The sequence below is a fragment of the Thermobia domestica genome, chromosome 7 (assembly GCF_964235325.1).
Source record: "Thermobia domestica chromosome 7, izTheDome1.hap1.1, whole genome shotgun sequence".
In the NCBI taxonomy this organism is placed as follows: Eukaryota; Metazoa; Arthropoda; class Insecta; order Zygentoma; family Lepismatidae; genus Thermobia; species Thermobia domestica.
The window spans coordinates 242,890,924-243,035,102 of NC_137460.1; the positions used below are offsets into that span (position 1 = coordinate 242,890,924).

A 144,179-nucleotide genomic window follows, 5' to 3' on the forward strand; every position below is an offset into this window, starting at 1 on the left:
TTGTAATTCAACAGCCAGAGAAATATAATAATAATTGTGTTTGAACATAATTCGCGGTCGTTTTCTACAATCCTAAAACACGATTGTGTAGTTTGTTCAGTATTGTTTATTAAAAGAATACTTAAGAGCCTGAACCAAAATCATGTCTGTCCGACCAAATCTTTAAACCTGATTACGGCCATGGGTGTCAATATGTTTCCCATCCTAAAAGAATAAGTCTTCAATTTAATTAATTTGTAGTGAATGAACACCTCCATGATAACAGAGAGAAATCGATGTTAAGTCAATAACAAAAAGAAAACTAAATAAATTCATATTAAAAGTTATATCAGTGTGTAAATACAAATACGCACCAAAGCTCGAAAACTTTATACACTATTACTCCTATGTATCAAGCAATCGTTTAGCTTTCATTTGAGAGGATGGAAATCCCAGGCTCCTGAACAAATGTTACTAGAGTAAAGTGAGTTGAGTATTTATCTTACAGTGAACTGCTTTGATGCCAAATGTCTCAACTCCAAAATTGAAATTTTTCAGGAGTGAAAGTTGAAGTTCAGTATCTCATAAACAATTCATATTTCTTTTATGTTGGGAACCAAAACCATCACTACTGTATGTAGTTTATTGTTTTATAATTTAGTGTTTACAAAAATCCTTTTAAAAAATATCTATCTATAGAAGTGAAAGGTATCTATCTGCACTAGTTTTTGCATCCAAGCAGTCCATTTATTGTAATATACTATGTAAAATAGTCTCGTATCATATGTGATGTACAACAAATGCTACATTATATATTATCCGTAACTCGTGATATACTGCAACACATTAAAGTCTCAAAATAGTTGGGAAAGCGAATAAACCAGAAGTTAGGTAGCTCTATTGCGTTCATGGGAACGAAAACACAATAATTATAACTATCCTAAATTACTATAGACTGCCAATTGCACATTCAGAGAATTTATGAGGTTCACTTTATCGCAATGCTTTTATACAAACTAGATATTGGCTAGAAATAATATTTATATACAAAGTAAATAATCAAATATTATTATTATTATTATTATTATTATTATTATTATTATTATTATATTTGAAGTACAATCAAATATCACAACGTGAGCTGAAAATTAAATCTTGATCTCAAAAGATTTACTATTAAGTTATGCGTTCTGTACCTTTTGCTGGAATTGGTTTCAAGGCTGTTTCTGAGTGAATACTCTCTTCAAAATAATATTAAAAATTATAGAAAGATTTTCGAGACATTCGAGTCGAGTCGAGATTTTTACCAGCAATCTCGACTCGAAAATTCGAATCGAGAAATATGTTTGTCTCGACTTGTTTCGAATTTTACAAAGTGTGTCTCGACTCGAATTCGAGACATGTCTCGACTCGTATGCATCCCTACACGTCCTGACACGCACAACTGAATGCGCCGAAGATGACGTAACTTCTTTGTGCAGTAGCCAATACATTTACCTCAAGACATCTAGCGGCGAAATGACGTACTGCTACTAGTTTGCCCGGTAAAAAAATTCTCGGACATTTTGGCAGCATCTGGTACAGAAAAAAATAAAAATAAAAATGTGCTATTGATTTTGTGTACGGACGCATATCGCTGTCATAAGAATAGATCAATTGCAACAACTGAGATGCTATGTGCGTATTCATTATCTCTAGATGGGAACATCAACTCAACCATGAAACGACAGAAGCAATGGTTGATCTGAGAACAGAAAACGGGTTTGTCTGCGGAGATACATCGGAGCCTATTTGCATTGTAGAACAATGAAAATAAATAAAAGGCAGTAAGAAACTAATATGAAATCCTTTTCAATGAACTATGCTTTAATCCTTACAGGGCTTAATTAGTACAGTAAATTAAGACAAACTTTTATGTCTCTTTATACTGCATAAGACAAGACCCACTAATTCCATTAACAAACATCACATAATAATGATTATTATCAATTCATTGACAATAATTAATACTGATAATAATTATTTACTATTTCTATGGGATTTATTACACTTTTATCTACTTAGGTACATATGAGGATCACATCAGCATCAGTCAAGAGATACGAATCACTACACAAAGTATGACAATAAATTTGAAGAATACACTTCCCCTGTAGAGACCGTTTGGGTACCTTGATCAATCTTTTGACCGTTAGATTTATTACTGTTGAACCTAATTGCCGATACTTCATTAAAAAGACCACTAGATACGTTATCATCAGATAACTCTGCAGTTCGCTCAACTTCTACAGAAGACTCACAGCGTATGTCATTATTATGATTCATATTACTGCCTGAACTTTGCACTAGCTTTGACACTTCTTGAACAGAATCGCTAGTGAATTCTTTTCTGACAGCATATTCCGAACGAATTTTGTTTACAAGATTATTTTTCCACTCCAATGTGATTTTATTGATAACTTGTTCAATTGTCAGTCCAGAAGAAACAACCGGAGACGCAGAAGAAATAACAGATTTCAAGGCAGAACTCATAATTCTGTTAATAATATCACTTTCAAGATAGCTACCAATCAACTGTACAACCTCATTACACAAATATTCAGGTGCATCATGCGATTCTATCCCAACTGACACTCCATGGAAGCTTTTTTGTATTAGATTTCTAAAGGACGGATCTAAAATGCTAACAGGGAGATCAATCTTACAATTAGACAAGTTCTTATGCTGATTTTCTACTTCCTTAGGTAAGAGATCAGATTCATTTTGTTCGAAAGCAGATGTTACATCTAAGCGAACAGGCTTATTATTTTCATGTTCTGTATCACTGCATGGAATTATATCACTGGCTTCTCTACTAATACTAGAAGAAGTTAAAACGTAACTGGGTAGATCCTCTTTCTTCAGTTCAGTCTTTGAACATGACGTTTGGAACTTTCGTAAAGCTTGACTGTTCGTGGCAGATGTACTTCCATCATGAGACTCCGTTTTGACATCCATCTGACTTTCACTTGTTCCTCCTTTTACAGGTCTCGTTCCTTCTTTCTTCATGGTTACCCTGAAATTAAAGAGGATTAGAATCACTAGAAGAAAACGAAACAGTAAAAAACATTCACAGCCTTACGTTATAAGCTACTCAACAGCTAGTAAATTTTATTTTTCGAACACCAGCTAACTTTCTTCTCTAAAAAATCTACTCGAAAGCAATGGTCAGGATAAGGAGTTCATAGTGTATTATTTTGGCGTGGATGATTAATTTTTTACTATTTTCTGGCAACTAATCTCTCTTTTTCTTTATATATATATATATACACAAAGATTGTTATCAAGATAATAGAAACATGTAGAGTTCGAGACACGTATATAAGATGTCTTGATTGGCAACGGTCAGGCGTCGACTGCAGCGCCAGGTTCTTGGTGTGTTAGGAAAATCTCCATACTATGTGAGGAATAGCAGATTCCAGAGAACTAATTATTGGCGTTTGCTTATGGTGCGAGGGTGACAGAAATTGCAAGTGAGTTGGGTGTATCGCGCGGAACAGTGTCCAAGGTAGTGATGACTAACAAAGCTCACGGCCAAAACACATCGGCGAAGATGAACAATGAGCAGAAGAAAATTCTCAGTGACGGGTCCCATCGAGCACTAAAACAAATTGTCATTCGGAACCGTATGGAGTATTAGTTTAACGTGGAATTCGAAGAAGATGTGCTTCCGCCGGGAACAGAACCCGGTCTTAAAACTCGTACGCTAACAATATAGCCACGAAGAAGCTCTCAGAACCGTGGCGCGACTGCGGTGCAAGGACGGAGAAACTCAAGCAGTAACTTCCACAGTTTATGTTGACAGTCACAGTCCGCCGCTAGTTACAGGACATGGATTGGACACACCCGTCTGGTGGCAGGGGCGAAACCGTTGATATGGAATCATCACGTTTTAGGACGACACCAAATAATGCTGCGAGCATGCAATATGGGCGCTGATGATTGACAAGCTGTAATATGGCCGGACAACTCATCACTCACCTTATTTCAAACTATGAGACGTGTTTTATGTATCGTGGACACCTAAAGAACAGTAGGCTCCGCCCAACCACAAAACACTCTGTGATGCTACGCGCTGCAATATCCTTGTTTTCAGTGGGTCTTGTCACGGCCTTCGGGCTACATTTAGGTTCAGCCGTGACGTCACAACGAGTAGGTACAAAAAAAAAGACGACAGATTCCTGCGAGGGTGAACGACACTTGTGTGGTTAGTTAAACAGTGAGCGCGTCTTTTGAAAGTGTATGTGGTGGTGTTATGTGAATTCTTATTTTAAGTGTTTACTTATGTTTATTCTAAGTGTTTTAAGTGTTTATAATTCGAAGACAAAAGTGCATTTTACTTATTGTGTCGGAATTGTAAAGGAATGACGGCCTAAAAGTTTGTTTCCAGTTGAAAACAATCTACGCCAAAAATGGCTCCATAATATATATATATATATATATATATATATATATATATATATAAATCAGTCACCCAATCTAGTAGGGTAAGGCTGTATTTTTTTTTTCTCACGATAGTTCATAACAATGATTCTTAAGACATAATCTAAAGGAATTGTTCATTTTTATTTATTTGTTTAGTTAGTTTTCAGTACGATATTAACTTACTTCTTTGCAGCATTATTTACATAAAAATAAGAACTTTCAGATTCTTTGTGTGCTTAAAATAGGTAGGATTTGAACAAATTGTCGTTTCCAATTCAATAATTCAGGGACTAGCCTATGTATAGTACTATCGTATAGTCTTCTCTGGAATTAGGCAACAGTACGATGTATTGACATATTCCTCAAATTCAATTATGGTAACTATATTTAAGTAGCAGATCAATAATTCACTACTCTGAATCAGTATCATATGTATTTATAGTTTAATTATCGAATTTGCCTACTCTGTCAACAGTGCTTACGGTTGTGGAAAAAAGTATTTTGAGAAAGGATGGTAATTCATTTTATATTCATGTTTGGGGATTCACAGTTGACAGACAGCAGCAATATTTGTTTATCATATATTAATTATAAAAAGAAGCAACAGCATCATATATGAGCTTGTATTTTCTTATGAACAAGCTTCAGCAATTTATATGGTTAAGAGAGTCAGTTAGTTTAAATGTGATTATTTAGATGCTTCATTTGTAGAACGAATTCAAGATGCAAAATTCTGAGAGGATGGAAGAAATTTACCTGCACTTAATAGTTTTGGTTTAAATTCCACAGCCATTAGCAAGTTATTGGAGGGGGGGGGGGGATAAATAAAATAACACAATTCTCAGTAGTATGCAAATTAATTACAGTAATTCATATGTAATTAACGGGTGAACTAGTAATATGGGAAGTCAGTGACGTTCGCAAAATTTCAAGAAGGAAATGATTCAAACATTTAATCTCATAACATTTCATGACAAGTGTGTTTTTTGTATATATATCTTAATATAGTAAATATTTACTTTTTTCAGTATCTTACTCACAGGGGGAGTTAAACTTCAAAAAACCCCTTGCATACTATAATGTGGAAAGACAAACAACTAGTGTTTTTACCATGATCTGACAACTTTGTATACATAATTCTACATTATTTAATGATTACAAATGTTCATATATGTTAGCTTTGTCAAAGCATTCCAATGGGAAGAAGATTTTTTTTTGTTTTTCAATCCTACATACCAAATTCGATTGTGATTTGACACTGTCCGTGCTAATTGTTAAGTGTTTGGTTACAGAATGTAGTTTTATTGACTTCTGCGATTTCAGTTATCTTTGCCCTAGCTGTTGGTTCAGTGCATGTGATATCGGGTTCAAATTCCACCTTCGACCGTAGATCTACTGTCTTCGTCTCATATAGACACGGTGCTGAAAAAGTATGGTCTTTTTTGATTTGGTTTCGTGTCTCTCCCAGTTATATAACCAATTACAGAGGGCTGGTCTCAAAACAGATTTTGAAGATCTCTCACCAATTACCATTAAGCAACAAATTTAGACAAAACAAGAGTTCTACAAAAATTGAGGAAGGTTTTCTATTTTCGTGGTCCACGAAAGTGTAATATAACAACATTTAAATCATATTGATTATTGAAATATATTATGTAATCATTTGCATATCTTCTAATGTTGATGAATGCTCTTCATTGTGTTCGTACAATCACTTGAATAATTTATGAATTTTGACTATGAATCGTGTAATACTAAAACACTGAGATCTAAGACTTGAGTGAACCAGTGTTACCCACGAGACTTGACCAAATATTTTGTCTCGAAGGTGAGACGAGAATTGTTATTTTTGTAGGCTCGTCTCTAATTTGAACATACACTTCTCGTCTCGTTTTCAAGAAACTTCTGTATCGTGGATAACATTACTTTTGAGTTTCTAAAAGTACTGAATTTCTTAGTCACCTTTCGTGTCACTTGTTAAATTTATCTTATTTTTTAAATATAATTTCTTCCTAATCAACTTTTTTTTTTTTTTTTTTTTTTTTTTTTTTTTAACTTTCGTCTCGCAAACGCAAGACTGTATCTTGCAATACGCCAAAAACATTTTCTTAAATGCAAATAGCTAATAATAATAACCAGAAGTGGTAAACGCGTTTGATCACCGTAAGTCCTGGGTGACTTGGAAAGCGGGGAATAATAATAATAATAATAATAATAATAATAATAATAATAATAATAATAATAATAATAATAATAATAATACAGGAATAAGAATTAGTTGGAGTGCTAATGATTAACTATATGTTAATGGACTTTTATTTCCTTGGTATAACAACATTAATTTGCAAAAGGTTCGTGGTGCCTCAGTGGTAGAGCACTCAAGTCTGGTTCGATCGAAGTGAGCTTTGTAGTGTATAAATATCGCATGGATGAGTTTTTTGGAGTTATCCCATTTTCTTTACTCCACCATTTCGTTCATTATCATCATCACCGCCTCCATTAGCCTAGAATCACTATTGTTAGTTAAAAAAAAAAAAAAAAAAAAAACGCTAGTAATACGTTTAAATGTACAGTATTTCTAATTGCCAAATATGCTCTCGAAAGATTTTCATGCTTCGAGTTTGTTTCTCCTGTAGTTTTAAATGTTTCTAACCTATTATTCTGTTGAAATTTCTGTCAGAAATATAATATTTAAGAATAATATGTTTCTTATTACCATTATCCTAAAGATAATAGCAATCTTAATTTGATTGATCAAATTTGTACGCCTCTCTCCTTATATATAAATAAAAAAAAAATCATTTTTGTAAAACAACTTGCTTTTGGCTCTCGTGTAGAGCTGCTCAACTCTGCCCAACACTGCGCTTGCCTGTCCCTACTTTGTGTGACGTCACTCGCTACGACGAAGGCCTTCTGTTGTTTCGAAGGTCGTAGTTTTGTGCTATTGTTTACCAGCCACATCACTGCCCATGATTAGGTCGCCATTCCCGGCAATGAGCCGTGTTCCAGGATGATAATGCTTCCATTCACAAAGCTGAGGCTGTACGGCATGATTTCAGGAATATCGGGATGAAGCAGGAAATCTCCTCTGATCCGCTCAATCCCCGACCTTAACATTATTGAGATCCGTTTCGAAGATGAATCCGGCGCAATTTTCGCATCTATCCTCTTTCACGGAACTGAGTAATACAGTGCAATAGAATAATGTAGTATTCCACTTCTATCTACCTCTATGACTCTCTTCCAGATTGCATAGCTCTTCTGACAGTGAGAACGAAAGCTGTCGAACGATGTATTCGTCTGGTAAGGTGCACTTTTTTTTTAAGATGTCTCTACTATTCCGTATATATATATATATATATATATATATATATATATATATATATATATATATATATATATATATATATGTATACTATAAACTCTGGTTAATACGTATTCCAAGGGAGCGGAAAATCAAGAGTTCGTGTTAAAAAAATTCGTATTACCCGAGTAGCCCAAATTTTATTTCGAAATATACTGTAATGCGTATGTATGTAAGAAACTATTAGTATACAGACCATACATACGCACTATAGTATATTATGGATGTCATAGAAAACACTACAGTACCTGGATACTCTTATCTTGGAAGATTAAAAAGAAGGTTTATGTTACCGCATACTACAATCATCTTTATAGCATCAGTTTGCAAAATCATAGAAAATCCACTTAACAAAAATACATTACAATGATACTGTAGCTTGAAAAATGTACTCAAAGATCATTTTCTGGTGAAATATTCCAGTATATTGTGCTGTCTCACACAGGAATGAAAATGACTGGTAACTTCACGGCCAACTATACTCATGGCTTCCGCAGAACTCGCCAAAAACTAGGATTTATTATTATTATTATTATTATTATTATTATTATTATTATTATTATTATTATTATTAGTTTTGTTTGTAAATCTATACTTGTCTGCTTCCTCTTGGCCATGACTCCTCTCGTACTAGCTCACTTTTAAACAGAAAAGAACACAGAGCTGCACTTGTTTCCGTATTCGCTCGAAAAATGTTCCAATTTTCTCACTCTAACTTCAGAGGTGAAATTTAAGAGAAAAAATAACGTCAATAGTGTTCATACCCGAAAAGTAACGTGGTGGACACAGTGAGCATAAACCACGTCCGCGAATTCCAATTCTTGAAATTTTCACGTAGAAAATTCAGGCCAAGTTATAAAATTCGCAACTCCGCTCATAATGGAAAGTTACACATTTATGACTGCTGTCACCAGTTTGCACCCACAGGGATGGGTAGAGCAATTGTTTTGTATTGTGCTGTTGCCCAGCTCGTCTGCCAAGTAGCTGTAGTGTTCAGCGCTTGAGAGAAGAAAGAATTGAGAGCTCATAACAAAAGAAAAAATACGCGTTTCTTGTTTGTTATTTACTAGGCTATTTTTTTTCTGTATAAATACTGTATTGCAAAAACTGATCTGGATCTGGAGTAAAATATGAAAAAACTACGAAATGCAACCTTAAAGAAAGAGCTTGAATCATTTTTCGTCGTTCACCACATATCTGACGCTTTTAGGCATAACAATTTAAAATGTTGCATAAATGTTTTTCTATGACACTACGTTAGAGATAAGTTAATCGTAAAGAAAACAAAGGGGAGGGGAAGCTTGATTTTTTTGTGTTTACCAGATGTCAAAACCGGCTTTCATGATTAGAGAATTACACAAAAGTCACCGTATCTCCGAAACTATTAGACGTTGAATCTTGAAAATTTGTATCAACATTGGACCTAGCACCCTATACTGAAGATAAGATAAGATTTGGTGAAATACAGCCTCCTAAGAGAAAGGAGAGCTTGATTTTTTTGTGGGGGAAGGGGAGGTTACCAGGGAAGGGCCCCAATGAGGTACTTGAGTTGCCGAACGACATGTATCAGATATGAAAGAGGGTGTGCAAATTTATAGCTGCTGAGGGCAGTATGGAGAAGCATGAGAGCTGGAAGAAATATGGCCGACCATAGGTCTCAACAACACAGAAGGATAAAGGATTACTTGTTGCGCGCGTGAATGGCCACAGAAATAAAGGTCAAATGTTTAGTAGTAGATGCATGATAAGATCTGCTATATGTTGGGGAACATGAACATCATGACCGCCATATTGAAAGTTGCTACCTTAAAACTGGATTCACGATGTAAAAATAAATAAATAAAAGAAGGTCATGTGGCATATCAAATAGCACTGAAATTTTACCAGGAGTTCATTAGTGTTAGCCATTCTGTAGTATAACCATTAAGAGTTGAGAAGTAACATGAAAGGAAGTCGTGAGGGAATATTTGCACAAACGTCGAAATAACCTATTTGCCGTTTGGTGCATTGGCAAGATACAAGACAAATGACCAGCAATATCTACGTGCAGAAAGCGACAAGTACCAGTATGTTCTAATGAGCGTGTGGAAAATCGTATATGCTCTAAACCATCTGCAACATGTTGGCATGGGATGTGCATCTAGAAAAAGAGTACAAATAGTATTTGCAAATGCGAAGAGTTGGTAATATTGTAGTGTTAAAGATGGATAGTCGTCGTCATGTGAAAACACCTGAAACAAGTGAGGGCTGGGTATTACAAGTACAATTACGATGTGGTTCTTTATATATCACATACGCCACTATCCTGATAAAGGTGCATACCAAGTTATGAAGGACAGTTGATGTGAAGAGTACCTATAAGATTGTGATGAAAGCACAAGAGCTGTTCACAGTGTCCACGCTTGAAGAAACATGAACTATTGCCTGATGCTGCTGACAACCCGATGATGCATAACCAAAACAAAAGGACATTGAAATCTGGAATTTCCTGGATGCTCTTCAAGATATCCAGCCATGTACAAGGCATGTTTGAAACTAGTAACCAGGGAGCACTAAACTGGAAGTTCGTAAACGCTTGGAGACAGATGAAGTTGTCACGATGCCATATATGAAACCCATCAATATGTAACGCAGCATCCGTGATAAACCTCACGTACTGTTTGTATGTGCTAAAGAATCCAACGTCGAGAGGTTGAATACATCCAATGCATTTAGAGGTTAGGCACGTAGCCAGTTGAAAAGTGTACGGGAGTGGCGATCCAACCATATTATAGTTCATTTGCAAGCCTACCATGAAAAGCTTAGAGGGTCAGTAAAAATTTAGGTGCGGCCCGAGCCCCCGTGAAATTTAATATTATCCGGAATAGTGGATTGTATCAGTTTATCATTTTCGTTACAAGACAACAAATCAACCAGCAGCAAGATGCTATTCTCTAGTGTGGTCAAATACTTCCTGAAGAAAAAACTTCAAATCATCCTTTCACATATTTGCTGATTTTCCAGTGATATTCGAAGGGGTGTCAGGCATCTTTGCAGGGAATTGACGATCTTTCCCTTACTCTCAAATATTCTGCATGCAAACACACTTTTCATTTGGCCTGTATGCGAACCAGAGTTCTCCAAGCTCTAGTTTTTGCGTCACACTAGTGAGACTCGCAGTTTCTATAAACGCTTTTTGCATGTCATTCTCAACTCACAATATATTTACTACAGAATGGTTAACACCAATGAACTGGTAAAATTTCAGTGCTATTTGATATGCCACATAATCCATTCTCTTTTACATTGTGAATCCGAATTCAAGATGACAGATTTCAATAATGGCGCCCACGATGTTCATATTTCCCAACATATAGCAGATCTTATCATGCATCTACTACTAAACATTTGACCTTTAATTCTGTGGCCATTCAGTAATTCCTTAGCTTTCTGTATTGTTGAGACCTATGGTCGGCCATATTTCTTCCAGCTCTCATGTTTCTCCATACTGCCCTCAGCAGCTATAAATTTGCATATGTACATAGTTTCACACCCCTTTCATATCTGATACATGTCGTTCGGTAACTCAAGTACCCCATTCGGATCCTTCCCTAGTTAGACTATTAGTAAATTATAGGCTGTGTATGAAAGACTTTCGCAGAATGTGAGTGCTGAAGGTCGAAACGGGGATTAATCTCTTTGTTCCCCATACTGCAGATAACAGGGAATTTTGTGAGATTTGAGCTCTGAAGAGGTAAAGGGGTTAAAAGTATTATTATCATTTGACCAGTCTCCAGATTTCAGAAACTAAGAGACAAAAAAACCTTGACACTTTGTGTAAATACTTCTCATGTACTTTAGGCTGACTATAAGATTGAGTTTTATGAAATATATAACGGAAAGGCGAGGCTGAGTATTTACATAACTTAATTGAAATCGAATTTGCATTAACAAGTGAAACAATGTATTTTTCGAATATTTTCCATAAACGGTATTCTTCGCGTGTAAAGAACGGAAATTCTGCTTACACTGTATACAGATGAGGAAACTCTTTCGCTGGCACGATTCATCAGATAATGAGGAGGGGGAGGGGGAGAATAGAGGAAAAAAAAGAAAAACATGAGCTCCTACCGGGAGTCGAATCCAGGTCTCCTACGCTATACCGAGGAAGTTCTGCAGGAGAACGAAAATAATAATAATAATAAACAGAAAAATTGAGTGTTATGTAGGGAAATAGGATTGAAAGTGCAAAATAATAAGTTTTTACCATTTTAGGTTTTGATACAGAGTGACTCAAAGGCTAAAAAAGCAAAAATTTGCAGATAGAAACTTGTTTATTCGAAAATATAAAATGGTATTCATAACAGTTTGTAATTACTTTATTGTCAATTGGTGTGTTATTTGAACACAAAAGAGAACAGAGTAATTCAGATGAGAACCGTTATTGTCAATAATACCCAACAAACCTCGCCTCCCACTTCTTTATCTGCTGTAAAGCTGTCAGTAGAAGGGCGAGAGAAGTGATCCTTTCGGCTCACCACTCTCCTGCTGTTTTCAGTTTTCATTATGATTTGGTCTGGAGCTCATCGCGCGTATACAGTCGAAATGTTTTCCAAATGCAGTAGTTCTGTGATTACTGTGCAGAGAGCTTCTCGCTTAAGGATTGCTATTCCACGTAAGGCTAACTTGCAGTGGATCGAGAATTTCCGAACAACGGGCTCAGTCTTGATCAAAGTAACCCACCGAACCTAAAAGTGCTCATATGTCTGAGAGTATCGAGTAAATATAAACTGTAGCCTTCAGAAATAGTCTTCAAGTAGTATTGTCAATTGTTTCATTTGCAACCAGAACAAAGCGATTACGAACTCTTTTCAATATACTTTTATATTTTTGAATGAACACATTTCTACCTACAATACTTGGCTTTATTAGCCTTTTAAATGCATGAGGTCATATTGGGTCACCCTCTACAAGGATAAGAATCAGAATTAAGTTATTCTTCGGACATACAATAGATTAAAAAAAAAAAAAAAAAAAAAAACTCGCTATCTATTGCCGTTTATGTTCTACGACGAACAACTTTGAAACCACAAAGCTCTGATTTCTACCACTTACGATCTAAGTAGAGGGATAATGGAAAAGATAGAATCTCTTACTGGGACTCTTGAGTCAACTGCAAATGATCCCTTCTCGGTATCTCTTAGCGTTTTTGCTCTATGGCGATGAATATTGAAACCGGAAATTGTTGATTTCTACGACTTCCGGTATGGGTAGTATTAAAGGAGTATATGGAACCTATTGTTGAGATGCTGAAGCGATCAAAAAAGCTTATCGTTATCTTTTACCGTTTTTGCTGTAAGAAAATTCATAGTAATTCCGGTTGTTGTAGTAAAATTCTACTACTTCCGGTTTTAGTACAGAGATGTGTAAAGATATCTTTTGTGGACACGCTGAACCGATTCGAAAAAAAAAAAAAAAAAAAAAAACGCTTATCGCTCTATTTTCGTTTACGTTCTGTGGTGACCAAGGTAGAAAGTGGAAATGGTTCATTTCTATCACTTTCGCTTTGGGTAGATGCTTAGCGAACGAGAATAGTGTTCTAGCGAATAGTGTTCTAGCGAACGAGACGAATGAAAAATGTTAATAGGTGCTTATTTTATGTTTCATATTAAACTCCAATGAATGTGAACCATTAGAAAACTTTATGGTCATTGTTCGCAGTTCTAGTGGCTAGTACATGCACCTTTAGTGCATGTGACATCAGCGTTGAATTCCGGGAAAGCATACGAAGATAATTCATTTATTTATTTATACATATTTCTGGCCACTACTGACATCTATGGCCTTCAACCCATCACGTACGAGGAATGACGCCCGTTGGCGAGCAAGGGGAAGAAAGCGACCTAGGATCTGTATATTAGCTACCATTCAGATATTTGTCTGATGTGAATAAGGAAAGTTCAGAAGAGCCTCACTCAGGATAGCTGACCTGTTACATTTCTTTGACAGAGTGTCTCCACCGGGAATGGAACTCGGGACCGCACGCACCAAAGGCGAGAGTGTTAATGACTATCATACGTGTATTATAAACTTATTTGTGCATTATTTTTGGTGTATCCAGTTCAAACAATTTACTTTCCTTTTATTTTAAAAAGACTGCTACATTCACAACAGCGCTATGCATCCTCGCTCGGATAGCAACGTCCTGCAGACGATGTGACTATGGCCTTGGCAACCAATGGCAGCCAATCACAGCTTTACCTGTGATTACGTCATCTGGTAGGCGGAGCTCGCGCAAACTGCGAGAGCATGAGAGAATCCGCAGGAAGCAATCTCAATTGGCGCCGTCGGATTTACAAAGCTAACAGGACTTCAACAATGCTGCACCACTAAATTGATTTGAAAATCTATAAAATTGATATCAACGTTCATCTGAGATTATTTAGCATAACAATACATTTTTCTTAGTTTATAAATCTATATGCCCATCTGAAGAGATATGTAAGTATGTTAGTTTACTAAATATTAGACTCAACTCTTGCGTATTATTCCCTATAGTTGCGTCTTTAAGATTCTGCCTCATGTTCTGTGCCTTGTGTGCATGGTGCAATATATAGATACGAATGCAAATTTTAGAGTGTTTAATTAAATGTTCGATGATGCTGTTTCTTGTCTTAATTTAATGTCATTACTCGAATTTTCTTCTATGTGTAGTTAGCGGTGGAAGAAGGTATCATTTATGATAACTTGTTTCTTCGTTAACGCTCGGAAGAAAAATTCAATTAATGGCTATTTCACGCGCTGTTTGCTCTATTTGGATTGCCATCCTATGGAGTAAATGCTGACACGTGGGGCCACGTAAAAGACAACACAACACACAGTATTTCGCTTAATAGTTCGTTGTTACGGAACAAGGTCACTCAGTCTAGGAACGTAACTATTCTATAACTTAGCATATTGTTTTTTTTTTTCCTAGTTGTAACTGCTTAATGTAAAACTGACAACATATGGCGATATATTTAACGGTCATTAAAAATAAAACTTAATGAAAAGGTTATTATTTTATAATTATAATAGGTTAACATCACACTCATATATAAAAAAAGCACATGTCATGTATTGATTACATTTTCAGGATTCCCACTCTCTTCCCCTCCCCCCAAAAAATCCTAGGACATTTCCAGGACACACCACCAAGTTGTCAGGACTTCGATGCAGGAAGGTAAAACAGTATTGCGCCTGTAGATTCAAAACTCACAACAGTGAAATGAAAAGCACAGTAACATATGCAGTGAATATTAATGCAAATATAGTATTAATATACTATAGTTAAATACACAAAACGGAGCATAATGTGTCGCTTTTTATTTGGTGGCCCAAAACTCCCCTTGTGGCCTCCGATCCACCCACATCCAGCACATGTATTTTCATTCTTTCTACATGACATTTCAATTGTGCACCTAACAAATTTACAAACAACAAAAAAATATTTTTCGTACATGACATCTTCACTGCGTGACAGTGTGATAGATATTAGAGGGAAAAAAGGAATTATATTACAAGTTTTTCAACTGAGTATGGAGCTGTGTGATTTGTGACCAAGCCTAACATAAAGTAAATTATAATTAGCACATATATTGTGAATACAATTCTTGTGTAAGTATACAGTTAAGATGCTCAGAAATATGGAATATAGTGAGAAATGGTGTTGTACAGTTAAGATTATTCTATACAATCTGCGGTAAACATTAAAAAATTTTCAGGATACGCCACTGACAGAGACGTGTATTGAAGCCATATGAAACATAAAGCTAAAGCTACGAAAGCTTTGACTGGAAACAGTGAAATATGAAGCATTAAAAGAAATTCTTGAATAAAATTTATCACTGCAATGCATTGTACCGATTAATAAATTTAAATATATATATATATAAGATAAAAACATTTGAAATAGTAAACATTCAGTATTTCTAGGAGCTCTGGCTGCTAGGGTTTATTAATCGCTTATAGCGCCAATGGTGACAAAATTTGGAACTAAGGTTTTGGTAATCTGAGCGATTTCAGCTTTAGTTGCTAACTAATACTGAATGTTAACTCGTCATTTCAGTGCAAGGGGTTAATTGGTTACATGGAGAACATATTCAATGCAAAATCGAAATTTAATGTGAAGTTTATATACTCTTATGATATTATTACAAGAACCAATTTCATTATGGTTGTTTCATGTTTGCTTGATCCTATATTCAATCATTTTTTTTTTTTAAAAAGTTATAAGTATTCAAGTTAATGCAATGGTTGTTAGCCTGTTACTCGACTGAAAGGGACAGTTTTCTTTGAAGTAATTGTTTCATTTATCCTAATTTTGCATTAGATGGTAATTTTCAAAAATTAATTTTGTTGGTAGAATCTCAATTTTTCAACAGTATTAAATTTCCGAAAACAACTGATTAGTTACATGAAAAGTCGGGTGTGTTATGAAGCATTCCTGATCAGAGACGGTGGGTTACTCATTTAATGGGTGAGATTCATGTTACAGTATGTTAACTAAATCGTGCAGAAAACGAAAATTTTTATTTAAATTTTTAATGCTTTTTTGATTGTTCATAGTTACATTGTTAAAATCAGATAAAGTTTGACGGTTAACTACGAAAACATATATGATCTCATACCTGGTTATTAAATTTAATGATAAGTTAACACACCCTCCTGGAAAAGATTTTGTAGTTCTGAAATCAAACTTTATTGATAATTTTTAGTTGACAATTTAAACTGAAACGTGAAGGTCATATGAGGTACAAAACTAGGATCCGAGTCATATGAGCTCACACCAGGGCCAAGAGAAATATTATTTAGCATCAATATAGAGGTCATATACGTACATTTAAACTGACAAATTGTTTACGATCACCTTGAACTTTAACCCCCCCCCCCCAAAAAAAAAAAGTATCCTGATAGACCACGCACATATCCCTTGTCAAAATTTAAGAGGATTCATCAACGTATAACAACAACTCAAAAAAGTCCTTAAGGTCTTATACAAATATAAATAATGTAGAATATAGGATTTCTTTTCCTGAACAAATCACACCAATGTCAATCCAACCAGAGATGGTACAGTATAATTAAAGTATATACCTGGTACAGTATATGATGGTACAGTATTACAGTATATATATATATATATATACTTATATAATTAAGCAATAGCGAACTCTAATCTGGGAAAACTCAACACAAGGTATATGTGGAACCTGGACCTAAAACTACCGCAAGAATTTAAACTTAAGACCCAAACCATTTAAACTCCCATGGAAATCGCAATCAGGGCATTCGTACGCTAATCAACCAAAACATATAATAACAATGGCCTTTGACTTCGAAAATGCTAAATTCACACATCCTTCTAGGTATCTAATATAAATAATAATAATAATAATAATAATAATAATAATAATAATAATAATAATAATAACAACAATAATAAGTTTGTTTCTGTGTCCGTGTGCGGCCTGGGCACCAGACGATTGGACAGAGAGTTACCAAATTTTGGTTACGAGTACCTTGGTCCAGGCCCCAGACCAAGACGAAGTTTTTCTTTTCTTTTCTTTACTTTTTTTTTCAAAATTCGAACCAAGGGGTCTCAAGGGGGGCGGGGATTTACCGGAACATGTAAAAGTAGTAAAAACTGACCGATATTATTGTCAAATTCATAGTTTTTGCGGTCGCTGAGGTCAATGGTGAAACTCCGATCACATTCACTTCCAATTTCACTCCATTCGGCTGCGGGCCTGGGACACGTGGGAGGGGTGGTGGTACCGAGACATGTAAAAATAATCCAAAACGACAGATATTAGTGTCAAATCCATAGTTTTCGCGGTCGCTGAGATGAATGGTGATACTCCCACACAGGCGTTGACTTCCAAATACAGCCCCCATCGGCTGGGAGCCAGAGGCGTTTATTTATTTATTTTTTCAAAATTCGAACAAGGGGGTCTCAGGGGGCGTTTACCAGGATATGCAAAAGTAGTAGAAAATGACCGATATTTTGTTCCTTTTGTTGTTCACTTTGTTTACATAGATATTTTATCTGACCCATGTGAAGAATGGGTATTTCAACTAGTCTTTTATAGGACTTTAACATATCAAAAAACATATTATGACACTGATTCATTAATATTTCAGCCACCAGGATATTTTTATCAAAATTCACAGATGACCGCTGGAGGGTGTGAGGGAACCAAAACTCTGTCACCAAATTTCAAAAGGTGTATCAATGTTCCCTGTTCTCTGAAAAAGAGTGAAACCAAACTTATACACAACTATATGTTGTAATAAAACCTCATCATAGAAGATAAATTAGATTTTTCCCTATCAAATTTGATTTTTTTCGCAAAGTAAAGAAGTTCAGAGGAACTATGGCCCTGGTGAACTATGGCCGGACCGCTAATTCAAAAATCACACGTTGATGAGGTCATAGTATGTGACTTCAGAGGCGTGGCATGATCCCATGTGAACCCTAATACCCAATAGGAATCGTCAGGTAATCAATATACACCAATCAACGACGAGTGTCCTATAATAATAACACTTGATAATTAGGATAATAACGATCGTTATAAATTATGGGACACGTTTGTCGAGAAAGCAGATGAACCAAACTTGACCAAATAATGCAGTATATGCTAGGTACATCAGGCAATAATATGCATAACGAGTAAGAGTTTGATGTAATGAAAGCTTTATGATCAGATATTAACAAAACTTGTGATGGCAAATTTGTGTTCAAATGAACTTGAAAATGAACTGTCGAGTTTTCCACAAATGGTTCTAGAAAATAGGACTCTTATTTCGAAAAAATGAATAAGGAGGTAAGCATCTGTAATACCTAATGGAGTTATTTTAATTTCGTTTGGTACAGTATTGGTTAGTAGCAATGTTGTGTTAGTAATAGTAGCTTAATAGTTAAAAGTAAATTGTGGTAATAACATGAAAAAACAGTTTCAAATTACACAAAACGCGCTTCCCTTCAGTTCGGTGCTTCCCTTCAGTTCAACCTAGCAATCTTAGATTGAAAGTGGACAGAATTTAGTGGAAGATGGAACAACTAATAGTATCAGTTGGACGTAAGAACCCTTGAGGGAGAAGGAATAATATACGAGGGCGAGTCCGAAAATAAGTTTGTTGAGGCGACTGTGGACAGAGGTGAGGATGCAAGACCAAAAATAGATGTGACATTAAAGATCAGACGTTCATTTATTTTTCCACGTAAGTACATTGAGACATTTGTCATTAAGCTTCAAAAATCCTTCCAGGAAAAATTCAGGAGTCTGCACGCGGAAAAAGCGTCGAATAGCTTGTGTGACTTCAGCATTACTTCCAAAGCGCGCCTGCAGTCGAGAGTCTTTTTTAAAGCCGGAAACAGATGGAAGTCACTGGGTGCGAAATCAGGACTGTATTGAGAATGGAAGGCGCTCCCAGCCAAGAGTTGCAATATGGTTTTGCGTTGCCGCCGCTGAGTGTGGTGTTGCATTTTCATTCAACAGAACACCAGATGTGAGAACGCCAGGCCGCTTTTTTCGAAACGCCACCTTCAAGTTCGACAGAGGGTGACAGTGCCGCAAAGCAGTGATGGTTCCAATCTGTAAGAAGTCCAGCAACAACATCCCTTGGGTGTCCAAAAACACTGTGAGTAGCACCTTCCCTGCAGAGGGCGCTGTTTTGAACTTCTTGCAGACAGGTGATCACGGATGTTTCCATTCCATCGATGCGTCTGGAACTTGTGTCTGGGTGCGGTGAGCGTGCAACCCCTGTCTTGTTTCCCCCATTACTGTTCACTTTCCTGGGGAAAACGAGAGGGGAAACTTATTTTCGGACACCCCCTCGTATGAGGTTCTACAAGACCTATTAATGACAGTATTCTATGTTAGAATATTTTGTTGATTTTAATTTTTTATATTATACTTTCAGGGGTGTGTTTTAAGTTAATATGGAATCTGCACAAAATTGTATGACCAACGTAAGTGAAATAAAGAAATGGCAAAGAGACATCTCGTATCTTTTGCTGTATTACTCACCTCTCCATCCTTTTTACATCAGAAGGAAATCTCGATGGCATTTTGGCTTCTAGATTATCCTCACACGAATCTGACGATGATGATGATGATGATGAGGACGAAGATTCTTTTCTATATGATGCTCTTTTAAACGTCTGTTCCTTGGGAGATTCACTACAGTCTGAAGACAGTTCGCTATCCGTGTTCTGACAGTCATCTTCGGTGCTACGAACTGTGTACACCTGAAATACAAATTATGAATACATGGCATAAAGGAACATACATTTTTTTTCTTAGAACCATGAAAAGTATCTCTTTCCATTAAATTCATGCTTCATTTCAACGGACTAAAAGGGAGCAGTGACAGCTCGATGTTGCCGATTGTCTGAAGCTCCCATACTAAGTCTGTAAATGGCTAATATCCAAAATTATATTTCGAAACAAAGAGGGATAATGCATTACTATATTCTCAATTTAAAAAAAAAAAAAAAAAAAAATGATCCAGTCAGTTTCATTTTAGTCAACTTTTGTTATGATTGGCTGACTCCGTTCTGATCACCCAATCAGCGTTCAGAATCAGTTTCTAGGATCATGTTATACAGAGTCCGCCAGAAAAATCAATATACTCTTTGTCATCCTGTATTAGGATACTGGCATTCACAATTGTTCTGAAATTTAAGTATGTTATAGTATGGTTTTTTGCCCAACAGATGTCGGCATTGTTTTCAGTTAAAAATATGTTGTAGTACGGTTTTTCGCTCAACAGATGTCGGTACTATCAGCATGGTTAGTGAGATAAAAAAATGGCAAGAGCACGCTTGACGTTCGAGCAGCGTAAGTACGTTTTGAAATGTTTTATGAGGTTTGGGAAAGCCATGGAAGTGCAGCGTGAGTGGAGAGGGAAGTTTGGTACTGAACCACCAACCCACCTAACAATCAAGCCATTGTTGACAAGTTTGAGGCACATGGAACGACGAGCGGTCACTGCAGCTACAGCAATCAATGTATCAATGGAGACCGTCGCACAGGCCTCTGTAATCTGCAATATGCATTTAACACAACCATACAAAAAAAAAAAAAAAAAAAAAATTCTCTGCGCCGGTCCCTATGGTATGGATTCGATGTATTTTGTTACGCCGAATCCACATTTCGAAATCCCACGACGATTGACCGTGTCGATTTTGTTTTATGGGCGAAAAACTTGTGTCCTCCCTATCGAGAATCGATCAAGTTTTTCGCCCATAAAAACGGTCAATCGTCGTGGGATTTCGAAATGTGGATTCGGCGTAACAAAATACATCGAATCCATACCATGGGGACCGGCGCAGAGAACTTTTATTTATTTGTGTGGCTGTTTTATGTTTTGAAACAATCTACGTAACGTTCCTTTCTATATTACTAATATATAGATACATGAGGCTTTCCGGGTAGTAAGGACGAACTCAATGGAAGTTACGTGCAACCTGAACACCTGGTTGAAGTGATTGAGTAATAATAGCAATCTGTTCTATGCAACTAGTTCTCATGCCTTAGGAAATACAGTTTTGAAACAAATAGACGATTATTTTATTCGTTTATTTGTTCATTAAGTTTCATACAGCACAAGGCCATTCGGCTGAAACTGAACATCAACAACATTGAAAACACAAATATAAAAAGAAAAAGAAATAAATACAAATAAAAGAAAGTTCACCTCTAAATTTACAATATTCTCTTCAGATGATTTCTAAAGATTCGTTGAGTAGTAAAAATGGTGAAATCTGTTAAAACTGTCTTATAATCTTGCGCTAGCCTGTAAAACAAGGAGCGCTTAACACTTGATAATTTAGGAGTCTCGTAAGTTAGTAAATTTAGAGAGTTCACCGTGGAGGAAGATGAACGTTAATCTGCGATAATAAAAATTCAGAATTAACTTTACCATTGATGATCTTATAGAGGTAAAGTAAATCAGCTGCGCGACGACCGAGTCATGCGAGATAGATTAGTAGTTACAGCCATATTCCATACAGGTGAACATTATTCAATGACCGGGGAAATAATGGCCTTGTAAAACATCGTAAGAGCAGGGAGACTTTGTATTTCAGGAAATCTAAAAAGCAGACCAAATAGTTTCATGGCTCTGGATGGGGTCGATATGATGTGATCTGCAAAGGAGAGTTTCTTGTCGAAGAAAGCATCTAGATCTTTTTGAGATGAAATTCGTTTATGTGTACTTATTGTCCTTACATATCTGATAAAGTATATTCTTCTTTAAGGAAATAGAAAGGGTAGAACATTTGTTGGGGTTTATGGTCAGATTATAGTCGGAGCACCAGTTACTTAACATATCTATGTTAGCTTTCTTCTTCTGACAGCGGTTTACTTCTTCAGAAGATATCGAAACATGGGTCTCTGACTGGATCGCTTCCAAGGATGAGGACTTCTTTCGCCACGGAATCCGTACATTGCCTGACAGATGGGCGAAAGTGGTGGCTAGCGATGGACAATATTTTTCTTAAGGTATTTATGTATTTTGTGTTTGTACTACAGCTTCAATGTGTGCGTACCAACCGCACGAATTAATTATTAGACCAAAATATATATATAGATCTAAATCACAGTATAACCAGTTTTTACTTAATACTGAAGGGTCAACTGACAGTTGGCTAAGGTGTTTTGAGAAAAGACATCAATCGTTCGTAAGAGAACAACATACCTGATGTTTTTAGAATTCCGTACGATCAGAGGAAAATGATGTTTTTGAAAACAAATGTCAATTAAAGAGAAAACATTTTTTTTTTTTTAAATATCTTTGTTAACCTATCATAACACTTACTAATCTTAATGGAGTCGTCAGATCGGTTTCCTGAATTGAGCAGTACTTATATATGTCATAGGAGCTATATCTTCTTCCCAGCCACATGTGAACAACTTGTTTCCTGCCAGCGTTCTGCAATCCGTAGTTTACCTTCTGACCTGTAAATATGTAAAACTAACTAAGCAATCAAGTCCTCCCAATCTATATGAGAAGTTCGCTAATCTCGCTGTAGAACAAAGTACACAATAAGAAAATTAGAAAAAACAAACACGGATAAAAGATTGCGATCCTCACCAATAATTACTTTTTGGATCAGGGACCAAAAATTTTTTGAATGACCCCTAAATCGAGTTTTCGTATTTATTTTACGGAATAAGCACATCATACTGAATTAACTGATAATTTGTGCTTGGCTACACTATATGTAGTTCTCCAGATATAAACTTAAAATATTTTTTTTGTTGAAATACATTGGATCTTGGATCAGGGGCTGCAAAATTTTTGAACGGTCTCTAAACCGACTTTTCGGATTTTTTATTTTTATTTATTTATTTATTTTTACGGAGTAAGCAAATCACACTGAGTTAAGTGATAGTTTGGGTTTGACTACACTGTATGTAGTTTTCCAGATATAAGGCCTACAAGAAAATTTTTGATTGAAATATATTGGATCTTTTGATCCAAAAACTGTAAAGAAACTGCGAAAACAAATTCCTGGAGATGAAACTGTATACAGAAAAAATGTAAAAGTCCCAATAAGCATGGTTTTGGTTGCAAAATCAACACAATTGAATTAAATGATAAGAAAAACAAATATGAAAAACATGAGATGAAAATAATTATTATACAGACAAAGGTAATAATAACTGAAATGAGTGGTAGAGTGAAACGATAAGAACTGAAGAAGAAATAAGTACTATAGGTTAAAGAAAAATCTTTTCTTCATCTCTCTGCTGCATTCTCGAAATAACATCATATTCGTTGCGTTCTTCCAACTTCACTGGCTGGTCAATAAGAAAGGATACAATTAAAAGATCTATTTTCAGTGAGGACGTTATCATGAAGATACGAACGAATAATCAATTTTAAGTACTTGTTATCTGTATGTTTGCCGTTGTATCCTAATACCTTTGTCACTGTTCCCTGACCATGTTTCTTTCTGAGTTTAATGTCCTACGGTTATGCACCGAGGCTAAGGGAGAGGTGATTGTAACAGAGAAACAAATGGTGGAATGAAGGAAGCGAGACCAGATGGAAGAATCCAGAGAAAACCTATGCACGGGGTGTTTGTCCTCCATAAAGCCAGTTTGGAACGAGCTAGTTCAAAACAGACTCCACGTTGACCAGATTTTGGGACCAATTTTCTATTAAAATCTAAATTTTACGTCCCACCGTTATGCCTGCTAACCTAAAGGAGATGGTGATGATGAGAAATGAATGAAGGAGTGGAATGAAGAAAATGGGAGGAAAGGGTAGCACCCCGAGAAGACCCACACACACGGTGTTCGTCCACCCCAAGCTCAATTGGCGCGAGCTAGGATCGAACCAAGGACCCCATACACCAGAGATGAACGCTCTACCACTGAGCCACCGCGGCCCACAATTTTCTATAAGTAACTATCATTATATTTATGAATTAACACTTAGAGAAGAAAATACTGCAAAATAAAATGTTTTCGTTTAACGTCATATGCTATGCCCTTTACGCTAAGAGAGACGATGATTAAGGCAAATGAATGGTAATGGAAAAACTGATGAAATAAGAATTTGGAAGGAAACGGGAATACCCCAAACTTCCTCGACCTGTGATCGAACCAGGGACCAACGGGTCAGAAGTAAGCGCTTTACCACTGAGCAACCGTGCTCTCCTACTTAAGAAAGAAGTAATATAGTAGAAATTTATTTTCAAACATTTTAAGAAGTTACTGTACTGTATTATATTTGAAAAAGAAATTAGTATGGTACCACATACTACGCCAATTTATTTCCAGGTAGCCTCGATACAAATAATCTTTTTTCTAACATGTACAAATAGAACAAATCTTTTAGCTTATGTTTTTGCAATGTGCAGAAATTATACACTGATAATTTTATGCTGCCCTTCAAATAAATATTTTTACAACCTTGAAATAGAAGTTCAGATTTCTTGAGGTTGATTGGTTCCTTAAGCAGTTCTGGGGCTGGAGGAGTCCTGATTTGTATGTGAACTCCGGAGTGCATTTCTCTGTCCTACAATAATTTGTGAAGATTTTTTTCTTCAAGGTTTTAAGACAAGTACATTTCAAAGTATTCGATATGGAAATAAAGATTGGATTCTTTATTCCAACTAACTTTTTCCTGACGTCTTTTCTTTCTCTTTCAGACACTGAATTCCTATAATGCAAAACCACGTTCAGGAATTCTAACTATTGTTCTACTTACAGATTTCTGTAATTCCTGTATTTCCTTTAAGGTTCCAAGCTTTCGACTCTCCCCTGGAGTCTTGGTCACGAACGTTAGGCAAAAATAGGAGGAGAAAGAACAGAAACATCAAGAAATAAAAAGGGAACGGACATAACATGGGAAAAGCTCTGTTGTACGGAAACACGTTGTCAAGTACGTCAGCGATCAACGGATGAAGGTTGTACAAACTTGTGCGCCTTCCTTGTTCCTTGTTGGAAGGTTGCGACAATAAAAATAATGAATTGGCAACCTTCCAACAAGGAACAAGATATGCGCACAAATTGACGTGCCATATTTTAGTTTGCATAACCTTCATCTGTTGAGTGCTGACGTACTTGACAACGTGTTTCCGTACAACAGAGCTTTTCCCTTGTTAAGTCCGTTCCATTTTTATTCCTTGATGTTTCTATTATTTTTCTTCCGGTTTTTAACTTCCGCTACCAGGACGCCAGGGGAGACTGAAAAGCTTGAAAACTGAAAGGAAATTCAGGAGTTAAAGAAATCTGTAAGTAGAATTAATTTCTAAAGTTTATTAACATGTTACAGTAGAATTTCTCTGAGTGACTACTTCTCTACTAATGACCAATTTTTTCAGGAAACTATTTGAAATATCATAAAGTTTGTAGTTTGAATCGCTATTCAACGACCCTGATTGGTGGAGGAAAGCGTGTACACCCTCTCTTGAATGATCTTTCTTGCTTTCATCTAAGCATTAAGCAACAAGCATTCTACAATGCAAACCGCACATGATCGGATTTTCTCCTTCCTACTTGTTACCTTGAAGTGCTGTTTTTCAGGAGTAGTTAATTCTTGTGGGGGTAGAAACACGGATAAAGCGATGAAATACAACTGGGAGCTTTCAAAATGTGGCCTTGGAGAAGAATGGCGAGAATTAGCTGGGTCGAAGGAAAACCAATTAAGAATTGTTAAGAACAGTACGGGAGAAAAGAACAAGTTTAGACGAAATGGGAAAGAGAAACTGACTGTGATACTGGCTGAGAAAGAACCGTACCATAAAGAACGTACTAGAAGATATGGCAGCAGGAAAAGACACAGGGGGCGAAGTGTTGACGGAGGGTATTGCAACCGAAAAATCGTATGCGAAGACGGAGGTTAGCTGATAACTGTAGGGCATGGAAGCTTCTCAGTTGTGGCACTTGAACTCCAAATAATGGCAGAATACCTATGAAGATGAGCTACAACTAAATGACATGAATATGGTGAACGTGGCTCATCTATTTTGTTTACCTGAACTGTCTTGTGGGAAAACGAAATAACAAAAGTGTTACTTATTGAGGAAGCATGGAATTCTTCAAATGAATTAGAATATTAGTGTTTTCGTAAATCTAACTGAAATAAATCACACTTAGATGTTTATATTCTACATGGCAGATATAGTTTCTAAAAATTCACTGTATAATGAAAATGCATTACAACATTTTTAAATAAAAATAAAATTTGACCAAAGCAAGCACAACATTTCTAATCTGTGTCACAATTTCAGCAACATCTGTTGTTCCTCTTTAATGCATATTATCATCTTAATTTAATATTTAAGCTTACGTTTCTACGTTTAACAGAGAACAATATAGTAATGATCACCTCTTTGATGTACTGGGAAATCATGAAAGCTTAGGATATACGAAAAATCATGCTTGAGTTCGGCCTTTTATCTTTTTATATACGTATAATGAACTTTAGCTAAGCAATTAAATAGACCAGATGGTTATAAATACTCTTAATTTGTTATACAGTAAAGTTCTGTTTATGCAGGTGTAGGTAGAGCTAAATTATACACGGGAACGTTTCTCTCACTACAGAATTTTATAATCAAAAAACCTCCTTCTCATAAATGATGTAATATAAAATCACTATAATATAAATGGTTCGCTAATATTGGGTAAAGAGAGGTTGAGTTGATTTTGAGTTTAACGTCCCGTTCAGCAGCATGGCTATATATGACGTGGCCCTACTGATTAACGTGGAATCCGAACATTCGCTCCTTCCGGGAATCGAACTCGGGTCTCCCACGCCAAAGATGCATACGCTAACCGCTTAGCCACAAAGGAGCTCTGGATAAAGAGAGCTTTCTGAACATTATTATTTATCAAATGAACTGTGCACTTTACAAAATGATAAAATCTAAAAACAAAGATATTAAATACCAGGAATAGCTAAGCTATTATGAAAGTTACTAACAGTAATGACTATGTTTACTTATTATTTTAAAATTATTATAATAATAATTTTCTTACAAATTTGTTGAATGTAAAAGAAAACTATTATCCAACAAAACAATAAAATGTAAAAGAAACGTTAAATCACATTACTAAGTAAAATAATTGCTTAGATTAACTGCTTTAGATTTGCTTCACTTGATTCATTAGGCTCCCGTGTTTCAATTACCCGCGTATATCAAGAAATAAGTAAATGATGACGATAATAATTTCCTGCGAAAAATCCCCGAATTTTACTGAATTCCAGGTTAAATACCATTTTTTAATGATTTTTTCATATGATTTCGTTTTCCCTGAGTTTTGCAGGATTTTCAGATTTGTAAGAACCCTGTTAATCTCAATAAACATAATTAATTGATCATAGTTCAACATTATCACCAATTTCAAGCAACTGCATTTTGAAATTTGACTAGATGCTTGTATGAAAACTAACTACATATTTACAGAATTTGGTTACGTGGTACATAAAGCCTTTTACTCAGAAAATGCAATACCTAAAGATATTTACTATTAATCTGATATACTTTTTAAAATACAAAACTGCATACCTTTCTTGAAAAACTTGAGTAAATCAAAGCACTTCAAGGGCACTTCAAACAATTTGGTTCTATTCCTGTGGAATTCCCTAACTTCACCATCAGCACATTGAAGAGTCCCATGATCCTTACTCACAGATATAATTTCTCCCACAAAAACGTTATCTTCTTGTTTCTTAATTAAGAACTCTTCTAACAATCTAAATTGCCGTGAACTATTCTCAGAATTCTTCGTTTCTGCAATTCTTTCTGTCTGTGAGACTGGAGGTTTCTGAGGGTTAACAGAACGACGTTGCAACTGCGCTAGCCCTTCTAGTTTTTGTCGTCTCCGAAGCAAAATGTTAGATTCAGCTTCTTTGTCAACAGGGATAAGCCACACATGATGGACTATCATTCGTTTACTCCTATTTGAGCGCCGAAATCTGAATTGTACATAATCACCTGGGCAGACGTAATGTTGGGCAATTGAACCACGCGGTACCATTTTGTCACTGATAAGAAAGCTGAACTTGTCTATGTTAACTGGTACTTCTAGGTTTGGTTTATTTTTTAGTTTTACTTCGATAATGAAGTCGTTTTGGTTGACCACCGTAACAACACCTTCATATACGGATTCCATATCAATTGTTTTGTAAGTTAGATTCTTATAATAGACACAAGTGGATACCATGTTATCTTTAATATCATATTTTGGTACTGTCACAGTTTGCAGGCTTTTGTAACTAAACCACGCTGCAATACACTCGTACTCAGCGCCGCTAACATGTCTTTCTCTTAAAGGTCTACAATAAAACATAACTTTCTTACCAAGTTGAAACAGAGCATAAATATGGATGTTTTTGCTTACATTTCTGGGGCAAATTATTACATTTTTTGCACACAACACTCTTCTATTATCGTTTGTGGTTGTAAAAATAGCTTCATTTGCATTTAAAATCTGGTCCACCTGGCCACATATTACACCCGTCAGGTAAGAATAAGTATTATTTTCTGCCTTGGGTACAATGTGAGGAACACTTTCAGTATTTATCCTTGTCAGTATTGACCTCGGACACTTACCCCTCGTAACGAATTTTGCTACAAATTCAGCACCTGACGTGCGACATTCACTCAGTCGCTCTGCACTGAAACGCACTTGTGTTCCTATTTTCAAAGCAGCAGCTAATGATTTATCTGCGCAATGAATACCCTTAACATATAGATTCTTATTATTGAATAATATATCTATTGGCTTACAGAACATTTTACATCTGATAATTCCTTCAGAATCGGACAGAATTTTGTGCATTTGCCCTTTGTAATCTTTTAGTGCGGCAGCGATTATGGTATCTTGCAATAATTTTACAGGAATATTTGCTTCGTAATTGCCCATGTTTTCCTCTGGAGAAGCGCTAAATAATTCATTTGTATTGCGTTGAGAGCATGACTCTGAACACTTCCACACTTTACTTGCTTCCCAACCTTGAGAAGATGAACTGCCTTTGATCAATAGCTTTACCTTATCTTGTACATGAATATACTGACTTGTTGATAAGGGTTCATTGTTTTCCGACATAATACAACTGGACAATAGAGCAACCACAGACACACTCTTGTTGTTTACTTTCACTGTAGAGTAAAACCTGGCACCACATACTTTCGTCACAACACCTTCGTATGTTTCTCCTGCTACCAGATCGATATCGTCGCTCAGTGTCTCTGTCGACGAGGCAGACACATTGAGTACTGACACTTGTTCTTTGAGCTCGGATGACGCCAGTTTACACGAACTCTCCATTCCTGCCGATACATGCTCAGAAAAGGCTGATATTTTACTTAGTTCTTCGCGCATTAGTAGCCGAAGATGTATCACATCCTGATTACTAGGCTCTATTCTGTTAATGTTGGGTTTCTTTCCTCTCCACACGAGGGGAGCATAATAGAAAATTCTATTCTTTATCTTAAGCAGAGTAAGATTAAAATGGCAAAGAGATCCTATTAGTGAACGCTCTCTATCAGCATTCGTTGTGAATAATCTTTTATTAATATATAAGTTATTTTTAAGAAAATAGATCTTAGGTATTTGACGACAGGTAACTACACCGCCAATTGAAGTAAAATAAACGAAGTGTCCACTTCTAGTAATTTTGCACCTGTCGTCCAAGAGCTGTGAATCTTCATATGATAAGGCAAGTATTTCTACATCTATAGATTTCCTTTCACTGTTCTCATCCAATAATTTTTTAATACCTGTCATTCGTTGGTATGATAACGGAGGAGTCTCAGGTGCTACTGGTCTTTCGCCAATCCAAACAAGTGATGCGCAATGGTAGCACGTATCACGTTCTTGTAATATATACGCACTAAAATAAAAGCATTTTCCAATGGAAACATAATCTCGCCAATTTCCTGAGATAACTTGTTCTCCATAGACAAATGTGCGTTCATAAAGAAAATAGATTTTAGTGTTTGTGGGAACATGTTCCAAAATTGCACCGGCTGCGTTACAGAATGTTACTACACCAACTTGCTCATGTAGATTCAAACTTGGTTCAGTATTCTGATACCGCCGAGGATCAGCAGTACGAAGAAGCTTACCAGTCGGAGCAGTCTTTGACATAAAATTGCTATTGCTATTGTCGTCTGATTCACTTGATTCATCTGACGTTGAAGTCTCTAACTGTACTCGTGGCTGTTTGTGGATGACATCTAATTCATTCGTATTATCAGGGGATATAGTTTCCAGGTTTGGCTTATCGCTTTTACATACCAAAATTATTTTGAAGTTTGATCCTTCAGTCCCATTGTCTGATTCACGAATTATCTTACAGTTAACATTATCTCCTGGGTGCAAATATTCACGTAGCGAAGTTGTCTCAGGAACCTTTTGGCCATTTTCAAATAAAACTTGTTTCGAGAACACAATATTTTCTTGCTTTCCATCTATAACGCATGAAATCACACCCAATGCTGAGTTGACTATCACAAATACTTTTCCAGTTACATTTAGAGTACAGGAAACCTCTTTCGATGAGTTGTTCTTAGCCAATTGTATGCATTCTTCAAATGACTCTAATCTGGGTTGATCTTGTGACTCCTTCCACACAAGCGACGCCTCCCACTCAAATATTCCACTATTGCTCGTTACCAACATCACACGTAAAACTTCACCTTTTTTGTACACTTCTTGAGCAGCCTTTGCACATACCCAAGTTCGAAACATGGCATCATTGATTGTGTGAATCATAATGGGAACTGGCACTTCAGAATCAATTACAGTTGCTACAACACTGAAATTATCTAGATATTCGTTGACTATCGCACGATATGGCTCCCGAGACTTTAAATGTGAGAATCTTCTGTGTACTGTTTCCGGTTTCACTCCCACCCATAACAGCGATGCTTCATACAGAGCATTCTCTGAATCAATACAATAGGCGTCGTAAACTACAGAACCTGAATAACCGAATAAATCTTCACTAAACAGCGTACCATCAATATACAGACAATTTGAGTCAAATTGTATCTTTATCGTTTGGTTATTACATTTTGAAAGTAAAACATTTTTTCCAGTTTTCACGTCTCCCACTGTAGTACCTAATCCTTTTACAGTTCTTGGTAAATCCATCATTTATTAGAATTGTTCGTTGCTTTCTTGTTCATGAAGGAGTGAATTGAATTGAACGAATTAGTTATTAAGGACTTTCTTCTTTTAAAATATAACAGAGAAGGTTTCCAAAATGTCTGAATTATGCAACCTGGAAGAAAGATAACATTATTAGTTAATTATGTAATGTTTATGATTAAGTTCTGCAAAAATAAATAAAAACATAAGTAAAAAGTTAACATAAGAATATCAAAAACAAAAATCGAATTTTAGATGTGAAGAATATCCAGACATATGATAACCAGTGATGCCAATTTAGCCTATTTATGATAAATCTAGCCTTTTGGAGAGACATTTATTCACACAAATCTACGAAATGCTTATAGCTTTACGTATAACTTAGTTTATGAAACTCTTTTGCAGTTTTCAGCCTTTTTTTTTTTTTATTAGCCGTTAAAATAGTTCCAAAAATACATTTTCTTTAAAAATAACGTATAATTTTTTAAAAATTAGTCTATTTCTTAATATATATTGTTGTATTAATTGATTTCTCTAGACAGAGGGTTTCATTATTCTTCTCTCTCTCCCTACGCACAGATTTACAACTACTTACCAATATTTATCGACTCAAAAAAAATTTTAATATCGCTCCCGTAATGGCCCCGTTTGCTACTGTTTAATTATTTTAATTTTCGCATTTCATTGCAAGAATGGAAGTTTAGTAAACTGTTGGGTTCTTCAAACCACAGAGATTGTGTTTGTTTATTAAAGGAAACAAATAGGATATATAATTAGCTTGAAAACTCTCAATGCAATTATGATGATTCATGTGGGTGTACGCAGAAATAAGAAGTGTTTGTAAGGACTATAAACTGCTGAAAGAAGTACTACTGAAAATTGGGACAATGGCAGTCTACACAAACACAACCAACCCACAATCCAAGGATGGTGCATCCAGTTCCAGAGCCTCAACTTGCTGCGATGTCATCGATTATGACTTATTTCAATTCAACTGATGGCATGGCTGTTGACTTTCACAAATCAGATGAGTTGTTGATAGGTTTTATTGTAATTTAAAGTTATGTATGATACTTGTTAGTCTTCATCGAATAAAATTCGACATTTCAAATTTTACTGTAACTCACTTATAATCCTACACACAAAAAAAGGGGTTTAAAATCTACAATGTGGGTTATAGGTTAGCAGTTCAAAATCTAGCCATTTATTCCGTAAAAAAGCTTATTTCTGACGGCCATCTAGCCTATTTTCTTCAGAGGTTGTTCGCAGCACTGATGATAAGCTGGCCATTTTAAAATCTCGCTATTGTAATGAATTCCGGCAACCCGTGATCGAACCTGCAATATAAACCTTATCAATACAACCTTCTGAAAGTAAATGTTGTCTGAACATAGATATATATATCTAACGGCCAATGCAGAGACAATATAATACAATATATTATATCGAATACATTAGAGAAAAACCATTCTCAAATTACTTCATTTATTCTAAAGTTATTGAGATCTATGGAATGCTTACACACTGCTATATGTAAGGGTACAAATTTAACAAACTGCATGTAGTGGCATGAGTGGGAGTTCTCAAATAAAATACATGCCATATTGCTTTAAACTCGAATAATTTTGGAGAAAGTTAACCAGGGAAAATTTTCTTATTATTTAAATACGGAAACTTTGAAGTTCGGCGAAACTTACCCCTATTACCCATTTATATTGGCCGATTTCAACCACAACCAATGAAGATGACTGGAATGTGTTGATGAAATTATAGGCTGTTACATCAAAATCGAATAATGTTTACGTAGTTTATATTGAAAAATTGTTCTCTACTAATGCAACATGGGTAGATTTTACCCTTTTTTTATCCTCTTATTCTTCACTGATTGAAACTCAAAATAAGTCATTTAGGAAGGCTGAAAAACGTACACTATCATTAAGGTCGTATACATTTTACAAACTTATCGTGGAACAGACGAAAAGACAGACGCAGATGCAAGTTGAGGAAAATGAAAGAAGCGTGACCTTCAAACGTTTATTGCTACAGACACAGCACAGGTGACACTGCTTTTCAACGTATTTTCCACAAGAATTCAGATACTTGTCATGCCGTGGGATCACTTTTGTATTCCGATATAGTAAAAGTCAGCCGTCTGGGAGTCGAACAATACTGAAAAAAGTTTGTCATCCGCCACATATCCCGGATCTTGCTCCAAGCGATTTTCACGTTTTCTCACACCTCAAGAAACTTCTGTTCAGTAAACATTTTCACAGTGAAGAACAACTGCAGACGACTGCCATACACTGGTTCCACTCTCAGGTGGCTGACTGTTATATCAGGGTTCCCACAGATTCCTGCAAACTGTTTTCCTTGACAAAAGTTTGTTTGATTTTCCCATTTTTTCCCGTAGCCTCATTAGTTTAGTTAGATACATAAAGTAAAGGGGGCATTACCTCCTATAAAATGGGAAATGAAATGAAATCTTTAAATTTTACGTTCAACGGTTATACCAGCTAAGCTAGAGACGGTGATGATGAGAATAAAGGAAATGATGGAGTGAAGAAGGTGGGAGGAAACGGGAGAATCCCCCCCAAAAAATGCAAACGATGTTTTTCCATCACAAAGTTCACTTAGCACCAGCTGGCATCGAACTAAGGACCTCAAGCACCAGAGGCGAATTTTATCACTGAGGTTATCCTATAAAATGGGTCAGCCTAAAACACATGCGTGACCAAATATATACTTATATATATATATATATATATATATATATATATATATATATATATATATATACTTGTATATATATATATATATATATATATATATACACGAAATTATATGTGAACATACACACGGTATTAAGACTATTAGTGTTGAGGAGTTTCTCGATCCAACTCAAAATACTGTCATTAGATTCTGATAAAATTTATATGGAATTTACGAGAAAGTATACTCTTTGAAATTAAAAAAAAAAAAAAAAAAAAAAAAATCAACATTAGTACCTAGGTACATCTGTGGTGAAGTTATGCGTGAATATGCACATAATGAAATCTGTTAATTATGATATTAACACTATCAACTGTTAAGGAGTTTAATGATTTAGCTCCGATGACTATCATCAAATGCAAATGAAATTTATATGAAACTACCGGAAGAACAGATTTTTTTTTTTTCAAACAAAAAGTAAATTAACAAAATTTGTGTACCTATGTAGATATTATGCGTGATCATACACACAACTATGGCATCAACACTGCCAACCATTGACAAGTTTCATGCTCTAGCTTGGAAGACTATAATCTCCATAAAATTTATGTGGAACAACCGGAAAAGAAAACTTTAAAAATAAATAAATAAATAAAAAATTACATCGGCGCACCTATGTCGAAGACTTCTGTTTGAACATACGCACAACGTGTATATATATATATATATACAGTAAAACCTGCCTTCAACGGAACCTTTATTAAACGGAAAACTGTCTTAAACGGAAATATTTCGCGGTCCCATGAATTTTGAAATAAAAAACGTGTAAAAGTCCCTTTATTAAGCGGAAACTGTGTTATGCGGACAACGGAAAGCAAAATAAACTTTTAACGGAAAATTCTGAGTTCCAGACTACAGCATTTAGAAAATTTTTAGACATCCAGTGAAAGGGCAAACACATATATTACAATGTCTGAGATAAATTCTTCGTTCTTTTGTTAAATCTTTCTGGACAGTGTTGACCTTCCCTAACCACTAATCATATTCACCCGCCACAACTTTCGGCTAGTCCTACGGAACATGTCAGCTGTCAGTCTTTGTAGGCGTACTTGTGTTCCGCTTGTGTAAGGACTACCGACAACCGACAAAAATTAGAAAACTGACAAAATAAGGTTCTGGAAAAAAAGGAATTGAGCAGATATCATAATCACTATCATGTGTCGTGAAGACAAGCAGTGAAGGGTTCAGAGGACTTTCAGAATACAAGAGAAAATTTTTCTATGTCCTGGAGTATACCGCGCGACGTTTTGAATGAAATGCATCCGCAAAATACATGAGATATTTTTAAAGAATTTTGTGGTGAATCGTGTGATGTAGTGAAATATTTTTGATGAATGAGTTGCTAAACTACCTTCCATAACCAAAGGACATGAAATTGAATTGTATTTTTTCCTTTAAGAAAATATCTATCTCCATTAAGCGGAAACCTGACTTTAACGGAAAATTTTGGCAGTCCCGCTCGATTCCGCTAAAGACAGGTTCCACTGTATATATATAAACGGGTCGAATTTCAACCTCGTCCTTTTCTTTTTTAAAGTCGGTTAAAAAGACGTATGTATCTCAGTTCAGGAAGTCAGAGACGTCACACTGTCTACATTAAGGGATTCAAGATTCTGTACCTCAACTCATTTATTTATTTATTTATCAACACAACAGACACATGCCCAACAATAGGGTTGAAATATTATAATACATTTTTACAACAGTTTTCTAATGCCTTACATGTTTTTTTGACATAATTTGTTACACAGAGAACATATTTTCCAGATTTGCGACCTAAGACATACGTTGGCCCTAGCTCTTTTCCAGTAGAAGAGACCTACATTATTAGTACGAGTTGTAACTGAAGGAGCGTGGACGTTTAATTATGATATAAAATTCCAGTAATCGAATTGATTTTCAACTATCTTCTGAAGAAACACAAGATCGGCAATTTTACGCCTTGTGCTAATGAATAAATCTTAAGTTGTCTACCAGTGTGCTATAGTCTTCAAGTAAGGGATAAATTCCAGTTACTTTGTATATCAAATACCTAAGACATTTTCAATGAACTTTTTCAATTTGTTGGCAACACTTTTGTTGTAAGAGGTTCTAAATTACATCAGCTTATTCCAACTTGAAGCGTATATATGAGTAATATATTTTCAAGAACGCTGCAATATTACTGATGTCCTTGCCACTTCTAATTATGGATCCTAATAATTTAAAACCATCATGAGCCGTGTTGTAAATCAAGAGAATCATGCACAGATTTTATCTTGCCGTATATTTTGAGATCATCAGCAAACAATAATTTTTCACTATTGGGTATGTAATCGGGAAAACTGTTAATAAATAATAGAAAGTGAAGGGCCTAGGTTGGAGCCCTATGGAACTTCTCATAACGCAAAATACTTGTCCGATTTAATTCTTTATAGACAACTGTATGCTTACATTCACTTAGATATGGTTTAGGTATCAGGCAAACTAAAGAGGATTTCCATTTATCAGCGAAGATGTGAGTTTTAGTGAAGAGGTTGAAAGCAATTCATAGAGGATATTTAAATGTGTCAATACAGCCTTTGATTACGAGGGTATTCCAGTAGGTTCTACAGCTGTTCTGGACTAAGCTTTTTATTGCCATTTCAACTTCGTGTAAATAAATTTCATTAACAAACAGCATTTCTAGGATTCATTCCCGTTATCTGGTAAGATGTTTGCCATAGTCGCCCTCTGGTCTAATGAATAGGGCACAAATACGGAGTTGAAGTATTGAGCAAAGGTATTAGGTATTTCGTTATTATAACGGAGGTCTCAAACTTCAAACTTAAAAACCTAATCACAAATCATGGCACAACACAGCTTGTTATAATTTAATGCAACTGCAACCTATTATTCTATATTGTTGTATTGCATGATTTCTAAATCTCAAATAGCCCTTTCAGTTCAAAGTTGCCTTCAGTATCGAGAACGACTACTTGGTTTCCCTGAAATTAAAGAACTTTTCAATAATTACCGTGATTTCCCCTGACAAAAATTAAATTCCCGGACATTCCCTGACTTTCCAGGTCTGTGGGAACCCTGGACATCGAAATGCAGTTGGTCCAACGGTATGACAAATGTTTCCGAACATTCACTGATCTTCTAGGTCTGTGGGAATCCTGGATATCGGAATACAGAAGTTGATCTCACGGTATGACAAGTATCTGAATTGCGATGGTGAATATGTTGAAAAGTGGTGTCACCTGTGGTGTATCTGTGGCAATACATGCTTCAAGGATACTGTTTCTTGCTCGTCTTTACTGCTCTTACTGTCTGGACGCGCGTTGTAGTAGTACAATTAATGGTTTCAAAGTACAGCAGACTCTAGACTGTCCAGCCTAATGAGGCGTGAGGACTGACCAGATTAACATAAAAGCCATAGAGGTCAGAGCTCTATGATTCTCACTTCCTGTCCTACGCATACCATTAAAGCAACTATTTGTATCATATTCAACAAACCACTGTTTGTATATACCCGCTTGCTTTTATTCATAATTTCTGACCTCTCAGTGCAGCACTTTGTAAATGATCGTTATGTACGTTGTAAAGATTTATTACAGGAAAGGGAAATTCAACAGTAAAAATTGCACATTTTAAGATTAGTATTATTAATTGATATTTGTTTTGTATCGCCGGATCACACCAAAATCGAAGAAGTACCAAAATGTCCTACATTAGGTAAGATTACGTTGAGTTAGAAGTTACTTACCTTCAAAACACAGGGGTGTATGTACTACGTTAGGTTGGATTAGATTAGGTTAGGTCTGAACTTCTTCACTTACTCTTCCTCAAAAACAAAAATAAATTCCCCAATTCACTTGGTAAATTTCTTAAAATTGGTCCGGCGATACAGCAGTTAACCCTTTTCTTAAGTTTAACTTTGTATCAGGAAACATAAATTGACTCTACACAACATACAATTAAAAAAAAAAAAAAAAAAAAAAAAAAAAAATAAGGTAAAACATAGGTCTAATTCTTAAGAAAATGATTTAAACTTACGTTACTAGTCGCTGAGAAATGTCAAAATGTAGGCCTAAGAGAGAAAAAAGACAGAGAGAACGACAGGGAGAAAGAGGAGAGGAAGAAAGACAAAGAAAGAAAAAGAGAGGGAGAAAAAGAAAAGAGAAAGTGGAAGAGTTTATGAAGGCGTTAGAAGTCGAGTCGATCGTTCGAAAAAAATATTCCTCACTTTATTACAGATAGAGGTACAAACGTAGAGGTGCCAGCTGAATTTCTCGTGCTACAATAGTTACACGAAGACGTGATACTTGGTGCGAATTTCCTTGAGAAATTAAATAGTGTTATAGATTTTAAGCGAAGTAACTTGGGTGTTGAATTTCAAGGAGTTAGTGGTGAATTGCCTTTAATACAAAGAAATAGTGGAAGTGTTACTGTAGCTAATGTTAGTGAAATTAACTGTGAGGTAGCCCCTATTGTTGTAATGTCTGAAATAAAGGACCTTAATGAATTCTACGCCAAAATAGTGAATGTATTTCGCAGTGGGTGCGCCGAAAGAAAAATGAAGCTAGTGACCAAATGGAAGACTTCCCACCAGATTTATACTTTAGCGTAGAAGAAATAAGGGATGCAGTTACTCGCGCTACGCTCTTTAACGAGAACGAGAAAGAATTATTATTTCAGTTGCTATTGAAACACAGAAGGGTGTTCGGTCGTTTTCCTGGCTTGTGTAATAAATTTCAGTACTGTTTAGAAGTAGATACAAGTGAACCTATTGTTGCTCGTCCTTACGATATTTCGCACAAATACAAGGAAGGAGTGCGTGAAGAAATCCGAAAATTGTTGATGTGGGGTGTGATTCGACCTAGTTCATCGTGCCATCTGTTACCGTTGCATGTAGTGCTGGAAAAAGGAAGAAAGTTAATCACTACTGAATCCCGAGGAATGAAGAACAATTCAGCGATATTCTAGAAAGAGCTGGAAAGGAAGATTGCATGGTTCAAGAAGAAGAAGAAGAAGAAGACGAAAGTAAAGATCAGTTGTGCAGTGTAAACATCGGAAAACAAGAAGTGAAAGTGTATTCCAGCTTTATTGACGAAAATATTTTGTGGTATGTGCGACATGGTTACCTAGACGAGCAAAAATGGTTTAATCTATTAGAGAAATACTACCAGTAGTGCTTTGAAGAAGTAAGACTGAATTTATAGAGATATTAGAAGTTATCAGAGCATGTACACATTTTACTAGAGTATTCCTTTTGTTGTTCGAGGAACAACATTGAAGTTTTACCTTGAAAATCTACGACCACGTTTCGCCATAAATTTCATGTGCAATTATTCTTTTGGTCTTCTATAAAACTCTATGGTGTTTCCTTAGTATAACTTCTTTTTGTTAGCCACATCTCTTATGTCTTCGTGGTCCTATTTATAGTGGGTAGGTTTATTTGTTTTCTGTGGGTTGGCTCTTCTTCGTATAGTCGTCAGACCCTCCCTAAGATGGACACAGGTTGGCATCTGTAGACATCTGACATTGCCTCAATAGGCCTATAAGACTCCATCATTCGAGTTTATATTGGTTTATTTCCATCTTCATATTAATATTCACATAATAGTCATCATTAAGATTACATGTGTAGGCTTATATGTTATCTACATACGTATATTTAAGTATCAAGTATCAATATATTGTGTACCATGTGTTTATTTGGTGGAGTTGCATGTAGGTGGCGAGAATTGGATCATGTTTGTCGCGTGTGATACGCATGAAAGGAGTGCAGTAAATGAAGAAATACTTACATTTCTTGTGTTAACCCATCCCAAGCCAACTTCCTTTTAACCATGGTTACGCTAATTTACCCTTATTGTAATAATCATATGTAACACGTAAAGGATATACATTTGCTATACATATACGAAGAATACAACAGAAGAAAGAACACACGTAGGTCCAAAAGAATAAGAAGAGCATATATTTCATTTACATTTCAATTAACACGAATGCAGAAACAGGAGCAACAGATTTTTTTTAAAAAAGCCTAATCAGTCTTAAAGCAATAAAGTATAGTACATCATCATAAGTATTCTGCCTTTATTGGCAGGTCACTTGCCGCAGCTGAGAAGCTTCCATGCTCCACGATCCTCCGCTAACCTTTTCGTCTTCGCGTATGATCTTTCTGTTTTAATATCATCCATTAATTGTAGTCTCCTTCGCCCCCTCCCTCTCTTTCCCGCCACCATACCCTCTAGGACGTCCCTCATGATACAATCTCTTCTTAGGCAATGTCCCAACCAGTTTCTCTTCCTCTTCCTAATAATATCTAAAAGTGTTCTTTTCTCACCCACCATTTCTAACACTCTCTCATTCGTTTTCCGCTCGACCCAACTAACTCTTTCCATTCTTCTCCACACCCACATTTCGAAGGCTTCCAGTCGATTTTCGTCACCCTTACGCAATGTCCACGTTTCCGCCCCATACAGCACAACACTCCACACGAAGCATTTTATGAGTCTTTTTCTCAACTCTTTGTTCAAGGTCCCACAGAACAGACTTTTCTTTCTTTTAAAGGTTTCTTTCGCCATTCCTATCCTTGCTTTTATTTCACGTTCGCATTTCATGTCATTACTAAGAACACTACCCAGGTATCGAAAACTATTCACTTGTTCTATTTTCTCCCCTCCTACTTTTATATTTGACACAGACCCCTTCGTTCCAATCACCATGGCTTTTGTCTTTCTAACATTTATTTTCATCCCATATTCTTCAAAGCCCCTTCTCATTTTTTCTAACATTTTATTGATTTTCTTAGTAAAGATAAATTTTAAACATTGGCGCCCTACATTCGTATAATAATAATAATACTAATAAAGAAAGGAAGAAGGTGAGTCCTAATCTAAAATAGGACAGAAAGGAATGCGGAGAACGTCTAGAACTTCCACCGTTGGACCTGGCCCTACCCAATGGGAAAAGAATGAACGAAGAGGATATTTCCTTGGACTGGAGAACAATGTGGACAGTAAAGTGTGTGCAGACAGTAAACAGTATAAATATTGTGTTTTGTGTGGATAGTGAAGTGTTATTCTTCAAACTGATATTTATCTTTTATTTTTCAATTAATTGCAACAAAAGTGATAAGTGTTTTATAAGTTGAAGTTTATTCATTATTTAAAGTGTTTTCTCATTTTATTCATATTATGTTGCAATATTTTAGTATATGCATTAAATATCCATTTATACAATTATTAGTCCAGTGAATTTGCATTTGAATTATTATTATTATGTTTATAAGAAGCAAGTATATATAATTCTGGACTGAATAAACATTTTATATCAGTGAGTGCAGTATCAACCCAAGTGCTTGTGTGAACTATGCCCTAGGCAGTGATTACTTCAATAACTTACAGTGTGTCCCCATCATATGCAAGTAAAAGCAATAAGTGTTGCCAGGGTTCTTAAGGTAAACGCATCTCATCAGAACTTTACCTATTAACTGTTCAGGAGCAATTTGTAATAAACTTATTTGTGCATTATTTTTGGTGTGCCCAGCTCAGACAATTTAATCTTTTTATTTTAAAAGGCTGCTACCTTTAAACAAATAGTGTAACTAATCGTTGTACGTTCTCGCAACGGATGTATATCAGGAACGAGCAGACGAAGCAGCCAGTGGCCTTGGCAATTAACTGCAGCCAATCACAGTCGTACTTGTGCTTACGTCACTTTGATAGGTGGGACTCTTGTGAGCAGCGGAGACAAAGAGGAAGCTGCGTGACGTAGCTGGAATTCGGCGCCAACACATTCTACGAGAAGAAGCATTTCACACTCACTGCGGCAAACAGTTCATATAACAAATGTAAAATTTTGCATATCCATTTATATTTTTGTAATCAGAATACATCCACATTTTCTATTGTTATAATTTGTCCATGTCATTTAAGGAGATGTAAGTATCGTACTCAGTATCAAATACAACCACTGTTTTATGCGTAACATTGCCGTTATTCTGACCCGAACGTTGTCGCCTCGTGCTTTTCTATTGTGCTATGCATGGTGCAGGATATATATTAATACTAGCAAATTATTGTCGTATGTTCCTTTTCAGTTCAAACGATGCTGAAGCTTTATTGTATTCATAAGATTAAAGTTGTTGTTTGAATTTTTGCCTATGTGTGGTTAGCAGTGAAAGAAACTATTACTTTAGTGATAACTTATTTCGTTGTTAACGCTCGGGCGAAATATTCGATCAATGACTACCTACGTAATGCTTACTCTTCTTGGATCACCATCCTATGGGGTAAACATCACAATATCAAGACATGTCAATAGGAATTCAGTTGTTATAACCAGTTGCTGGAGAGGTTACTCTACGTTGAATGAAAGCACGTGGATTCATTTAACTCTTAATCAAAAATGAAATTAAATTTTTGAGTTTTACTTCCCACGATTATGCCGGCTAGGCTAAAGGAGACGGTGATGATGAACAATGGATGAAATGGTGGAATGAAGAAAGTGGGAGGAAACGGGAGAATGCCGAGGAAACCCAAGCACACGGTGTTTATTCACCATAAAGTTTACTTGGCGGGAGCAGGGTTTGAACCCAGTACGCCATGCACCAGAGGTGATCGACCTACCACTAAGCCACCGCGGCCCTAACTGTTAATTATTCGTGTAATTTCGTTGATCGTGATAGTGGAGCATATACGCACAGCATTGAAAATTTGTGGTGTCACTTGAAACGCAATTTAAGTTTGATACACGGTTTTGAAAAGCATGATTTTGCAGGTTTGCTTATTATACTTATGGAAAAAAAATTGTAGTGATGCCATTGTTACTGAGAAATATTTAGGAGGCATACAGCTGAATTGTATTCACCTATATATTTTTTTAGGTATGTAATTTTTTTGTTTAATATATTTTTAAATTTTTAAATAGAATATTAGTTAATGTTTGGTATTAAGGTTAGGGAGGTTTTCCCCCTCAAGTGAATAAAAATTAATGTGTCTCCCTTGCTTCTGCTATAAGAATTCCGATACAATGGCTAGTTTTAGGCTTTTATGAATTTTGTTTTATAACTTGCTGGAGTCGGGGAATATGGTAGTTTCTGGTGTAGTATTTTCGCTTATTATCTTAAACATTGAATATTTCAAATATTGATTAGTTTAAGACTATTCTAAGAGTAAAAATTACGATAGTAATACATTTTTCGTTACCGGTCAAAAACAACATTTTAAATAATTACTGAAAGAAAGAGAGCACGAAACACTAAGATTTCTAACCTGATTTCGTTTTTGGAGGAACTGGATCCTCGGCACATTACAGGATATGTTGCGAGGAACCAGTTCCTTTGGAATCGAAACCATTGAACAAATCAAAATGAGTGAACTGCCTACAAGAAAAATTTGCCTTGCTTTTTTTTTTTTTTTATTTTTTTTTTTAATTTTCCTCTCTGGCTCCCTGGTATATATTTTTTCTATTATTATCTTATACAATCCATACTAGAAATTTTGATCAAGTTAAAACTGCTAAAACATTGTACTAAATTTATCAGAACTTCAAACAAACAATGCTTAAGATAATTATAGAAAGAATTAAAACAGGAAACACCATGATTTCTAACCGAGTAGATTCCTGACGATCTGGTTCTTCGTAACATTTAAGGTATCAATTAATTGAATGAATTGCCTGAAGATTCGCTGCCGCTTTTTCTCGTTGGGTATTACTAACAATAAACTCTTTTAGTTTTTAATATGTCTATAGCAAGAACGTCCTGAAGTCAAGTCAATGGTGCTGGTGTAGTTTTGGCGCACCACATTTTGGAAGATTTATAGATGAAATTGAAATTGCACTGTAGCTCTTATGCCGTACATTCAGAATAGTGTTGTAAAAAAACGTTTTTTTTTCTGTGAAGTTTTTTTCAATAAAAACCGTTCTTTTTCATGATATTTTTTTTCAAATGTTTGTTCTTTTTCTGGGAACTATTATTTATTGATTTATGTTGCAGATAAGTGAAATAATCAGCAGAACTTGAGTCGAAGCCCTCGTAATTTACATATCGTTTATTTCTTTGTACCTATACGAGCAAAATTGTGTGATTATCCATTTTGGACCCAGGTCATTTTAGGCGTTTTCCTACATTTTCAGGTAGTGACTTATTGCTCAAAAACCATTTACCCGATTGATATGGTTAAGGCCTAGTTTCTTAGAAAATGGATGTGGCTATTTTTTGATGTAAGTTACATTGCACTGTTGCCAAAGGGAGGGAAATTATTGAGGGAAATGTAGGGTGAAAATTTACAAAAATTCCCTAATCGAATTTCACGATTCTTTGTATCCAGCACCACTGTTGCCACATGGGTCCAAGTCGCCTAAAACATTCTTTGGTGTGTTCACAAGGTACAGGAAAACTTGAAGTCGCTGGTTTGAATACCAAGAGAGAAAGAAAAAAATCTGTCATCATAAACATGAAATTGTGACAGTTTTTACGCCTTAGGAGCAAAAATCAACTTATATAGCGTAGCTACATCTTTTCTAATTATCCTATTGAAACTTTTTATGATGCATCCTGTAGGCCAAAGAGGAGGCTTTCAGATAGTGGTACGTTTGTTTCAATGTAGCCAGCAAGAGGGAAATAATAGAGGGGAAAGGGGAATTTTCCGAATTTTTCACCTAAAATCGGGAATTAATTTTTCGGCTGAAAACGCTGCCACCACAAAGAAACAAACTATCTGTAAATAAACCTTGGTACCCCGCTAATATATCCTACAAGTATCATGGCGATATCTAACGAAATAAGCATGAAATTAAAAATAATATATCTCATTCTACCTCAAAAATGCACTATTTTCTTACCATTTCCAGACATTCCCCTAATTATTCTACTGAAACTTCTTATGGTGTGTTGTGTAGGCTAAGGACGAGATACGTTTGTTCGAGTGTAGCCAACAAGAGGGAAATAATAGAGACAAGAAAGGGAATTTTTCCAAAATTTCCCCCTAAAGTCGGGAATTAAAATTTTCTGTAGCTGGCACCACTGCTACCAGACACACAAAAACTATCTTAAAATAAACTTTGGTATCCCTCTAATATATCCTACAAGTATCGTGACGGTATCTAATAAAGTAAGCATGTCATTTAAAAATATCTCATTTTACCTATAAAAATCAGCTATCTTCCCACTTAGAGAACAAGGTCTACTGTAAACCTCAACTGTACTTCCTCCAATTACCCTATTGAAACTTCCTATAGTGTGTTGTGTAGGGCAAAAACAATTCTTTCAGACACTGGTACGTTTGGTATATATAAATGATTTCTATTTATACTTCTTATCATTCTAATGTATTTTTAGTTGACCTTTTGAGCAATTGTTGTATAGTTTGTTTTTCTAAATATCCAGTAAGTTACAAAGCTGGCTGTTTTCTGATTTTAAAAATTATAATAATTTTTATGCATTTATAGTTATTATTAATATTCCTGTATTTATTTCAGGTTCACGGATGTATTAGACGTGGCAGACGTATCAACAGTAACGAAGTGATCCCGGTACTTGTTAAAATCTTATCCTTATATCCAAAACCTCGTTCAATTTATTTTCTTTTATTTGTATATACTTATATTCCCTTAATTCTTATTAACATTATTACGTAGCTTCATTTTTTATATACATTAATTTATCAAAGTATTTTTCTTTTTAGGGAATCGAAATCAACGTTCTAGTACTAGGGATTATATTTTTACACACGTCATAATGACATCTTCCTAATATCTAAAGGATATATTTCCAAACCATTACTACATTTGCGAACACATTGCTCCATTAGAAGAATATGCAGCCAGTTTATGAATAGCCTATGTTAATTTAAGTACCATATGCATATTTAATAAATTATAAGGAATTTTGAATTGTGAGGCCAATCATTGATTACTGGAATTTTCTCATTATATATGTATATAAATCAAGAGTGTTCGGAAGATGGCGAATGAAGTGTGGTAGTAGGACACGTTCGATAAAGGTCGAGTTCGTCTAATGGTTAAACATGTTTATCCTCAACCAACAACCTATTACAGTGTAACTTATTGTTTTCAAATTTAGTGTGTATAGAAAAACATTTCAATTCTTGCACAGACAATAATAGAGTGCATATAATTATGTGAACTTCTCTGGAACTTTCCAGTCTCCTTGTCTCGGTGAGAACATTCCTTTTTTATTTTCATTAATTAGTGTTCTGTTATAACATCATCCTAAGTTGTGTTTTGTGTTGTTTAATATTTTCTATGGTCTATTGTGCACGTGTTAAATAAATACAGATAAATACAGAATGATTAACGAGGTTGAAATAGAAGATACAGGATCGAATGTTCTAGATGAACATGACTCCATGATTGTATCGGAAGTAAATGACCAAGTATTGAATACCAATAATATTATACATAATCAAAGAAGTTATTCTTCCGAAGATGGTCTCCAGAACAAAAAAGCTTCTTCCAAGAGCTTTAAAGATATAAATAATGCCACTACAATAGGTAAAAACAAATACGGTTCACATCATTTCGCTCCATACTATGTCTTTGTAAAATCCAATTCAGATGAATTAGGTAAAAAACATATCATGTCAATTAGTAGAAAGTTATATCTTGCAGATATTTCAGGAATTCAGTGTGGACAAAATTGGTCGAAATTTATTGAAAATAAAATTCCGATCGGGAGAGGAAGCCAATTCCTTTTTAGATCATGAAATCTTATCATAAAATAATTGGATAGCATTCATTCCGAACCATCTTATCTACTCAATGGTAGTAGTACACGGTATAGAAACAGACATAGAAATGTCAGACATATTAAACGATATTAAATGTGACTTGACAGTTACGTCAGCTAGACGAATATTCAAAAGAACTTTAATGGGTGAATTAGAACCCACTTCCACAGTTATATTGACATTCGACTCTCAGCAACTTCCGAATGATATCAAGTTATGTTACATTAAGCGCTCGGTTCACACATATATACCGGCTATTAGACAATGTATCTCAGGTTGTAATAAATTCGGGCATCGTAAGAGTAATAGTAGATCAAATAAAAGTTTATGTATTAAATGTGGTGCTCCACATTCGTCAGAAACTTGTAACAACCCTCTACACTGTATCAATTGTAATGGAAATCATTCAGCAGAGTTTAAAGAGTGCCCGGAGAGAATAAGACAAGGGAAACTTATGGAAATAATGGCGAAAGAAAAGATTTCTTTTAATGAAGCGAATGCAATTAAAAAAAAAAAAAGAATTCTAATAATATGAACTCCAAATCAGTTCATACTTTTGCCAACCTCCGTACAACAGAGGGGCATCACTTGAATACGAATCACTCTACTTATGCATCCTTGTTTAATATAGAACATATGCCTCCGTTGGTAACTCCTGTGTCGAACAAAATAATTTCTAGAGCTCATGTTAATAGTGACCTTCCTAGCTCACCACCGGAGAAGAGGCGTAAAAGTCAAGGAGATTTATATACACGGAATTCTTCTCAATCGACTTCGCAACTAGTTAAGGGTGAACCACATAATAAAAATATTAAATTCAACTCTATCTCTTCAACAATTGACGAGTTTATCATGAATAAAATACCATCAAATGAAAAAAACAAGACATACAAAAAAGTTGATTTCTCTCTTTCTTATAAAGATAATTCATTCACGTTTCGGAGAAAAGTGGCTTCTCAAACTTCTGAATGTTCTGGAATAAAAAAACTTCTCCTTGGATGATTAAAACGGGACAGACAGAATAAATCCTCATAAATTAGAACATCCGGAGACAACTCTTCAAGTCTCTGGAAAGGATATAGAGTTTACATTAGCATCAATATTATCTCCTCAAATCATACATAAGATAAAAGAAGGGATGGAAAAGATAATTCTTTCATCAATGAAACTAAACGAGGGAGATAGTACACACATTCCTCCTGATACTGTTCTCAATAACTTATATTCTTTACTACAGATATAAAAAAAAAAATGGATATAAGAAGGAAAGATAGACTCACCTTTATTCAATGGAACTCCCAAAGTATTTACGGTAAATTATATCATTTAATAAATTTAATAAGTATTTTCTCTCCTGATGTTATATTATTACAGGAAATATGGTGTACTCCTAAAATACCGTTACGAATAAAGGCTATCAAAGTATAAATTAAATACGTCATGACTCACATGGAGGAATTACCATATGTGTTAAAAATAACTTAAATTTTCAAACCATTAATGTGCAATTTAAAAATTCTTAATCTTTACATTCCACCAAAAATTTATATTGACATGTCTTTTTGGAAACAATTGCTTGCTTACAATTTTGATTATATAGGTGGCGATTTCAACATCCATTCAGTAGTTTGAGGATCTAATAAAACCACTACAGGAGGTAGAGAATTTCTTTCTCAATTGTTGAATGCATCATATATTTTTCTCAACAATGGATCACCTACTAGATTACAATTTAATACGTTTTCAGCACCAGATCTTACATTAACGAAAAATGTTTATTATATGGAAACTGAATGGCAAACTTATTATCATACATGCTCTAGCAATCATTTTCCTATTGTTTTCTATTCTCATTTCATCTCAGATGGAATAGTTAAGGAAAATTTTGATCAAGCAGATACTACTGGTTTCAAATCTAAATTACAAAAAATATCTACAAATATATCTTGGACTGATTATCAAAACAAAATACAAATGTATTTTTCACTAAATAATAATCCAGATAATATATTTAAAATTATAAAGAAAACAGTATCTGATTTACGTAAGGAGAATTATAATGAATCTTTTGGAAAGAATAACGCTAAGGAAAAATATAGACCTCGTCCCATCTGGTGGAATAACATTTGTCAAAAGTATGTAAATAAGACTATAATATTATTCAAACAATTCGTATCAACACGCACTCCCGAATAATTTTATGAATATCAAAGCCAAAAAGCTCAAACCAAAAAAATCATATATAATACGAAAAGATCTAGTTGGCAAGAATTTTGCAATAACATATCGGATCGTACTTCACCTTATATGGCATTTTTGAAAAAAAAATCAACTATATCAAGGACGACAGGATACTCAAATCCATTTGAAAAATTTAGATTGGATACCATCTTTTCATAATAAATTAACTCCATGCACCGTTACCTGTTTACTCAATATTTAATATCGAACAACAATGAAGTTCTTGATAAAAATTTTACAATAGCAGAATTAGAAGTGGTACTAAAAACATCCACAAAAATACAATGCCTGGTATAGACGGAATGGCATACTCGCACTATAAAATTCTTCCTCACTTAGGATTACAAAATATATTAGAGTACTATAATTATATATTGAATACTGGATATATCCCTTCAAGCTGGAAAAAAATTTTGATTCTACCTATACCAAAGAATTCTAAAGATACAGTTTCTTCTAATAATTTTCGACCAATTGCTCTACTATCGTGTGCATATAAAATTTTTGAGAATCTAATTCTTAATAGATTGAATTGATTCCTAGAACATGCACAAATTTTTTCTCCACTAATTACAGGTTTCAAAAAGAACTTCTCTACGTATGATGCATTAACGAATTTAATACTAGATATTTATAAAACCTTTTTAACAAGAGGAGCGCTTCTGACTATTTCTTTTGATATTACTGGTGCATATGATCATGTGAATTTAGATATTTTAATAGAAAAAAAAATGCATAAATTGAAAATTCCTAGTAAAATAATCAGAATTATTCATAATACTTTAATAAACAGACAGGTATTCATCAAAGTCAGAAATACTTATTCAGAGTCTAGAAATACCTCATTAGGTCTCCTTCAAGGGAGTAAATTAAGTCCACTACTATTTAATATTTATATATTGGATCTAATAAATAAAAACTGGCAGAATAGTAAAATCACTAGTTATGCTGATGACATACTGTTAACTTCATTTTCTAAAAACATCGAAAGATCTATTCCACAGGTGGAAAATCATTTACAATAAATAAATATCTGGATGATCAAGAATGGACTGGAATTAAATTGGGAAAAAACTAAGTTTATTATATTCTCTAGAAAAAAAAAAACATTAAGAATTATCAATTGACATTTCAACATAATAAACTATATTGTGAACAATATATTCCTTATTTAGGAATTAGAATGGATCAGAAATTAAATTGGAAAATTCAATTTCAATATTTAGTACAAGAGCAATTCAAATATCAAAATCTACTAAAGTGTCTGTCATCGAAAAAATGGGGAATTAATCCTTTTACCTTATTGAAAATTCTACAACATGGTTATAGATCTAAAATCGCTTATGGTAGCTTATTGTATAATAGATCTGGTACATATTATCAGGAATTAGATCAAGCTATATATAATATCATTAAAATTATTTTTTCTCAGCCATCATTCTGCCCTAAACTAGCTATTTTAAAGGAAGCAGAATGTATTCCTTTTCCAATACTATTCTCCAAATCAGCTTCTATGTTTTTAATAACAATCTTTGGTAAGTCTAATTCTCCGATTCCAAAACAGCTACAACAGATAGAATTACTATTACAAAAAAGGAATACACCATATACCAAGAATTTCCCTTGGATCGTACAAGCTTATCTCAATTTAAAAAAAAAAAAAATTCAATGATATATAAAGTACCTTCATTACCCTGTTTTGTTTGGAGTTTTAATACAAATACGACACAAATAACAGTTTTAAATCCTCCTTATATACCAATTTCTAACAAGGATTTAAAGGAAAAAATATACCAAAATATTTGGAAAGATTTCAAACAACGTTTTGATGAAGAAACAGTTTTAATCTATACAGACGCTTCGAAGTATAAAGATATTAATGTTGGAGCTGCAGTTTACATCCCTAAGAAAAAAGCCTTCCTTCAATATAAACTACCTAAAGAAGTCTCTATTTTTGAAGGGGAAGCTTTCGCTATTAGACAGGCCTTACTTTATATTAAAAAAAACATGAAATCAAAAAATCTGTGGTATGTTCTGATTCTTTGAGTGTGCTTATGAAGTTACAACATATCAATTGGGATAAAACAATGACATGGATACTTTTAAATATTAAACATCTATACCTAAATATGACTGAAAATAATTATCGGATCCTTTTCTCTTTTATAAAGGCATATGTAAATATAGAAGAAAACAGTAATATGATTGATAATTTGGCTAAACAATCATGTATAACAGGAACTCCAACAAATATCAAAATTTCTCCATGTAACCTTTTTCTCAAAGTGAAAGAATTTCATGATAAAGAATTACTTAAATGGTATGATGCTGAAAAAACCCTACCAGGAAAATTTTATTGGTCTATATCTTCATCATTACAAGAACAACTCAAGACTCACATAAAATCTTGGACCTGTCAAGATATCATCTTGTATTATCGACTTCTTTTAGGAACTGCTTTAACTCCTTTAAAATTATTCCAAATTAAGAAAAAACCCGCCTATCACTGCTGGTGTGACAGAGGCATCGGAACTATGAATCATATACTCTTCGAATGTGAACTTTTTGAATCGTTTAGAACTCAATTTTTAAATCAACTTTATAATCATTTAGGATGTGCTCCTTTTTCATATAAATATATCTTAGCAACAAATCAAGGAATACCAATCAAGGCTTTAATACAATTTCTTCAAAAAACCGGAATCTCAATTTTTTTTAAAAAAAAAAAAAACTGTAGATATATTCAAGAATAATGATTACTGCAATTTTTACTGAAGAAATTAACTAACTCACTACAATATTCTTTGTAGCATTTATGGCACAAACTGGTTATTTCCTGGTGCCCTTCTTTTTTCAACACTATTAAGAGTGAAGAAGAGAAAAAAAACCAAGACAATACAAATCAAGAGTGCATATTATCAGGTGAAACGTAAAACTTCGGGAAGATGAGCTTCCCGAGCAAAGATTACTTAGCTCATAGCCATTCTTTACTTTACTTTCCATCTTCAAAATTAACAATAACTTGTTTTATTTCGTAATTATCAAGTTGTCTATTACAGCTTCTTCACGAACGATTTTATTATAATTTTCCGCACGTTTATAGCATAAGATTCAAGAATAATTTGAAATTATCTTCAACAAGTTTTCCTCTTTTCTTTCAGACGTTCAAAACTTTTTTTCAGATCAAAAACAGATAATCATTATTTTAATACATTTTTTCTTCTTTTAATCTTTGTTTCCAGGGATGATACGGGCCACAAAACTCATTGCCTATCACTAAATATTTAACACTAAACATAATTAAAATTTTAAATCGAACTTTTTTTTAGAAATACAAATAAACAAAATTTAACTACAAAATACAAATTAAAAATATATGTAATGCACGGTATAGATTCAGAATACCGGGGCATTACACAATGTTCTTTCTAAAAAAAAAAAAAAAAAAAAAAAGACATACATTTCTGAAAAAATACGAACGTTTTTTTTTTCTATTTACAACACTAATCCGGAAACAGTATTTATACGCAAATCCGAAAAGAATTGTAATTTTTCAACAGTTATCTCTGGTGGCCCTCTTGAATTTTATCTATGCCAAGGGAGATATTTTCATGTCGCCCAGCGCATATGTTTTAGGAGACAATAAGAAGTAAACCAGTGAAAGAATTACAATATTTCAACAATTGTTTTTAGTGGTACGCCAAAACTACACCTGCACGAAGCCGATTGTAGATTCTTTATCATTCTGACATTTTTACGGTTTACATATCCGTAACTAAGAAATACTTTCCTGAGATTTTTAGTATGTGGTATATAAGAGACTAGTTTTAGAATCATGAAATTGAAACTATTGACCAAAAGGGAAATATCAGTTATTACTCGCCTTGTGTCAGTGAGAACTAGAAATGACTTTTACGATATTACGATGTTACGCTAATTTCCTGATGGCTTCTTTAATTTTTACACAGAGGCCTATGCAATGAGTTGAATGTCGTACTGCACTATGAAAAGAAAGTTACAAAGGAGTACTGATTTTTGCAGAAATGTTAATTTCGATATAACGGCTATAATAGAAAAAGGGTTAATTTTACAATGCGCGCTCAAGCAGCTATACTCACTCAGAAACAAGAAATTACACTCTATTAATTTTATCAAAATGGGTCAAAGCTTCTCTAACCTTAAGCTAACTCTTTCCTATCCCTATCCTACTCTACTATAGCCTTTTAAATCGGTCTTACTTATCCATGCGCAGGACCGCGGTGGCTCAGAGGTAGAGTGCTCACCTCTTGTGCATGGGGTTCTTGGTTCGATCTCAGTTCGTGCCAAGTGAACTTTGTGGTGTGCGTGGGTTTTCTCGGGGTTCTCCTGTTTCCACCCACTTTCTTCATTCATTTGTCATCATCACCGTCTCCTTTTGCCTAGCATGCATAACCGTGGGACGTAATACTTGAGATTTCATTCATCCATGCACAGCTGGAGCATGTATTGTAAAGGTTTTCCAAAGAGGACAAAGGAACTGCAAGCATAAATAATCAATAATTTCTAATTGTGAAGTATTCTCTTTTCGGGTTAAATTCCGAAGTTGGGCGCCCGTTTCCAGCAAAATTTTTAAGATTTACAGGAAAGATATGGATAATTTGATCGTTTGTGTGCTTAATAATATATAAGGGTCTCGAAAAATCTGTTTATTTGTTATATATAAGCGGTTATAAACATGGGACTATACGGCGAGCGGAGGGAACTACTTGGCACAAGGTAACCGAACAGTTGCATTGTGGGAAAGAAACGAGCATTTATGTTATCAACATGGCGAATGTACAAGGGCAATGAACTAACAGTTTTAACATTTGTGAAGCAATACGTTGATAACGAGCAAAATCTTTTAAAATTTGTGAAGAGCATGGATTAATGAACCTAATAACAAATTGCAGAAAATGTGGAAAGGAGATAACAGCGTAAAAACGTGGCGAAAGCGGACGCCCAACTTCGGAATAAATGCCCTCTTTTCAAATTATTTCGTACTCCTACGTTTACTGAATGTAGAGTTACATTTTGTTGATGATAGTAAATTTTAGCCTACCTGAAAATTTACGAAATTTTGGTGTTCATCAACTTGCCGGATATTTATGTTGCTCCTCAAGAAAACGATTTTGATTATTCTCTCACAACTTATTAAAATCATTCTACTACTCTTTTATCGTGCATGTTATACTACTTACTGTTACTGTCTTCTCTACAAAGCGTGCGTGCATGGTGTGATTCCTTGCACTATGTGTTGTGATTCAGCTGTTCGCGGGACGAAATTTAAATTTCTTCTTCTTCTCCTCCTCTATTTACACCCCTGTTTGTTTCACTTTTGTAGTTCCGTTGAGCATATCTAGACTATACATCTCACAAACATCAATGTTTATTTTGTGTGGGTTTGGCCGCTAACATATTTCAAAGTGATTTTATCGAAGAGAGTATAATTTGGAAGAGACCGCAGGCTATATACAACATTTATGTTCGTACCCTAAGGGGAGTGGAGAGGATTTAAGGAAGAATAGGTGGTTTAAAATTTATATAAAAAGATAGAATATCTCTCGAATTTTTCATGTTATATAGATTAAACTCGGCATGAGCCCCATTTCTAAAAAGGAAAAAAAGGGAGTTAAAATCCACATTTCACTTACAATCTGAAAAGATACTGTCATGCCCCGGTATTCTCAATCTATACCGGTAACACACATATTATAATTTTTGTTTTCGTAGTTCTGTTGAGCACATTTAGACTATACATCTCACATACAAACATCAATGTTAATTTTGTGTGGGTTTGGCCGGTGGCATATTTCAAAGTGATTTTATCGAAGAGAGTATAATTTGGAAGATACCGCAAGCTATATACAACACTTAAGTTCGTACCCTAAGGGGGGAGGAGAGGATTTAAGGAAGAAAAGGAGGTTTAAAATTTATATAAAATATAGAATATATATCTACAATTTTCATGTTATATAGATTAAACTAGGTATGAGCCCCATTTCTAAAAAAGAAAAAAAGAGAGTTGAAATGGCATTTCACTTACAATCTGAAAAGATACTGTAATGCCCCGGTATTCTCAATCTATACCGGTAATACCTATATTATAATTTTTTTTATCTAAATCTTATCTAGCCAAATTAGTCCTACAAATTATGGATGAAGAATGCTAGTGATTCTTGAGAATATGATTTCATCAGCAAGATATTTACCCCAGGAAACCTCAAAAGTAGAACTAATACGCTTGCTAAACACCAAGGGCCTTATGCAGAGTCGTAATGACGTGTAATAAGTGACATACTAAAGTGTTCGACTAACATATGTTTCCTGCAGGTAGTCAGGCATTTAGTATGACGCTAACCATATGTCAAAACGACTCTGCATAAGGCGGCAAATCTATACTTACGCTAGAAAGGATTAGTTGGAAGAGGTCATCAATTCCAATTTAGTGCATAATCCAGTCTTAATCTTTAGTGGATATGTTTTACGTTCTTTAAATTTTAAGTCAGCAGATTCCATTTTAATGACGTGTCATCATGACATCAGCAACAAACCTATGATTTTAGATTAAATCATTTGAGCAGAAGCATTCTAGTTGAAAGATGTGTACTACTATTGTGCTGCCAAAATGTCTTGAGCCGTGGCAAAAATGCGAACTAAAGCTCACACCCTCACACACCCACGCGTTAAGCCAATAAGGGTTCAGCTGTTGCTAAGCGAGAGAAAGCGAGTGGAGTTCCTTCAGCCGATAGCAGCGCTTGCAACGGTGGACTAGGGATCAAGTCAATGTGGTATATTTATAACATTCAAGTACTCCTGCTTGCTAGCTACTATCCAATATGAGTATATTTTAAACAAAATCCTGTTAAATATATTATAGAAAACATGTAATGAGTGGCATCAGTGCTACTTCGATTGAACCTGTCATTAGATTGGGCAAACCAGAACAGTTTGGTGTTGGAAGACATATTTTTGATTCGGATAATTTATAGATAATTTTAAATTGATTGAATCATCAATGTGCTTATAACAGAGACTTGTTTTCTCTTGGTTGGTTTTGGACTTGAATATTTTTTTCAATGGCCCAGGAATAACATGATGGCAGATATTCTGGAAGTACATAAACCACAGAGCTAAACTTCGATGATTGTGGTTTCCTACGGGAAATGTATTGCATGGAAAATGTGGTTGTACGAACCACAGGAATTTGATCATCATCTATAGTAGAAAATCAATTTTAAAAAGTACGGAAAAGGAAATAAAGAAATCCGGAGAATGGATAATCTTCTTGTCTCTATGCCATCCCACCTATGTTCTGATACTCAATCAGAGTTCATAATCAATCACAATTAAACATTCCAACAGGATCACCATAAACTCCGCCTAATCGTACCATTCGATTTTTTTTAACCATTTACGTCAATTAACATTGTGTGAATGCATGTTCCGGACCCTATACTAAAAATATGTAAGCAAAATTATACAAATGTTCTGGAAGCAACCAACAGAAGAGGTTAGTCACCTTATATGAGGTAAATGTGTCTTTGTCTTTGCTATTAACTAGGTTGCTATAATCTTAACTTTTATTCCCCTAGACAATATTAATCTTGTTATGGCTAAAGTAATTTTGTAAATTTTCTCTGAGTCTATATAAATTTGACTTAGGTCGTGAATTTCTCAGTGGAGCAGATGCAGCGTAGTAGCGGACCCGAGATCTGTGGGAAGGAACCTCCATCAAGCAGTTGATAGAAAACGTTTGATATGATGATAATATATTTATTCATTGTTTGCTCTCCCCCCCGAATATTTTCTTCAAGTCGGCGCCTATGTGCAGTAATTATGATTTTCAAAGAGAAAATATTTCGCCTGAATAACCGACTAGAATGAAGTTATTCTAATGTTATTTAGAAAGAAGATGAAAATTAGACAGCTTATTTAGTAAGAAGTAGGAAAGATAGGTGAATTCTTCTGAGAAACGTTATGTTCAATTTTGTTTCCATTTTCGGACAATTATTTGGAAAATTAGTATACAAAGCTAATCCAGTGAAGCACCTAAGAGATAAATGTTGGTAGTTTTAAATGATAATATACACCCATTGAAGTTGCTAGAGAGCTGTATATTGTAAAGGACATTCAGAGAATATTAGAGTTGAACGGAAACGACGCGCGCGAAGTAATTACAAAGCCCCAATGATCCCTTCATGTGAGATATTTTGTGAAAAATGAACAGATGTACTCACAGGTGGCAAATGAGATTGAGGGCTTGAGGTTGAGGTTGAGCAATACTTACTAAACACATACGGAATAATGATCCATTCTTTTACTGAGAATTGGTGAGTAGTCAATATGACTTAGTAATTATTGCTAATAGGTATCGTAAATTAATAGAAGTAGCACAGATATCCCGAGCGGAAGACGGGAAGACTGCCAATGAAAACCGTAAATATTCCATTACCGAATTATTGGTAGCCTTTGTTTTGTCCGTAGCAATCCTTTAAGTAATATTTGCTTATAAGCTTGGAAAATACCGCAGGGTAATACATGAAATGTGTATGTTGCTCGCTAGTTCTTAGGGCACTTGAATCTCATTAGCATCTTCACTGGGTTGGAGAGAATGAAGTTAAAATATTGTAGCGAACATAGAAACGACGCAATCTCTACTTGCTATGCCTTTGGATAGGAGTGCGTTGTTAGTAGATTTTATAGGTACTAATAGATATATAAGGTCGTCTTGCCCAAAGGACATAAAGGCTTAATATTAACGTTTCATGCTTAAAGCCTTAGGTGGGAATAGCATTCACACTTACATATAGTTTTGGAGATTTTCCCAGGATACGATTCCTAGATAACAGAATATTTAATAACGAAGTTTAGAGTATCATCGTCTAGACCCACTATAGGAAGTAAAGTCAACTATATTAAATGAGAGGATCAATATATTCGTTTCAATAGCAACATTGTTAGCTAAATGTTAGGAAGGATACCCGTATTCATATACTTACACTAATTCGTTAAAAATCTTCTGAACTATGAAAAGGGAAGTATATTAGTGTACTGGTTGGGATAGAAATCTTTTAAAAAACATATCTATGTAATTTTATTTACATAGTTACATATTCACATTTTGTTTATGCTTAGAATAGTTAGCTTTTGCCTTCTTTCTCCCAATAGAAACAGTTGACGGACGGTCGAGGAAAAGAAGTTAACGTAAAAGTGGTGATAAGGGCCACTAAGAAGAAAACATTCTGATTTTCCCTCTTAACTGGAATATGGGGAAAAAATGTTACACGCTTCATGTTTTACATTTATTATTGTTATATTTGTATATAGACTAGGATAAATAACATTTCAAAGATAAATATGTTAAGACTTCCTTGATACGAATAGAGTGGGTACCTTAATAGAATCCAGCTGTTTTTCTCTTCGTCGGATATGAGGATAAGAAAAAAATACCGGTTCAACAAAGAACTGAGTTTATTTCTATGTAGAAGGGCACACAATTCATTCTATTTTCACGTAGATGAACTAGATTCTCATTGGTCATAACTTGCAAGCTCCGTTCCAATAAAGAAGTCATCTCCCACGCCACTATAAGGATTAATAGATTGTCAAATTATTATTCCGACCTAAAATACCTTGCTCAGGTGTCGCATACAATACTATATTGTTTTTGAGAGCTAGATTTTCCTAGAGCTGTATAGAGGATGGATACGATAGACATAAACAGTTAATACCATAACCGTGATATCCACAGAAAAAGCATACGATGACTAAGCTATGAACTTACTATCTTGAGAGAATTTTGAAATAAATATATAGAATGAAATTAAGGGTAATTGCCGAGCCTTGGTCTCGTGGGATGCCTTTATGTTAAAGAATCATCTTGCAGTCGGTACTACATACTGGGTTCGGGTAGTCATGACACTGGGTCGAAGACGGCTACACTTCTCATATGTGGGACGATAGAGTTATTAATCTGTTCCAGTAATAAGAGCTAAATGGAAATTTATAAGGCAGGCAAGGAAGAATTGTAGTTTTTCTATAAAACAAAATGTAAATTAATCCAGAATTATTTGCATTTTATGGTAGATTGGAATGAACAACAATCCTCCGATTTATATAAGTGCTTTTATATTGATTTAGGAAATTAATGACTTAATGTATGAAAGTCTGCTTCATATGTGCCGTGCATCAACGAAATTTAAACGAGCGTTCACTCAAACGCGTTCAACACTAAACTTTCAAGTTTAAACGTGGTTCGAGGACTATTGTTGCACCATTGAAAGTCGAAGTTCAGTACATCTCGTTTAAGTAAACTTCGGTCAATTTGTAAAATCGACTCTGATTCGTTATCGTCTTTTGTATCTAATCTTCGTTTAACAAATAACAAATGGAGAGACCATACCGCGTGCCGGACTTTTCGACTTTCGAGATTGTGTGCATAGAGTTATGAGTAGTCTAATTTCAATGATCGTGATTGTCATGGAAAAATAATGAAACCACAAGCAAAAAAATTCTTCCGAACACGAGAAATGTATTGTAATTTCATTAGTTGAAAAATACAAAGGCATTATTGAATGTAAACGGACTGGTTTGGATCAACGAAGTTTAAACCCTGAAATTCGACCGTTCAAGCTAAAATCAAGTTTATCCACCATCTGACCGAGACTTAACCTTGAACGTTTTTGGTGCAACAGACATTTTCACCGACCCTGGTTATGACCCTCGTTCAACAGTTGAACTTCGTTATGACCCTCGTTCATTTTAAAATTTCAGTACACAATTAAATTTTTAGTACAAGTTAAAACACCAAATTAATTAGTATTTGATTGCCAAATAATCTGAAGCATGCTTGACATATTCTTATAGTCTTATCATAATAACAGCAAATCACAATGTTTTTGGAATTGTATCGGGATTTGCATATGTGTAGAATGAATCAACAATCTGTTGTTTTAGAATGTTGTTATATAACGCAGTCTGTTGTTATTTCATGATGACAAACAGTCAAACTGTTGTCTCGAGTATTATACTCGGACATTTTGCAAATCTCTTAAATCTATGAAAGTTAAATGAAAACACAAAAAGCTGGAACTAAAATTTAACTTTGCGGACTCTTTTTCCAGTAAGGTTTTTACAATGTCCTCAAAAGATACCTTTGAAGCTAACTTATGCTATAATGATATGATCCTGATGTTGGTGAGTCGTTGTGGTTCTGTTAAGTTTCTGAGGTAATTTTTTTAATGATCTTTAGTTTGCTAAAACACCTTTCCTTGCCTTAGAGTGAAAATAAATATTTGCCTAGTTTTACACCCTCCCAATCCGGCGCCCAGGGCACAAGCCCCGTTTCTCCCTTAGTTACGTCACTGCGTTGCGCCCTCTTAAACTTTAGTTTCATTTTTCCCAGTATGCATTGGACAGACAGATGAGTGACAGTGACGTACGTAGAGGGATTGACCCGGCTGAATCCCCCACTTACTACCATTTATTCTAAGTTTATTCGTTCTAACACTTCTTACATTATCTCTTATTCCTTAAGGCTCGTTAGCCTATTGACCTAACTAATAATTTATCTATTCCATCTTACCTTCGCCTACGCTGAGATCCTTCGGGGCTAAGCGGTTAGCGCACGCACCTTTGGCGTGAGAGATCCGGCTTCGATTCCCGGTGGGAACTCATGTGGTTCGGATTCCACGTTAATCAGTAGATCCCGTCGCAAATAGTCTCGCTGCTGAAAGGGACGTTAAACTCAAAAATCAACTCAACTTTGCCTACACTCAATCGACGAGGACGGATTTTGACGTATCATTTGACCGAATTTTCTTATAAAGATATATTTAGAAATCAATTTCTCAACGTAAACGACAGTTCTGATGTGATTGGCTGCGATTCTAGCCAATCACGTGCCATTAATAGTTTCAAAAGGGCATCCGTCAAAAATGGCTATTAAGTTTAGTATATTTTTCAAACAAACTTTTTGCTACAAAATATATATATATATATATATATATATATATATATATATATATATATATATATATATATATAAGATACATTTAAAATTTACTTTCAACGTAAACAAAAGTAGAAGTAAGTAGGGGAAGCAACCCTGTAGCTAACGCTCTCACGCTTGGTGCGCGCGATCCCGGTGGGAACACTTTGTCGAAAAGGTGTAACAACTTTTTCAGACCAGTCATCCTGAGTGGTTTTCCTGGGTTTTCCTCATTCACAGCAGGCAAATGCTGTGATGGTACCTGACATACACATCCCACCTCACTTGATTTCTTTTCCCTTCTGTGGATAGTGTGCTCTCCAAGGCACACTCATGTCCAAAATTATTGTCGCATGTCTATAAATATGTTGTTGTTGGAATATAATTTGATGACGAATTCGCCCGGTATTTCTTATAATGTTAGTATGTGTATAATCGGCAAAGACATGTATGTGGCAAATTTCACGTCAAAAGAGCAGTAAATAAGAACAATAAAACGAAAGTATAAGTTTCTTCTCCATTTAGCAAAATTTTGTTTTACTCATTCTAATTTTCGTGTTTATAATTCTTTCCCTATGAAATTTACCACAAACATACACTTCCCGATTATGCACATAGTATCAGTATTAAAAGTACCCTGCAAAATCATTATCAAATTATATTTTTACAAGAAGACAGTTATTGATATGCGACAATCATTTTGGACATGAGTGTACGTCATCCGAGACGACCTTAAGGCCATAAATACTGGTAATGTAAAGAAATTTGTAAAAATAAAATGAACTGATAAGAGTTTTTGTATCACGCTATAAGATTTTTGATTCCGTGTAAATATGTGTAATTACGTCTCATATGAATGTGCACCACAATTACGCCATTTGAATGAATGAAATGGTGGAATGAAGAAAGTGGGGGAATCTTGAGAAAAGCCAAGCACATAGTGTTTCTTCACATGTATCATATAGTTTTGTACGGGGTGTTGGGTTAGGAATTGACGTGCAAATATCCATCGTGCAACGGTTAGTAGCATAATTGAGTAAGGTGTTTGTTTATACTTGTATTATAGCGCTCACGCATACATGCAGATGATATGCAAGTCTGATTTATTATTATTATTATTATTATTATTATTATTATTATTATTATTATTATTATTATTATTATTATTATTTGACCGATGTGATTTGGCACAAATTGAGAAATGCACTACTGTGAGCAAACGATTTATAGCAGCAGAGACCTATGTATATTATCAAGCAAGTTTGAGCAGAGGAGTAACGAAACAGTATCGTCTATCACTAGAACATAATTCTTTTTAACGCAAGAAGCTAAACAAAGAATGTCTTTATTATTAACAATGATATTATAATAACCACATAGTGTTAGATGGCAACATTGCGTCATTGCTTTTAGTGAGTATTCTGTGTGTAACGAGAAAACTAGAAGGTAGAAGAACGTGTACGTATCTAAAAAATACATTAAAATATAATTAATAGCTCATTTGCGTATGATTACATGTACGTCACATCCTACAAACCCGATCAGCGATAACACATAGCCTAATAATATTATGTCTTTATTATTAAAATTACGTGATTATTGGTTTAATGCACGGTACTTACACTCCGTTAGTTTGTTTATTGTCCTTGGAATTGTTATTCATAGTTGCCGACTTGTAGGTATATATAGAAAGGGAACAAACAAGTTGATATTGAATTTATCCTCGGCCGGTTTCCACTTCCTAACCATTAAAATTATTTCGTAACCTTCAAATAATAAAGAAAAAAAGTCTAAAAATAAAATAAAATACCTAAGATTTAATTCAAATTGTGAAAAGTACGCAATAAGTTCTTGTAGAAGAGCCTAATCGACAACTACATGAATGCATGTTCAGTTGGTTGGTAGAAGCTGAGTTATGCTTGTTTAATAATTTTGTATTCAAAACAGAAATATTAAAAAAGGTAATATATGTATATTTATTATTATTTTGAAAAGTGAACAGATGTTAATGTAAAATAAAAGTAAAAAAAAAAAAATCAAACTTTTAGGCTTGTTATTCATGTGTGTATATTATTCAAAAGCCTTCCAAATGCGTTCACAGTTCGGACATACTGGATCGTTTTCATATGTGTGTCCCAGTTAAGGAAGCGTTGGGAATAGAGCTGTTTTTCAAAAGAATTTTATAATTAGCTGAATCAAAGGACCCATTTTTTACCCTTTAGGGAAGGCCAAAGAGCGTGCTAGAATTACAGGCAACCGCGTTTGTTGTTACAGATGGGTGTTACTGCTGTTGCTGATTACGTTGAGAAATTAATCTTTTTAATAAATCTTTGTTGGAAAATTCCCTTAGATACTACATGTCCCTCGGCAATTTGAGCATAGGTGAAACGGTGATAGGTATAACGGGAATACCCGTTTCGCCTACATCTAAGATGAGTAAATCGATAATTATGTAAGTAGTCGAAACGGCAATGGACCAAACGGAAAGACATCAAATAAATATATTTACAAGAAACAAGTCATATTTTCCATATAATTATATATTTTATTTTAGCCTTAATAAACATGTCAATATATTATATCGTGGTTATTGTCGACTTAAACAATTAGACTGGATACTAACTTATTTTACTAGTCTAGAGAAACTACCTACAGTGCCCGAGAATTAACCTGGCAGTGAAGTAGACTTCGCTCTTGCTCAAATGCTATCCCACTGGTTAAAGCAGACGCTTCGTTCAATTCAACGTCCAATCACAGGAAAGAGAAAATGCGCGAACACGTATTTATCTATAAATTAGAGTACTTTGTATATTTCCCCAGGACAGAAAGTTCTCCTGGTGGGGAAAGTATGAACTCTAGTGTTATCACAGGAAAGATCATGTTGGTACGACTGTTAGGACGGCGGCTCTGTTCGAAAGTCCTTCTGGAAGAGCCTTCCAGAAGGACGTAAAAAACCTCAAAATCCTACCATGGACGTAAAAACCTCAAAGTAAATTAAGAGTACTTTGTGTACTTCAGCAAGACGAAAGAGCATGAACTCTAGTGTTAGCACGAGCTCCCTCGTGGCTAAGCAGTTAGCCTACGCGCCTTTGGCGTGGGAGACTCGGGTTCGATTCCCGGCGAGAGCTCATGTGATTCGGATTCCACGTTAATCAGTAGGTTCACGTCTCATATAACCTCGCTGCTGAACGGGTCGTTTAACTCAAAATAAACTCGATTCAACTCTAGTGTTAGCACAGACAAAATCATGTTGGTACGACTGCAGGACGGCGACTCTGTACAAAAGTCTTTCCGGAATGACGTAGGATTGTGCGTTCCTTTCATTGAACCCAAATCGAGCTGATAGTGTTTTGTAGATTTGTAAGCGCTGAGTACACAGGTCTTCACGAATTGTTATTTTCGTCCCTTTCAGTTAGTTCTTATTTACCAACACCTTGCCCCTGGTCTGATAATTGGTGAATTTAACTATGATAGGTCTAACTTTGACTGAGGCAAGGGGGCCAACACGATGGCTGCGACACACTTCACTTGGTGTAACTTCAACACCCATTTTTCCTTGAACAGTGAGATTACTGATTCTGTAGTATCTTCGTCTGTATTATGTGCTGCACCAAAAATGCGTATACTATTTCTTCGGGAATATTGTTCTAGACGAACTATTATCTCGTGAAGATTGGAAATTTCTTTAGTAAGATCATTGATAGTACCTTTTTTTCCCCTTCAGTGTCTCTTCAAAGTCATGCATGAATTCTGTATTGAATTTCAAAAGATCTTCAATATGTTGCACTACAAGATTTGCACAGTTTCAGTAATATTGTTCACCATGATTTTCATCACTTCAGGAGATTGTAACACTGATTTTACTTCCGCACATATTTGTTTTGCCAATTCGCTATGAGAGAGCTTCTCCGGGAGACAAGAAGGGCTGCCGACTTTCTTCTGTTAAGTCATGCTTTCAAAATATATTTATCGAGACAAATGTCTTCACTTAGAATACTTATAACTCACGAAGTTCAAAGCACAGCATCGACACACTATTACACAAAGAGTTATAAGTTTATATGAAATCTCGTTCTGCTTTCTATAAAATACTGTGCTTTTCCTGGAAGCACGATCAACACAAGTCTAACGTCCCGCCGCCATCTTCTGTAACTTTCTGTAAATGTCTCTGATTGAACAGCGAACATATAAAGTGGTTATAAAACATATATTTCTAACTTAGACCTTTGTGGAGAGTATGAGTATCAGCATAAGTTAGTTAAACTGCATAATACATACCAGAGATGAAAACTTGACTCACGACCCACTGACCGACCACCCATCGTAACCCATGACCCACCGTGACCCACTCTGGCCCACAATTACCACTCTTACCTACCGAAACGCAACGTCATCAACTCTGACCCATGATCCACTCCCTCCTGTCTACTGACTGAAATTTTACATTTGTAATAAAACAAAACTGTGAAATTATTATTAATCGATGTTTGAATTTCTACGATCAATCACTCAACCACCGATCTGTTACAATACAAGTGAATCTGATCTTTACGATAACATGTTAAAGTGTTTGCCATGGGTTAAATTACGATGAATTTCAATTTAATCATCATATATAATTATTTCCTTGTAGAATTACAGATACTTTTCAGTGGAAATACGATGAAATTTGAAAGTCTCAAATCAAGGTAAAGTAGACCAACTTAAAGGGAGGGGAGTGTAAAATTTTGCATATAATTAAGGCCGTGTCTAACGTTTTGAGCTGAGATCATCAGTCTCTATATAATAACATGGTGAACTTTTTTTCAAAATATTATGAAAACTATTTGTCTTATGCAGTTTAAACTTTTTCCAGATGTTAACCTACCCCAATACTACATGTTCACTTTTTTATTTTTAAACTAGCTCTTATAGTTCAATAATATTACATTTTAAAAATAAATGTGACAACGCTTTAAATAATATAAAAATAAACACAAATTCAGGTATTGGAGAATCACCAGAGTTTCTTTTCCTGCTCGTGAAGTTGCAGATACAATCTCTCCTGATTCATTCACACCATTGTTCCTCACTGATCTTCAAAAAGTTTGTAGGGTAGGCAAACAAGTTACGAAATGAGAAAAGATCGTTCATTTAATAATGTGGAGAGTGTATATCTTCGAAGTTATGTTAGTTGACAATCTGATTCGGAAAAAGAAAGGGTTGCGGGAGGCAAGACTGGCCGCTGTCAAAATTCAGACAACGTTATCTATCTACACATCTTTTTACTTGTATTTTATAACAAGACTTGTCAAACAGGGTGAACTTTCCCTATTTTCATTTTCCAACCATTTTTGATCCTAAATCTTGACTTTTGCGAGATGAAAAAAGAAAACACGACAGAAGGAACACAAAATTATTGTAAAAGCATTATCATCAATATTTTGCATTTCAAAATAAGAGATGTTACTTTAAAAAAAACGTATAACTTTAAAAGAAATATCTGGGGAATGGCATTTTATTCGTGTTTGTAAGAGTAATATACAACATAAATAAATAAATATTACAATACTTTTGAGGGTCTAGATCATTTAGACCAGATATTGGTATTCCAAAGGTAAACAAATGAAATATTTCTTACTTTTAACTGAAAACGTGATTTACAATATATATATATATATATATATATATATATATATATATATATATATATATAGATATAGATATAGATAGATAGATAGATAATGTGTGTGTGTGTGTATTATGTAGCATTTTGAATTAGTTTTCTGATCAATGTTACGTTACTTCTTAGGAATCTACAATTGCGTCACTTTTGAACAAAGAGACGTTTATTCTTGTTTTCCCTACGTAGTTCATAAACTTCATAATTTTAGAGAAAAGTACCTATAATGTATATCACTTGTACTCTGCTGATTTATATAAAGAAACAATTACCGGTTGGTCGCAAACTGGAATTATTATTTTCCACTGAGGAATCTCATCAAACTCTCAATCAAATTTGGCCGACACATGAAAAGTAATGGCCTTGTCGCAAAGTGGAATGATCACAAATTGCATGGAATCAATAAAAATATACCCACAGAAAGCTATATTGGTCCATATATCCAGCCAGATTTGTTGACGATTTGCGCATGAAACATCCCAACCAAAATTTTACGGCCAACACAGGCCCGTATACAGGGGGTCTAGGGGGGCCGCCCCCCTAAATTTTTGTTGGCTCCCCTAAAATTTTCACGGTAGGCTTGCAAGTGAACTATAATATGGTGATGAACTATCATATGGTTTGATCGGGACCCCCTAACTTCAGCCTGACTCCCCTCCCCTACATTTTTGGGCTGGCTACGGGCCTGGCTCGCCTGGTGAAAATCTCACATAAAGAAAATCTTGCCGGACAAAATCTAGCCTGGCCAGATCCTCGCGGGATAAAACTTAGCTATCTAAAATCTCGCGGGACCAAACCTTGCAGTAGCGATTTCTTCTGTATAGAATGTTTAAAATATATATTTAAAATATTCACTGTTCACTTTGAAAATAATAATAATAATTATAAATAAATTACAAGACAGAATATAAGTGATTTTATTAATTTTTAAAAGAGGGAAAGAAAGATAGATAAGTAGTTAGTTCCCGGCTTATGCGTCGAAAATAAATATTCACATTTCACGCTCACCATATAATTTAATTAAATAGACAAAACAAGAATGAGGTGGTCACTTTTTTTGGGGGGGGGAATTTACAGATAAAACCTGTCAACTCAGAAACGAAGAACTTATTTATGTAGGCGGATAACTTGTAACTTATGTAACTTAGATACAGCACTAAAAAGTTTGTTCCATCACCATGATATTGTTCTATATGAACAATGCAATGAACATACGTATTTAGTAAAATTATGAAGGGTAACTTGCATTTATGAAAAATTATGAAAAATATGTTTTGATCAGTGGCGTATTTAGGGACTATTGGGCTAATACCCACAGAAATAATTTCATTATTACATTTTCGCATCATACGTACAACACAAATGATGGTACGAAAGCAAAGAAGAGCATTTATCTACGTTTAAAATATCGAAGTCATTACACAATTTACTCCAATAATAAATGTGGTTTAAATGTTCTTATGTCACATTATTCGTGGAACAATCGCGACGCGGAATGGTTGTGAAAACTTCTAATTGAAATTAAGAAAAATATAAGACATACATCTTTTAACATAAATTAACAAAACGGAGCAATAAAATTTCGAGACAAGAGCGAAGGAAGTCTTCAAGGATCGAGACGAGACAAGAAAACCTTACTTCTCGTCTCGTCTCGTTTCATGAGGAACATTATCTGAACGAAGCAGATATCATTCTTGCTTGTAGTGACTAGCTGGCAGATGTTGGTGCATTTTTTGCATTAATCGATTTTATGGCATATCAATCTCCAAGCATATCATCTATCTGTACGCTATTATTGGGTATTAGCCAACAATAGAACGCTGTAGAATGCATTAGGTTATTATTTAGAAATGAAAGGAAATCATTCAGTTTTACGTCCCACGATTATACCGGGTACGCTAAAGGAGATTGTGATGATGAGAATGAACGAAATGCTGTAATGAAAGAAGTGGGAGAAACGTGAGAACCCCAAGAAAACCCACACGCATGGCGTTTGTCCATCACAAAATTCACTTGGCGCGAGCTGAAATCGAACCTCTGACCTCATACACCAGAGATGAACACTTTACCACTGAGCCACCGTGGTCCCCCGTTATTCTTCAGGACATAATAACTGATACAAAAACAATTCTAGAAATTCCCATATTCTTAATCTGCACGAAAATAGATTTAATGAATATTTCTTCTATCTGGGTTTATTATATTTCCAAACTGTTATGCGTAAGTATCGGAAGTCTAATAAAACGGCTCTGCCTGTAGACAGATATCAGGCCAAAAGCGGTACGAGATATTGAGAAGGATTTTCTGGGATAGATTTAGCGTCATAAGAATAGGTTCCATCTCCTCCGTCAATCTTCTATATAAATCGGAAGTGATAGAGATCGACTACTTACGGGTCATAAATCAAAAACTATAATAGCTAGCGACAAGCGAGTTTAGGGAATTGATTCAACATTTCTCGAAAATGTGCCATTTCTACCACTGTCTTTCTATCAAAACCGGAACTGGTAGAAATTTACTACTATTTCCGGTTTCAATATTGATTTTCATAGAGCAAAAACTATCACAGAGCTCGAGAAGTGTTCGGGAATTCAAATGTCTCAAGAATAAGCTTTCTTTCTTTCGTTAATCCTGTATTGAAATCAGAAGTGGTAGGAATAAACCGTTTTCTGTTTTAAGATTGATCGCCATAAAAATAACTTGGTAGTAGATAGCGACAGTTTTCGAAAATCGATTGAGCATCTCAAGAAAAATACCATCTTCACCTATCTCTATCTACTGAAACCGGAAATGGTAAAACAATTTTACTCTTCCAGTTTCAATATTGATCGCTATAGCTCCATACAGCTCCCTTGAGCCTATGTGGAGCATACGCGTCTTCGGCACGGGAGACCCGGGTTCGATTTCCGGTGGGAACTCGTGTGGTTCGTATTTCCTCGCTGTAGGTGCACGTCTCATATAGGTTCGCTGCTGAACGGTACGCTAAGCTGAAATCATACTAAAATCAAATCCATAGCTCCATAGAGCAAAATCGATAAGTGATATCAAGAAGCATTTTTTATTGTTATTATTAATGCTCACCCACGATTTTCTTCTGTCCCACCAGGCGAATATCGCCAGGATGATATACTCTCCATATATGCTCTGCCTGAATTCCACATTTCTTTGCCCTTGTTACTAATGTTTCGGTATAAAATGGCCTTTCGGCTCAATCTGATATTTCGTTTTCTAAAATAAATATTAATACATTTAAATTTACTCGTCAGTTGTGTGTGTGTCTAACACAGCAGCGGTCTGTTTCTCAAAACTACTCATCTTGCAATGTTTTTTTGAGAATCCATCAAATATCATGAAGTAGAAATAATAGAATAATAGTAAAATTCCTTTCTAAGTACTATTGCTGACATTTTTAATTTGCCGCTTTTTTTTTACAGTATATCCAAGTGTAAAATATTTGATTTTGAGAAGTTTCACACTTGTATTACAAGACTAGTAGTTTTGAGACGTAGGCCCCTGTAGTCTCAAGTTTGATATTTTGAAAAAAAAAAGAGAAAAAAAATTGGGTTCTCGATGCCTTTCAAAACACATATATGTAAATAAAATATATGTAGTAAAAGAATCGTACGGACCGTTCTTTATTTTTACTAATTTCTAAATTTATTAGACAATTTTGATACAAATATACCTAACAGGCAGTAAGTACCAGCATTTAGTAGATCGTTCGTTTTTCCTAAGACTTCTCTTTGATCTATATGTAAACTTTTATCAGTTATGCAACAAATGAGTTTGCTCTACGCTCTACAGTTCGAAACTGATTTTATGAGATGAACAGACTTGAAAACAACACAGATTTTCTGAAAGTTTCGTACGTTGTTAGCTGCAATATGCCTGTACAGGTAATTATTCGCGGAGATGTTTACGTAGAATCAAGGAAATCTTTACGATCTATGAAGAGAGAAAAAACAGACTTTGTTCTTATCTGCTGTCAATCTGCATTCCATCGGCTTCTTTTTCTCCGCGGACAATCCTAAGTCCACGCACGTGACCTAGTGGGGGCAGAGAATGAAAGAAATCTACCTGGTTAGCTTCCTACTTGCTCTTCTGCACTGTTGCAAAATGCAGCCAATATCTTAAACAGCTTTTAAATGGAAGAAAATTAATGTTTAATTAGCGGGCTCTAATATTACCTTAGCAAGAAAAAGTAAAAGTGAACATGCAATATTAATACTAACAAACATTTGGCCGAATTTTGAACTGTATAAGATAAATAGTTTTCATAAAATTTTGGAAAGAAATATGCCATGTTATTATATAGGGAAATCCTATCGCATTCCGAGTGTTGGACACAGCCTTAAGCATAACGTACACATTTAAAATTTCCATGTAATTAAGCTTACAGTTCAAATTTTATGTCTACTTTTCTCACAACTTTATGGCTTGTTTTCCTTGTGCTCTGAATACTCCATATAATAAACACAAGCTTTAGCAATTATTATAATGCATTGCAACGAATATAAAATGAGAAGCACCGTAGTTTTTGTTTCTCAAATTTCTTCAAGTAATATTGATCGTTTTCGTTTATTTTTATATACCAAACCACTTTCAGTTTCCCATATATAGAAAGTGCCCCCCTCCCGATAAAATAAAATTTAAAAAATCTATTACACGTTCTGTTTATTTTTAATAAAGAACTAATATACTAAATTTTAGCTCCTTACGTTAAATGCCTCGTGAGACACTCAATTTTTCACAAATATTCGGACCTCCACTTCCCTCTTACTATATGTATTATGAAAGCGATATTAAAACATCTCAGTTAGAATTGGAGCCTAACTATATACCAACGTTATTTCCTTTGGCTTTGCCATTTGACCATGATGATCACGTACACATAGTTACATTCAATTTTTTATATAATAAATCATAGAGTACAGTGGGAACAACTGGGGCAATTTCTCGTTCAGATTTTTTAAAACCTAGAATTTTGCTTCAATTGAGAAACCAAAGGTGGCATATAAAAGAGTGATACTTTGGGAACAGTCCACATTTTTTGGAGGCCAATAGAAAAATATTTCATTAAAAATTTGTTTAAGTTACTTCGACAGTGCATTTTGTCCCATTTGTCCAGATTGGCAGGTCAACTCGGACACCTATTGGAATCAACTGGGCAAATGTAAATAATGGGGAGCTTATATTAAATGATCAACATTACACGGCAAATCAGTAAAATATATGACTGTATAAACAAGAAACATCATACTTAAGACCTATTTCAATTGCTACTTCTATTGATCAAAATTGTATAAGTAACCTTTAGACCTATCATCAAAAATTATGAGAAAAATATTAAGAATGCTTTTAACTCTTATTGTTATTAGTTCTAATTTGAAAACTTTGTGAACATGAAGCATCCATAAGCAGGGGCGGATCCAGGATATGATCAAGGGAGGGGCTACACCATATTTTGCAGTTTTATCCAGTGTAAAGCAGGATTGAAGCCCATTTTATCCAGTGTACACCTGAGCGTCAAGGGGGGGGGCTACAGCCCCTATAGCCCTCCCCTTGGATTTGCCACTGTCCATAAGTATTATGTAGGTTGATTAAACTTGTCACAGGATGACGAACATTAAGTATGCTAATGTGAAGTAGATTATTAATGAAAAACAATGCCCGTAAGCACTTTATATACAAAAATATATCCAGTGAGAAACACTGTCCCACTTGTCTTCACGCGAAATGTTCCAATTCACCACACACGGCCATTTTTTATATTCCATCTCCTTACTCAAACCTAGGGGCGCGGTGGCTCAGTGGTAGAGCGTTCACCTCCGGTGCTTAGGGTCCCTGGTTCGATCCAAGATCGCACCGTGTGGACTTTGTGGTGGATAAACACTGTGCTCGTGGGTTTTCTCGGGGTCCTCCCGTTTCCTCCCACTTTCTTCATTCCACCATTTCACTCATCTCTCATCATCACCGTCTCCTTTAGCCTAACCGGCATAACTGTGGGACGTAAAATTTAAAGATTTCATTTCATTTCATTTCCTTACTCAAACCGCTTAATCTAGTGCATGGAATCGGCATTCTGTGTTGGAGCCATAAAAGCACGTATTCAACATAGATATTCGCCTTAAGAATACATAAGTGTTCTAAGGGGCAAATTGCATTCATAAAACGATACAAAGAATTTACTTTTAGCTGTCAATAATGTTCTTCTTGCTTTCCTCTTCTTTGTGCTTGTTAGATTGTACGACTCACACGCCATAGTCAACAATCGTCTGACACTACATCCAGAGTACTACAAAAAGTTTTCTTAACTCCTACCAGATGATACCAACACTCAATGTCTAATCCGCCGTTCCAGTTGTCCCCGCTCTACCCTATGTTACAAGTGATTCAAAAATGTTTTATTACAGCAGTCAGCCTCTAAAATCGCACAGGCTGATCTCGAAAATTAAGTAGTAAGTCCTATTCTATTATTACAATAAGAAAAAATGCCTACATGCCAAAGTGTCTGAAGCTCGTTTTTCACTTAGATATATTCATCTTAGGTAAGTAAATAGAAACAAATGAAAAAAGAAAAAGAAAAATGGAATTCTTGAAATTAAAACGCAGATAAATTTACCAGTTTTTAGAAGATGATGTCTACAGTACACTGAGCAGAGTGAGTTGCGGTGGGTCATGCCCTGCTCATCCACAACCCACTAGCTCACTTACAAATCTTGACCCACTGACCTATCGAGGCATTAACATACACAAACTTATAAACAATATACATGTGTGCACACAGAGATTCTATAAGGATGCCGCGGCAAGGAAAGAGTTAATAACTCCATTTTCTCCATACTTACAAAGATACCGACACTTCACATTTAAATTAACACATATATGGGAGAGATGGGTTCTATCAAGATGTTTAATGGATTATTATTTGTTTATATGTTAGTAGACAAACGGCCGACCGAATTCGATGAGTCATGAAATGACTCTAAAGCTTGGAGATTGAAATTTAATCATATGTAAATTTTGCTCATGATCCGTGTTGTAGCCGGTGTACAATTTCTCTTCTTCCTTTTCCCCCCTTGTCAAGTATATTTAGAAAAAAAAACAAAGAAATACGTGTCTGTAACAATAATAATAACCCAGGGACTAACGAAATTTCAGAAAAGTGAATGTAATTATTGCATTAGGCAATATATTAGGTAAGCGGGACTCTAACCTTAGTTTCAGTATCAGAGAAGGTAGTATTACCGTTTGACACACTTCCCAGTAGCCAGTTAGAGTTCATGATCATTTCGTGGAACAAAACCAGTGCTGGCTAAGGAGTTGTAGCGTTATCAATGCAAACGGAAGCTGAGAATTGATAGCAGACCTCAACATCCGTATTAATAAAACGTTAGCCAGTTAACTTTGCTGTTTTGAGACCCAAATCTATATTATAAAATTGAAAGTAACCATGTTTGTGACTCGTAATCTCTTGAACCACTCGACCTATCTCGATCAAACTTTCAACGTAGATAAAGTTCGGGTGTGAAATGTTTTTGTGATTTCACTTTTACGGTGGAACGTAGGGGACGAGTTGGAGTATATATAATATACCTAATATATTATATACCTAATATGTATAAGTCACTGTCTTTGTGACTTCATTACGCTTAACTCACCCGGCCGAACTTAATCAAATTTTCAACATAGATGAGGTAAGAACCTGGGGTGGTTTTTATCATATCATTTTGACGGTAGTAGTAATGGGGTTACTTTGCCTAACTTTTTGGCCCCTGGGTCCCTGCCTCAGGACCCATGGTCCCTGGCCGGGGTCAATGACCTAGGGGTACATAGGACCACCCCCTCTAAATTTTGGCAGGGGTACCTTGGCCCACCCCCTAAATTTTGGCAGGGGTACATAGGACCACCCCCCTTAAATTTTGGAAATTGCCAAATCTAAAAATTTGGTATAGTAGCCTAGGACCATAGTATGTACCTCTATTAGTATTGGGTGTCTATGTCGTTCCCTTTCATGAGTAAAAAATTGCCAAAAATTCAAATTTCGGAGGTTTTTGACCTAATTTATCCCCTTTGATGAGGTGTTATTACCCTATATAGTTATATGGGCGTATACAGGGGTCCATTACCTTTCATAAGACATGGGTATATTAATGCATCCCTTTAAATTTTTGGGAGGGGTACCTTGGCCCACCCCTTCAATTTTGGAAATTGCCCAATTGCAACATTGGGTATTATAGTATAGGACCCTAATATGTACTATGATAAATTTGGGTGGTCCACCTCATTCCCTTTTAGGGGTACATAGGACCACCCCCCTTAAATTTTGGAAATTGCCAAATCAAAAAATTTGGTGTGGTAGCCTAGGACCATAGTATGTACCTCTATCAGTATTGGGTGTCTATGTCGTTCCCTTTCATGGGTAAAAAATTGCCAAAAATTTAAATTTCGGGGTTTTTTGACCTAATTTATCCCCTTTGATGAGGTATTATTACCCTATATAGTTATATGGACGTATACAGGGGTCCATTACTTTTCATAACATATGGGTATATTAATGCACCCCTTGAAAAATTTGGGAGGGGTACCTTGGCCCACCCCTTAAATTTTGGAAATTGACCAATTTAAACATTGGGTATTATAGTACAGGACCCTAATATGTATCATGATAAATTTGGGCGGTCCACCTCGTTTCCTTCCAAGGGCACAAAATTGCCAAAATATAAACGTAAGCAATACGTTATACCACGTGTTTGATTTTTGGTCGATTTTATCCCCTTTGATGAGATGTTATTACCTTATATGATTATATGGTCATGTATAGGGGTCCATTCCCTTTCATAAGATATCGGTATATTTGTACACTCCTTTAAAAATTTGGGAGGGGTACTTTGGCCCACCCCTTAAATTTTGGAAATTGCCCAATTTAAACATTTGGTATTATAGTACCGGACCTTAACATGTATTATGATAAATTTGGGTGTTCCACCTCGTTCCCTTTTAGGGGTACAAAATTGTCAAAATATAAACGTAAGCAATACGTTGTACCACGTGTTTGGTCTTTTGGCCCAATTTATCCTCTTGGATGAGGTTCTATTACCTTATATGGTTATATGGTTATGTATAGGGGTCTATTCCCTATCATAAGACATAGGTACATTTGTGCACTCCTTTAAAAATTTGGGAGGGGTACTTTGGCCCACCCCTTAAATTTTGGAAATTGACCAATTTAAACATTTGGTATTATAGTACTGGACCTTAACATGTATTATGATAAATTTGGGTGTTCCACCTCATTCCCTTTTAGGGGTACAAAATTGCCAAAAATATAAACGTAAGCAATACGTTGTACCACGTGTTTGGTCTTTTGGCCCAATTTATCCTCTTGGATGAGGTTCTATTACCTTATATGGTTATATGGTTATGTATAGGGGTCTATTCCCTATCATAAGACATAGGTACATTTGTGCACTCCTTTAAAATTTTTGGGAGGGGTACTTTGGCCCACCCCTTAAATTTTGGAAATTGCCCAATTTAAACATTTGGTATTATAGTACCGGACCTTAACATGTATTATTATGATAAATTTGGATGTTCCACCTCGTTCCCTTTTAGGGGTACAAAATTGTCAAAATATAAACGTAAGCAATACGTTGTACCACGTGTTTGGTCTTTTGGCCCAATTTATCCTCTTGGATGAGGTTCTATTACCTTATATGGTTATATGGTTATGTATAGGGGTCTATTCCTATCATAAGACATAGGTACATTTGTGCACTCCTTTAAAATTTTTGGGAGGGGTACTTTGGCCCACCCCTTAAATTTTGGAAATTGCTCATTTTATATATTTGGTATTATAGTACCGGACCTTAACATGTATTATTATGATAAATTTGGGTGTTCCACCTCGTTCCCTTTTAGGGGTACAAAATTGTCAAAATATAAACGTAAGCAATACGTTGTACCACGTGTTTGGTCTTTTGGCCCAATTTATCCTCTTGGATGAGGTTCTATTACCTTATATGGTTATATGGTTATGTATAGGGGTCTATTCCCTATCATAAGACATAGGTACATTTGTGCACTCCTTTAAAATTTTTGGGAGGGGTACTTTGGCCCACCCCTTAAATTTTGGAAATTGCTCATTTTATATATTTGGTATTATTGTACCGGACCTTAACATGTATTATTATGATAAATTTGGGTGTTCCACCTCGTTCCCTTTTAGGGGTACGAAATTGCCAAATTTTAGTACAACCACGTGTTTGGTCTTTTGGCCCAATTTATCCTCTTGGATGAGGTCCTATTACCTTATATGGTTATATGGTCATGTATAGGGGTCCATTACCTATCATAAGACATAGGTACATTTGTGCACTCTTTAAATTTTTTTGGGAGGGGTACTTTGGCTCACCCCTTAAATTTGGGAATTGCTCATTTTATATATTTGGTATTATAGTACTGGACCCTAACATGTATTATGATAAATTTGGGTAGTTCACCTTGTTCTCTTTCATGCGTAAAAAAAAATTGCCAAATTTTACTACAACCACGTGTTTGGTATTTTGGTTCACCCCTTGGATGAGGTCCTATTACCTTATATGATTATATGGTTATGTATATTGGTCCATTCCCTATTATAAGACATGGGTATATTGATGCACCCTTTAAAAAATTTGGGAGGGGTATCTTGACTCATTCACTCAGTTTTAGAAATTGATTAATGTAAGCATTTGGTATCTTCGTACAGTTCTTCAATATGTACCACTATAAATTTGGATGGTCCACATCGTTCCCTTTCATGGGTAAAGAACTACCAAAAATCAAATTTAGTACTGGACCCTAACATGTATTATGATAAATTTGGGTAGTTCACCTTGTTCTCTTTCATGCGTAAAAAAAATTGCCAAATTTTACTACAACTACGTGTTTGGTATTTTGGTTCACCCCTTGGATGAGGTCCTATTACCTTATATGATTATATGGTTATGTATATTGGTCCATTCCCTATTATAAGACATGGGTATATTGATGCACCCTTTAAAAAATTTGGGAGGGGTATCTTGACTCATCCACTCAGTTTTAGAAATTGATTAATATAAGCATTTGGTATCTTCGTACAGGTCTTCAATATGTACCACTATAAATTTGGATGGTCCACATCGTTCCCTTTCATGGGTAAAGAACTACCAAAAATCAAATTTCGGATGTTATTGACCCCTATTTAATACGTTATATGGTTTATTACCTCTATATATTTATGTTCTCTTTTAAATTTGGGAATTATCAAATAACAAAATTCGGTAAACGTTTTCTAGGACCCATTGGTATTCCTCTTATGGCCAAATATTCAAAATTTAAAGGTTATTGACCGGCTTTATTATTGAATAAGTACAGGATTTATTACTTTTTTCATAAGACACAGATGTATTTATGTACCAATCTTAAATTTTGGGAGAAGTACATTTCTTATTGTCATATCAATAATTGGTAATTGTTCTTTGGGTAAATCATTGTGAAATATGAGTATGATCACGTGATCAGTTATTGACCTATGATGGGATTAGGAGTCCAGGACATTGGTACATTTAAACTTTGTAGGATAATTTGAGAATGCGTCATTGGTATTGATTATTCCCCGCCAAATATAAACGTAAGCAATACGATGTACCACGTGATTGACCTTGATGAGGTAGTGTACAGGGATACATAGCTATCCTTATTGAATCTTATGACTCATAGTCTTAAGGGAATACATGCTACAACACTGGCAAAGTTATTGTTAATGCAATTTCATTGGTTGACCACTATCTTTCGTGCAATCTGATTGGTTGATCACTATCTTTCGTGCAATCTGATTGGTTGCTGATTTTCAAATCTTTGCTGTATTCAGTTTTAAGTTTTGTTGTTTGAAAATTTTTTGTTTCGAAATTTTTTGTTTGAAACTTTGGTTTGAAATTTTTTCGTTTGAAATTTTTAGTTTGAAAATTTTGTTTCTAGTTTTGTTTAAAAAAATTTTTGTTTGAAATTTTTGTTTCAAATTTTTTTTGTTTAAAAATTTTTTGTTTTGAAATTTTTTGTTTCAAAATTTTGTTTGAATTTTTTTGTTTCAAAACTAAAAAAATATTTGTTTGAAATTTTTCGTTTCCAAAATTTTTTTTTCTGTTTCAAGATTTTTGTTTGAACATTTTTGTTTCGAAATTTTTGTTTCAAATTTTTTGTTTGAAAATTTTTGTTTGAAAATTTTTTTGTTTGAAATTTTTTTGTTGCAAAATTTTGTTTGAAAATTTTTTGTTTAAAATTTTTTGTTCGAAATTTTTGTTTTGAAATTTTTTGTTTCCAAATTTGTTTTGTTTAAATTTTTTTGTTTCGAAAGTTTTGTTTGAAATTTTTTGTTTCAAAGTTTGGTTTGACATTTTTTAAAAGTTTGTGCACTCATTAGTAAAGAACCGGAACTGTTAGAACTAAAACCTCTGGCAACATTGTGGTGCAATAGTACACGTCAGAACACGATAATGCAACGTCATCAGTTTTGCATCATATATAAGTATCGTTCGAGTTAGTATTCATAATAACGTCATCATGGCTACTTGTCTGCAGTTTCTAAACACACGTGATGTGATGAAATCATTTACCAAGATTACTGATTTACAACAGAATGTACCTCATAGAATCTTAGCTAGCCAAATGATACCTACAAAGTTTGGATTAAGAATCGTAGTGAAGCTTGAAAATGATAAGAATATAATTTTACCAGCAAGATATTTACCCATGGAAGCATCAAAACAAGAAGAACTGCTGCGTTTCTTAAATACTGGATCTGTATCTTTATGTTACAAAGGATTCTTGGGTCGAAGTCATCAATTTGAATTTAGTACACAGCCAGATTCGTCAGCAATTGTGATGAAATCATGAATTCAAACGACAGCACATCAGACATAGTTGTATGAATTTGGTTGGTCAGCATGACGTCAGCAACTGTGATGAAATCATGAATTCAAATGTCAGCACATGACGTCAGCAATAACTATAAATCAACCAATACACTGTCATCCCACGAAATCATTTGAGCAAGTGCTTTTCAGGAGGAAAGATGTGTACTTCTAACGATAAAGAGTTCCTCTTCGCAAGCTATTATCCAATAAATATATTTCAAATAAAACATGTGATGATTGGTATCAGTGCTAGAACATTTGAACCAGTAATTCGATTGGGTAAAGCAGAACAATTTGGTGTACAACTGACCTGTGAAGAATGGCACGAATCGACCAAATGAACGATTATTTTCATGATGAGCTAAATGTGACCATAGTCAAATCATTAGGCTCAAATCATGAAGTGGTGCTGCGTACAGTCCTCGAAGAGAAGATGGTGTTGTTACGTAAAAAGAGTACATTCCATGTCCCTCGCAACATGGTGTATCTAACACAAACTGAATGGAACAAATTTATCAGCGTATTTCAGTGTGTTAAACATGCAGTGGAAGTGTGCAACAAAACTAGTATATTCCTGAAAAAGTACTATTTTGAAAAATGTGTTATGCATATTGTACAACATGTATCTAGATATTGTGATGGTTGTCAACATCGTTCGTGGGTGCATACCTGTATTGATAAACAGTTTATTTGTGATGAAATGGACATTGAGTTTCCACCAATTGATATTGCAATAGACCTTAAAAGACTTCAATTGGAATTAAAATTATATGCTAAAGACAAACTAGTGCAAGAAGTTCAAAATACATTGTATCGACAATATCCAGAACCACTATCTGAAGGGGGGTGGTCCTATGTACCCCTGCCAAAATTTAGGGGGTGGGCCAAGGTACCCCTGCCAAAATTTAGAGGGGGTGGTCCTATGTATCCCTAGGTCATTGACCCCGGCCAGGGACCATGGGTCCTGAGGCAGGGACCCAGGGGCCAAAAAGTTAGGCAAAGTAACCCCATTACTACTACGGTGTAATTTAAAGGAGGGAGAGGCATTTAGAAATGATCGAAAATGACCGACATTAGTGTCGAATCTATAGTTTTTGGGGTCGCTGAGATGAACAGTGACACTTCTGATGCTATTTAAATCCAAATTCAGCCCCGCACCTTGGGGCAGGGGAAGATACATAAAAATGATCGAGATGACCAATATCATTGTCGAATTCATAGTTTTCGAGGTAGGTGAGGTGAACAATGACATTTCCGATGCCGTGCCCCGCAACATTGGGAGGGTAGCGGGATATATAAATATAATCGAAAAAGACCGATATCAAAGAACTCTTTAGTAATAGTAAAAAGTGATTGACTAACGGAACATATTTTTTCTTAATTTAACTCAGCGAAGCTGGTAATTGATGCTAGTATACACTATATCTCGCAATCGCAATATATTTTGTAATACTCACAAGGTACATTGATGAAGTGTTCTCTCGGGATTCATGTAAACTTAATTCACGTGCGAAGTTCTCCGCGGCCCAATGTACATTCTACTAATTTTAGCGGCCCATACTGATATAATTTGCATATTTATGAGTGTTCATATGCCCGAAATTTAATCATAAACTACTATAACGCTCGGACACAAAATTGCTTTTAGTTTCTTCAGATGTAAATGGACATTAATGTGAGATGGAAATTTACGACATCATTTTACGATCTGAAACTACATACCGAAAGTCTTATCAGCGTATGCTTGCCTTTAGAAGGGAAGAAATCATTGGGGTAGAATTGATATAAAAAATGGTCGTATCTCGAAATCTATTAAAATTAGACATATGTTGGGGAAGAAACTTGATATATAAATTTCTTATTCAAAATAATTTGGGACATGCCACCACGTACCTTCAAATTCCGCAAATTTGTTTCCAGAAATTCCCATTTTTACGAAGGAAAGAGGCATATTTTTGTAAATATATGCAAAAAATGACTTTTGAGTTTACAATGTCATGATCAGGGGTAAACGGGTGAACCTTTGAAATGGATTTTTGAACAAAGTTAGCAGTTGGGGTAACATGAGCTTTTATCGTTTCACTTTGAAATGTTTACGTTTTCCCCCAAAACAATAATACATAACTGTATTCATGCTGTACCAAGATCGGAAACAAAAGCTGCAATATAAGGTGCTAAGTTCGTAGCCAGCCGAAGGTTTTCTGTGTACATTGGAGAGTGTTGTCCCTGCTACGCAAATCAAACTTGAGATGGTGCTACTGGAATCGATGGATAAGGTTTCCCTTGATTTGGATGTTTTTTACAATTCATTTCGAACCCGTTAATTTTTTAAGCTTCCGGTGTATAAAGTAAGCATTTGATAATCATCATCGTATTATTACTATTATTTTGACCTCTAGAAACTCCTTTATATTCTAACTTGTTATGGCGAGTTTTTGTTCACGAGAAATTTTGATATGTGAATTTTGACACAGCGAGATTTGATCCGCGAGGTTTTGCGCGGCGATGTATCAGTCCAGGCCCGTATATACGGAGGTCTAGGGGACCGCTCCTCTAAATTTTTGCTTGCCCCCTCTAAAATTTTCACGGTAGGCTTGCAAATGATGTATAATATGGTGATGGACTATAATATGGTTGGATTGGCCCCCTCTAAATTTTTCAGCTGGCTACTGGCCTGTTTCAGCCACGAGACTTTCTTTGTATACCGATTTATTGTTATGGTGAAGGTCCAACAGAAGATCCTTCTTAACTAACAACGTCGCTTTCACATTTTAAATAGAGCATTTTACCAATAAGGAGGCCAACTGTCTGGAGCAATTGATAAATATTTCATCGTTTTGAATTGAGAACCGCCTATTTCAACATGTTTAGTCTCTTTCCATTTTTTTCATATTTTTTTATTCATGACAGAGTTTGCCTATGGCCCCGAATTTTGATACAAGGAGTATATATGTAAAAACTTCGTTTTCAGCACAAATACATACAAGTACATTCGCCTTCGAAGCGAGGACGTATACTATAGTTATCAAATAGTAAGAGTGCAGTCGTCGTTATATCTTTCCCACAAGGGGAGGAGAAGTTGCAATCCACGTCAAATGTTGCTAAACCAATATTAATCGCCACGTGAAAGTAACTGTATTCATTATTGAGAATTACATTGAAAACGTAAAATCAACGAAACAACTCCTCCCTCAAATAGAACTCTTGGTAACATTACTGTTGATTAGGGATTAGGGAACAGGATTAGGGATTACATTTCTGGGCTTTCGGCACCTTTGGCCATGTCAGCCCGTCACGTATTGGGGATAACGTCCTTTGGCGATCACACTATCCAACGAAAGGGAAGGAAGGAAGCGACCTGGGACCTATATGTTAGGTACCATCCCGGCATTTGCCTGATGTGAATTAGGAAAACATTATTCAGGATAGCTGGTCTGAAAAAGCACTTTTCACACTTTTTCGGTCGAGTGTCTCCCCAGGAATCGGACCTGAAACCGCTCGTACCAAAGACGAGAGTGTGCGACTACCTAAGCGGAACCACTGTAATACTGTTGCAATTTCTGTTTTATTCGAAGTGGTTCTGCGTCGTAATCTTTTCTCTTCATAGGTAATAATACATTAAACAAAATATATCTCATTTCTTATCAGTGCAGGAAGGTAAAACACAAACGTTCATTAATATGGAATTATAAAACGTTTTCTCATATTTGATTTATGTGTTCGCCAGTTAAAACGAGTTTAAATTCTTGCTTCCTTAATTGGGAGTTCCAAAGTTATCCTTAGTAGCTACATGTATTCATATGGTCCTACTTGTAGTTCCCATTCCTTGGATATTATCTTCAGTCAGAATAAACGGAAAAATAGTGAAAGTTTGGTAACTTTGTTTCCAGTGGCGGATCGGATCCAGAGGTTTGGGGTGGGGTGAAAGGACACGGAAGGTATTATATGAAAAGTTGGAAGTTAGAAAGCTGGAGTGGGAGGATAGGTTGGCAAGTAGGATTAGGGATGTATAGAAACTAGTAAGTATTAGTGATGACTTCCATATGTTGATTAATTTTCCTGTGACATATTCTTACGTCTTACAATATTAAATGTTCAGTTCTTTGAAGGAGTTAATAATTCGTTTACTGGCACATTAACCAAGTTGAACTGAAATACTATACAAGGAAATATAAGCTTTCAATGTTAACTTCTTCATATAAAAAGAAAAGCCGTTTTTCTTACAGTAATTTTTCTTTTCATTTTTTTTATTTAACGTTTTTAGTGTAAACGCCCCTGTTTGTCGAGAGTGAAAAGGATTTTCGGGGAAGTTTCTTTATGTTTAAAAGTGGCATTCTTGATTTTTTAAATCAAGATATTTTGCATGTCACAATGTATATGTCAGTAACGTTCAATGAAAACTATTTTGATGAGTTTGACTTTATTTTGGAAATGAAAAATGTAATCGAATAGCTGATCTATGATTTGGAATTAGTATCCTTAATCCTTCAAATGCTGAAGGGGATACGGTGGCTAAGTGGTAGAACAACTACCTCTGGTGCGTGTGGTCCCTGGATCGAGTCCCCGATCAAGTAAGTTTGTGGTGGACAATATTATATTCTTGGATTTTCTCGGAGTACTCCTGTTTCCTCCTCCTTTTTCATTCCACCAATTCTTCCATCATTCGTTTATCTAAATAATCCGTCTCAGCATAATCCTGGAACGTTAAAGTGAAACATTTCGTTTCATTTTCTATCGAAAACGACTATGTTGACGGAAGTTATTGTCGAATATATTTTTAATGGAGTCCGGGCGGAAGGTTTACCCTTCATTCTTGTTTGATTTCAACCTCTTGTAGTGAGGAGTTTCGAAAAGACTCAAAGTACATAGGTCTATATACACACTCTAACAAAATCCGATACTTTTTAAGAAATTTTTCGCGGAACTTCTTTTTCAAACTTTGGGGAGAGCTGAATTATGCGTCTCATTTTTAGTTTTAACTCCATACAATTGGGACTGCAGGAAAACTCGAAAGAACATATACACCATATTAAATCAAAATGAAATAACTTGATGAAATTTCCGAAAAAAAAAACCTTTTCTTACATTATTAAATAATGAAAACTTAAAGTGTTGGGCAAAATTAGCCTTTAACTCAGTTCGCACTCATATCCTTGATCAGATGAACACCCAGAAATTTTTGTTGGGGGGTCCAATACCGACCAATACTATGTCGTATAGTATTGAACGGGTATTATTCTGTACGTAATAACCATGCGTTTTTGTCGACGGGAATGGTTTTGTTGCACCCCAGTCTCCTTGACCACGTCGGCCCCACGCTGATACTACGGTGCGGGCGTGCCAAGAGGATTGTCAGAGGGTAGCGTTAGTTCTCTCGTCAACACGCCGGTGTGACGCTCACATCTTTTTTTCTTTTTATACATGTTTTATAAAACACATTTTTTATGGGTGCCAAAACGATTAAAACGGGTCCGGTCTCGCCCTCAAGTAAAAAGTCGTCTCCACATTCTCTAATACCGAGAATGAGTTAGACACTCCTGTACTAGAGAATGTGGAAAAGACAAGTATCGCGACACTTGTGGTCCGATATCTTATAATTAAAGATAAAGAAAATGATGATGCCCTTGGCCTTGACCATGCGGTAAGGGTTCGGCTCTTGGGTCTAGCCTAGAAGGACCTGAACGATTGGAACGAAACTTGCAGGATTAATAGCCCATTGGGCAACAACCAAACCGCGAAAAAATTAAAGTTTCCATTTGCAAATTCAAAGGGGGGACGGGGGGGCAAAACCCTAAAAAATTGTCCAAATGGCACAAAACTCATAAATGTTAATCAGTGTAACGTACTGAAGACAGAAATTATTTTTGAAATTTTTCTGCTGCTATTTGGAGGGAGCATAGCGGGCATATTCCTCGAAAAAATCATATGCTTCGGCTCTTGGGTCTATCCTAGAAGGCATTGAGTGATTGGAAGGAAACATGCAGGATTTATAGCCCATCAAACAGCAATAAAACTGCGAAAAAAATGAAATTTTCCATTTGAAAATACAAAGGGGGACGGGGGGCAAAACCCTAAAAAAATTAAATTGCATAAAACTCATAAATATTAGTCAGAGTGACGTACTGAAGACAGAAATATTTTTTTTGGAGATTTTTCTCTTGTATTTGGGGGAGCAGAGGGTACATATCCTTTTATAAAATCCTGTTGTTCGATCTTGCTTTTAGCTACTGCGGGCCTACTGCTGTAATTAATAATGCAAATCCAAGTAGCTAATGTTCATGTTATTGAAGCCCATGATGCAGCAATGCCAAACAGAAAGAAACTTGGTTTTGATTACGAAACAGATGCCCCCCCTTCCCCCATCTTAATAAACCGAAGGGTGAACTCACAGTCACAAGTTGGTAAGATGGAAGCAGAGGTACCACTCACGGGTCTTAGGGAGAAGATTGCACTCATGGGATTACTTGGAGGGACATAATTATTTATTTAAAATGGTACAATTACATTGAAGAGTAGTATATTTGAGGTATATAGTGGCCCTGAGTAACTTAATTGCTAACACTCTTGTCTTTAGTACGAAATGTCCCGGGTTCAACTCCCGGTGGGGATAGTCAATTAAAAAAGTGTAAAAGTTTTTAAGACCAGTCATCCTGCGTGATCTTTTCCTGAATTTTCCTCGTTCACACCAGTAACATATACGTCCCAGGACGCTTCCTTTCTTCGGGCAGTGTGATCGCTGAGAGATGACATTCCTCATATGTGACGGGATAACATCGTCATAGATGCATAACCCCAGAAATCTAATTTCTAATCCTAATTTGGGGTATTCAACACTAATTTGGGGGCAACATTGTAAATTTAGGGAAAGAAAATAAAATGAAATCATCCAATGATTATGCCCGTTAGGCTAATGGAGATAGATGATCAAGGCAAGTGAATGATGATAGAAGAATTGGTGAAATGGAAATGAGGAAAGAAACGAGAGTACACCGAGAAAACCCACGGACACAATGTTGTCCCCCAAAAACGTACCTAGCCGGGCATCGAACCAGGAGCCCCACGCACCAAAGGTATGCGCTCTAGCAGTGAAGAGATAATGCCCCCTTGGGAACAGAGAATAATAATTTTGGGAGATTGCGGCCAAATCCTTGGGACAATGGGTATCAGTGAGTAGATTAGCAGAGATAAAGTTTGCAAGAGAAAAAAGAATGAGAATTGAGTGGTGGCAACCAATTTCCGTGAAATACAGTTGAAGGAAAGAAGTGCTTACCATGAAGGATAAGATACAGAAGAAGTTTTAATAAGTCACATGATGAGGTGATGTCAGAAGCAAGCTTCTGTGTTTGGGTTAAAGAAGTGAGGGTTAGGATTATATGTTCACGTAAAGACGTAAAAGGACGACGGAGAGGGGCAAAAGTTCGAGTAAGGAATGAGAGAGGTACCCATTTTAACTAATATATCTCAACCACACGTTCACGCCATCAACCTGACCATACTTTATCTGACCTCACCCACCATGGTTTCGACATCGCGCTACACAATCAATGCAACACAAGGGCACTCACGGAGAGGGTAAACTGGATCCGAGCTTTCCTTCAAATTTCGTAACTCGACTAAAATTTGTAGAATTTTTCTTTAAAACAACTGTACTTGTTTAAAGAAATCATTCATGTAGCAATTTGATTTAACGTTTCATCTTTATTCTTTCTTTTCTTATAAAAGTATTTTAGTTCTATATTTTAAAAATATATATACGAGGGAGTAATAAGAACTACTTATCGTCTTTTCGGGTGCAGAATAAGACAGGTTCAATATTACGTAGACGTATTTTAACCCCCAAAATGCTTTGGACTGCCCAGCAAACATTTCTGGGAGCGCCTGATCCAACTTTATGCTCACCCTACCAGAGTCATATCACGCTCAATCAACATCATTTCAAGATCAGACTCATCAGCCTTACACTCACATCATCATTCTGTCATCAGGCTCAGATCACTACTTTGATAAAATGCAGTAATGCACATTCAACTTCGCCCTCAGATCAATCACACGTTGACGTCATCAATCCGTTCTTCTCGCTGGTCTAGTGGCTAGCGCGCGTGCCTTCGTTACATGTTGTTCTGGGTTTTATTCTCGGTTCGAAACCACTCAACGTGCTACAGTAGTTCGAATTCCGCTCCAAATTTCAGATCCACCTCCCAGGTAGCCTCAGTGGTGAAAACAAACGTTTATTCAATGAACAAACGTCACTCGTTAGATATCGCAAGATCCTCACCAACATCATTTACTTGAACTCACAATGATATCATCAAACTCATTCCTCCCCCACTCAACCTTCCATACGACGAACGTTTGTAAGTAAATGAATTGGAGATGAAATAGTTGTGTTTGGTGCTAAATTTAGTTTACTTGTCGACATATTCCCCTTTCAGCCAAACGCACTTTGTCAAACATTTTTATGAATTCCAAAAAATTGGGTATGTCAAGTGTTGGTTTCCACGAAGCAATGTCTTCATATCTCTGAAGAGAATAAGAGGGTCTGCACTTTCGGTCATGGAAGAAATGGAATAAAATCTTTAAGTTTTACGTGCTACGGTCATGCCGGCTAGGCGAAAGGAGACGATGATGAAGAGAAATGAATGAAATGGTGCAATGACGAAAAGAGGAGGAAATGGGAGAACCTCGAGAAAACCCACCCACAGGGTTTTTGTCCACCACAAGGGGCGAGCTGGGATCGAATAGAGGACTCCCACGCTCTATCACTGACAAGGGAACCTTCCAAAAATGATAGTTGCAGTGAAAGATGTGACCTATGCCAATTGAAAGAGCTGTAACAGAGATTTTCATTCCCAAAAAATTAGCTGCCCATAGCAAGAGGTTCAAGAAATATAAGGGGTGGAATTTCGGGAAACAGCAAGGTTGGACAAGGGGGGGAAAGTGCAAATTCCGCAAAAAAAGGGGGGTACGGCAAAATACAATGCTGACAAGTGATGTATAGAAAGAGACTTGCCACAATAGGGAACAAATGAAGGCCACCAGTGGGGTTAACAGTGTCGCCAACTGCAATGAAAAGTACATGTTTTGCAAAGAGCACTATATGGAGTGAGTGCAACATTCAGTGTCAATCTGTCATGTAGAACATAAGATATGGTGTGTATAATCAATGGTACAACCTAACAAAAGAGAATAGAAAAAACACAAGTACGAAAAATACGGAAAAGACGGAGTTGGCCATAATGCGCCACATTTGATCACGAGCTGTACATATTAGAATGAACAAAACAGGAAAGCACAAACTATGCAGGAAACCGACGTACCTAGAGTCGAAAAGAAAAACGAGTTCCAAAGTTGGCAGTACTGGCCATGAAAATCCAGACAATTCTAATATAGTTAGGCCACTCGCTTCACAAAAAGAAAATTCCGGCAACAGGCATTAGCCTTCTCATCATTTGTACATGCTCGTCCACATTGTACGTGCAATTGTTCGATGAGACAATGGTCCAAACAGAAGATACATTTGCAGTGAGCACAGCGGAATGCTGCCAATCCGTCACACATATTACAATGATCGCCTGTGAATGTCTCGAAACAGTACTCTAGAGGTGTCGGAACCTTTGGTGGTCTTTCTATCACATATCTACACCTGTAGAAAGCAAACATAATCAAAGGCTTGATCTGCTGTCTGTTGCTGTCTGCAGTACTATCACCACCTATATGATATATCCAGAGTGTCCCACATAACTCTGCGACTGAAATAGTTTCAAAGCGAAAAAAATCCATGATGGGGATCCTGGGGGCACTTGCTTCTCACAGACATTTATCACCCCCTGACATTGGTACATTCCTGCACAACTGGATTCGTCACATTTTTGTTCGTTTCGCAAATCTTTGAGGTGACAAAGTTTAGTGGGACACACTGTATATTCCAACATACGACCCGACCATGACGTAATGTTCACTACTTCTATTATCGGTTGTTGGCTCAGCCTAACCATTTCATGTTTCCCGACTTGACATTGCCTCAATCACTCTAGAACTGATGCATTCCGAGTGATGCCTGTTGCTGGAATTTTCTTCTTTTGAAGCGAGTGGCCTAACTATATAAGACTTGTCTGGATGTTCATGGCCAGTATTGCCAACTTTGGAACTCGTTTTTCTTTTCGACTCTAGGTACGTCGGTTTCCTGCATAGTCGGTGCTTCTTGTTTTGTTCATTCTAATATGCACAGCTCGTGATCAAATGTGGCGCATTATGGCCAACTCCGTCTTTTCCGTATTTTTCGTACTTCTGTTTTTTCTATTTTATTTTCTTAGATTGTACCACTGATTATACACCCCATATCTTATGTTCTACATGACAGGTTGACACTGAATATTGCACTCACTTCATATAGTGCTCTTTGCAAAACATGTACTTTTCTTGCAGTGGGCAACACTGTTAACCCCACTGGTGGCCTTCATTTGTTCCCTATTGTGGCAAGTCTCTTTCTATACATAACTTGTCAGCATTGTATTTTGCCGTGCCCTCTTTTTTTTTTTTTTTTTTTTTGCGGAATTTGCACTTTCCCCCCCTTGTCGAACCTTGCTGTTTCCCAAACTTCCACCTCTTATATTTCTTAAACCTCTTGCTATGGGCAGCTAATTTTTGGGGAGTGCTCATCTCTATTACAGCTCTTTCAATTGGCATAGGAAACATCTTGCACTGCAACTATCATTTTCGGAAGGTTCCCTTGTGAGTCACCGCGACCCCTTTCAGTCGTGGAAATTGTAGTGTGGGGCAGGGTATAGTTCTGGTGAAAGAGTAGTTTTCCATGGTCAACGGGACCGTAGCATAGTTCTAACACGTAATAATTTTATTACTTAACAATTAGTCAATTGTATATATATATACAAATTATATTAATTTAGAGATATATGGAATTATAGGAAAATGTCAAGGAAAACACACCATATTTTTTTAACCCAAAGTTACAGTGAAATATCTTTAAAAAAGGAAGTATAAATTCATTCTTTTATCTAGGCGGTGACTTATTCTCATAATCACCGTCTCCTTTAGCCCAACCGGCATAACCGTGGGGCGTAAAACTAAAGATTTCATTTCATTTCATTGATTATGTGGTTGCTGCATATTTTACGAAAGATTGTCATAAAGTGTTACAGGAGTTCGTTTTCATGAACTTTTAAAAATATTTTTATACGTAAGAACGTTACTAGAGAATAGCTTCTACAATTAGTGAAAACCGCATCGCAATATGACCCAAGGGTTTTCATATAATCGCAAACATGCCTACCTACATACCTAGGTACATAACGACTAAACTGAGAATCTCCTATTTTCAAAATCGGTTATTTGATTTCATTTTTGTGCAGCGTTCCTCTAACAGTGAGGCTATGTATGTGAGACGTAGACCTACAGCTTAATGTGGGATCCGAAACACACAAGCTCCCATGGGAATCGAACCCGGGTCTGCCAGATGAGGGACCCATACATTAACCACTTAGTCAGGAAGAAGTTCTACAGTTGGTTAGAAAGGAGAGAAACCAACCCTACGTTGTAAATTTGTATACATATATACAAAATTGAGTTTAAAAAAATAAAAAATGGATTTCGACTTTTGATGAAGTACAGTATTACAGTACAACCCCTCAAATCCGAACCCCGGAAATCCGAAAACCCGGCAAATCCGAACACGTTCTCAGGAGAAAGAAATAACTACAGCTGGAAAATGAAAAAAAATAATCACACAAATTTAGTTTTTTTTTAAGTTTTAACATTTTTATACTTAATTATTATTCTGCATCATTATCTAATTATATTCTTACAAGAAGACAGTTATAGATATGCAACAATCATTTTGGACATGAGTGTACACCCGCCAGTCAAGGTCACTGCCCTTTCGACCACTGAGCCACCCTGTCTAACCTCAGTCGTTGTTTTACCGCCAATTCAGTGACGAAATAAGTACGTAATATTATTTTCCGGGTAATCCGAACGCCCCGAAATCCGAACAGGCTTCAGCCCCAATTAGTTCGGATTTGAGGGGTTGTACTGTATTTTCTTTAGGGCACTGGAATTTAGTGCTGATATTCGTTGAAGCTTAAGTTTCACTTTCACTGAAAAAAATATGATACGCGACCTACAATGTAGAAATCGAACTACCGTACTAATTTCAATGCTCTTCCGGTGGCCCCGTGTGACAGCGGTCCTGGGTTCGATTCCCGGTGTGGACACTCGGTCGAAAAAAGTGAAACAGCTTTTTCAAACCAGTCATCCTGAGCTACGTTTTCGCTGGGTTTTTCTCATTTACACCAGGCAAATGCAGGGATGATACCTAACATAATGGTCCCAGGCCACTTCCTTCCTTCCCTTTCATCGGATCGTGTGCTTGCCGAGGGACGTCATTTCTCATAAAGTGACGGGGTAAATGGTCATAGATGCCGAGAGCCCAGAGATCTAATTCCTACTCCTTCAATGCTCTTACGCCGGTAATCGAATCCTGAACTCAGCATAACAAAAGCATAATCACAACATTTGGGGAGAGCAGTCATTCCAACTTGTTAGGCTCAAATCGATGAAGAATAGTGGCGCACCCACGAGGGAGATCTAACGGGTCTGAATCAACTCAAACTAACTAACTCAATATACATCTTTACACTTTCCTAATAAAACTCTCCTTGTGTAACAAGGAAATGATTGACGTAGGAGGAACATTTGATTTTACACTTCATCTGTACTCTTTGTCTTATAAAAACAATCTAGTTATACAAGTTTTGTTGAAAATGTAAGTGGAAGTTAATTAAATTAATTTTAATTAGTTGTTACTAACTAATTATTAGTAAGTATTAGTAATTAATTTAAAATTAGTTATTACGTACAGAATGAATGAATGAGTAAGGATTAATGGGAACGTCAGCATCGAGGCTATATGCCCCCATCACAATTGACTCGGTTTCTCAGGACTACAAGATTAAAAAAGGAAAAGGCTAAAACAAAGAGGGTTCAATTGAACAAAAGTGATACTAAATGAGAAGAAAAATAAACAAAATCTAAAGTAGAAGATAAAAGAATAAATAAGATAAAATACATAACAATAACAATATAGAACACAACACTAAAAGCTATAAGAAAAGATAAAAAGTTAGCAGCAATAAAACAATAACAACAAACTAAAACAGCTCAGAGAACGTGAGCAACCCCACAATCAGATATTAACTTAATTAAGTACCTGGCTAACAACATCACTATGATCCCCCAAAGCACGGGTAAATTGAAAATGTAGTCCGAAACGTTTTCTGAGATCTTAGTATTCAGGACGTTCAACAAGAATGTGCTGAATATTCAGGAGGACAATACACTCTTCACAATACGGACGGTGCAATCTCCGCAGCAAGTAGCAATGCGTCAGATGAGAGTGATCAATACGCAAATGCGTCAGGAGCACTTCATCTCGATGACTAGGGTGCGATGACTCTGCCAGTCCCCAAGAAGCGGCTTCAAAACGTGAAATTTATTTTCAACGGCCTGGTCACAATCTGCATGCCAGTGAATGCGCATCAAACTGTTAAAACGGCTACAGAGATCGGAATAAGGAAAACAGTGCTCCAAGGCAACCACGCCCAAGGCGGCGTTCTTGGCAGCTGTGTCTACGCGTTCATTTCCGCGAATGCCGACATGACCCGGCAGCCAGCAGACAATGACGACACTGCCCTCTTGCTGCAGCTGGTGGCATCTCACAAGAATGTCTTGAACAAAGGCATTTCGTCTAAAGTAGTGCTCTCAAACGGGTTGGATCGGGTCAGGTCAACTCGGGTCGGGTTGTCGGGTTAGGCTACTCGGGTCGGGTTGTCGGGTCAGGTTACTCGGGTCGGGTTGTCGGGTCAGCTCGGGTCGGGTTATCGAGTCGAGTCAGTCGGGTCGGGTTGTCGAGTCGGGTCAGTCGGTTCAGTTCACTTTGGTCAACTGAGTTTAGGTTGAGTTTAAACTCGGCTGGAGTCGAGAGCTGCTGTTTTTCACTAGCTGCCTAATTAAAAATAGCAATTTTCAATTGATTTTATAGAAGCCATAAATCTATTTTGAACACTTGCAGCTAGTGATTTTATGGTAAATGCTTATTTTTGTACTTGTGTGCACTTTAATTTTTAAATGTGGAAGATTGAACTTACCAACCGACTGTAATATTAATATCTACGCCAATATGGAGTCTGGATTTAGAACAAAACTAGAAGTTGTTTAAGCAAGGCCAAAAGAAGGATTGGATATGGACGACCAAGCCTAAGCAGGGCCGCGGTGGCTCAGTGGTAGATAATTCATCTCTGGTGCATGGTATCCAGTAGCGTAGCTAGTTTTTTCAGGGGGGCGGCAATGAAGGGCCCAAGAGGATCTTGAGGGGACCATCTCCAAAATATATATGAAGACATTGCTTCGTGGAAAGCAACACTTGACATACCCAATTTTTTGGAATTCATAAAAATGTTTGACAAAGTGCGTTTGGCTGAAAGGGGAATATGTCGACAAATAAACTAAATTTAGCACCAAACACAACTATTTCATCTCCAATTCATTTACTTACAAACGTTCGTCGTATGGAAGGTTGAGTGGGGGCGGAATGAGTTTGATGATATCATTGTGAGTTCAAGTAAATGATGTTGGTGAGGATCTTGCGATATCTAACGAGTGACGTTTGTTCATTGAATAAACGTTTGTTTTCACCACTGAGGCTACCTGGGAGGTGGATCTGAAATTTGGAGCGGAATTCGAACTACTGTAGCACGTTGAGTGGTTTCGAACCGAGAATAAAACCCAGAACAACATGTAACGAAGGCACGCGCGCTAGCCACTAGACCAGCGAGAAGAACGGATTGATGACGTCAATGTGCGATTGATCTGAGGGCGAAGTTGAATGTGCATTACTGCATTATATCAAAGTAGTGATCTGAGCCTGATGACAGAATGATGATGTGAGTGTAAGGCTGATGAGTCTGATCTTGAAATGATGTTGATTGAGCGTGATATGACTCTGGTAGGGTGAGCATAAAGTTGGATCAGGCGCTCCCAGAAATGTTTGCTGGGCAGTCCAAAGTATTTTGGGGGTTAAAATACGTCTACGTAATATTGAACCTGTCTTATTCTGCACCCGAAAAGACGATAAGTAGTTCTTATTACTCCCTCGTATATATATTTTAAAAATATAGAACTAAATTACTTTTATAAGAAAAGAAAGAATAAAGTTGAAACGTTAAATCAAATTGCTACATGAATGATTTCTTTAAACAAGTACAGTTGTTTTAAAGAAAAAATCTACAAATTTTAGTCGAGTTACGAAATTTGAAGGAAAGCTCGGATCCAGTTTACCCTCTCCGTGAGTGCCCTTGTGTTGCATTGATTGTGTAGCGCGATGTCGAAACCATGGTGGGTGAGGTCAGATAAAGTATGGTCAGGTTGATGGCGTGAACGTGTGGTTGAGAGAGATTAGTTAAAATGGGTACCTCTCTCATTCCTTACTCGAACTTTTGCCCCTCTCCGTCGTCCTTTTACGTCTTTACGTGAACATATAATCCTAACCCTCACTTCTTTAACCCAAACACAGAAGCTTGCTTCTGACATCACCTCATCATGTGACTTATTAAAACTTCTTCTGTATCTTATCCTTCATGGTAAGCACTTCTTTCCTTCAACTGTATTTCACGGAAATTGGTTGCCACCACTCAATTCTCATTCTTTTTTCTCTTGCAAACTTTATCTCTGCTAATCTACTCACTGATACCCATTGTCCCAAGGATTTGGCCGCAATCTCCCAAAATTATTATTCTCTGTTCCCAAGGGGGCATTATCTCTTCACTGCTAGAGCGCATACCTTTGGTGCGTGGGGCTCCTGGTTCGATGCCCGGCTAGGTACGTTTTTGGGGGACAACATTGTGTCCGTGGGTTTTCTCGGTGTACTCTCGTTTCTTTCCTCATTTCCATTTCACCAATTCTTCTATCATCATTCACTTGCCTTGATCATCTATCTCCATTAGCCTAACGGGCATAATCATTGGATGATTTCATTTTATTTTCTTTCCCTAAATTTACAATGTTGCCCCCAAATTAGTGTTGAATACCCCAAATTAGGATTAGAAATTAGATTTCTGGGGTTATGCATCTATGACGATGTTTCCCCGTCACATATGAGGAATGTCATCTCTCAGCGATCACACTGCCCGAAGAAAGGAAAGGAAGAAAGGAAGCGCCTTGGGACCTATATGTTACTGGTGTGGGTCTTAAAAACTTTTACACTTTTTTGATTGAGTGTCCCCACCGGGAGTTGAACCCGGGACATTTCGTACTAAAAGCAGGAGTGTTAGCGACTAAGCTACTCAGAGCCACTATACCTCAAATATACTACTCTGTAGTGTGATTGTAAAATTTTAAATAAATAATTATGTCCCTTCAAGTAATCCCATGAGTACAACCTGCTCTCTAAAACCCGTGAGTGGTACCTCTGCTTCCATCTTACCAACTTGTGACTGTGAGCTCACCCTTCGGTTTATTAAGATGGGGGGGGTTGCATCTGTTTCGTAATCAAAACAGTTTCTTTCTGTTTGGTAATTGCTGCTTCATGGGCTACAGTAACGTGAACATTAGCTACTTGGATTTGCATTATTAATTACAGCAGTAGGCCCGCAGTAACTCAGTGGTAGAGTGTTCACCTCTGGTTTATCGGGTCCCTGGTTCGATGCCAGCTTGCGCCAAGTGAACTTTGTGGTGGACAATCACATTGTGCGTGGGTTTCTTCGGGGTTCTTTTGTTTCCTCCCACTCCTTTATTCCATCATTCCATTCATTTCTTATCGTCACAGTCTCCTTTACCCTAGCCGGCATAAACGTGGGACGTAAAACTGAAATATTTCATTTCATTTTTTCGAGTGTGATTGTACCATTTTTGTCCTTCGAAATAATCTCATGGGTGCAACATACCCTCCTAAAACTCGTCTAGGGAACCACTGGATCTGTTTTACCAACTTGTGACCGTGAGCTCGTCCTAAGGTTTAAGATGGAGTTGGAGGCATGTGTTTTCGTCGTTAGAACGAAGTTTATTTCTGTTTGGTCATTGCGGGGCATGGGCTAAAGTAACGTGAACATTAGCTACGATTTGGTTTGGTTTATTCTTTACAGCAGTGGATCTGCGATGGCTCAGTGGTAGAGCGTTCACCTCTGGTGCGTTTGGTCTCTGGTTCGATCTCAGCTTGCGCTAAGTTAGTTTTTTGGTGGACAAATACCGTGTGCGTGTGTTTCTTCGGAGTTATCTTGTTTCCTTCTACTTTATTCATTCCACCATTTCATTAATTTCTCATCGCCACCGTCTCCTTTACCCTGGCATAACCGTGAGAAGTAAAACTTAAAAGATTTCATTTTATTTACAGCAGTTTGGAGACTCGGTCCTTCTCACAAAACGTTGGAGGGGGAATGCTGTCATTTCTTTAAGAAAAAATGTTTTTAAAATGTGAAAGAGGTGTTTTTAAAGAAAAGCCTGAATGGAGCTCTTCTGGAACTATTTCAAGTCTAATTGCCAAACTGTTTTTAAGAATGTCGGTAAATCTGCTGTTTCACAATGTGTTTGTCCGTAGTTAATTATGATATTTTCTTCTTTGTAAGCTTGTCTCCGTTGGAATATCACTATCAGGAGAAGAGGAGGGAAGAAGAACGGAAGTTGCAGGATATTTTTCTTCCGATAACGCTCTTTACTTCCGTTGCAACAAAATAGTCCCTAACTGACAGGAATTGGCTTATCTTGGTCAACAGCGTTGTAAACTACTACATGTGTTATGGGTCCAATGCAAGAGGGTCAGTCTCTCATAATTAATGAGAAAAGTATATTTAGAAAGTCGATGAAATTTTTTTAGTTTAACGTCCCACGGTTATGTCCTTTAGGCTAACGGAGACGGGTAATTAAGACAAGTGAATGGTGATGAAAGGATTGGTGGAATTGGAATGTGGGAGGAAACGGGAATACCCAGAGGAAACCCATGGACACAATGTTGTTTGCCAAAAACGTACTTGGCTGGGAATCGAACCGGGGACCCCCACACACCAGAGGTAAGCGCTCTACCACTGAGCCACAGTGTCCCCAGAAGTATTTTTGGAGAAAGAAGAACATTATTAAAGCTTTGATGGACACTAAGGGCATCTGTATGAGTTTGGTTGCATTAAAAGTGGAAACGACGATTAGGGTAAAATCGAAGTATCTAAAGGGGCCGCGGTGGCTCAGTGGTAAAGCGTTCACCTCTAGTGCATGGGGTCCCTGGTTCGATCCCAGCTCGCATCAAATGATCTTTGTGGTAGACAAACACCGTGTGCTTCGGTTTCCTCGGGGTACTTTCGTTTCCTCCCACTTTCTTCGCTCTCTCACTTCATTCACTTATCATCACCTTTAGTCTAGACAGCATAATCGTGGAACGTAAAACTGAAAGATTTCATTGTTTCTAATTTTTCCGAACTATTTGAAATTTTTGACGTTACAACCAATGAAAGGCTATGTTGCCGTTCGTCTTTTTAGTTGCATAATGTGGTCGGGACATTTCCTTTCTAGACCAACGTATGCTAGTTCTTAATTTCAGTTACTTTTTAATTTTTCTACAATGTTTGATGCTTCTACTGGGAATTCAACCCCTGATTACGTGCGCCGCGCTCACTAACTCTACGGTTATAGGGCATTTCAAAAGGAAAGAATATACAATATTAATCACTCTACGACTTAGAAAAATTGAAGGTTCATTGCCGCAGAAATGAATCTATCATTGGATGATATATTGTTCTGTTTAATCCAGTCATGATTTACTCTTTGTTCCCTCCCTAAGAACCTACGTTTGTAATATTCTGCCACCTTCTTATTGATCTACCCAAAGACCTTCCTTTGGTCTCAGGTTCCCATCGTAGATATGAAATGTCATTTCTGAGTTTCGCATTCCACGATTATGCCGGCTAGGCTAAGGGAGACGGTGTTAATAAGTGAATGAAATGATGGAAGAAAGAAAGTGGGAGGAAAGGAGAGAACCCACACACATGGTATTTGTCCATCACATGGCGTGGACACGGGATCGAACCAGGGACCACAAGCAGCAGAGATGAACATTCTCCCAGTAAGCCATCGCGGCCCCTCATCGTAAATATGTCGATCATATTATTCGTATGGTAGTCGAAAGCTAGTACATTCAGCGACAAAAGTTCTTTCCGTTTCATAAAATTATTTTCGTATATAACATCAGAATGGAAGGACTCAGTAAGTAAAAAGAATGTAATTTTCTGTACGTTTCAGTCACACCACCGTTTTCCCCAAAATAAATTTTACCGAACCGAAAGAAGTTTTGTCGCTTACTGTACATGTTGTAAACTTCCTTTTCTTTTTATATAGACTTATAATTTTCTGCTTGAACCCACTGTTCCTTCCTTTCTACTGAGAATTATTTTCGTATGTTTCTCTCCGCTACAAGCTAGTCTTCACGATCACGGTGTGCTATTAGTTATAAAATGTATGTATATTTCTACACGGGAAGTTTTCGAAGAAATATGGTCAAAACTGCAGCACTTTATTCAAGGACCAAGATTGAATGTCATTTTTTTTCTGTTTTACATGCTAAATATTTGATTGTCTTTTACAATAAATATGAAGAGGCAATGACACCGCTTCTGACTTCTGCTTATTAGATTATAACATATAGTATACAATATACGTATAGAACTTAGAATATTTTCACCTCGTTTTGTTTAGCAAACTTTTGCCCTTATATTCTTAATTTTGTGTAAAAGTTACCTTACCCTTATTTTCTTCTTAATTTTGTGTAAAAGTTACTTTGCCCTTATTTTTTTCTTGATTTTGTGTAAAAGTTACCTTGCCCCTTATTTTTTCTTAATTTTGTGTAAAAGTTACCTTGCTCTTATTTTCATCTTAAGTTTGTGTAAAAGTTACCTTGCTCTTATTTTCATCTTAATTTTGTGTAAAAGTTAACTTGCTCTTAATTTTTCTTAATTTTGTGAAAAAGGTACCCGAATCCTTCCGCATCACGAGAGATCCACGAAGGCTGTATATAACAACATTTAAATCCTATCTGTAGGGGTATATGGTCGCTTACCTCTGGTGCTTGGTGTCGCCGCTTCGATTCCCGGCTAAGTATATTTGTGGTGGACAACATCATGTCCGTGGGCTTTCTCCTGTGTTCTAATTCCACCCATTATTTCATCATCATTCACTTGCTTAAATATCATCCGTCTCCTTAGCCTAAAGGTCATAAGTGTGGGAGGTTAAACTAAAATATTTCATTTAAATCCTTTTTTTTTATTGAAATGCATTACATAATGACTTGTATATCTTTAAACGACGCTAGGGCCATAGTTGCTAAGCGGTAGTTTGCTTAGCTTCAACTTCCGAGCGTGGGTCCCTGGTTGGGTGGGTCCCGCAAAGTGGAATTTATTGTGGACAAATACCATGTACATAGTTGTTCTTATGTTATCCCGTTTCGTTGCACTTTCTTGATTCCGCTATTTTAATCATTATTATCATCACCGTTTGGGTTGGGGGGAAGAAAAAAGGGCCCGCGAGATTTTCAATAATTCTTGTAGTACCTGGCGAGAGAAAAATTGATTAGTGAAGGAATTTTCAAATCGGTGCAGGCAAACATGGAGAAAATCGCATTTTCATGTGCTGGTTTAATATGGGGAAGAAAAAAGGCCCGCGAATTTTAAACTGATTTTTGTAGTACTCGGCGAGAGAAATCGATTAGTGAAGGAATTTTCAAAACGGGAGCAGGCAAACATGGAGAAAATCGCATTTTCATGTGCTGGTTTAAAATGGGGAAGAAAAAAGGGCCCACGAATTTAAAACTGATTCTTGTAGTACTCGGCGCGAGAAATCGATTAGACAAGGAATTTTCAAAATTGGCGCAGGCAAACATGGAGAAAATCGCATTTTCATGTACCGGTTCAAAATGGGAAAGAAAAAGGCCCGCGAGTTTTTAACTGATTCTTGTAGTACTCGCAAGAGAATCGATTAGTAAAGGAATTTTCAAAATCAGCGCCGGCAAACATGGAGAAAATCGCATTTTTGTGTACCAGTTCAAAATGGGGAAGGAAATTGCATTTTCATGTACCGGTTCAAAATGGGGAAGGAAATCGCATTTTCATGTACCGGTTCAAAATGGGGAAGGAAATCGCATTTTCATGTACCGGTTCAAAATGGGGAAAGAAAAACTCGCGGGCCCTTTTTTCTTCCCCCAAACCAACTGTTTCCTTTAGCATACACGACATAACTATAAGATGTAAACCTAAAAGATTACATTTCATTTAAAAATGCTAATAAATGCTGCTGATTGTATTCGTACATTTAGTTTATCAATTCATAATAGTTTATTGTGAATTATATAACACTAAAACACAGTTTGAGATCTAAGACTATGGTGAACTAGTGCTGGTCACGAGCCAAGAGAAATTTCTCATGTAGTCTCGATTATTGTCACGAAAAGGAGACTAGAATTGTCGTTCTCCTTGTCTCGTCTCGTTTCATCTCGAATTCCAATATGCACTTCTCGTTGTCCAGATGAGAATCGAGACGAGGTTAATGAAAATGTCATTTGTGGCCTTCCTTCACCGTGCATTATAGAGGATAACACATCGGAAGTGTGAAACAATTTTTAATTTATTCATGTCTTTCCTTCACTGCTACAATTCTTAAGAGCCTGACACACTAAAAATAATACAATATTTACCATTTTTGTTTGTTTTTCATAAGTAAAAGGAGATAATGAAATGCAACTTACCACAATCATAGATAATGTTATTTTACAACACAAAATATGAACTTGAACAATTTTCTGTGTTATTATCCATAGAAATGACAGTGTTGCCAGAATAACATCTTCTCCAAAATCTAAGTTAAGGCAGCGACTAGAGGAACGAATTCAACTGCATTGGATTACGTATCATGTTTTCTTCGAGTCCTGTGAACTACTTTTTAAATAATAGACGTATTTAGTTTGCAATAAAAATAATAGTTTTAACATACGGTTATTAAAATTAAATTAAATTTTTAGTTAAAAACTAGTTCACAGGATTCCAAAACAACACGATATGTAATCAAATGCAGTTGAGTCCGTTCCTCCAGTCCCTGCCTTAACTTAGATTTTGGGGGAGTGTCATTCTGGCAAGACTGTAATTTCTATGGATGGCAACACTGTAAATTCTTCAGGTCTATATTTTCTGTTGTAGAATAACATTATCTATGGTTGTGATAAGATACATTTCATTTGAAAAACAAGCGAAAGAAAAATAGTAAATTTTGTATTATTTTTGTATGTCAGACTCTTAATAAAACCACTTACGTACATTTTACACTGGACTAGTATCTAGCGCGTGTGACTTTCATACAAATCGACTCGACTTTGATTCCCGGTATAATAGTACTAAACGACATGAACGCACTTGGGAGGTTCGGATTAAACTGTAGGTCCACGTTTTATATAGCCTCAGAGGTGAAATGGAAAACAAACTTCCAGAAACAAACATTTTGTCAGTAATCCTCTAAAAGAAAACGAATTTCTTTAAAACTCTTGTTGAGTTTTAGGTTTTCAAATTATGCTATGGATAAGTATGGAAAGGCTTTTGTTTAGGGGTGGTACGGAGATTCGCCTCATCTCATATCATCATTTCGAGACGAGACCGTGACAAACACTTGTATTTGGAGGGCAACCCTAGTCTCGAAAGTCTCAGTCTGGGTCTTCTTTCGAATATTAACAGAAATTATTAGAATTATATTTTTTTTACTCAAAGTTCGTTGAAAATAAAAATGTCAGTTTTTTTAACGTCCGACGTTTATGCACTTTTTCGGCTAAGGGAGACGTTGATTAAGGGAAGTAAATAATGGTGGAATGAGAAAGTACGAGGAAACCGGAATCAACTTAGAAAGCCAACGGACACGATATTATCCAACAGAAAGTGAATTGGCTGGGAATGAACTAGAGACTCCACGCACCAGAAGTAAATGCTCTACCACCGAGCCACTGTGCCGAACATGTCAAAGTTCCTTCCCTGCTATACCATATAGAGCTAAGATAGAGAAACCATTGCCGTTGGATGGCCACAATCAAAGAAGACGTTTACAGGGAGAAAAGGAAGTCAAATGCCGCGACTGATCACTTTGTACCTGGGTATGTTGGCAATGTTTTAAACAATACATAATTTTGCGTTGCATTTCAATATACATATTTTATTATTTTTCCAGTAAGTTAAATGTGTTAAAGGTCAAGTTTCAGAAATATTCGGAAACTTAATTTCGTAAAGCAAACATGCAAGGCTTCAATTTTCTAAGATTGCAAGGAAATTACTTCGCACCGTATCCACAAATAAATCAAACGAACAACACGTGTAACTGTTACCAAAATCTGTCTACCTACTGGCAGAAGACATAATCTGATATTTAACAGATTATTTCTCTTTTTTATATATACTTTATAAATACAGGGGAAGTCAAAATGATGGACCCGATTCCAAAAAAATAAAAATTCTGTGAAATATAATAGGCATGTTATTGTGTGACATGTGCTAAAAATGGTAAACTGGGTAAGTTTTCTTCTTATCACAAGTGTTCTATGTGAGCACCTCACGTGATATGGCACACATCAAGCTGATAGTATCTCTCGCCAAACCTTTTGAAGCATGTTGCAGTTAATATTAGGAATTCATTTCCTGCTCGCTGCTGACTCTTAGCTGTAGAAAGTGGAAACACTCCGTGGAAAGTGAACTTTCAAAATTAGCCTTTCGAAGGTAAGTGTGACTATAACATGCGTTTAATTAGATTTCACAAAATAGATTTCTAAATTCGGGTCAATCATTTTCAATGGCCCTGTATAGTTACAAACAATCTGTTCCAGCAGAAGAGTAAAATATATTGCTGATTTTCTCAGAGACTACGCATGAGAAATTTGCCCTTAACCATATCATTTTGTTAAGCTGGATGTGATCTATCAACTGCTATACGGCCTGTCTTTGGACGATATTTTAATCAAAAAAGAAAGTAAAGTTTAAAAGAGTAAATGATAATATTAGCCTGCATCTCAGGGCTAAAAGTGAGTGGGAACGCGAGGAACTGTTTTCCTCGCTTCCAAAAATTACCTATGATGTCCCTGCATTTCCGAAAAATTACAATGGGCGAAGATAGGCACGGAGTACGACGTGACGTCATGCGCCTCTCTAGCTTTTCAGGTCCACTTTTATCCTTGCTATATCTAATTAACTATACAATGTACTGTCGTGTTGCTAGTGTTATAAGGACACGTTCATGACTCCATACTTCACTATTTGTCTCGCCTTAATGACTGGCGTGCTTTCCGTTCAGTATCATTTTTTAAGTTTATAAAAAAATTGGGAGTTTTCTCCAAAGCTGTATGAACTTTATACTGAAGCCGGCCATTTTTTTCTACTCAAACAGGTCTATCGATTGGTAGGTGTTTAATGTTTACATAATTATTTTGTCTGTTAAACTGTAAAAATATCTTTCTATGCAGTTTAGGAATTCTTCGGCGAAAGACATGTCTAGAAGTTTCTTCCGTCCTAAGTACTGGTGCATGCCAAGTTTGTTCTTTTGAGTTTAACGTGTTATGGTTATTCTCTTTACGTTAATGGAGATGGATGAATATGAATGATGATGAAAAAATTAGTAAAACGATAATGTGGAAGGAAACTGGAGAACCCCGAGAAAACCCCCGAATACTAATGTTGTTTGATTGATTGATTTTGAGTTTATCGTCCCGTTCAGCAGCGAGGCTATATGAGACGTGGACCTACTGATTAACGTGGAATCCGAACCACATGAGCTCCCGCCGGGAATCGAACCCGGGTCTCCCGCGCCAAAGGCGCGTACGCTAACCGCTTAGCCACGGTGGAAATACTAATGTTGTCCACCACAAACTTACTTGATCGGGGATCGAACAATGGACCCTACGCACCAGAGCTAAGTGCTCTAATTCTGAGCACCGCACCCCGATCCAAGTTTGTTGTGAAACTCAGGATAAAATGGAAGAGAGTAGCAGAAATAATTTGCAGAAAACATCATGCAAATAAAAATATAAGATTAAACCAGGGAATTGTTGGGAACCATCTATATCTAAAGAATGTAAATTGGTTGCTTGCTTGGAACGGAATTTGGAATCCTTTTGAGAACCTAGGCTATATGAGAGGTGATCCTATAGTTTAAGGTGGAATCACAACCACCATAATACGTTCAAAATTTTTAATGCTTTTGTAGCGGTAATTCAATGTGAAATATTGTGGCTCCAAAGGCGCGTGCGCTAGCTAGTAGACCATAAAGTAACGTAAATTATTGGACTTGATTGAAAACAACAACTATATCATATTGAAAAGAGAGAAATACTGTTTTTAGCCTATATATAAGTAGTGTGAGAAACTATGCAATGGGTTTAGATAATTCTTCCATCATTAGAAGCTACTCTGGCGTGGAAATTAATTTACCTCCCTACACTTTAACCAGGAATGTTTTTTCTAAAATTAAAGTTTAGCGTCCCTTTTCAGTACCGATGTTACATGACACATACACTTACAGTTAAAGGGGAAATCCGAACTCCACAGTGTGTTATCTTCACTGGCAGAGATGACATAGGTCAATGAAAACTTGATCCATGATAAACTGACCCACGACCCACCGTGATCCATTCTGACTCACTAAAACCGATTATCATCAACCGTGACTCATGTTCCACGCCATCCTCTTCACTGGCTACAGAGTTTTACACATGTAATAAAATAAGACTGTGAAATTATCACTAATGGAGTTTGAATTTCTACAGTCAATCACTCAAGCACCACTCTGTTATAATACAGCTGCATCAGACGCTTACGATATAAAATGGAAAACTGATTCTCGTGCATATTACGATGAATTTCAATTATCATATTTAATTATTTCCTTGTTGAATTACATATACTTTTCGGTGTAAAATAGGATGAAATTTGAAAATTTCAAATCAAGGTAAATTAGACCAAATAAAGGGGAAAATGTGTAAAATTTGACTGTCTCGAAAGCATGCCGTTGCTATTATTACAATTACAAATACGAATATCTAAAACTGCCTGAAGTTCTTTTTTCACTTAGATATACTCATCTAAGGTAAATAAATAGAAACAAATGAAAAAGAAGGAGAGAGGGAAGCCTTACAAGTGAAACGTGGAGAAATTCACCAATGTTCAAAGGATGCTATCTACAATGTACTGAGCAGAGTGGGTCACGTCCTTTTTGACCTATGACCCACTTAACTTACAACCCATTGAGCCACTCCGTCTCTGTTTACTGAAATCGAACACGGGATCATGTGCATCAAAGGTGTGTGTTACTAACTAGTCACTATTTCAGTAGGAAGAACACACAAGATGTGTGTTTACGTCGTGTGGCGTTGAAATTTTTGGTTGTTATATTCTAGAAAAGAGTTTAAATATTTAACGTAATTATAGAGGTTGTAAAAAGAAATGTATAATTAAAAGAAGAGCCACAAGTTGTTAACAGAGCCACGAGTTGACAAGAGTTAATGAATGTCATTTGTTGTATGAGGGGGCGTTTGTGACCATTGAGTAAGACTAAGATCAGTTATTGCTGTTGGGAGCAGAACCCTGCATGGGCCGGGCGAGACCGGTTCGGCCCGGAATGTGCCCGGCCCGGCCCTGCCCGTTTCAAACTGGACCGGGCCCGAAAGACGGATCGGAAACTAATGTTAGCCTATGCTAATCGTAATATGTTTGGGAAACTGATTCTTTATTCAAGATTGCAAAGTACTGTAATACTACTTCTACTTCTAATAGTACCACTTCTACTATTACTACCAGTGGCGGCGATTGGACGTTAAAAGTAAGGGGGGGGGGGCAAGACATGATTTGAATATTCGTTGAAAGGTTGTATAACTAATAGGATATTGTCTTTGTCAGTTAAAATATCGTATATCGTATTTCATATTTTAATAAGTAAATTGACAGAGCAATGCAAGTAGGACTAGCCCTTTGTACTCTTAAAGAACAAAAATATAAGAATAGATTTGATTCCTTGCTCATGAACATCGTAAAATTCAGTCTGGAAAATTGTGTGATTAGGTTATTTAATAACAAATTTGCGAAACAAATAAATGGAAAGGATAAATTTAATTACAGTAATAAATAATGAAGCTTGTTTTGTAGAAGTTATATTGAAACTGGGGATTAATGTACAACTTATATTTTTAATTCCACACATGCCATTAAATGTACCGGTATGTTATTACTCTTAGAAAATGAAAGACAGTACAAGCATATGCTACGACATTTAAAGAAATAAGCAGTTGCAATATTAATTGCTTTGGATTGCAATTAAAATGCAATTCCTATAGCTATCTTAACTCCACGGGAAGACAAATAACCAATATGTACTCATACAACAGCAAATATTATATGGCACCATTTTTTCTATGAAGCAGTATCACATAGAAAACTTTACATTTCCAAATGAAACTATATACATTAAGGAGTCATTTCAAAAAAGTGGGGGGCAACTGCCCCCTCTTGCCCCCCCTAATCGCCGCCCATGATTACTACTACGACAACTGCTAATACTACTACAACTGCTACGACTTCGCGTCAGAGTTCACATGTCTGGTGGTACCGAATTTAACTTCTAAGTACAGAAAAAAAGGAAAAAATACTAGTTACTATGGCCGGTCTGCGTAGAATGTGAACCGATACTTGATCTACTGGGAACAACAGTAGCTCATTAGAAAAAGCACTCACATCTGATGCTCGAGATCGTCGGATCAATCCCTGCTCGTGCTATGTGAGCTTTGTGGTGGACAAATACCGTGTGGGAGGAGGTTCTCCCGTTTCCTCCCACTTTATTCATTCACCATTTCTCCTTTAGCCTAGCCGGCATAACTGTCAGACTAAAACTCAGATTTCATTTTCATTGCTTTGTTTTCGTATTACTAGTAGTAGCAGTAGTGGTATTCGCTGTCGTATTAGTATAGTATAGAGTAGTAGCAGTAGTGGTAGTAGTAATAGTAGTAGCAGTGGCAGCAATAGTGGAATTAGTACTAGCATTCGTAAAGACTTTTACGTCCATAAGCTGTATTATTGCACCTAAGTATAATAAACATGGCTGGACAGAGCAAGCACAAATAACACATAGACAGACAGAATAGGGATATAGAAAAAATAAAACCTTTCACACGATTTTCCCATTCCAGAAGGACAAGTAGACATTGCAATATTATGACGACACATTTCTCATTTTCCATTGCATATTAAAGGATTGACTTGACTTATCAGACTTGGTTGTTCTCAGGCCGATTACGCCCGGCTGGAGATTCGGGCCGGGCCGGGCACAGAACACAGATCCATCCGGGCCGTATTCGGGCCTGGGTTTGCAGGGCTCTGGTTGAGAGAGGGTATGGTATACGAACATTTAGTGGGCGCTTTATGACCATGAGAAAGTGATCACTTGTCGCATTATTTACATCGAAATGACAAATAGTGTAAAACATTATCTTAGTATTGCATACTTGTTTTCAATTATTCAACATAAATTTACTAAATATAGTTGGCCTCTATGGGGATTCTAGTATATCATTCACTTGTATTGAATTTATGTATATATATACTCGTGCAGCTGAAAGGGGAGGCATGTTTTAAAATGTTGGATGTGTAAGCAGAACTTTTGGCATATGAGAGGCGCAGACAAACAGAGTATCAACATGCAAATGTAAGCAACGGACAAAACAATAAAAATCCTTGTGTGTTATAAGGTGGTTCTCTCGAAAATTTGTTCAGGGTGGCACGAAAAATTATGTATGGAGTGTTCTAATACACATGATATGAAGATCCGATCCCTATTTCAGAAACTCAGTCCCGAAGAGTTGGTGGATGTCGTAGTGAATCAACTGGTCAGATGCTATTTTTTAATCGAGTTAACAAATATGAGGTTCTCATATAGATACATTCATACATACATACAAGTCTAACTTTGTAGGGTTGTACGCGATTATCTCGAGAACCGTTCGTCATATTTCGATGGGGCTTTCACTGATCGAAAAACAATTCCCAAGGATGGTTTAGGCATACAAAATATTTTATAAAAGTAATAATAATTAATAATTTTGTAAGAAAAACATGAAATAACCTCAGCAACGACTAATGAAAACTAGCCTAAATATGCAGGAACCAGAAATTCAACAAAGTAAGACGGGTTGCATACAACCAAGCGACCAAGATCACTCTTTAGCCAGCTTCCTCCAAATAATTTAACATTGCAAATGAATGTTTAGATTCTTCGTGATGTCATGACTGTTTACATGCCAGTCTCGCTCCGGTTTTTAGCAGAATATCATTCAATTTTCCTTTGATTGGTTTCCCATTACGAGGAGTAACTTAGAAAGAAATCTTCAGAACGAAACTTATTGTTTTACTGATTTTTCTCTCTACGTTTCCTATTTGAAGTAAAATGAAATCCCTAAGTTTTACGTCCCACGATTATACCACCGAGGTTAAAGGAGAATGAAATGGTGGAATGAAGAAATCGAGAGGAAACAGGAAAACTCCACACAAACGGTGTTTGCCCACCATAAAGCTCACTTGGAGCAAGCTCGGATTGAACCAAAGACCCCATACACCAGAGGTGGACGCTTTACTACTTTTTTAAAAGTTAACTGACTTACCGAGCGTGCCTCATTAACTTGCTTATCTACTTATTACTAGTTTCTACTTCATTTTATTCGCTTTTTACTTGTTAACTCGCTTTGTCAATAACCTGGAACGAGAGGGACGCGAACACAGAAACATCAAGGACAGATAAACTTCCAAAGGCTTTCCCACCAGAAATCGAACCTGGGATCCCGTACACCAAAGACGCATGTGCTAGCCAATAGACGAGCGGGAAGGGCACCACTGAGGGCAATATATAACAAACACTGCAAGTTAATGAAGTTGTCCCGTTGTCATATTTTCAAGTCAGATGACAGAAAAACTGTCAGTCACCCACTTCCAGTTTACAGCATCAAGGTTTCAAGTCATGATTAGATATGCTTTCTACAAAACTGGATATCTGCAAACAGCCTCTGGTGCATTCATGACACCTCTCGACTACTGCTTCAATTTGAAGACCGGCGACAGCTGTAATGAGCCTAATTGACCATCTTTATTATTTTTTAAATGTGCCTAATTTTGTCTTCATTTTCCTATCAACCTCGCAATTATCATTAAGGTCCATAACAGTTGGAATTAAACAGAGGTCTCTAACTGTATTGACCACTATTGATTTCAACAGATCTTGTGCGTCCAACATGGCGGCTTTTCAGATGTCTTCCATGATTTAAGGAATAATCAGGGCAGTGAAATTATTACTAATCGGAGTTTGAATTTCTACGGTCACTCGCTCAAACACCGCTCTGTTGCACTATCGTTGAACTTGACCTTCACAATATAAAATTTTAAATTGTTTCCCATGGGCCAAATTACGATGAATTTCAATTTAATTAGCATATATATATAATTATTTCCTTGTTAAACTACAAGGTGGAAAATAAGGTGAAATTTGAAAGTGTCAAATCAAGGTAAAGGAAAAAAAAAAAAAAAAACACCGTAAAATGCACAACCTGTGTTTCGAAAGCCAAATAGTAAGTACTACTGTTATTATTAAAATTACAAATATCAATATCCCAAAATGCCTGAAGTTTTTTTTCTTCACTTTGATATACTTATCTCAGGTAAGTAAATATAAACAAATTGAAAAGGAAGAAGATTGGAGCCCTTCAAAGTAAAAGTGGACAAACTCGCCGGTGTTCAGAAGATGTTGTCTACAATGCACTGGGAAGAGTGGGCCAGTGGGTTGGTGGGTCACGGTGGGTTGCTTTGGGTCACGTCCTGTTGATCCACGACCCACTGATCCACTCACAAATCTTGACCTATGACCCATTGACCCAGCGCATCTCCATGTTTAGATAATTTGCACTTTTATAGAAATCAACTTGAAACAGGAGCAATTCCTTATCTCTGATTCTAAGAATTCCCACACTTCTTACACATGTACTAGCCTAAAGTGTCAAATGACGTTAGACCGTACCCGCTGCGACAGGTATACCTTGCTATTTGGGAAATTTAAGCATCTTATGCAGAGAAGGCTAATTTCGCTTTAGAGTACATGATATTGATTTGCCGTTTTCACTAATATAATGAACTGTTCTCAAGAAAGATTGTTAACTATAATTTAAAAAATAGTATTTTAATAATTCATTATTATTACATATTTTTTCACACATATTTTGAACGGAGACCTATTTTATATGGAGCTAGTGTCCTGCTTTTAGTTTCGTATCTAATTAAACTACTGGATAAAAGAAAAATGGAATACTAAGGAAAAATTAAGGAGTAAAATAACTGACTTCAGAAACTCAATGAAAAGCAGAAAATAAACTTTTTTTAAAAAAAAATATTAACCGATTTCAAAAATGCATAAAATAAGAAATACGCTAAAAAAGTAGATAATAATAATAATAATAATAATAATAATAATAATAATAATAATAATAATAATAATAATAATAATAATAATAATAAAGAGCTTAAAAACAGAAAATAATTTACTACTATTATCTAAAAAAACGGAGTCATGTCAGGCCAAACTATTAATGACATAAAATTACGATCGTAATAATTTTATATTAGGCAATAATTTGTTCGGCTTTCGCGGCTTCAAATTTTTTTTGCAGCTAATAATGAATCATTTTCTGCTTTCAAGAGCTTTATTACAAATATTGTCTACTTTTTAACGTATTTCTTATCTTATGCCTTTTAGCATGCTTTCTGAAGTCGCTTCATATGTTTATTTTTATAGTTTGGTTTTGTAAATCTATTAGAGGCACATGCAGCATATTAGTATTTTCGCCTTTTCTCTTCATATTATTCAGATATTTTTGTCACTATCAAAACTTTGGAAACTTATCCTGTAAAGAGAGAGAAAATAAATAACTGTTAGTAGATATCCGCTTCGAAACTTTGAGAAAAAACACACTTTTCTTTCGATACATGCTAACCTTTTCATACTTAAAGTAAACAATATCTCGTTAAATAGCCCATGTTTCCCTAATAAAGTCCGAAGGTATTGAATAAACAAGAGAGTAGAAGGGGAAGCGAATTCTTTTGCAATCAGATATTTCTTTTGACTAATTGAAAATAAACGCTCTCGCTACACACAGCGAGAATTTGTCGTTTGGTGAATAAATTACAAAAAGAAAAAAATCTCAGTTTAACGTCCCACGGTTATGCCCTTTAGGTTTAGGGAGACGATAAAGTGTTAATGACGATAGAAGCATTGGTGGAATGAGAATACGGGAGGAAACGGGAGTACCTCCAGAAAATTCACGAACATGATGTTATCAATCACAAACTTACTAGGTGTGGGGTCGAACCAGGGATCCCACAAACCAGAGATGATCGCTCTGCCACTAAGTCAACGTGCCCCCGAATTACGTAAATAATTCAAAGGGAGGGCCGCTGGGGGAAAGAGGAACAAAATATTGTTTTCGGTATTATTAATTTTAAAATAAACAACCTTGTAATGTGAATGACTATTTTCTTTTCAAACATAACGCTAAATCGAATTTTGTGTCCTTTCCAAGGCTTAGATAGAATGATATCGGACGGAGGATCTAATATGTGATATATATGATGGTGGTGGAGTAGCAAAAAGTGTAAGAATTACTTGAACACTGACCAATCTGTGGTAACTTAATGTTTTCACCTCTCTTTCTGTAGAAGGTTTATCGCAGTCACTCTTTCGACTACTGCAATATCTGTGGCCTCTCTACTGATGGATTTATGAATGTTTCAGCTGAAATCATCCCCTGTTCTATAACTATCGATATATATATATGCAGTGTAACGTGGGTTCCTGTCATCACGGCATGGCGCGTCCTCAGGTTGCGGATCGAGGAGAAGGCCTCTAGATATAGAGGTTAGCTGCGAATATACTGAATAAGCAGTCGCGGACAGACGACTAGGAGTGGTCCTCCAGCTTGGGGGTTTGGGTAAGGCTAACACCCTCATCCTGTAAAAAAAGGTACTTGTTCAGAAACATTCACAAAAGCCTCGGACAAGGACTGATAACTTGGCACGACCTCAGCAAAAGAAAATGGACATGAGATTTGGAACATGGAATATTAGAAGTCTTTATAGGGCAGGCGCGTTAAAATCTGTAACGAATGAGTTAGAGAAATACAGGATGGATCTAGTAGGAGTTCAGGAAGTTAGGTGGGAAGAAAATGGATCTGAGAATTCCGGAAATTTTACGTTCTTTTACGGGGAAGGCAATAAAAATCACCAGTTAGGAACAGGGTTTTTCGTTCACAAACGAATATTACCAGCAATTAAACGGGTTGAATTTGTTACTGACAGACTTTCTTTTATTACTCTCAAGGGACGGTGGTGTGATATTATTGTTTTAAATGTACATGCTCCAACTGAAGATAAGGGTGACGATATAAAAGATAGTTTTTACGAAGAAGTGGAACGGATATTTGACCAACTCCCGCGATACCATATGAAGATTCTATTAGGGGATTTCAATGCGAAGGTAGGACGAGAGGATATTTTCAAACCGATTATAGGAAACGAAAGTTTGCATAAGGAAAGTAATGACAACGGTGTTAGACTCGTGAACTTTGCAACATCCAAAAACCTAATCGTGAAGAGTACAAAATTCCCACATCGCGACGTTCATAAATACACTTGGACATCACCAGACGGAAAAACACATAATCAAATTGATCACGTTTTAGTAGATAGAAGAAGGCAATCTAGCATAATTGACGTCCGGTCGTTTAGAGGGGCTGATTGTGACACTGATCACTACCTGGTAGTAGCGATAATACGGGAGAGATTATTGTTCAATAAAGGTAATATTCAATGTCCGAAAACGGAGAGATTTAATTTAAAGAAATTAGAAGAGAGCCAGGTAAGAGAGGAATACCAGATTGAAGTTTCGAATAGATTCTCGGTTTTAGAAGACTCGGAGTGCACTAGTGTTGAGGATACTTGGATTGAAATTAGAGATAGCATTAAAAGTTCAGCAATAGAAAAATTGGGACACGCGGAAATACGTAGGAACAAACCATGGTTCGACCAAGAATGCATTAAATTAGTAGAGAAGAGAAAACAGGCAAAATTACGGTGGCTACAAAATCCGAATGAAATAACTACACAAAATTTCGCAGATATCAGGCGGGAAACTTCCAAAACTTTTAGAACAAAGAAACGCGATTTTTTGAAAGCTAAAATTAAGGAACTTGAAGATAATAGTAAAAATAAAAATATTCGGGACATGTATAAGGGGATCAGCGAATTTAAGAAAGGCTATCAACCTCGTGCTTATATGTTAAAGAAAGCTGACGGAACAGTTCTCACTGATACGGATAGCCTCTTAAATAGATGGAAAGATTTCTTTGACGATTTGATGAACACGCAGCCAAAAACTAATGTGCGTGGAGAAAAGGAGAAACACACCGCAGAACCGTATATTCCAGAACCCAATCGAATAGAAGTAGAAGCCGCTATAAAGAAATTAAAGAAACACAAATCTCCGGGTGTAGATGAAATTCCGGCTGAGTTAATTTTAGCTGGAGGCGAAAAATTGTGGAACAAGATACACAAACTCATTCTCCTTATCTGGAGCAAGGAAGAATTGCCACAAGAGTGGAAAGAATCAATCATTGTTCCAATTCACAAGAAAGGCGACAAAACTGACTGTAATAATTATCGAGGCATTTCTCTTCTGTCAACATCCTATAAAATCCTTTCAAATATTCTATTAGCAAGATTGACCCCATACGTAGATGAAATTATTGGAGATTATCAGTGCGGATTTAGACGAAATTGATCAACTATCGACCAAATATTTACCATTCGCCAAATACTCGAAAAGAAGTGGGAATACAATACCCCGGTACATCAACTATTTATTGATTTTAGAGAGGCTTACGACTCGGTTAGGAGAGAAACATTATACAACGTTCTTACAGAACTTGGAATACCGAGAAAGCTAATTAGATTAATTAAGATATGTTTAAGTGAATCCCAAAGTAAAGTCCGGGTAGGAAAATTTTTCTCCACGAGCTTTCACGTCGAAAATGGCCTGAAACAAGGAGATGCGTTGTCGCCATTATTATTTAACTTTGTGCTGGAATACGCCATAAGGAAAATCAAAGATAGCAACCACGGCCTACAGTTGAACGGTATTCACCAGGTTATGGCATATGCTGATGATGTAAATTTAATAGGGGATGATAGGAGAAAAGTAGAAATAAATGCAGAGATCTTATTAAACGCTTGCAGGGACATGGGTTTAGAAGTAAATGCAGAGAAAACTAAATACATGGAAGTTCGTCGGGACCGTAATACGGCAAATTGTGGAGGCGTTAAAATATTAAATAATACTTTTGATGAAGTGGATACTTTCAAATATTTAGGATCAATATTAACAGACGAAAATCATATTCACGAAGAAATTAAATGTCGACTAAAAGCAGGGAATTCGTGTTACTATTCGGTTCAAAATCTCTTGTCGTCGCGAATTCTGTCGAAGAATTTGAAGCTTAGAATATATAAAAAGATAATCATGCATACTGTTGTTCTGTATGGTTGCGAAACATGGTCGCTTACTCTGAGGGAAGAGCATAGACTGAAAGTATTTGAGAACAGGATCCTGAGAAGAATATTCGGACCCAAGAGGAACGAGAATGGGGAATGGCGGAAACTTCATAACGAGGAACTACATAGTTTATACGGTTTACCCAACATTGTTAGGGTCGTCAAGTCTAGGAGGCTTAGGTGGGCAGGTCATGTAGCTAGAGTGGAAGAAAGTAGAAACGCTTTCAAAGTCTTGACTGGAAGACCCATAGGAAAACGACCATTAGGAAGACCTAGGCGCAGATGGGAGGATAATATTAAGATGGATCTCGAAGAGATAGGAATACAAAGTAGAAACTGGATCCAATTAGCTAAGGATAGAAGTCAGTGGAGGCTTTTGTGAACGCGGCACTGAACCTCCGGTTCCATAGGCCATAGAGTTATATATATATATATATATATATATATATATATATATATATATATATGTATATATATATTCCTCGTAAAATTCAACTCCCGAAATGAGGTGCAGAAATTTTGTGATAATTTTGTACATTTTGCTACACTACATCCATAATCTTATCAGCGCGGAAGGATACTAATAGAAGGGGAAGCCATTGCTAGAATTACATCAAATATTTCAAGTTTATCAGTTGAACATCCGTTTGACTCTCCTATAGCTTAAACCGTAGGGAGGGGTATTTCCACACCCAATTTTCTGCGTAGTAAGGATGTCAAGTGCGAGCCTATTTTCTTGCGGCGCAAGTGTAGAAATGAAGGAGTGAACTATAGTTATTCGCATTACTTGGATATTTTGTGTTCGGAGGTGATTAACAGTGCGTGGTTCATATCTGTGCAAATAGGGTGATCTAAAAGAGTGGTAATTATGGTTTTTCTCTGCTATTTTTAATTATATTCCTCTGTGCATGTCTTCCTTTCGTTTTGAAGTAATTGGTAAATTATTTTAAAGTTCAAACAACGTAGCTTAACAACCAACGCTATAGGTTCATATCTGGCAAGCAGTGTTTGGTGTGTATGATACTATTTGCCTGCTACAAAAGGAAAAATCTCTCGTAAAAAGATGGTTTTCGTGCAGAAAAAGTATCTAGGGCACATAATAAAAAATACATAGGGAGGTTGCACTGGGGTGCAATTTGCTAAAGGTAGTGCACTGCACAAATATAACCTAGGCATATTCGCTATTTAATTTCATTTTATCTCAATGGGAGAGAGCGGTTGGTACTCTAGGGCTAAAGTCCTTCCAAGAAGTATATCTGGAAGAAACACTGAATAGTAGACCTACTTATTCAACTACCTAATATTGTCGTCGGGGGGGGGGGGGACTTAGCCCGCAATTTTTGAGTGTAATTTCGTTGTTCGTTTTGCAAAACCTTCTTCCTGGCAAAATTTTTGAAAAAAGTACTATCCATGAAATCTTCGAAATATTTATATTTGAAGAAATTAATGGAAGATATTGTTTGATAAATCTTAACAGTAACAGAGCTACTCCTCATCCCGCATAATGTTTTCTTCGTGACGACAATTATGTTACCACTAGGTTATTAAATTATCGATTTTTGTCGGAATAAAAATGTAGTACATATTTAAAAATAGGAAGCAACAATTCTTAATATATATATATATATATATATATATATATATATATATATATATAATAACAATTCAACATGCCATTATTATGGACCGACGCTAAGGGAGATGGAGATAATGAAAAAAATGAAATCTTTGTTTTACGTCCCACGATTATGCCGGTTAGGCTAAAGGAGACGGTGATAATGAGAAATGAGTGAAATGGTGGAATGAAGAAAGTGGGAGGAAACGGGAGAACCCCGAGAAAACCCACGAGCACGGTGTTTGTCCCCACAAAGTCCACACGGCGCGAGCTGGGATCGAACCAGGGACCCCAAGCACCGGAGGTGAACGCTCTACCACTGAGCCACCGCGCCCCCATGGAGATAATGGAATAAATGATAGTGATGGAATGAAGAATGGAAGAGGAAACGGCAGAACCCCGAGAAAACCCATTCACACGGTGTTTGTCCATTATACAGAAGCTTGACGTGAGCTTAGATTGAACCAGGGACCCGACGTTCGGAAGGCGAGTGCTTTGTGAAATATTAGTACGCTAGAAAATGACAATTAAAGAAACAGTTTAATGGGCTACATTGGTCTAATATTCAATTGGCTTATTTGCGATACTATAAAGTGCTGGTGGCGTTTCTAGGCCTTTCCAGAAAGGCTTATACCCCCTCAAATATTTTTTTGAAGTCCTATGGCGGGTCGTGTGGGGGAAGTCTTGTAAATACAATTTAAATTTTGTTGCTAGAACTAAGTAAAGAAAGATTTCCTAATGTAGTAATTCTTGTTTGTAAATAGAATCTGAACCTGTATCAAGCTACTTTATTTTAACTTATAACGATGAAATTTAATTTTCTACTGACATGTCTTCCCTTAAGAGCCGCCACTATTCCTCTCCCTAAAACGGCAGTAAGGTGTAATTAAACCAGTAACATAATTTCGATTAACAGAAACAAATAAATATAGAAAATAAGTTAAGTTTGAATGGAATAATATTTTCACAATGACGTCATGTGATTAGCATTAACTTTGTCTAATTAATGTGAAAGGTAGATTGGTTCCTTTGGACTTGAACATCCCTCTTCAGCACTGAGACAATATGACACGGGGACTTTGAACGTAACCTGAAATGCGAACCACATATGAGGTCTCACAAGAAATCGAACGCGGAACTCCAGTGTTCAAGGGGTAGTATGGTAACCAGTGGCGTATTTAGGGAAGGCTTCCGGGCTTAAGCCCCCCGAATTCTTACTTACTATAGTAAAGTATATGAAATATCTTGCAGAATTTTCACATTTTTAGGCAAAGCTCCCCCCAAAAGTTAGCAAAACCACCCGAAACAAAATCGTAAATACGCCACTGATGGTAACCAAATATTCTCAAAGGAGTTCTAATTGCCAAAGGTTATTTTATTCACCTGAGAAGAAAAGGTTGTTTATTTTTAAATTTGTGAAAATATAACTTTGGGAAACCCACCGTTTTCCTGTAGATGCCTTTTAGTTTCTCAGTAACACAAGCCGATCTAGTACTACACACTTATTATGGAGGATGGCCGTAGAGTTGATAACTAAGGGATCATGTTCACCTTAAGATTTTATTGTATTAGGAAATAAAGTTCGTTCCGCTTACTTTTTTAGTAATTAGGTTGCCAACAAAAACACAGAACTTTTGCCACACCCTCTTTTTGTGCTAGGACCGCGGTGGCTCAGGGGTAAAGCGTTCACCTGTGGTACTTGGGGTCCCTCGGTCAATCGCAGCTCGCGCCAAGTGAACTTTATGGTGGACAAACACCGTGTGGGTGGGTTTCCTCGGAGTTCTCCGACTTTCTTCATTCCAGCATTTCATTGGTTTCTCATCATCACCGTCTCCTTTAGCCTAGCCGTCGTAATTGTGTAAGGTAAAACTCAAAGATTTAATTTCATTTCATTTCCCTATTATCTTTTTAAAGTTCTGTCAGTCCGTGTAGTAAAGGGTTGATAAATGACATACCTAATTGTTTTACAGTTTCCTAGAAAAGTTTTTTCTTCTCGTGTCTCTAATTGCTTTTGCTATTCCGTGATTACTACAAAATTGTAGCTTCCTGTAAAACTGAGGCTTGTTGTGCATTTCAATGTAAAATATTGGTCATGTAATATTTAGAACTATTTCGTAAACAACTACAGAAGAAACCATCGTGTGACTAAACATTCAAACAATTTTATAAACATTAAAATTTCGTAAAATATCTTTATTTGGGGTGGGTAAATAGAGAAAGAATAATTACCCGAGTAAATACTCACATTTTATTTACTTACCCAATGGGTATTTACGTGACCTACATCACTAGACCGGCTACTAAATGCGAACGAAGGGCTTTTTGATTACGAAGCAAGTACGCTAACCACTACTCTATGACCGCTATTTTCCGGCTCGTTAATTAGGGAATTTCCAGACCCATCAATCAATGCGATTTTTTTTTTAAAAGAAAGAGTAAATTAACACAATACAAAGCGGGAACTATTTCATTGAAGGAAACTGGTCAGAACTTATATACTGAAAGGTAACATTCTATTAGCCAAGTGGTGAAAGAAAAAATGTAATCGTCTGCTGGATGTGAGCTCTGTATCTTTTGAGTTTGGAAGGTGTTGAACCTTGTTCCTTGCTGTAAACAATTCATTACTTTTTGTTTTATTTCCCTCCCTCCCCAATTCTTCCTGGAGAAAGGAAAAATTGAATGCACAGTGTTCATGTTTCGAACAACACAGGGCTACTATAAAAGTGTATTTTAGCAGCGAGTTGTCGAAGATGCTAAACAGTGTATGAAGGACATATTAAGAGGCCTAATCACTGCGAAATTAAAATACCGCTAATTTTAGAGTAGTTATGTGATATCTTCAATTAGATAAAAGATAATCAAAATGTGGAACAAGAGCGTGCTAGACAATATTATTTTACTGGGGTACTGTTGTCAGGACTCACCTAGTAGCTTACCTTTTGCAGCCATTTATAAACGCGAAAATAAATGCCGATTTTCTAAATGGCTGGAAATCGAAAGCAGACAAGTGAGTCGTGATAACTGTATCTCATGTAAAGTAATATTGTCTAGTGAGTTCTTGTTCCACTTTTCGATTATCTTTTATCTATTTGAAGATATCACATAATTACTGTAAAATTGACGGTACTTTAATTTCGCAGTGATGGGGCCTCTTAATCAGTTTTTGGTTAAAACCCTTTCTGCCCGTTATTGATTCATCACTCATTTCTTGTTGTCGCAAGTAGTGTATTGTGCACATCTGTTGGTAATAATAATAATAATAATAATAATAATAATAATAATAATAATAATAATAATAATAATAATAATAATAATAATAATAATGTAATAAGTAGCATTCCTTGAAAAATTGGTTGTCCCGGGTTCGATCCCAGCTCGCGCGAAGTGAACTTTGTGATGGACAAACACCATATGCGTGGGTTCTCCCTTTTCCTCCCACTTTCTTCATTCCACCATTTCATTCATTTCTGTCGTCATTACCGTCTCCTATGGTCTAGCCGGCATAATCGTGAGACGTAGAACTCAAAGATTTCATTTCATTTTTTGGATAATTGGAGTCGGCTTCCAAAATATACGGATCCAATACTAAAACATTAACTGTCAGTTCAACCACTTCCGGTGTTTCAGTAGAAGAGTTACTGTTCACGGGATCTCGGGTACGAACATCGGTGGAAGAGCGTTGAAATTTATACGCATTAGTTTGGTTCGGATTCCACCTTAAGTTGTAGGTTCACGTCTCACATAGCCCCGGTGCTGAAACACCAACAAACAACAATGTAAAAATAAGGACGAAGATGAAAACTTTCTGGAACACTGAACACACACATATACCGAGCGTCCAGATAAAGCGCTCCATAAAGCGTCCAGTGCTTATAAATCACAAAAAGTTGGAGATAAAATGACGAAACAAACAGATACGGAAATTGAAATAAATGAAGTGAAATCTACGAAAATTGAAGAGACATAAAATGGAGTGCTCGTGCGCCCTACATGGCATCTGTGGGGTACCGTGGGTCACACGAAAACTGTAGGGGTCGGGTCGCGGTAGCTCAGTGTTAGAGCGTTGACTTATGCTGGGTGGAGTGACAGGTTTGATCCCAGCTCGCGCCAAAGGGTTGCTGTGTGGTGGACAAACACCGTGTTCCTGAGTTTTTCGTAGTTCTTTCGTTTCCTCCGACTTTCTTCGTTTAACATTTCATTCATTTCTCATCATCATCGTCTAATTTATCCTAGCCGCCATAAGCGTGAGACGTTAAAATTATCGATTTCATTTTTTTCACGAAAACTGTAAATAAGGTATGTAGTTTTGTAGGAAAAAGTTATTCGTACGGGACCACGAATGACCATCATTAACTGGTCGTATTATCTGACTATGTAAGACTTCACGATCCAATTTCAGCCATCCATAATGGTACCCCCACATGAAAACCTCCTTCCTACAAGGTTGCTTGTTTTTCTGTGAAATTCCCAACGATGTAAAAAAAAAAAAAAAATGTATGTACCTTGCTATTTAAAATTTTCTTGTGACCCGTGCCTCATGATGCAGGTGATAGAGAGGTGATGTATATCAAGCAGAGAACTCCATTCGATGCGAGATATTTCGAGGAACGATTTTCTTTATATAAATTCAGCGTTCCTCTGTTTGAATCACTGGGCGGCACGGTAACTTAGTAGTAAAGCGCTCACCTATGGTGCATAGGGTCTCTGGTTCGATTCCCGTCGAAGAAAGTTTGTGGTGGACAACATCGTGTCCCTGAGTTTTCTCGGGGTCCCTTCATTTTATATCGTATGGAATTTCTGATACACAACATTTTCTTCGTGATTTTTCTCGGTGTTCTCCCGATTCCTCCCACATTTTCATTCCATTAATTATTTCTTAATTACCTGTCTCTTTTACCAACAAGAAGATAATCGTGGGACGTAAAACCAGAAACTTCATTCTATATAAACTGTCAATGGTAAAAAGAATGTTGTTATCGTTTAAATACAGAAGGTATTGATCCCGAAAAGAAAAAAAAAATAGATTGCAATATTATACGGGATGTTTCAGATAAAGCGTCCAGTGGTCATAAATCACAAACGTTCGGAGATAAAGGCATGAAACAGACAGAAGACAGTCGGCGAATCGAATTCAAAAGCTTCCGGCTTGCAAAATTGTGGAATACAGCCTGTGATGCAGAGTCAAGGCTGTCTTTGGCTGAGCTCTTGCCTCAAACATAATTAATCGAATATAATGTATCAAGTTACAATTGATGTAGATTTTGCAAGAGTTAGATCAGTTTTATCACAAATGTCAGATAGTACCATAACTTAAGATACATGCCCCCCTCCCCGCAAAAATGCAAAAATACCCTCCTCTTTCTACGTTGATGAAAGCTCGTAAAATTTATACAGCAATAGAAAATATTTGTTGAGTTCGGATGTTGCATCCACTACTTGCTCATATTACAAATATTATTATTATTATTATTATTATTATTATTATTATTATTATTATTATTATTATTATTATTATTATTAAGCAATTACATTGAACTAAGAAAGTTTCTAACAGAAATAATTTTTCCTCCTAAATAAATTGAAACATAAAGTGTTCACAACTTTTCTATGAAAACTCTTCAAAAATTTTGCATCTTGTTCACATTTTTCAAAACTATCGTACATTACTGACTATCATAAAACTGAAAAGAAGATGATCAATTCGGTCCATTGAGAGTCTAGGTGAAGCGTTTGTGCCACAGTAGTAACGCCACTGGTGTCAGGATACACTCTAAGAATGATATTATCAATCTATTGACAATAATACCCATATCATTGGCACAGCGATACAAATTTGTGGGTATTAGAGGAAAAGGAAGTGGGTAGAATGTTCTGCAAAAATTAGTTTGCTGTTTCGTAACTTTGTCCTACATTTTATTTGATATGATTACCAGTTTAGCGTCCCTTTCAGCAGCGTGGACCTACTGCTTAACTTAGGATCCGAACCATATGTGCTCCTGCTGAATCGAACGCCCTATGACCATATGAGTGATTCCTAATCGAACCCGGATACCCCACACCAAAGGCGCGTACCCCACCCGCTTAACACGTTGCCTCAGTGGTAAAGTGCTTACATCTGGCGTGTGGGGTCCGTGATTCGATTTCCAGTCAAGTAAATTTGTTGTGGACAACCTCGCGCCCATGGGTTTTCTCGGAGTATCACCGTTTCCTCCCATTTTCTCATTCCACCAATTATTCACTTGCATTAATCATCGTCCCCCTTAGCCTAAAGGGAATAATCATGGGACGTTAAACTGAAAAATTGCATTTCAGTTTCTAACCACTTAGCCACGAGGGAGCTCATTTGTCCTACATGGTGTATTTTGAGACAGCAGTAATAATCAGGGGCGGCTTTAGGATTTTAATTTTGGGTAGACTCGCTCCCTCGCTTATGGATACATATAGACACTTGGTTGGTTAATGACAGTAGGAAATTACTTCTACAGTATTGGTTGATATTATTTGTTAAATAATTATCTACCATTAATATAAATATTGGAAATTATGTTTACTATTTATTGTATTTTTGGTTTATATATTTTAAAAAAAAATTCGGGTAGGCCCGTCCTACTGGGCCTACCCGCTGAAGCTGCCACTGGTGATAATGTTATATCGAAAGTGTCCATTTAATATATGTGTTTTCACTCAATACCTTCCCGTGACTTGAGTAATATTTATCTGCTGTTATCCTTTCCAATTTGAAAGGAACTTTGACTTGTAAAATCAAATGAAATGGAATGAAATTTCTGTTTCAACTCTGCATGGGTACTCTTTAGAGTGTAGGAGATAGCTAATTAACAAAAGCGAATGATTATTAAATGGTTGGTCGAATGAAAATTGGAAGGAAATGGAACAGCAATGAGAAAATTCATGGAGGCCATGTTGTTCATCACAAAGTCGTATGGCCTGGGATCGAACTAGATAACCCTTAAGACCGAAACTAAGTGTTCTACCACTGAACCATCGTGTCTTCAGGATCTTTAGGTTGCATTTGATCTTTATTAATCCTACGTACAAAAAAGTGGGTTAAAAATTGTTCACACTTCTAATAGGATAAGAATTTTTATGGAGGTTTTTTTCCTGTCTTGTCATAACTCTGTTTTCTTTTTCCAAACATAATTTATTCTGTCATTCAGTACTTTTAATTTGTAGAAAATAACAAAATTAAAAAAAACGTTTTTGTGGCGGACATAAAGTATCTTCCCCCTTGGTGTAACCTGTGCTCATAGTGTGCATGAGGTATTGAATATTGAAGAAGTATATTGAATAAATGATCAAATTTATATTTCACAATATACAAATTATAACATTTTTCATTAACCTCTACATCACTTACGACATTTTATAAAAATTTTAATTATGTATATATTGTTTCACACAATATCATGTAAACAGGTCGTAGGAACGAGACAGCAGAATATAGTTTTCCAAACGAACTATATCATTTCCCAAAGTCTTAAGAACGCATGTGCGAGTTAACTTCAAAAGTTTCTCCCAGTTCACTTTCACAAGAACATTCATTTAAACTGAGCCGCGGTGTCTCAGTGGTAGAGCGTTCACTTCTAATACATTTGATTATTGGTTCGATCCCGGCTCGCGCCAAGTGAACTTTGTGGTGGACAAACACCGTATGCGTGGGTTTTCTCGGGGTTCCCCCGTTTCCTCCCACTTTCTTCATTCCATCATTTTATTCATTTCTCGTCATTGCCGTCTCCTTTAGCCTATTTGGCATAATGGTGAGACGCAAAACTTAAAGATTTCATTTCATTTTTTTCATTTAACCTCTTTAACATACATAGTGGATAACAACATATATTTTATGTGTATGAAAATGGGGTGTAAGCGGTGCTCCTTTGTGAGTACTGAAATGCCAACCTCACTTCCTCGTAGTGCACCCTGGAAACTGCATTCGTTGCAATGCAGGCTAACGAGGCTCTGGCGACTGGTCACTCCAGGATAATCAGTGGCTAATAGGAACTATGATTTTTTATTTTATATGTTGTTTTGGGTACGCACCGTACCAAACTGAAAGACGTTGTTGGGAATTGTTGTTTCTCTTCTAGATTTGCGGATCGGTTTGATTTTACTTGATTTGAATTATCTTTGGACATATCACTCTGGCAAAACCTAATTTCAAGATCTACCGTCTCTCTTAGTCCGTCTGAAATTTAGTAATCATTAAGTGTTATAATCTAAATAGCTCAATTTGAAAGAAATATCTTCTGCTATGAAAAGTAAGTTATTTCTATTGATAAATGTGTTATTTCTGTAGCTAAAATTGAACTTTACGAATACATTGAAAATAACAAGTTTACTTCATATGTAGTCGCATTTCTGCTTTAAACTGAACATAACAGTTATTTTTGACCTTCTCTTGGAATGATAAATCAAGGCGCTTTTCTAGTGAAGGTCAAGCAACTTCAACTTACTTATCAATTATGGAGGACTGGAAGGTCCTAGTCGTAGGTTAGAGTCTGAAGTAATTTGGCAACACGTAATCGAAGTCATCTTATTAGTGTTCCTAGCAGTGATGGAAGGAATTGATCAATTATATTATTAAGTCTTCCTCAACTTGTCATCATCTCTATTTGCTGCCAATTTACGTAGTTCCAATTTCTTCACTCTTCCTGTGGTTTGTTAAGCTATTAGTCACCTGGTTTGTGTAACACACGCTCATGTGAATAAATTGTTTCAAGAATAGGCACTCTCCTGATCCGTGGACTTTCCTTTTACTGTGTCTATAGTGAAAGATGTAGGCCTAGTGAATGAGAAAGATTTGGAAGGAAGGAAGATAAGCGAAATAGTGAAGTTAGGAATAATGTTCAACCGACTCTCATGGAGAGTGTAATTATATTTCAGCTGAAAACTGGGTTCACTTTTAAAGTACATCAATTGGCTTTAATCCACACCGTCTCATTTTTGATCTCTCGCAGATTATCCTTTGTTTGCAGTCCAACAAACGAGCTGGATACGCTTAACCAGACATTCAAAGCTTACAAAATGTTCCCCTATGAAAAAAATTAGTACATGAGAAAAGGACGGCTATGCTTTCTATCATGTAATCACTACACATGGCGTACATCTTTTATCATTTTTGAGGATGGGAAATCAAAGCCATTATCAATTATCATCAGAAGTACTGTGTTAACTGTCAAGCCTAGTATCACGTAATGACGACGCAATTGCCATTTCTATGCAAATAGCAGCCAATAAGAGGTTGCGCTTTTCATTATATAAATTTGTCAATTTGTTCGTGCCACTTCACGTCAAAAATTTTCGCAAATTTTGTTTTCGAATATACTTGAGACAAAGTTTATGCATTTTTACTAAGAACAAACTTTTCATGTTGAAAATTTTACTTTTTCTCTGTGTTAGTCAGTTGATCGAAATACATTAATTCAGAGTAGTACCATGCGTTTCCTGTCATTAGGATTATTTTCTCGAGTTCATTGTTATTAGCATTTGACTAAATACTTTAATCTGCTGAGTTCTTCTACATTACAATTTGTAGCATTTCCATCTGTTTCAGTGTGGAAGGGACGCAGGACCAAAAAATGCACTGAATCTTCTCAGAAATAAATCAGAGGGAAAAAACTAATTCAGCAGAAGACATGACTAATGGCAATAATGCTTTGAAACTAATACGTAGCATTTAGCATTCTATGACCTATGGAACCCGGAGGTTCAATGTCCTGCTCACAAAAGCTCTCCACTAACTTCTATCCTTAGCCAGCTGTACCCAGTTTCTACTTTGTATTTCTATTTCTGCGTAATATTATCCTCACATCTGCGCCTAGGTCTTCCTAATGGTCGTTTTCCGATTGGTCTTCCAGTCAAGACTTTCAAAGCGTTTCTGCTTTCTTCCGTCCTAGCTACATGACCTGCCCACCTAAGCTTTCTAAACTTGATGACCTTAACAATGTTGGATAAACCGTATGAATTATGTAGTTCCCCGTTATGAAGTTTCCGTCATTCCACACTCCCGTTCCTCTTGGATCCGAATATTCGTCTTAGGACCTTGTTCTCAAATACTTTCAGTTTACGTTCTTCCCGCAGAGTAAGCGACCATGTTTCGCAACCATACATAACAACAGGCATGATTATCGTTTTATATATTTTAAATATCAAATCCTTCGACAGAATTCACGACGACAAGAGATTTTTAACCGAATAATAACACGAATTCCCTGCTTTTAGTCGATATTTAATTTCTTCGCGAATATGATTTTCGTCTGTTAATATTGATCCTAGATATTTGAATGTATCCACTTTATCAAAAGTATTATTTAATATTTTAACGCATCCGTAATTTGCCGTACTACGGTCCCGACACACTTCCATGTATTTAGTTTTCTCTGCATTTCCTTCTAAATCCATGTCCCTGCAAGCGTTTAATAAGACCTCTGCATTTCTCTCTGTTGTTCTCCTAACATCCCCTATTAAATTTACATCATCAGCATTCCATTTTCTTTTGCTGAGTTCGTGCAAAGTTATCAGTCCTTGTCCGAAGCTTCTGTAGATGTTTCTGAACAAGTTCTGTTTTTTCTTATTACAGTATGAGGTTATTAGCCTTACCCAAACCCTCAAGCTGGAGGACCACTCATTGTCGTCTGTCTGCGACTCTTTATTCAGTATATTCGCAGCTTACCTCTATATCTAGAGGCCTTCTCCTCGATCCGCAACCTGAGGACGCGCCATGCTGTGGTGACAGGAACCTAGGGAATATACATAAGCTAGAAGTCCTCTATTTATCGGAGCGACAATATGTATAAATTTCATAATCCAGCTCATTATACACAACAACAAATTAACAAATATAATGTATGGCAACATATATGTAGATAACAAAAGACAATTTCAATAACAAATCTTTATTAACAATAATTTTATCAAAGATATATGAGTAGACGCAAAGGCGTCTAATTTTCTCCAGACGTTGTGACTTACGTTTGTGAGACTTGTTGAATGAATCTTTTCCGTCATAGCAATTTAGCTCGTGAAGTACAATTCAAATTATTTCTCTCAATTGAAACAAGAATTTCTTAATTGAGTATCAAATAATCAAGCGGCTAATGTGACGTCGCAAGTCTAATCAGAGCTAATTAATTTAACAAGAATGATGTCCAAAAGGCCGTCTTATTTTCAGAGCTCTTTAAATGGAAATAAATTACAATTTCATTCATTCATATTTAAACCGAAATCCAAAATATAATATAATTAAACACTACTCGCCCTCCTGCAGGAGGTCAATGGAGGTCTGGGATTTATAATCCGCTGGGCAACCCAAATGATCTTCAGAAAACTGATTAACATACTAATATTATAATGGATACACAACCTTCAGCTATCAAGGATACTTATTTGTCAACTTCAAGCAAATTCACTAAAGGTTCACAACCTGTGTCCCGCGTCAAATAGAACTAAAAAACAAGGAGGAGAAACTTTTCAAAAATATTTATGGTTGAAAAATGTTTCTAAATAAGAAAAGTTTGAAAATTCACGCTTCTCATATAACCGTGTGCTCAGAAACAGCTGTCTCAACAATACAGTAAACAGGATCATTATCTCAAAAGTATGACTTTGATTATGGAGCACAGAAAAACTGGAATCTCTTCTCACGTAAATTTTTCGTCAAATATTTGACTTCGAAAAACCCCGTTAAATTAATTCTACGAGGTTAATCGTAATTAGCACCACTACAAGAATAATCAAAATGACACGCACCTGTAATTAAAATTTAGCACTTACGTTTTCCATTTACTTTCTCCATCCGTCTTTTCAGAAGGCAAAAGTAAAAATACCAATCGTCGATAGAGGAATGCGTAATGCCAATAAGAACAGAAACTTTAATTATATCGTGCATTAAATGAAGCGTTTAAACGCAATTGTGAGAACTATTACAACTAACTTTATTTTCAAAACTAATAGGATTACTCTTCTTTCAAGAAAGAAGGATTATACGCAATAAACCATACTATTCCACACAATTTACTAACATTTGGGTCGCAGAACTTAGTAATCATTAATTTCATTTCACTCTTTTTCTTATCTCTTTTATTTCTTTCGAAAAAATATTAGCATTAAATTCAGAAAAAAACGAAAAGCATTAATACACTTCCTCAATCCACTCCCAGTACTTTCACTTATTTTCATAATTAAAACTACTAAATTAAGTTCAGAGTCGTTTTCAACAGACGACATCACGGAAGGTTTCTCATGATGTTTGGTACTCTTCTTGTTTTCCCTTCTCCTTTTCTTTCCGCTACACAGAATTGTTTTACTTAACAACTTCTCTGATCCAGTCTTCCATTCCGAATTGAAATCATTTCTAACAACCGACTGTCCATCATGATCTTCTTTATCTTCCCTTCTTCTCATTGTCTCCAATTCGCCAATCAATGAATTGGATATTTGTTCATCAGTTTTTAATAGTTCAATCATAGAAGGACCGAACAACTGACCTCACATCTCAACATCACTTTGTTGAATTTTCCATATAATTCATATCATCTTCTTTTTGAAAAATAAAAAAAAAACTTTTATCTTCTTTATTTCGGTATAAGAATAAGTCGAAATTAAATTTTGTTTTTTAGATCATAAAATTTTTAATTGTATATCAGATGGAGCACGAATTTCGAACAACTTATTCTCAAGATCCCATATATCTATTTGACATTGAACACCGTTATCACGATAAGAACGATGCTCTTGATCGACATGCATAAACCGTGAACTGCTTCCATTTACAAAATCAACATCATCCTTCTCCGCGGAACCTGTCTTTCGATCTCGTCTTTTCTTCTTTTCAATATTAGCACCAGACTTCAATCCCGAAGAACGATGGTTATTATTATGAATAATTTTTTTTGAAGTTCAATCTTATTTTCTTCTTCCTCTTTCATAACAGAAGAATGTTTTCTGAACAATTAACAATCGAGTCAGTCGTTCTCAGTAATGGAACTCGCATGGTAGGGAATCTGCTACCTTGAAATTAACTCTTCCAAAGTGTCCAGCTAAATTCACTAACATTGAGATATCTCGATTTGTAGAGAAGACCAATCCCGAGGGAGCATTAACAGTTCTATCAGGAATTAGAGATATAAACTGATCAACACGGTACTGTCACACCAAATCCAGACGAACAATGTTAAAACTGCTATTTTAATCCACATAAATATCTACAAGATGATTATTCACTCACTCGACGACATAAGACGCCGCTGTGTTAATCATTTCAGCTAGAATTTCACGCATTTTATTTTTATCTTGATTAATATTTTTATTGGAATTCAGTCTATTCCGGAATATTCCTGGTTCAGAACTCTGATGGCTATTTTTCAACTGAACCCTATTACAAACTTCACGGTCTTCCATAACATTATGTAAATTATCTTTTGAACCCAAAAATCTAGTGCGTCTTCTATCAATTTCTTTCACTCCTGACATAACCAAATTATTTTACCTTTATATGATCCATCTTTTTCTGATACTTAATTTAGTTTCTGGAAGACAATACATTTCTCTCAGAAATATTTATTAATTCTGATCTAGTAGCAGGAACATACTCCTGTGAATCCACATATTATAATACCTCCTAATTTTTGTTCCGAACAAAATAAAACTAAAATAGTTAAAGCAGAATTCAAAGCCTTTACATAGGTATTTGTGAATTCAGTTAGTCCCTGACGCATATGGATGTAATCAATAGTCAGTTTATGTTGACTAACAGGCGTTATATACCCTTCTGAAATTGTGGACTGCAAAACTTCTCAATTAACGTGATTAATGCTGACAAAATATCAACAAGTGAATTGCCTACACATTTACCGATTAAAACAGTTAAAACCATATCAACAAAATAGTTAGTTTCTACATCTATTCTGCGAAGCATTTAAAAAACCACTATGTTCCAGAAAATTGCGAGTTCTTTTAAGAGCATACCTCAACAATAATTTATTTTCCGCACTGGAACCGATAAAATCAACAATAGGATCATAATCTCTATTGAAATTCTTCCTTAAATTTCCATTATTATTACACGGTCTTCCTACTCTATTACGCTCACGACACTCAAAGTTCATGTGAACTTTAAGGAGTTGAATTTCAAATATTTGAAAGCCTTGTGTAGTAATCTCTTACATTATAAAAACGATTTCATAATCTATTTCGATTTTCATTGTGACGTACTATATTTCCGGGTTCTTTTAACTGAACAGAAGATTGACTTAAATCAAAATGATCAACTGGATCACGAGTACTTGACAATAAAGCGGAGAATCAAATAGAGACCGATCATTAGTCGTTAGTCATTCATTACAATCAACAGATACGACATCAACAGAATGTCGAGACGGCTTTCTAAAAGGCACTATCCTAGAACTATTACATGGATTCTCTTAACTCAGCGCATTAGCTAAATGACTAATATTATTTAATTCACTTGCCAACGTTATGATCGTTTCTATTTTCACTCGCTCATCCCACAAAACTTCTAATTAATTAACTACCTTGTTGAGGAGGTGTCAAGGATATGTTTAATTGACCAAATTCCGACAATTCATCAGATGGAATAAAACCCGTTCGATGTAAAGAAATTAAATCGGAAGTATCAGGAGGCATATCGATATAAGTAAACTCTCGGTGAGAAGTATACATTGTAAATATCTAACAGTGCCAAAATAGCACATTAATCATGTATTTCAATAAATATATAGCTTATCTTAAACAAATTACTACTGCAATACATCTAATAAAGAAGGGAACAATTGAACTATTTTACTAATTTAATCAAATTCGAGCTAGAGTTTCGACTCTTAACTAAGCGACGAGTACAGTTTAAATATTAAGCCTCGGATGTGGACTGCTTTCTCTGGATGACGCTCGGACCCGGAGTCAGGTGACTGAGAACGGAAGCTCTAGTAGCGCCCAGCCGTACTGGAAGGAGTGATTCCCTGAAACGGAAAGCTGGGAGTGCGCCTACTGAAAGTATATAGGAAGCCTGATTACTCCCCGTACTCGGTGGGACGGTTGTCTCCTCATAAGTACTCATCAGTCAGGGATACATGTGGTCCTGTTTCATTGCAATTGTTTTTCCTCTTGCTTTGAGCCATGACTCAGCTTGCTGACGTAGGGCGATCCAGAACCACTAGTCGCTTCGTAGGCTCCTAGAACCATGACGAGGATATAGAGCAGATTAGGGCTTGTTGATAACATGGCTACGCATCACGAACCTCCTTTAGAAGGCGCACATAATGAGGAACAGACTGTGGAGTTTATTAAATATGTAATTATTAAATATAAGAGTAATGACACTTTAGAAAGTTTAGATAAGCTGTCACCTTTCGTAATACATAAACAATTTATGTATATTGCCACGGGTACATTTTCACCTGGCCACATTAAAAACTATGGAATGGTATACTGTTAATACATACCGTAACAGAGAATCACTCTAAACTGTTTTTGAAATGTACATCGTCGGGACCTGTCCGCGTCTTAGTTGAAGCTCAAAGCCAACCGAATACCAGCAGAGGAATAATTACTTGTTTTGATCTTCATAATATCAGCAAAGAACAGCTAAAAGAAGAGCTCAACGACCCGCATGCCATTGATTTTAAACGCATTCAGAAAAAACAGAATGGCATTCTTAAGCCTACCTCTTCTTACATTCTTACATTTTGTCTTGCTGAGCTCCTGTCCATTGTGTAAGCAGCTTACGTTCTCAAGGTAAGGCCTTACATTCCCTTGCCATTACGTTGTTTTAAACGCAAACATTTTTGTCACACTACCGGATCTTGACACTCGGCTCAGACTCTGTGTGGTAATTGTGGTCAGTTTGAACATGGTAATCCCTTTACCCGTGCACCTTCTTGTGTCAACTATAAAGGTTCTCATCCCGTTTGGTCTTGAGATTATGCGTCGTTTAAACTTGAGAAGGGCATTCGTGAACTAATGATTACAGAGAAAATTTAAGGCGCTGAAGTCCGTAGACGTCTAAAGTCTAATCATTCATTTGAAGTTAGCTTTTCTTCAGTAGTAACTGCCGGCATATCTAAGGGCACTCAAACATCTGAGGTTTCTACTCAAATTGCTTCTCTACCTCTACCTGCTCTCAGTCTACCCAGACTGCAGATGCAGGTGCAGAAACTAGTTTTCAACCACCATCTGCATCTGCTGTAGATGTAGCTGGCGCCTCGTCATCAACCAGTACTACTGATCATCAAAAGCCTAAGTCTCAACGTGCTGCATCGGATCAATCACTTGGTCCTCCTCAGTCTTTCCTAGAATCTTTCCCCAAAACACCTACTATACCTAGTTCTCAACCTGTACCCGCCTCCAACGATCAACAAAAAGAAGAAAGTGCTTTAAGCTAAATCTGCCAGCCCTCCTACTCATAAGAAGTCCAAATCTTCTTCTAGTCCACCAGGTAGTCCACAGCAAAAGGATTCTCTTCTGTCTCATGATATGGCGATAGACGATCCAGATCCTTTTACTATTGTTGAGAACAAGAAAAATCAAACAACGTATTAATCTACCGTAAAACTTTTGTTCCTTATGGACCTTCTTCAATCTTTAAATGGTTTAAAAGGGCCATTTTGAGGAATTGAAGAAATTGCTTTGCACCATCGTCCTGCTCTCTTTTGCCACCCGCCCTTCTTGTTGGTGATTTTAATGCTTACCATAGATAGTGGCGTTCCCTTCAGACCGACGCTAGAGGTCGTGAAGTCACTGCCTTCGTTGAAATATTCGATCTGGTTTTACTCAATGATGGCAGTCTTACGCATTTTACAACTACCAAGGGTACCTTTTCGCACCTGGACGTTTCCATTTGCAGCCCACAGTTAGGTGACTCTCCTACGTGGAGTGTTTATCCCGATATGTGTTGTATTGACCATGTCCCTATAATCATTCTTGGCATTTCTGGTGTTCCTAACATTTGCCCATCCATTTACAGCTTAAGTCGTGCCGACTGCGATCATTTCTTACAACTTTTTACATTTAATTATCATCCTAATCTTTCTTTTCACGAGTATACTGTACTATTTCAGCAAAATATTCTCGCAGATGCAGATTCTTCTTTTCCTTGTTCCCGGGAGCTGGGTTCTCGCAGTTCCTTGGTCGTCATCTGGAATCTGTCATTCCCTCCTTGCTGGACGTCGTGGTTTTCGCTGATTTACATGTCTTCCAACAGCCGTTAATTTAGCGCATTTTTGTCAGCTTCGTGCTTTAGCCCGCTACTTGGTTAAACAGGCAAAACGTCGGTGTTGGCGAGACTGTCTCTACAATAAGAAGATCTAGTCCCATGACTGCTGTTTGGTCGAAACTCCGAAGTTTGCAGGGTTCTGATGAACCGCACTCTATACCAGCATTTCACGTAAATGAAATGGTAGTCACTAATTAAAAGCAAATAGCGGATGAATTAGGTAGTTATCTTACCTTCATCTTTAGCTCTACCCACTATTCTGTGGCCTTCCATCGCTATAAACAACAGGCTGAACGTTCACGTTTATCGTTTAACACTAGGCACGTGGCAGCATATAATTCACCTTTTACTACTGCAGAAATGGACTATGCTATCCGCCACCAAGAATACTGCTCCAGGTCCTGATAAGATTCATTGTGCCATGTTACTCCTTCTACCCCCCATATGGGAAAACTTCTTTACTGACATTATATAATCATCTCTAGCTTGCTGGTCACTTTTCGGTAGTTTGGGAAGGAACTCATGTCCTTCCGTTTTAAAAACCACGTAAGATTTCGAGTTGCAAATCTAGCTATCGGTCTATTGCCTTTACTAGCTGAGTCTCGAAGATTTTTGTAAAGCTGGTAAATCTTTGATTGGTTTGGTTCTTGGAACGGAATTCCTTACTCTCAAACTTTCAAGGTGAATTCCATCAATTTCGATCGACCACCGACCACCTTGTTCATCTGGAAACTGCTGTTCAAGATGCTTTTCGTCATGGAAAACATTTAGTGGCTGTCTCTGTTGACCTCGGAAAAGAGTATGACAGTATCTGGCGCTTTGGAATTCTGCAATAGCATCACTCATGGGGCCTACGCAATCCTATGAAGTTGTTTTTTGGAACAGTTTTTAGGCGAGCGTGATTTCAGTGTACGGGTTGGCTCCACTCTTTCTGATCGTTTCATCCAAGAAAATGGTGTCCTTAAAGGTAGTGTTCTGAGTGTGACGTTATTTGCTGTTGCCATCAATAATGTCATGTCTCGTATTACCACATCCGTTCGTATCCCTTATGTTGAAGATCTTACCATCTATTCTCGTTCCCGCGATCTCCGTACATATACTCACCAGCTACAACTTACTCTCATCGTCTATAGACACGAATCACACGGACTCGGTTACGTTTTTCCGTTGAGAAAACCAAGTGTGTTTATTTTTGTTGGTTACGTACGTGTGTTTCAAATCCTAACATTTATTTTCGTAGAGCAGGCCTTCAATTTGCTCAAAGTGTTCAATTTCTTGGCGTGCAATTCGACCGTATACTAAGTTATTGTGAACATGTGCGCGGTCTGAGATATACTTGTTTAAGAGCGATCTACATTTTGCGAGTCCTTTCTTACCGTTCTTGGGGCGCTGATCGTACAGTTCTTCTGAGTCTCTGCCGTACCCTAATCCGTTCTAAAAATTGATTATGGATGTGAGGTTTACTCCTGGCTCGGGCATCTGTTCTTCCTCAGCTATATACAGTACCTTGTCTTGGTATTCGCTTGTGTATCGGACCTTTCATACTAGCCCTATACCTAGTCTGTATGTTAATGCACACGAGTCTTCTTGTCATCATTGTTGGAGTAGTTTGATCTTCCGTTATCTTGCTCGTCTTAAAGCCCTTCCTAGTCACCCTTCTTCTTTCATTCTTGAAGCGGGTGATTGCTATCGTTCCTATGCGGGAAGAGCTCGTGTCAGTCGTCCATTTGGGATTCGTGCATTAGAACTTTTAGATGAATTAGGTCTTGCTTTGCCGGATATTTCTCCGTTGAATTTTCTCCTTGTTCCACCCTGGCAGCTTCAAGGTCCTTCTATATCATTTCAGTTGGCGTGTTTTAGTAACTATACCATGACTGATCACCAATATCAGCAGGAGTTTCAGTCTCTCTTACTACATTATGCTGACTTCTCACATTTTTATACAGATGGCTCGAAACGTGGAGACTCTTTTGGCTGTGTGTTTCTCTTTGGTACTATCCGGTAGGTTACCGACTGCATTCGTTTGCAACCATCTTCAGTGCTGAGCTGCTGGCTATTCATTGAAGCCTTAGATTTCGCCTTGTCATACAACATTGACCGTATTCTGATCTTGTCTGATTCCAAGTGCGCTTACCAGCCTTAGTAATGTTTACACTGGGCATCCTTTGGTTCAAATGCCAAATGGACATTGTTAAAATGCCATTTGTTATTTGCTCCCAGCTCAGTAGTCCACTTTTATTGGATACCTTGCCACATTGGCATTCCTGGCAATGCACAGGCTGATTCTGTGGCAAAAGATGTAGCTCTTTAATGTTTGTTGCACTAATGACGACCCTCTCTTGCACTGATCATTATCCGCTGTTCACATCTCGTCTTCTCCAACGAAAGCAGTTCGAATGGGATCAGGCACATTCCAACAAATTGCATGCCATTAAACCACCCTGAGGAATATGGACCTCTAATTGTCGACAGTCTCGTCGTGAAGAAATAGATTTAGCTCGACTACGTATCGCACACAGTCGTTTGACGCATACTTATCTTTTACGTCGAGTTGCGGTCCCAGAATGTGTGTTTTTTGTGGGATCTTTTATCAATGCGTCATCTTCTTTTCGCTTGTCTCGCTCTGGCCCGGATCGACAAGGTTACAAACTTGCGGAAGACCTGCACATACTCATTGGTGACGACACTTGTTTCCTAGCTGGACTTGTATTTTTAAAAGAGCTTGACATTGTACATGCCATTTAATTTTAGCTCGTGTCTGGATGCTTTCTTCATGTGTTTAAATTAACTTATTCGCTTTAATATTGCTGCTTTTGTCTTAATTTCGGTTTCGTGTTTAAGGTAGATCATCACATGGGTGCAAAAGGACCTACCTTTTGATGCTCCCCAAAACTACTCGTCACTCAGTGACTCAAACGGCTTCTGTGACGCCAAAAGTCTAATCCAAGCTAATTAATTTAACAATAACAATGTCCAGAAGGTCCTCTTAATTCACATTCCTTTAAATTGAAATAAATTAGAATCTTATTTATTCATATTTCAATCAAATCCGAAATGTAGTTAAACATTACTCGTCCTCCCGCAAAAGGTTAAGAAGGCCTGCTATTTATAATCATTTAGGCAACTCTGATAATCTTCAAAACACTGATTAACACATTAATATTATAATGGTTACACAACCATGAGCCATCAGGGATAATAATTTTTTTACTTCAAGTAAATTTGCTAAAGATTCACAACCTTTGTTTGGCGTCAAATAGAAAATACAAGAAAAAATGTTAAACTTACGTTGAACAATATATACGAAAATAAGAAAATAATGAAAATTTACGCTTCTCAAATAATTGTGTGCGAGAAACAGCTGTCGCTACACAGACAATAAACAAGATCAGTATGTCAAAAATATGAGTTGAATTATGGAGCACAGAAAACCTGGAATCTGTTCTCACCTAATTTTTCTTTAAATATTCGACTTCAAAATACCAGTTTTATTAATTCTGCGAGGGGAATCGTAATCAGCACTACTACTAGAATAATCGAAATGACCCTCACTTGTAATACAAATTGAGCACTTACTTTTCCCATTTACATTCTCCATTCGTTTTTCAGAAGACAAAAGTGTAAATACAAATAGTTTACCAAGGAAAATGTAATGTCAATAAGAATAAGTACTATAGAATCTTCTATTACCGTGTACGTCGATCATTTAAACGCAATAATAACAACTACCACATGTGACTTTATTTTCAATACTAATAAAATTACCGTACCTTCAAAGAAGAAGGATTATATTTAATAACCCTTACTATTCCACACAATTCACCAATACTTATGTCACAGAACTATGTAATCATTAATTTCATTTCACTCTTTTCTCCTGCCTTCCTTAAGGAAACATTAGCACTAAATTCACAAAAACAAAATGTAGTAACACTTCTTCAATCCACTCCTAATGTTTTCACTTATTTTGATAATTTAAACGAAGATTTTTTTAATCAAATGCAAGTTACAAATTTTAACGATCTGCTTTAGAAGAAGACTATTTGAAATTCATAACAATTATTGCGGCGATGCTGGTGACTCATCTAACCAGAAGGCGTCCTACTCCAAGCATGTTCGCGGACTAAGTCCTTGAGGGAGCTCCAAGAGGATATGATGGCATGCTTGGTACCAGTGTTGCAACAGCCATCATGTGGAATGAAAGTTGTCGCGAAGCGAATTGACAAAATCTTATGCTTTCTCTCGCTCTTTTTTGGTATTTTTCTTATTTTTGCAATCAGTAAAATTACTTGCTATCCAATATTTGTTTTTTATATTAATATTACAATGGATTTGTTACTTCAAAGTTACACAAAAGTATCGTGATCTTAATTGGAATGTTGTACAGGGTAATATAAATGTATCAACCATACACGCCGAAAATTTTCACATCTTACTTTTCAGGTACAACCTCTCCGACATGGAAAGTGAAGGAAAATTGGAAAAATTTCCTTTCATATTATCCGGAACCAGTGCACCTATGAGATATAAATTTATAATGTAAACATTAATGTCAGGTGCCAAATAACAGTAAATAAATAACAATAATAACACGTAATAAAATATAGATGATATATACAATTTCTTCTCTCTACACATTGCCTCTTACAAAACATTAACTAATCGGTACTCTCTTACGCAAAATTCCTTGATTCATACTAATGCAAAATGGCTTGATCCATGGCCATAGATTTTTACAAGCATACAATATAAAATACAAGAGTTCAAACTGGTCAATACTAGAAGCTGACTTTGGAATCTGGATCTGACTACATTAATTTGCAATATTAACTTTTCCCGATAAATCTTAATCTCTGAAACATGCGATCTGCGGAAAAATGCGGAAGAATCTCTGTCATCAGAAAGAAGCATGGTATTTGGGATATGAAATCTCCTGACGAGAAAATGACCAAACCACTTCTCCCCAGAGATTTAGCTCTTATCCTTCAAAGAGTATTTGAGATTATACGATAACTTTGTCTCCTATATTAAGAGTCACTGGATTGATTAGTTGCAACATGGGTTCAGTCTTCTTGTCTAAAGTTTCCCCTTATTTGTCATAGCTTGTGGTCCCATATCTCAGAGGCTGACCCAAAATCATATTCAAAAATGCTCCATCAAATTTCCAACGGGGTTTTCTAAAAGTATTGATGTGAAGAGATTTCCTAACACTCGTATTCACTAGTATTTACAGTGAACTGAGGTCCCGGAATTAGACTCTACCATACATGTTGCTTATCGTAAAAGTAAGTCCCTAACAATGCTTTCATATATTTCACATTCCTCTGAGCCGAATTATCACTGGAATGTTTTAACTTAATCGGATATGTTTAATACCTAGTCCATAAAACTATTTTAAAAACGTCTGAAACGAATACGAAACTATTATCAGTAGAAATGGCCTCCGAAACGCCAATTCTACTAATAATATCAATTCCTTTATTCGCTACGATTGTTGAATTAATGTTCGTCAAACGTAAAACAGCCATTCGGCTGGCGTTATACACAGAGCCGTAGCTAAGGGGGGGCCAGCGGGGCGCCCGCCCGGGCGCTGACAGCAAGGAGGCGCCGCACGAGCAAGAAAAAAGAAAAAGTGGTGTTGAACATGAGTAAAAGACGAGTCGCCCCCAGAAAGTATTGGCGCCCTATTAGATAAATATTGCTGTAGGTTATCAATGAAATACATAGATTTCTTAAAAATTTTCTTGCTCGCTTCGCTCGCAATGCAAGAGTTTAAATAAGTCACAACAAGTTTTTACTTATTACTTGAAGATTTATTATACATGATTTCTTAATGACATGTGGTATACAAGGTGCCGAGTAAAGACTTATAGTGTACGCATGAGCATTTTCAAAATCAGAAACGAGCAAAGGCGTTTTTCTACCCAATCGGATTAATCACGACGCACAGTGAGGCCAAAGCTCTGAATTCTTGGCAAAAATAAGAATTCGCAATATGAAGCGGAAAATTGAAATCAATTAGTTCGGCGTATGCAGTGGCTACAATAATGTTATTTCGACATTATTTAATCAAAAACATAGTTTTACATCATAAAAGGAAATATCCCTTATATTCGCGCCTAAATTATATAACATATTATATGATTGGCATAAAGAAACGCGTGGGCAATATGCTTTGATTTGGCAATTTACGATTGGCTTATATTCTTATGTATGAAAGGACAGAGTGTACTTATTCATTTTACAACTGAAGAGTAATAAAATTGAAGAAAAGTTCTTGCTTCTCAAAATTATTTCAAAGTTGTGGAGGATTCGTTATGACAATGAAGATGCAAGGACCTTCAATACATAAAAATTATCTCATCACAAGTTCTCGATATGAATATATTATCAGATACATTAAACATATTATGATTTACAAGCATCAGTAACCTGTTCAGGTTGTTTCATATATTGCATCGTGCATTACGTGAGCTCATTTCATAGCTTGATTGGAACACTCTGAGCTGGAGCGAGCGGAGGCTCATTACAGTTGATTCCAATGTCACTTTTGTGCATGCATCACAAAAACACAATACTGAATTGATCAACACCATTTTAATATGGTTTATAGATTGTTTAGCATTGGCGTTTCAAAATGTCGCCACCATTAATCAAATATGTTTGACTAGAGTTTAGTTCTTTTGGTGAATGACAGAGAAGTATGACTAGATGTTGGAAACAAGATGGGTCTGGGGGCAAAATTCCCAGAATCGACCTATATTCAACTTTGTCACTGCGTGCATGTATAATAACCTAACACTTGTTCTCACATTCATCCCAGCTCAATTCAAAAGCAGCATTGCATCCAGAATGCGGTTTTCCTCAAACATTTTCATGTGCTATATTTTCCAAACGTGCAAATATGTGCAGGTTTTCTCTTTGCATACAGTAAGAACAATGTTTCTGTTACGACATATTAAAAAATCACAGACATATTATGCCATATTTTCTAGTAAAATGCCATTCTATCGTTTTACCATACTTTATATGCTTTCAGTACCACAGCATTTTCCAAATATGATATTAAGCAGGGGATTATCATAAGGATATGATAATGATATTAGCATTATTGCTAATATGATTATTGACTACACATCACATCAATATTCTAAATATACAAAACGATACATACATGTCGATCGTGTCACCATGTTTACCAGTCACTGAATATCTACACGCAATGTAGAGATAGTCGCATTCAAAATCAATTTCCTATCTTCTCTCCGGCTTCAGCGGATAAGCAAATTTACACGTCCCATGAGTTCATTGTAAGTTGCTATCACTTATTTTCCTGCACACTATCTTTCGTGTACACTATTAAGGCTTCATTATAACAAATTATATCAAGTCAATCTTTTACTTCATTCTTCGAGTTTTTGCTAAGAATTGCCTGGTTCGGCCCCACTGTGCGACGGTGAGAATGAAGGTATGAAAGTGAGAAGAGTGAAGAGACACATTCAAGCTGCTGTTTGTGCGATAATATTAAAAATAAAGGTAAACGAGGGGAACAATAACATTTTCGAACTTCAAGCAGTTGTAGAATAGGGACTTAAGGGATCAGAACTTAGCCCAAAGAAGTTCAACTTTTTTAGATACTAATCACTACCAATGATTTATTTTTAAATTCCATTAACATATGAAATTCTTCCAGTTTGAAGGAATTTATTGGGGTCATTTTTTCATCAACTTTTTGTATTGTCAGCATATTGTTTTGTGCATACGTGTCTAGTTGTGTGATGTTTTTATCTATCTACATACATACAAAACATAAGTAGGCACACTCTTAATATAAGTACGTGTTAGTGTATTTTAATATGTTAATTAATAATAAGTAGCTTAAATTCGGAACTTTCATTCATTAAGAAATTAAGTAATTACTATAATTTCAGACATATGTAGTAGCCAAAGTATATTTTGGATTTTAAGTACAAACATTGAACATATTCATCTCCATCGATCAATATTTAGAAATTCACAAAGAAGACTCCTCCTGAATTTCCATTACATTTCACAAAATATTTTTTACCGTAAAAAGATCGAAATTAAAATGCTATTGATGTGGTCACATACAGAATAAAATTAAAATGTTTACAATTATTATTGGAAATTAATACTGTCACCCATTTCGAACAATTTAGAAGCACATAGTTTTTAATGTATTGAAATTTAATTTCTTATCGTTAGTATTAAACATTGTAAATAGTAGTAATTTTCCTGAACTGTTCTCCTAGTGAATTTTTATACAACCGAACATAGTTTTGTCAATCTTAACAAAAAGCCCAAAATAAGACTCTTGAAAACAGCTCTTATTTGAAAAAGGATACATAATGATCGTTTTTAGTTATTGCAATGGTCTTTCCAAGAAGATTTATAAAAATTCAGCGTAGCATAACAACAAAAGCTGCTTTTCTTATATATATATATATATATATATATATATATATATATATAATGATTGGTAAGATTGGTGAGATGAGTGTAGGGGCGCCAAATTCTACTTCGCCCCGGGCGCCGAAATCTCTAGCTACGGCTCTGGTTATACACTCAGATAAGGATATAGTTGTATTCATTGGAGCTGGGCAAGGCACAAACAAGGTCATACATCCAGTGAGTATTAACACGTTTTACTATACTCATAGCAGTTGTCCCATTTTTCTTTGATTTAGCTCTTTAGTACGCTGCAGACGTCATAGGATTAAACAAAACTTTTTCATTCTCGGTAGTCCCGTCCCAGTCTTAACAAGGCTGATAAATTCTGTTTCGCAAATGCTTCGATGTTTGTCCGCTTTATACAGTTTTGTACTGAAGAATGCTACTGGCTGAAAATCCCTTCTTTCGTTTTCCTGAGAAAGACGTCTGGCAGTGCTCTTGCCTCCACAACCAACATGTGCAATAAAGCTTCTTTTAGATCAGGAGTTTTCAAAACAAACTTATTAATTAATATATACTTCATTTTATCTAAAACTTCCTGGTCTTCCTTTTTCGACGTAAATCTATTTTTATGAGATTAGAGAGTTCTCGAACGTCACACTTACTTTTGCATGTCTGGAGTAAACTTACTATAATAAGTAACTTACTATAACTAATATCTTAAATAAGTCAAGTCTATTTCGGGCAGTACGAGTAAAGTGAAAAGCTAAAACACGTGATAGATCAATTTCCATGTGTTCGAGATATTGGCATAATTCGCATGGTCCACTTCTACAAATCCTGATCTGTGAGCTCACTAATTTGTTAATCATTTATTTTTTACAATTGGAAAGGATGTCTATTTGAAAGGCTTCTTTTCTTTCAAGTACAATCCTACAAAGTGTTTAATGATCCTACAAATCCGACTCTATCTGTAGATACAATTTCATTTTCAAATACAGCAAAGAATTTTCTTTGGAATGAGACCCGATGTGTTAAATTTGTTAGAAAGAAACCTAGATACAAAACTACTCAATGGATAATGTGGACGATATTCTTATAAAGGTATGAAGCTTCCTGAGCAGTTAGCCAACCAAAACTTACGCAAGCGGAAGCAGTTTGGTATCGACGTCACGGCAGCCATCTTCGGTGAAGTAAACATTTGCGGATTGACGTCGTATATCCAATAAGTAAAATCCAAAAAATGTGTAAAAGCCAAGCAGTATAGTTACGTCTCAAGACAAATAGTGAACCCCTATGGTCTTAGGTGGGGGCCGGAAATATTACCAACCATAACCGTTTCGATAAATGGTGGAAAAACAAAAGCCTTAATCGATAGGGGCGCTGAAATTTCTCTCGTACACAAGGAGCTAGTACGTAA

The 144,179-nt window shown here is 36.2% G+C and overlaps 1 protein-coding gene across 2 annotated transcripts; it reads right to left on the reverse strand.

Annotated features, from left to right (window-relative positions):
• Window positions 1–1,144: 1,144 nt before the first annotated feature.
• On the reverse strand, window positions 1,145–54,515 carry LOC145690796 (uncharacterized). 2 transcript variants are annotated; one of them, XM_081766084.1, is made up of 5 exons: window positions 54,413–54,515; window positions 27,864–31,588; window positions 22,655–22,794; window positions 19,861–20,081; window positions 1,145–3,034 (listed from the first exon to the last, which is right to left on the reverse strand). In XM_081766084.1, the coding sequence occupies exons 2-5, from the start codon at window positions 31,459–31,461 to the stop codon at window positions 2,089–2,091; spliced, it is 4,905 nt and encodes a 1,634-aa protein (XP_081622210.1). In that variant the 5' UTR covers window positions 31,462–31,588; window positions 54,413–54,515; the 3' UTR covers window positions 1,145–2,088. The 2 variants fall into 2 exon arrangements, with proteins under 2 accessions (XP_081622210.1, XP_081622209.1); XM_081766083.1 differs by having other exon boundaries at window positions 54,274–54,474.
• Between the last annotated feature and the right edge of the window lie 89,664 nt (window positions 54,516–144,179).

Coding starts and splice junctions, on each gene's coding strand:
- LOC145690796 (XM_081766084.1), bottom strand. CDS start 31,461: ATGATGGATTTACCAAGAACTGTAAAAGGATTAGGTACTACAGTGGGA. Junction 20,082..22,654: donor TGACGACTCCATTAAGATTA/GTAAGTGTTATG, acceptor TTTGTATTTCAG/GTGTACACAGTTCGTAGCAC. Junction 3,035..19,860: donor GATGTAAAAAGGATGGAGAG/GTGAGTAATACA, acceptor CTTTAATTTCAG/GGTAACCATGAAGAAAGAAG.